The 115,712-nt window shown below is 36.3% G+C and overlaps 2 protein-coding genes, 1 long non-coding RNA gene, 1 other non-coding gene and 1 pseudogene across 9 annotated transcripts; 2 read left to right on the forward strand and 3 right to left on the reverse strand.

Annotated features, from left to right (window-relative positions):
• Positions 1 to 19,550: 19,550 nt before the first annotated feature.
• Positions 19,551 to 25,655, forward strand: LOC138695253 (uncharacterized). Its single transcript, XR_011331100.1, has 3 exons — positions 19,551 to 20,028; positions 20,453 to 20,530; positions 24,255 to 25,655. It is a non-coding gene; the product is annotated as an uncharacterized lncRNA (long non-coding RNA).
• Positions 25,656 to 30,947: 5,292 nt separating this feature from the next.
• On the forward strand, positions 30,948 to 50,506 carry LOC138691627 (zinc finger protein 892-like). Of its 6 annotated transcripts, none has more exons than XM_069813845.1 (4): positions 30,948 to 31,098; positions 37,539 to 37,722; positions 41,194 to 41,522; positions 45,500 to 50,506. In XM_069813845.1, exons 2-4 carry the CDS (start codon positions 37,579 to 37,581, stop codon positions 45,993 to 45,995), a joined length of 969 nt encoding a protein of 322 aa, XP_069669946.1. In that variant the 5' UTR covers positions 30,948 to 31,098; positions 37,539 to 37,578; the 3' UTR covers positions 45,996 to 50,506. The 6 variants fall into 6 exon arrangements, with proteins under 6 accessions (XP_069669946.1, XP_069669902.1, XP_069669910.1 ...); XM_069813801.1 differs by having other exon boundaries at positions 30,955 to 31,523; XM_069813809.1 differs by having other exon boundaries at positions 30,955 to 31,392.
• Positions 50,507 to 61,288: 10,782 nt separating this feature from the next.
• Positions 61,289 to 61,475, reverse strand: LOC138695385 (U2 spliceosomal RNA). The gene has a single exon (XR_011331147.1). It is a non-coding gene; the product is annotated as a U2 spliceosomal RNA (small nuclear RNA).
• A 3,500-nt stretch (positions 61,476 to 64,975) lies between these two features.
• On the reverse strand, positions 64,976 to 65,121 carry LOC138695387 (U2 spliceosomal RNA; annotated as a pseudogene).
• A 10,556-nt stretch (positions 65,122 to 75,677) lies between these two features.
• LOC138695156 (ankyrin repeat domain-containing protein 2-like) lies at positions 75,678 to 95,687 on the reverse strand. Its single transcript, XM_069819613.1, has 4 exons — positions 95,457 to 95,687; positions 92,506 to 92,577; positions 82,511 to 83,097; positions 75,678 to 75,894 (listed from the first exon to the last, which is right to left on the reverse strand). Exons 1-3 carry the CDS (start codon positions 95,685 to 95,687, stop codon positions 82,531 to 82,533), a joined length of 870 nt encoding a protein of 289 aa, XP_069675714.1. The 3' UTR covers positions 75,678 to 75,894; positions 82,511 to 82,530.
• Positions 95,688 to 115,712: the final 20,025 nt, after the last annotated feature.

Here is a 115,712-nt window from a genome sequence, read left to right on the forward strand (position 1 = left end):
TTTTATACTCTCTTTGTAAACAAGACATTAATGATAATTCTTCTACTATTTCGAAAAGTTACTTTTAAAATTATATCAACATTAAAATTACACTTAATTGAAAGTAAGGAAGAGACTAATGTAATACTCTGTGTGGAGTGTGGCATTATACGGACAGAAACGTGGACATTACGAAGAGAAGCAATTGAAATGTGGATATGGAGAAGAATGGAGCGTGTGAATTGGAGAGACGAAATAAGAAATGAAGCTGTGTTGGAAAGAGTGAGTGAAGAAAGAATGATGCTGAAATTGATCACGAAGAGGAAAGGGAATTGGTTAGGCAACTGGTTGAGAAGAAACTGCCTTCTAAAGAATGCATTAGAAGGAATGGTGAACGGGAGAAGAGTTCGGGGATGAAGAAGATATCTGATTATAGACGACATTAAGATAAATACATCATATGCGGAAACAAACAGGAAGGCAGAAAGTAGGGAAGATTGGAGAATACTGGGTTTTCAGCGAAAGATCTGGGCTTGGGCAGAAAACTATGAATGAAGGAATTAAGCATTACTTATTTCTAGAACCTTGTTACTAATCTGGGGAAAAGTTTTCTACACCCAGAAGATATTCTTAGTTCAGAAAAAAGGCAACAAAAACCATAACTCGTCCGTTTCTAATACCGCTTACGGTAAACCAGTCTTCATAAGAGAGAAAATGATGAATATAACTGCACTATATATTCTACTATGTATGGTTACGAAATGAGAAGCTCTAATGTAGGCATGTATCAATTAATAGGTATTGCAGATCGTGTTCAGAAAATGTATTTCTTCAAGCATAGACAATGTGACAAAAAAACATTTACCTTACAATATATGAGAGCATTTCTTTTAACCAAAGCCATCTTCAGTTACAAGCCGGAGCATGGGTAGGTTTGGCAACGCTGAGTGGAGGCGGGCGGAGGCGAAATAAAGGCATGAAGTTTGACGTTTTAGTGCTTTGATTTCGTTGTCGCATGCACATTTTCGACATTAATTGATATAAAACTAAGTGCATATGATCAAGATTCAGTATATTGATGTACGTAATTTATTACGGAATCTGAAATGGTATTTATTTGAGTTTCAGAATAACGCGTAAGTACTAGCATACAGCCACTTATTGCTTAAAAAAATTAAAAGCATACGTGTTTTTATTGATGGTACAAGGGAAAATAAATAAATACTTAAAGAAATGTTACTTGGACCAAAAATAAATAAAATAACGACGTACTTTCCCAGTACCCTATTCCAATCAATTAACCATTATGTGGGTACCGGTAGTAAATTGACAATGTTTTGCCGCTTTATGTTGTTTCACCTCTGACGTGAAAGGTCTAGGATATGATGTCCTACATTATACATTTTAATATATGTACTGTACATTTTAATTTCATGTGATTATCTGTCGTGCTTTTCTATAAATATTTCAGATGGCCTGAAAGCCAAATATAAAGATCTAAGAAAAAATTAAGAAACATACCTACAACATAATATGTAACAAAACATATTATCTATTAAGTATGTGCCAATTGGCGTAAACTAAGTGAACTTTAAATCCTGTAAATACGAAGTGAAAAAAAACATGTCTATAACTATTTTATTACAAAAGAAATTTAATATATAAAAGTGAATGTGGGTATGTATGTATGTATGTATGTATGTATGTATGTATGTATGTATGTATGTATGTATGTATGTATGTATGTATGTATGTATGTAAGTATGTATGTATGTAATAAATAGATAAATAAATAAATAAATAAATAAATAAATAAATAAATAAATAAATCAACCAATCCATCAATTTTCGCTTGGATTACGAAATGGCTGTTGACTAGTGAAATCATTCCACAAAAATGTTTATTTTTCAGTTAACATGATATCCACTTGTTCTATTTCAGTATAATTCTGTCAGACAATCAACAGAGCCCAATATTTACAAATAAATGACATGATTACAGCTGGAGACAAATACTAGTGATTTATTAACACGAAAACTTAATATATTTTGTTATGAGGAGGTGTAAATTGATATTATTTACATATCTCTTTCTCACCATTAACCATTTTCTGACATGACTTAGACAGATCCACACACAATTCAACTGCTTTGGCATGATTATTCTTTAGCAATTATTAATCAACTACATATTTTTTTTATTTTAATGTATTGCCTTCAACAACTGTTGCTGCCCAAGGAGGAAGTGATAGAATTCATCGCAGCAGCTGTAATTCAGATTACATTTTGTTATCAACATATGTTTTCAAGTTTCTGATCTCAGTCTACATTTTCCATCTGTTCACATATTAGTCACTGCTGCGAAGTATTTCGTATTGCTTTCCTCTTCACTTATTTTGTCTGAGAGAATATAAAACATAGAACTTTTCCCTCAAATTTGATTTCGTAGGACTTTCAAAAGAATGAACTTAATAGATTAATAAACTAGATAACTAAGATATTTGGTACAGGCAATTAATAGTATATTACGATACAAGGTTGAGAAGTGATTTTTAAAAAATTGAGGACAAGTTTGAAAAACAAGCAGAGCGACTTTTTCAATTTCCGATATTTTTTAATCCGCTTCACAAACGTATACTGTACCCGCATCATATTTCTGAAATTGCAAATACAATATATTTTGCATTAAAAATTTAGAGCAATATTATTCCAAAGTCTTCGCAAAACTGCACTGTAATGGTAACTAAGGGTCGTATTTATAGACGAGACTTTGGACCAAAGTTGACTTTGGAAAGTACGAGGCGCATTCAGAAAGTAAGTTTCCCTATAAAAAAAAGTACACACACTTTCAGGAAAACATTTATTGGCAACAGGTACAGCAATGTTTCAGCTATTTTTCAACATAGCCACTATCAGAATTGAGACACTTGTCGTATCGTGGAATCAACTTTTGTAACCCTCTGTCGTAGAACTCTGCCGCCTGTGAATGGAACCAGCGTGTGACAGACGTCTTCAGCTCTTCGTCGTTGCCAAAACGCTCAAAGGAGGACAGGAATTTATTGAGGTGCAAGAAAACGTGAAAATCGCCGGGAGCAAGATCAGGACTGTAGGGTGGGTGATCAAACAACTCTCAGCCAAATTCCGCCAAAACAGCTGCTGTGCGCCGAGCCGTATGTGGACGAGCATTGTCATGGAGGAGCACAACACCTGCAGTAAGCATTCCACGCCTCTTGTTTTGAATGGCACTTCGCAATTTTCGCAGTGTTTCACAGTAATGGTCAGCGTTCACTGCTTCACCTCTTGGAAGGAAGTCAATGAGCAGAATGCCCTTCCTGTCCCAGAACACCGTGCACATCACTTTCCGTACCGACAGCGTCTGTTTGAATTTCGTCCTGACGGGAAATCCACTATGCCGCCAATGCATTGACTGCTGCTTGGTTTTCGGGGTGAAGTGCGAAATCCAAGTCTCATCGCCCGTGATGATCCTGTCGAGGAACTCGTCGCCGTCATAGTGATACCGTTGCAGAAATGTCAGTGCTGCTCCTAAACGTTGCATTTTGTGTTCGGGTGTCAGGTTTTTCGGCACCCACCTGGCACACACTTTTTTGAACAGCAGATGCTTAGTGAAAATCTCATGCAACAAGGATCGCAATATCTGCGGAAAATGGCTGCTCAGCTCCGTAATCGTGAAGCGACGGTTCTCCATGATGCACTGCCGCACCAGCTCAACACGATCATCATTGATGAGGGACGGTCGCCCACTGCGCTCTTCATCATGGACACTTTGACGACCTTCGGAAAACTGCCTACACCAGCGACGCACCATCTGCTTACTCATGATGTTCGGCCCATAGACCTGACAGAGCTGCCGATGAATTTCAATTGGCGCAATGCTTTGTGTATTAAAGAACTTTATCACCGACCGAACCTCGCAGGCGGCGGGAGAAGGTATAAGAGCTTCCATTTCGGACCACTGCTGCCACGCTTCAGCCACCAGGCGGGACCTGTCCGGCTGGCATATGATTGATACGTCATAGATCTGTTACGCATGCGCAATTGACACGGCTAATTACGTTTACTTTCAAGGGGAAAAAATCGGGAAACTTACTTTCTGGATGCGCCTCGTACAAAGTCACCATTTTCCTATTCACAGCCGACACTTTGACGAAAGTAAACTTCAATCGTGACTTTACTTGGAAGTCGCCGAAAATCTAGACTTTGACTTTGACTTTCCTTCGTGAACATAAGGAAAATGGCTGATATTTAAAAAATTGTTGAATTTTCCGAGAATATTGAGGACATCTAGAGGATTATTAAAGCTGTTCATGTTCCTTAGCGTATTATTAGATATAAATAATAAATTCATATCAAGGTACAGATTTGATAAACAGATCCTATTAAATATCCTCGTCATGTTTCAACATTCATTGATAAATAATAATCAAAGAGGATTATCTGTTCCATCAATGATTGAATTTCTTATTTCATCACAATTTTACGCTACAGGTAATAGGTGGCTTAATATTGATTTGACTGTTTAATTCTATAGAGAATAAATAATAATAATAATAATAATAATAATAATAATAATAATAATGTTTCATTTTCGTTGGCAGAGTTAAGGCCATAAGGCCTTATACAGATGGATATGCAGTTAATTTTTAATCCTGCGGTCGTCATAATGATGTTTTCTGAATATTGATTTCGGTATTTTCCTAGTACCCGTTACTGGTTACATAGACCACTCTTACACTAAACCTGGAGTAATTTAAGCTTATTAATCAAATAAATGATTCTACTTACTGTTTTTTATATGCTCACCTGTATGTAATTTCTATTTTGTACATATTTCATTGTTATTTTCCATCTGAAGATCATTAAGAACGATGAATATTACTTAATATCTCCTATCTTTCTTCAAATAATGTTTATATGCCATATTAAATTTCATTTGTTTTCATAAGTTAACAATGATGCACATTGGGAGCAACATATAAGAAATTATTTTCTACACAATGCACGCTATATTCACGTTGTTTTGAAATGATTAATCGAAGATGGTTTGCTTATTGTTTATTATACGTATGTAATTTCTATTCCATACATTTTTTTTCTACCCCACGATCATTAAGAATGGTGAATATTATTCATGCATGTTTCCTGTATTTCTTAAAATAATGTTATGTGGCATGTTAGTTTTTATTTGTCGTTATTTACGTAAAAATGATGCGCCAAAAAAATAATAATAATTTCGTACTCACTCCACATCCTTTAATTATTATATTCACATTTGTTTTTCAGTGATTTATTAAAGAATGTACCGGTACCTTCAACTCAAATGTGATGGACCGGTTAATTATTATAAATTAATTGCACAAGGGCTTGGGGGCCGTCCGCAACAGGGGTTTAGGGGGGCAGAGCCCCCTAAAACAAGAAAGAACACGTCATAAAATATAAGTCGTACCTTCAACCCAAACGTGATGGACCGGTTTATTAGGCTACTATAAATTAATTGCATGAGGGTTTGGGGACCAAGTCCCCAACAGGGGTTTTTAGGGGGCGGAGCCCCCAAAAACAAAAAAGAACGCATTATAAAATGTAACTCGTACCTTCAACCCAAACGTGATGGACCGGTTTATTAGGCTACTATAAATTAATTGCATGAGGGTTTGGGGACCAAGTCCCCAACAGGGGTTTTTAGGGGGCGGAGCCCCCAAAAACAAAAAAGAACGCATTATAAAATGTAACTCGTACCTTCAACTCAAATGTGATGGACCGGTTAATTACTATAAATTAATTGCACGAAGGCTTGGGAACCAAGTCCCCAACAGGGGTTTTTAGGGGGCGGAGCACCCTAAAACAAGAAAGAACACATTATAAAATGTAACTCGTACCTTCAACCCAAAGGTGATGGACCGGTTAATTACTATAAATTAATTGCACGAAGGTTTGGGGACCAAGTCCCCAACAGGGGTTTTTAGGGGGCGGAAAAACAAGAAAGAACACATTATAAAATGTAACTCGTACCTTCAACTCAAATATGATGGACCGGTTAATTACTATATATTAATTGCACGAAGGTTTGGGAACCAAGTCCCCAACAGGGGTTTTTAGGGGGCGGAGCACCCTAAAACAAGAAAGAACACATTATAAAATGTAACTCGTACCTTCAACCCAAAGGTGATGGACCGGTTAATTACTATAAATTAATTGCACGAAGGTTTGTGGACCAAGTCCCCAACAGGGGTTTTTAGGGGGCGGAGCCCCCTAAAACAAGAAGGAACACATTATAAAATGTAACTCGTACCTTCAACCCAAAGGTGGTGGACCGGTTAATTACTATAAATTAATTGCACGAAGGTTTGGGGACCAAGTCCCCAACAGGGGTTTTTAGGGGGCGGAGCCCACTAAAACAAGAAAGAACACATTATAAAATGTAACTCGTACCTTCAACCCAAAGGTGATGGACCGGTTTATTAGGCTACTATAAATTAATTGCACGAGGGTTTGGGGACTAAGTCCCCAACAGGGGTTTAGAAAGAACACATTATAAAATGTAACTCGTACCTTCAACCCAAAGGTGATGTTATAATAATATAATATAATTATGTTGTACGTAGCAAGATCGATTATTCAATTGATAGGATATTTTATGAGGTTGTCACAACTGAGATATCTATTGTCAATTGCTTTTATTTGTCAGAAGGTCTTGACTGACGGGTATATGAGGCGTTCAGAAGTCAACATGATTAACTCCACTTTTGGTTATTTCAGAGTTTATAATTTGGAAATGTAATAAAGTGACCATATTTTCAGTGGTCAATGTGATTTGCTCCATAGCTCAGTAAAAAGCCCACAGACTGCAGTATTCTTCTCGACTACATCACAGAATTGATAGTGAGTGTTTAACTTTAACCTTGAATATCACAAAATCTTTGGAAAAGGAGTTAATCATGTTGACTTCTGAACGCCTCATATAAGGACTGGCGCTTTTACGGGTGGAGGTCGTGGTTTGGGATGGCCCACAAGCAACAAGTTATACTAAATATGTTAAACATAAAAACGAACCTATGTAACGAGTACCGGGTACTAGGAAATTACCTTGATTTCAATTAATTTTTAAGTAGTCTGTCATTAGTGGCATCTTCTTATCTTCCATATTTTCAGAATGAAATTATTTTATAATGAAATAATTCGAGGGCTTAATGTGAACCTAACGTAATTACAATCGATGTTTTATTCACAACAAAATTCTTAGCAGGCAATACTATTTCAGATAAACTATGCCATCATGTTTTGTAGTTACGAATTTTATTGTATTATATACGAGTACAAGACTGTTCGGAACTAAGTTACGATTTTTTGTGACCAAATAGAAGAACGAATTATTATCTATTGGTGTAAAGATCTAAAAATGTCCATTTTTGTACTTACGTTAGTTTCACACTAAGCCCACGAATAATTATTCTTATGTAAAGCTGCAACAACGGCTAACAATCCCTTAACATGTACCGATGTTCAATTGTTTCATTGATTTGTGCCTCAAAATGGCTTTGATTGTGGCAATGCCTACTCTATTGCAACTATATATTAATTTAATTCGTTTAGAAAGCAGTAATTCTGATTGCCAACATTTTGAACAAGATCGTCAAATCTCGACTTACCAAAGTCAAAGTCAAAGTCTCAGAAGTATTGTCTATAAATAGGACTTTTAACAAAGTCAAACTTTACTACGAAAGTCGACTTTGGGAAGTCTTCATCCAAAGTCTCGTTTATGAATACGATCCTAAGTAATTGGTCTATTTCAGTATAGTTTTATGTTATGAAGAATGGTTTCCATAGCAACAAGTTTCTGTGTGGAAATTCTGACTTTGGAGGTGTAACAGCAATAGTTGTAAATACAACAAAAAACACGATCGTGCAAGAAATATATTACTTGGTAAATGCTTTCCTTTCATATTGGAATTTTTAGTTAATCTATTCTGAAACCATGATATTCTTCTACTGGAAATATCTACAGCAAATGTAGGCCTAACTTCGTATTAATTTTTGTCATATGAGCAAAGAAATAGGCCTAAATATGATTTTGAAGTGAATTTCCCCTCATTTTAATTTTCTTTCCTTCTTGCACGAAACTACTAACAAGACCATCTAAAAATTAAAATACTTATACTTACCTCTACCAATGAAGAAGTGTCCTTTCAAAGTTTCTTCGAACTGTGCAAATAGATATTATTTTCAATGTAAGTTTCCTAAGTTTTTTAATGCTTGGAAACTTAGCAACTGTGAAGGTATTTGTTGTGCGTGAGTATGCTAGCAAAATGAAATATAACTCGAGTGTTCATCTAAACGAAACGTGAAGCACACAACGATATCAGTACCGTAATTATTATTAAACAAAATGGAATTCAGACACTCAACGAACCATAACAATATTCTGAAAGTTGTAAATAATATTTCTTACAATGACTATGTATTATATTTATTATTATACAAGAACACAATAATCTATCGTCTACTCTACTCAAAATGTATCCTTTAAGTGACTAAAACTAAAGTTCAGCCAGCAGTTACGAGCATATCAATAAACCTGGTTTGCTAATGATATAAGAAAATGCTTTTACACCTAGGTTCAACTTTGAATGAGAAAAATGCAAAGCGTAATATAAAGTTCTTTTCATATAAGAATAACTTAATGCATTGCCTTCATATTGTACAATGGCACATGGAATAAAATGAATTTTTCTAATGGAATATTTTGCACGACAGCTCTGAAGCATATACAGTCAATGCATTACTACTAGGTTCAAAAAGTTCCCGGAATTTTACTACCATTTTTCGTATTAATATATAACAAGGGATATTATACATTTGCTTTGTTGGTAACATTCATGATGTCATTTCCTTAAAGTTTGCTGATAATGGCAATTATTGGTTTTGAGTTGTAGGCAATTGTTTATCATAGTGTTTTGTTTGTTCGTCGCATTTTGTAATTATGTCCACAGAGCAAAGTACAAACATCAAGTTCTGTGTTTTACTGGGGACATGATCAGTATGGCTGATGAAGATGGTGATTTCTTAAACAAAATGAAACTGGTGCTACTTGTACGACCCAGTCCCTAAACGACAGTCATCTGAGTGGAAATCGAAAACATCTCCTCGGAAGCAAAAATTTCCTAGGGACACTTCCAAAGGCAAAGTTATTTTAAATGTTATGTTTTATTTAACGACGCTCGCAACTGCGGAGGTTATATCAGCATCGCCGGATGTGCCGGAATTTTGTCCCGCAGGAGTTCTTTCACATGCCAGTAAATCTACTGACATGAGCCTGTCGCATTTAAGCACACTTAAAGCAAAGTTATGTTGGAAGTTTTCTTCGACTCTCAGGGTCTCATGCACCATGAGTTCATTCCAGAAGGTCGTACTGTAACGAAAGAATTGTACGTAGAAACCCTCCGTCGCCTCTGGGACGCAGTGAGAAGGAAACGTCCAGAAAAGTGGGTAGAAAACAACTGGTTCCTTATGCATGACAATGCACCTGCTCATCGCGCAATTATTGTAAAGAATTTTCTTGCCAGGCACAACATAACTGCTTTGGATCACCCACCATACTCTCCTGATCTCTCACCACCTGATTACTTTCTGTTTCCCCGTCTGAAAAGTCATCTGAAAGGACGGAGATTCAATGCTGAAGAGGTTATCGCAAACGCGACGAGAGCACTAAGACGGGTTTCAAAAAATGGCTTCCAGGCCTGCTTCCAGGAACTCTACACGCGTTGGCAAAAGTGTGTTGTTGCGGAAGGCAACTATTTTGAAGGGAATGCTGTAGAATAGTGTTTAAGGTACGTTGTTTCTATGATGCTAGCAAATTCCGGGACCTTTTTGAACCTAGTATGTATAATAAATTACATGTTCATGCAAACTATTTCCAGATCATTATCCATTCCTTCTGATAATTACAAAAATAGAAGCAATTATGAAATCGGAAATACGAGAAAATTTTGGATTGGGCACTGACAAGTTAATGATTGTATAATCTTGCTTTGCAGAAAAAAGTAAAATAATTAACTCCTAAGTTAGATACCTGAGAAAAACGTTTCATTTGCAGCAAGATTTACGTCAGAACAAAGTTTGTACCCAATCTTAATAAACACTCTTCGAAGTAACATACTTGGGAAAGTGATATTGTTTTAAGTTTTTAGATTATGTATAACCTTCCATCACAGTCTACTATATACAGTCACGAAGCTTGAGTTTTGAGGGTGCTAGAAACAATAGACTGTGACGGTACTATTTTGCATTGCCTGTAATGAGGCGATATTAGCGATCCTGGTGCTGAGCAACTATCTAATGTTTGCATATTTACTATGTATTGAGCTTCGCGACTGTATATACTAGACTGTGCTTCCATTGTGTGAGCTTCTGACATGGGTACATGCCTGCGCAAGTAGATTTTTCATATCTTGTTTCATTTCGAAAATATTTGAGATGTTGTTGATTGACGTGTCGCACAGCAATGCCAGCATAATGTATGTGAGTCTCATCTGTTTATAAGACATCATACTACACATTACTGTTGACATTACTAGATAGTACTTGGCGAGATGAGGTCGAGGATTCGCCATAGATTACCTGAAATTTGCCTTACGGTTGGGGAAAACTTCAGAAAAAACCCAACCAGGTAATCAGCCCAAGAGGGAATCGAACCCGCGCCCGAGCGCAACTCTGGATTGATAGGCAAGCGCCTTAGCCGACTGGGCTGCTCCGGTGGCTATTTCATACTTAGTGGATACTATAAAAATATATAAATATTACGAAAATATGAATCAATAGTAACATAAAGCCACCGATAAGAATAATAATAATAATATTATTATTATTATTATTATTATTATTATTATTATTATTATTATTATTCCAAGAATATGCGTAATAATAATATTCCAATAATATGCGTAATAACAATATGTTTAGGCCTAATTAACATCTAAAACGGAAAATACCCATAATACTTACCACTTTCATCACTTGATTCTCTGCGTATGTGTTCACTAAAACAAAATACCGAAAAAACAAAATGCAGAAGTATAACATAAATGAGACTACAACTTTCCGCCATAAAAACAGATTGCTGGCTTAAAAAGCGAAGACATTTGTCCCGCTGAACAGAATTATTGAGATACTAGCTCTCACTTGTCTGTTAACTATTAAATACTAATAAAATATTACAAGGATTCCGCAGTTACACTTTAGATTAAAAGGGGTTTCGCGGTGGAAAAACGTTTGAGGAACACTGCCGTAGAGGAAAGAGTTTACGGATGTGTACACGTGACAACCGTAATCGCCATTACGTCGATAATCTCAAGTAGAGACTGTAGTCTACAACTGGTATTAGTGTTTAGTTACAGGAATTGATAAGTAGGACATAATTTGTTTTGTGAGGGGACAACCTATGCATTCGCTTGTCCATGGCTGATCTTGCTCCATAGCTGACGAAAGGAATCCTGAAAAGGCCGATGTGTTGAACGTAGGGTAGTAGGCACATGCGGTCTCAGGACCTCCCACTCACCCCCTCTGCGTCTCGCCCCGCAAAGAAACAGCTCAGGAAGTGAGGCACGGGCAGTATAGTCCTGTCTTGCAGTAAAATTTGTTCCTGAGGCCAGGATCGCTCGTGCCGGGTTTGGCTTCTGCATTTCGTATGTTTCCACGGGTTTTAAGGTTGCACACGGAAAGCTGAAACTGAGGCACATTTCTTGTGGCCTCGTGGCCTCGTGGCCTAGCGGGTATTCCCCCATCCATCAGCCTTCACTTCTCCCATCAGAACCAGGTCTTGTGTCAATGCCGGTCTGAAGTATCAGTTGGGATGAGAATAACAGTGGTGAATCGTCGTGTGATCCACTGTGGTTATGTGTTTCGGGAAAATAGAAATCGAAAGAAATGCGAGAAATAATGATGATAATTGTAATAAATTCATTGTTAGTATTGAGTATCGTTAACGACAGGAAATAATATATAAGACAGACCTGTGCCATCACTGACAATTTTTCAGAAAGATAATCTTAAAACGGAGCTTTCAATGCATTCCGGTGTGAGTAACATAAATGGGTCTTTGGTAATGTGGTGCGAAATAAACTTTTCTGTTGGTCGTGCTTGTTGCTGTGAAACAAACAAAACAAAAACGAAAAGAGAGAGAGAGAACAGTGTGTGTACTGAAACTTCAGCGATCTGAAAAATATTTCCAGGGAATTTCAACACACACTTCTTCAGTTGAGCATAATATTCGTTGCTTTACAAAAATTAAATAGTTCAGCCTATTGAAATCAACTCAGAACATAGCAACTTATTTCTTTAATTTATTTTTATTTATTTATTTATTTATTTATTTATTTATTTATTTATTTATTTATTTATTTATTTATTTATTTATTTATTTATTTATTTATTTATTTATTTATTTATTTAATACTTTACACTTGAGCTACATTAGGCATTGCAGCCCGAAACAGCAGAAGCTCGTGCTCGGGCGCAGTTCAGGTCAGTTATACAAAATATATCACAAAATTAAGAGAGTTCATTGAGCACAATAACATTAATAAATGGTAAAATACATACAGCATGTAATAATAGAGACTATATACAAATAGAAAATACAAAAGTAAATAAATATTAGAGTATCAATTTTTAACTCAATTAGCTTAAAGAATTAAATAATTAATCTGATTTGTTTCTTAAATCTATGTGTGTTAAGTGTACTTAGCTCAGGGTAAGCTCTAATTAATGCATTATATTTGACATGTTATTATTTTTCAATAATAATAATAATAATAATAATAATAATAATAATAATAATAATAATAATATTAATAATATAGTAATAATGTCAATCATAATAAATTATGATCAGAAATAAACATTTTGTATGGAAGGTAGCCTGCTTAAGGGTATATGTATGTGAACGAGCACAAATATTATCAGAAAATGCAGGCTCTAAATTTCTAAAATTTTATAAGGAAATGAACTCACAATTGGACAAAATTACAAGGTACCACAACAAGACTTATTAGAACTTAAATATTTGATTAAAGTATAAAAAAGGTTGCTAATAATATTTTTAAGAATTGACTTTTTACTTTAAATTAAATTTTCCAAAATCTGAAAATTTTCACACATACTATTTCATAACTCCACAATCATTAGAGATAGAATTCTGAAATTTTGTACACTGATTTAACAGACATTTATGCAAAAGCTAGACTACAATAATGCCCATTTCTTTGAAAATAGAAAAATTAGATCACAAAACATTATGTAAATTTTAATATATTTTATATAGAACAAATAAAGAATTAATTTTATTAAAATATACAACTCTTTATGTCTGAGAGTAGTCTACTTTTCAGAAATAAGTGTTTATTACATGCAGGAAAAATACTAAAGATGTCAGAGAGGCCATAACAATGTTATGGTTACCAAATAATGTAACTGCAGATGTTTCGTTTTTTTTCATACTCTGATAAAACCTGTTTGAAAAATATTATTAGTAACATTTTTTTTTATAATTTTATCAGATATTTAAGTTCTAATAAGTCTTGTTGTGGTACCTTGTAATTTTGTCCAATTCTGAGTTCATTATCTTATAACATTTTAGAAATTTTGAGCCTGCATTTTCTTGTAATATTTGTGGTCGTTCACGTACATATACCCTTAAACTACATACTACAACCCTCCCGAGGATTTCTGTCACCAGCAGCTACTGCTTTTCCCTCAAAAACTTTTTCGCTGCACATCTAAAATTAAAGGTGGCAGTTTTGAACTGAATACACGGAGCTTCTTCCAGCTCCAGACTAGCGATTGCTCCACTTCTGAGTGTGGAGGGAATGTCAGCAGTTTGATTGGCCCGCCAGTCACTGTTTTTTACTGCTATACTGTTCTACAACTACTGCTCCACTTTCCTGCACGATAATTGGTGTTCTGGCACACATCCTTGCCCAACAGCGGAGTAGGCTGGATGAAACCAATCAGAAAGTGTACAGGGATGGAAGGGGGTAGATACAGAGACCATTAAGATTTAAAGGGTGTTGTGATAGGTAGTCACACAACAATGGAGAGGCAAGGAAGTACCCCTTAAAATTCAGAGGGGTAAATATTATAGTCTGCCGCCAAGGTGGTGTAGTGCTAAAGCGCTGGACTTATAATTCTGTGGACCCGTGTTCGATCCTCGGTGTACCCTCGATTTATAACTTGTGTTGGGCAAGCCCGTGGTCCAGGTAAGGCAGGGATTTTCTCCGGGAAGCTCCGGTTCCCCTGTGGAATCCCAACAAATCTCCATAATCATATCATCGCGGGTGAAGCTTAGACCAGCCTCCTATGACGCACCCTGGGCAACGACTCTGTCGATAAATTGGTCTACATAACTGGCTTCATATGGGTGAATGACATAAGGTCAAGTAGGCCTAACCGCCACTGCTTAAAAAAAGAATTTAAAAATAATAAAAAAAAACATTTAAAAAATAAAAATAAATGATATATATTATAGTATTTACATCTCCTTAGAGATGTGCTATATAATGTTTCACCCTTCTTTGTGACCGAAATTTCGAGTTTATAGTCTAATATATTTAGTAAAGGTGAAACAACTTCAAACTCATGTATTGTGGGTCCCTATCACCACGGCATGGCGCGTCCTCAGGTTGCGGATAGAGGAGACGGCCTCCAGATATGGAGGGTAGCTGCGAATATACTATTGAATAAGCAGTAGCGGACCTCCAGTTTGGGGTTAGGCGAAGGGCTAACTCCCATCACCATAAAAAAAACAGCTTGTTACGAATCCATACAATAAGCCTCGGAATGAGACTGATTCTCTGGCACGATCACAGCAAAGATCTTAGGAAAGTACTGTTCTCCAACCAGGAGATCAACCGTGAAAGGAATGTGCTTACTATTGCGTCATCTATTGGAGCGAAGTAGATAGATAATATTACTGGTTATAATGTCAGTTTAAAAATCATGCGCTCTCCTGCATATGTTATTTCCTGTATGGAGAGATTAAAAGAGATCTAATTTTCAGTGGCGTAGCATGAAATTTTGAGCAGGGGAAGCTAACTCAAGTTGTCTTTGATGTACATATGAGAAAACGTATTACAAAAATATAATCTTAAAATAAATAGTAGTCAATGTCAAGCCAGCAATCCGAAGATTGGTTGGAACCTCGTAACACCAATAAGGCATGACCTTAAATGGTACGTGGTAAAATATGATTTCATGGTTTACACATATCTCTAACAAATAGACACGGTCATTTGTTTTTTAAATCGCACTTTTGTTCGTAAGTCAGTATTGATAATAGAATTGTCCTAAAAATTCAAGTAAATTGGTGTCAGGAACTGTTATTTCACTCATTATTTATCATATCAGCCGCAATGCACACTAATACTTCAACTGAACACAACTGACGAAAAGGGATAACTCGGATACTTTCAATGTAAAAGCTAGCTTCTTCCGTGCCTTGCGACCAGGGTAGTTTAGTTACAAAGGGATGGAGAATCTGCGGGATGGGTTACACTGAAGAATGAGTGTGAGAAACCGGTCTGCTTGGAAGCTGGTGTGTGCAGGCTTCTTGTTTACTGCTGCATCACAAATCATCCTGAGCTGCCGCATCACAATATTTAACGCATAAATATAAACTCTATTAAAATTAATAAATAATTTTGTTCATAAACGGCAGGTTTATTATGAAATTATTATTAACTGGGGAAGCTGAGCTTTTTAGCTTACATTGACGCTACGCCACTGCGTAATTTTGTAACTAGGGTAGTATAAAAATGTGTATATCAGTGTTATGGTTTGTGCTTTGAGAGATAGCCAATATAGATACGAGTACCCACGTGTGTGACCTTATGACATCTTATAACATCAACATTCATTCACAGCATCACCCCGCTTCCCTTCATTCCCTGGAGATTTTCTCGTGGTTGGAGTACAGTATTTGGGGCTAAGAGGAATGAAGTTACAGAAGAATGGAGAAAGTTACACAACACAGAACTGCACGCATTGTATTCTTCACCTGGCATAATTAGGAACATTAAATCCAGACGTTTGAGATGGGCAGGGCATGTAGGACGTATGGGCGAATCCAGAAATGCATATAGAGTGTTCGTTGGGAGACCGGAGGAAAAAAGACCTTTGGGAAGGGCGAGACGTAGATGGGAGGGTAATATTAAAATGGATTTGAGGGAGGTAGGATATGATGATAGAGACTGGATTAATGTTGCACAGGATAGGGACTGATGGCGGGCTTATGTGAGGGCGGCAATGAACCTGCGGGTTGTTTAAAAGCCATTTGTAAGTTGCAGGAAACAACTTCAAAGACACAAAATTTGAACTATTTCGACAATCACACTAAACGGATGTCCTTTTGTCTGTGATTCAAAACAGCAATGAATTCAGAAGCAATTTCAATATTGTCGAAGTCGGGTGCTCAAGGAGCTGTTTCGTGTTTTGTGTGTTCATCGATTTGTTTGTTTGTGTAGCCTAAATGTAATTAATTTGTTTTATAATGCAAGGTTTTGATTATTTATCAATCGAAGGATTATTAATATCAAATTATTTGGTATAAGAGGTCCGTCGCTAATTTCAATATCAACATTTCTTTAAAAGAAAAAGACAAATGGAATATAACGATAACAATATAGTCTAGTTCCCAATTATATATATATATATATATATATATATATATATATATATATATATATATATATATATATATATATAAAACTAGTGGCTTGTTCCATTAGACGATCAAATAAAAATTTTTCAGATTTCTTTTCAATGAAGAAATATCATATTTTTTAAAGTTATTTGCTTCCATAATAATGAAACATACTCCCTCCGAATGGTTTTTTTTTTTGCCAAATACTTTTTCTTGAACCTATCCACCTTCAGTTTTCGAGTTTCAACGCGAAAAAGCAAGTAACAATGTCAGGACGATAGCAATAGCTATGTCAGGTCATTGTAGATTGTAGGCGAAAGCTAAAAAAATGTTAGGTTTGCTATGCTTTCGAACAATAGCATTTTGGTATAGCTGCTACATATAGAGCTTGAAATGTAGAGCATAAAATCATTTCATCCTGCTAAGAGATCATGCTGATTGGAAGATTAGAAAATTTTCTAGGCCTCTTATTTTATAAGTTATACCTTTTGGTCTTTCCTTAGGAACTGTATTTTTTGCGCTCTCTCGAGCCAATACTGAAGACAATGACACATATCAATATCTACTCCACATCGCTATTAAGTATATGAAAAAGACCCAACCCCACTTGATTAATAAGTATACAAATATTTTATTTTTAATAACAATATTATTATCTTACGTAAGGTTGGTAGTTATATATAGCCGCCAGTCAGTAAATTATAGAAATGAAGATCTAATTTAAGATATTCTCTACATCTACTTACGTAACCTCAAAACGGTGCATTATAGTATTAATATTATGTATAATTAATGAAAAATAGCCACATCATGGCATTAACTACAATAATTTCATTTCTAATGGTAATAATGTCATCAAATTACCTCAAGTTTTGTAGATTTTAATATCCAATACACAACTGTACTCAGAAAATTACACACCACAGAATCGAACCTGTAAATTATTTTTAGTAAGTTAAGTTTTTAATAACCAATTTAATTTTAGCTCTAAATATGTCAACATTCTTGCAGATCATGGCCTTCGTGTAATATTGTTTACTGTAATGTGTGTTTTGTTTTATTCTGAAATGCAATTAGCTAGTTTAGCTAGTTCTCAAAACTGACGACAGATGGATTTTGGAAAATAGGAAAATTATGTTGAAAATTGACATTTAACTGAAAACTACTATTTTTCTGAAAAAAATTGAGTTCCAAGCTTCAAAATGAGGGGTCATTTATCAAAATCCGTTCAGACGTTTGCCCGTAATTTCCATTACCAGTTCAAATTATATATATATTAGTGGCTTGTGCAGCAAATACTGTTGCAAACTAAGTTCGTTAGACGTTCAAATAAAAAATTTTCAGATTTATTTTCAATGAAGAATACTTGTCTTTTTGATAGTTATTTGCTTCCATAATAATGAAACATACTCCCTCTGAATGGATTTTTTTAGGCCAAATACTTTTTCTTAAACCTATCCAACTTCAGTTTTTGAGTTTCAACGCGAAAACGCAAATAGCAATGTCAGGACGATAGCAGTAGCTATTTCAGGTCATTGTGGATTGTAGGCAAAAGTTAAAAAAATGTCAGGTTTGCTAAACTTTCGAACAATAGCATTTTCGTATAACTGCTGCATGTAGAACTTGAAATGTAGACGGTAAAATCATTTTATCCTACTAAGAGATCTTGCTGAAATGATCTGGAGATTACAAAAATTTCTAGGTCTCTTATTTTATCATTAAGTAATACCTTTTGATCTTAGGAACTGTAATTTTTGCGCTCTCTCGAGCCAATACTGAAGACAATGACACATATCAATATCTACACTACACCGTCATTAAATATATGAAAAAGACCCAACCCCACTGGGTTAATAAGTATAAAAATATTTTATTTTTAATAACAATATTATTATCTTAAGTTTTGTAGTTATATATAGCAGCCACTCAGTAAGTTATAGAAATGAAGATCTAAATTAAGATATTCTCTACATTTACTTACATAACCACAAAACGTTTCACTTTCATGTCATCAATATAGCATCAATATTATGTACAATTAATGAAAAATAGATGCATCATGATATTAACTACAATAATATTTAATTTCTAATGGTAATAATGTCATCAAACCACCTCAAGTTTCGTAGATTTGAATATCCAATACACAGCTGTACTGAGAAAATTATACACTGCAGAATCAGTTTTTAATAACAAATTGAATTGAGCTCTAAATATGTCGGCAATCCTGCAGGTCATTGCCTTCGTGTAATAGCCTATTGTTTATTGTAGTGTGTATTTTGTTCTGAAATTCAATCAAGTCGGCCGTGAATACAATTAATTAGTTCTCAAAACTGACGAAAGATGGATTTTGTAAAAAAGGAAAATGATGTAGGAAAATTGACATTTCACTGAACACTACTACTTTTCCGAAAAACTTTGGGTTCCAAGCTTCAAAATGAGGGGTCATTTATTAAAATCCGTTCAGCCGTTTTCTCGTAATTTCCATTACCAGTTCAAATTATATATATAGATAGATACATAGCCTTCTCTTCACTTACTTTTTATCAGAGTCGGACAGTTTGTAATCGATTACCCATTACACGATCAACTTTATAAAAATTAGAGCCCTAACTACACTACCCCATTAACTCCTGGCTTAGATGTCTCACGACTGATGTCTTATTGATGTGATTTACGAGGAACGAACCAGCCATCGGACAGCTGACAAAGTCCCTATTTACCAGAGCTAGTTCTAGGTCGTTGCTATTTACATTTGCTCAATGCCGTTCGACTTATAGCGCCGGTGCATGCGCAGTACGGATTTCGTCCCTTCCCTTTCGACATCTGCTGGGTCGAAGCTGGTTCTATTTCTGTGCGACATCTCCGTAGGTGGGTCAGCCGAATTCACGCGACAGGACCCGAACATGGTTCGGAAAAGGCAGTAGCAGACAACTTTTAATCAGCTGTTTCTCTGTTCCCGAGCGCTTTGTAGCGTCATGTCAGAGTGGAACAAAACTCAAGTCATGAAATTAATCGAGCTTTACGAGCAATGTCCATGCTTATATAACGTCAGAAATAAGGACTATCACAATAGGATTCGGAGGGAAAATGCGCTGCAGTTTATTTGTAAACATCTGGAGTCTCTTCGTCCCGATACTGTTCCGTCCGACATCAAAACAAAAATAAAGAACATCAGGAGTCAATATGCAAGAGAAAAAAATGAAATTGAAAAGTCTAAAAAGAGTGGAATGGGTACAGACGATATATATACTCCGAAGTTATATTTTTTCGAACATCTTACGTTTTTGGATGACTTTAAAAAATGCACACAATCTGATTCCAACGTAGCAACACAACAGGTAAGCACTATTCTCGTACTCTATTTCTATCACTAGAAATTAACAGTATTAACAAAAATTATTAATTATTAATACATACTGACAATTCATTTTAATACAATAAAGATTTATTGGACAATTTTTTTCCAGTCTGAAATCTTAGCTTTAGTTTTTAGACAGAAAAAAATTGTTATATACGTATTCATCGTATCAGATTATAACTTATCTGAAAATATGACATCAAAAATTTTATTATATGCCTAATTTATTTATTTCAGCTAGTCGAATCTGGACAGGAAAGTACCAGTGTTTCAACTGAAATGCCCAAATCTTTAGTTTTTAGACAGAAAAAAATTGTTATATAAATATTTATTGTATCAGATTATAACTTATCTGAAAATATGACACCAAAAATTTTAATTTATGCCTAATTTATTTATTTCAGCTAGTCGAATCTGGACAGGAAACTACCAGTGTTTCAACTGAAATGCCGAGAGAAGTCACCAGGGCCGAATATGTGCCGGTAAGTTAGAAAATACACTGACTACATAAATATAAAAACAGTGAATTGAATGAGTACATTAGGTTCCATCCTAATTCATTACTCTATCTTTTCATCTTCCCAGGATACTCTTCGCTCATTGGAAAAGTAGTTGGCATGAATCTCGTATTCTTCCTGCATGTGTGCAATACTTATTGACATTTGTTTCGTAGACTGTCTGAAAACACTGCTTCACTTTCTATGTAAATCACTGTTACGTTTCAACAGAAAATTGCGCAAGACGCAAGCTGCTTTTACAATACTTTTCACATTTGTCACTTTTAAGTCAATTGGGGTTAGTAACACCACAGTTTAGTATATACAGTTGCGAAGCTAGGGATGATTTTTTTGCATTTCTCGCGATAGTTGCTAGCCGCTTGAAGCGCTGTGAGTACTAGGAACAATAGACTGTGTCACTGCCATTGTGATCTAATATAGGCAGACCATGTGACTCGCTTAACCCGATCACGAAGGGCGGCGTTTCAACCATATAAATTAGTTGGAATGCATATGTTTCTCTAAAATGTAGTGTAATTCAATTAATAAAATTTAAAACAATGATTATGAGACACTTCAGACAACTCACTTGCGAGTTAAGGTGTAATATTATTTTTGGTGTGAAAATTACGTTGTTCGTATGTGTAATACCTGATTTTATTTGGATTAAATATTGCGAAATTTTTGTACATTCATTTATGCACGATTCAATAATTTTCAGTTGCACCGCACGGATATTTTCGTATGTTGAAATTATAGGTTATGTTTACTGTACCAATACTTCAATATTCGCATTTATACATTATAAAGCATAAAGTTACGTGTGATAACTTGTAAATGCAATTTGTCTCTATTTCAGTTGTATTTATTCGTTTCTTACGGTACTCCAATCTGAAGTCTGATTAATGTACTATGTTAGTAGGCTAAACTAGCGCAGAGGTAGTTCCTTTGTACTCATACTCCTTGCATATATGGATCTGTGACAGGTTAGGTTTGGTTAGTTTTGGCTTTTATTATGTCTTGCTTATACGATCACCTGCACCTCCACAAAAAAAAAAAAAATCATAAATTCAACGATTTTCACTTCCGAAATCGCAGGAACTACCTCAGCGCTAGTTCCACCGCTTTATGAGTGCTGCCTTATTGGTCTTCGGACACTTGACTATATTGAAATACGGTAACCTCACAGCGCTATTACTAGAGCAACTACATTTACAAAGTCTCTAATATAGGCCTATGTTATGTCATATGGAAATTATAGGTTATTATTTATATTCCTATATTCGCAATTATACATTACTAGTGGCTTGTGCAGCAAATGCTGCTGCAAACTAAGTTCGTTAGACGTTCAAATAAACATTTTTCAGATTTATTTTCAATGAAGAATACTTGTCTTTTTAATAGTTATTTGCTTCCATAATGATGAAACATACTCCCTCTGAATGGATTTTTTTAGGCCAAATACTTTCTCTTGAACCTATCCAACATCAGTTTTTGAGTTTCAACGCGAAAACGCAAGTATCAATGTCAGGACGATAGCAGTAGCTATTTCAGGTCATTGTGGATTGTAGGCAAAAGTTAAAAAAATGTCAGGTTTGCTAAGCTTTCGAACAATAGCATTTTCGTATAGCTGCTGCATGTAGAACTTGAAATGTACAGCGTAAAATCATTTTATCCTACTAAGAGATCTTGCTGAAATGATCTGGAGACTACAAAATTTTCTAGGCCTCTTATTTTATCAGTAAGTAATACCTTTTTATATATTTTCCTTAGGAACTTTAATTTTTGCGCTCTCTCGAGCGCTCTCTCTCGACAATGACACATATCAATATCTACACTACACCGCCATTAAATATATGAAAAAGACCCAACCGGACTGGGTTAATAAGTATAAAAATATTTGATTTTTGATAACAATATTGTTATCTTAAGTTTTGTAGTTATATATAGCAGCCACTCAGTAAATTATAGAAATGAAGATCTAAATTAAGATATTCTCTACATTTACTTACATAACCTCAAAACGTTTCACTTTCATGTCATCAATATAGCATCAATATTATGTACAATTAATGAAAAATAGATGCATCATGATATTAACTATAATAATATTTAATTTCTAATGATAATAATGTCATCAAACCGCCTCAAGTTTCGTAGATCTGAATATCCAATACACAGCTGTAGTCAGAAAATTATTATACACTGCAGAATCAGTTTTTAATAACAAATTGAATTGAGCTCTAAATATGTCGGCAACCCTGCAGGTCATGGCCTTTGTGTAATAGCCTATTGTTTATTGTAGTGTGTATTTTATTCTCAAATTCAATCAAGTCGGCCGTGATTCCATAAAATTAGTTCTCAAAACTGACAACAGATGGATTTTGGAAAATAGGAAAATCATGTAGGAAAATTGACATTTCACTGAAAACTACTACTTTTCCGGAAAACGTTGGGTTCCAAGCTTCAAAATGAGGGACCATTTATTAAAATCCGTTTAGCCGTTTTCCCGTAATTTCCATTACCAGTTCAAATTATATATATATATATATATATATATATATATATAGATAAACATAATGTCATGTATGATACCCCGCACATTCTATTTGTCTGTGTTTTAATACTACAATTGTGTACTGAGTATTTATCTACTACCTAAGAGACGAAGTAACACAATCGTACGTACACTAATTTCATAGGAGTGGTATGGTAAATTTTCTGTCTAGGAAGGTAGATATGTTAAATTAAAATCACATTATAAATCATTTTTATTAAACCTCAAAATATCTTCAATTCTAAACTTAAAATTTGATGCGAACAGATTATGTTAACATGTAAAATTCTCTTCACATTAAAATAACACAGTTTTAGAATTATTTCTGCAACATATTATGCAACAAGAAGTAAACGGAACTTATGGACACATTACACTAAATAAAACTTAGCAATGATGCACAATAAAATTCTAATATAATATTTCACTGAGCTCCATACACTGAAATAGAAAACCAGAACATACATTACGGCCTGGTCTAGATCGAAAAGGCATTGACTGTACCGTATTTCGCATTGTTGTGAAAAAGTTGTGTAAACTGTGAAAATATTTTCGTTATCGGTTGTAATAACTGTAAATGGCTAAAATACAAGAATCTGAATAATAATATGGGACAAGGAGACGTTTGTAGCACTATAAATTGTAAGAAAAAGAGGTCAGAGTTATCCTTCTTCCGAAAGATCCAGGAAAGCGAGTTTATAAAAATAATATATACATTATGAAAAAAAATATATAAACCTTATGCATTTCATATTTCAATAGTAGAAGGAAGGTGTTAATTTTTTCAAAAGAATACGATATCGAAAGTACAATACATTTTTATCGTCTGCGAGGGAAAGGATCTGTGATGAGGGGATAGTAGCGATACTGGTGGTTAGCAACTATCTATGGATGCATATTTAGTAAATATTGAGCTTCGAGACTGTATATACTAGACTGTGACTATACTATCCGTTCCTTTGTAGTTATGATACAGAGATCCATCTTCACGTAAGCACCTGAAAGCCACATGTTTACCATCCATTGCGCCTAGACACAAAGGGAACTGCCATCTTGCTTGATAATTCTCCACAATTTTTTCCCATTCATTCTTTATACCTGGAAACTAGAAATTAAAATTTATTAATGGATGTTAACTTTTCTTTGTTCTAGAAACCCTCATTAAAGAGGAAGAAGTCCTCTCTCGAGGACGATGCACGGAAGGCCCTGAAGATGATCGAAAATTTTGCCAACATCAAAGAAGACGAATTTGATATATTCGGAAAATTCATGGCCACTGAACTAAGGAACATTACAGACAAAGTACTTTATCACGAAACAAAGTGGAAAATTATTCAGGTTATGACAGAAGGCGTCCGCAGACAATTGGATATGAACTCATCACGTGACGTAGGGCCTTCAACATCCTCTGCATCGTCACGATCATCCTGTTCACGATCAGGCTCAGATGCCAATGACCATAATTATTATTACAGTGGTGTAAGTGTTACTGAATGTGACGAACACGATAACTGTGACAATTAGTGCAAATATTGATAAATGAAGAGTCCACTGCAAGAATGATGGATGTCACTTTCTTGTCGAAAATGAACCAAGACTGTCAATGCATAGCTTAAGACATATAAAATTTACATAGAGAGTTATATGGCATTAGCACTGATAGTCATTGTCCAGTAATGATCGGAAAATCACAGTTAAGCTTTGAGCACTAAGCATTTCAAACTTTCAATTGCTTCTCCTGAAAAATGTATTCCAAATGACATCCATCATTCTTGCAGTGGACTCTTCAAGTGGAAGTGCGTGTTTAAATTAATTGCATTTAATGATTAGAATTACCAGTACCATATAAGTGGATTTATGTTAGTGTTATAATTATTATTTTATTGTTTTAAATTTTACTAGAATTAATAATAAAATAAGTAATATTATTTATAATTGTGAGATTTCTTACCCTCAAATATTCGTACTTTAGGGCATCATACACAGCTGCGCAAACTTCGGGAACAGCGTAGCATAGGAAGGATTTTGATAGACGTGTGTGATATTCCATATTTTGATATGATTCACCTGTTGCTTAAAATCTCATGGTGGCAGAGAGTTTTTCATCCGGCGAAATAGATTTCCTTAACCTGGTATCTTCTTTTGCAATCTTAGTTTCTACCATACTCAATAACAAACGAAAAGTGCCTTCGTCCATTCTCAAAAAGTTTCTGAACGAAAACTGATCCTCTAGTAATAGCTCTTTACTGAGAACATGGAATAAAGCCCCATTTACAATGAAAATTAAACATAACGTAAGCGTTAACTTAAGAATGTAAACGTTACGGTAAAATCACATCATTCATGATGGGGACATAAACATAACCCCAAAGATACTTGGTACCCATGGAAACATAACAACGACGCCATTTCATCATATTCTGTCGTATAGGCCTACTTCAGCGCTCCACGATTGTGTACTGTTTGCAGATCACGTAAGCATAAGCAAGAAAGTTTGGAGTTTTCATACTTTCATGTTAACGTCTAACGGCAATGTTAATGTCAGTGTTTATGTGACTCATTGTGAATGATCCCATTTGATAACCTGGTCGCAAACTTCTGTGTTTATGTTACGGTTATATGTAATTTTCATTGTAAATGAGCCTCTATCCTTTCTCCTGTCCTCTGGATATCCATTTCCTTTCCCAGAGTCTCTTTGGTTTTTCTTGCTTTTCATTACCGCAAGCTAACAAAACACTCGCAGCTGCAGAAGGTAAAACAGCTGTTTTTCTATTGTTCAAATCCATTCTGTTCATTTAAAATGCTCACCACATCACTTACACGTTGCTCGAGCTCGATAACTAGCCTCCTAGATCATATATGTAACAGATAGCTCCTCGCTACGTTAAAATCCGCAGCACTTTGAAGAGAACAACCGCCAGGATCGCCACCCGTCCGCCGTAAACGAACACGAGATGGCAGCACAGTCACTAATGCAATTCAAATGGGTATTATGACGTGACTCCTTATGTAACAACTAGATAGCAGCTTAGTAAACCTGACAAAAGTTGTTAACCTCAAAGCCTATAACCCCGACATATCTGTTACATATATGATCTAGGCTAGCCTCGAGTAGCAGACGAGAAATCTACTAGGAGTGAACGGTGATTCTACATTTAGCCGATAGAAAGCGCTTGATGTTGCGCGACAAATGGCAAGTGTAAATCATAGACTTACTAAATAACCGCTAGACCGCTCACTGGCGCTAGTGTTATGCTTCCAAATTGAACAGCCGACGGGCGGCCATTTGCTTGGTTGAGATGAATAAGTACAGGTTTGAGTTCGTGTGCTATTTTTAATTGCAGCAATGCACACAGATGTAAAGATAAAGAAGGAAGGAATGTTACATTTCATTGATTAGTTAATCTTTAATTTCTACAATATTTTTGGCCCGTATTATGTTACAGAAGACAAACTATTGTACTTATACGGCTGTTTGTGCTTGAGATTTCCTCTGAGTAAAGATTCCCTTAACCGAAAATGAATAGGTGCAATCCGCAGAGAGAATTTCTACCCTACAATGAATCATTCAGTGTTTCAACTCATTTCGAAGATAGTTGTTACCTCTCAAACTACGTTATTACCGTATACATTGTTATTGTCCTTCATCCACTCCATATCCTTCCCTTTCTTCAAACAGCTGAGTTGCTTCAGTGCATACATGAATAATAAAATTATTCGCCGAATTCGAAGATACAGAATTAATAATAATAATAATAATAATAATAATAATAATAATAATAATAATAGTAATCCGTGGCGCTACAGTCCGTGAAGGCCCCAGACCGACCAGCCGGCTGCTGGCCTCACGCCCACATGCCGAAGCAGAGGTGGACGATCATCCAACCAGAATAGAGGTATCGTATGGTTAGCACGATGATTCACCCAGCCTTTACAGCTGGCTTTCGCAACCGGATTTTGCTACCTATCGTAGCTCCCCAAGTGCATCACGATTCTGGATGGGCACCGGTCCCATACACTGGCAGAAATTTCATGACAAAATTTCTTCCCCATGAGGACTCGAACCAGCGCGCATTCCGTAATGCGAGTCCTAGGCAGTATGCCTTAGACCACCACGCCACGGCGCGGGACGGTAGAAATAGATCCTGTTTAAAAAATATATATAAACAAATTTCAGAGCCTAAAAGCTGAAACATGTTCATTAATACTGCATGTACTAACCACTCATTAAGTAATGGCATAACACATTTCAAATTCATCTCCCAGAACAAGTACTAGGCCTGTTAGAGGAAGGAATTTTCACACTATCGTTCCTTTGGACAACTCAACAGAAACTGTATAAACTACAAAAAGTTAATTTTTTAATATCCCTGATTGAACGTAACTCTTGTCTTAGTTACGGATTAATTAAACAGTTTTTATACTACTGCTACTGCTGCTGCTGCTGCTACTCCTCCTGCTACTTGCTACTACTACTACTACTACTACTACTACTACTACTACTACTACTACTACTAATAATAATAATAATAATAATAATAATAATAATAATAATAATAATAAATAATAAATAATAATAATGCTTTTTGATTTTATACAACAGTTTAACCTACAGATTAAATTAAAAAGTAGACATTATTAACCGTGGTTATGAATACTCACATACGGAGTTCCTATGAAAATGATGCAAGTCTGACAGCCTGGTTGAATCCCGATAAAGCGGATCGAGATTGATAAAAATCCCGATTTGAGGGATAGTAGCCTAGAACGCAATTTAAACAAGTTAGTCTGCATTTCCTATTATCCGATATTTTTATTTATATATTGACTCAGATGGTTACATTGTAAACATAGAGGTAAGCCGCGGAAATTTAGTAAGTCTGTGAGGTAACCCAGCTGATTGCCGTAAGGTAACTCTACTCGCAAGATAATAGTTCCCCTAGGTCTACCGCATTGTTGATTAATCCGTTTCGGTACCTAGTTGCTGTTCTCGCAAGTAATCAACATTGTGTATTTTAGGTGCGTTGAGTGCCAAAAAAAAAAAAAAAAAAAAAAAAGCGTTTTGATATCGTATTTTACACTAATAACAGACACATACAATTGCTGCGTTTTGTTGTGCAGTGAACTATGTTTAAACATGGACTCATCGTCGATGTACTGTCGCAGTACCGGTTCCGAAAAAGAAAACTTGCGAAGTTAATTTAGTAGCGAATGGTTAAAACATATTCATGGTTAATAAAAGAAAAAACTATTAGCCTGTAGTATTCACTGTAGCCTACTGTGTGTCTTTCGTATTTTAGTGTTTCTCAGGGGCGAATATTACATTAAAAGCACGCATACTACTTTGCAGAAGACAACTATAAATCTCTTTGATAAAGTGATGATAAATATAATGTCATAAGTTAGCTTCTGATATCCCGATTTCCCTCGCAGAAAACCTAGCAACTCTGCTGACAGGAGACGCACGTTATTAAAGATATATCGCAAAGGAAGTATTGTTCCTCTAAACAAAAACATTTAGCTTTCGGATACGCAATACAACACGTATTCAAATAGCGGTTTCGAAATCCCGCGCGTTTTCTACCTACAAATGGCGGCTTTCTGCTGCTTCAATTTGGGAACATATTTCTCAGTTCTCCGCTACAGCGTGGTAGGGGCTCGGTGTAAATAGGGACTTCCATGAAAGCAATACTAGGGAAACGACCATTTTTCTATTAATTCATCCTGGACCTCTCGCATGTAATGTTGGTAAATAGCAGATTAGAGGGGCTCTAAAAATGTTATGGTGGCTCACCAGTGAGGCAAAAATTTCACCAGTCAGCATGGTGGAATTACAGAAGAGCAATTAAAATGTATTATTTTTTTTAATTCAAGTAAAAATTAATTAGACCTAGTAACAAGAAGGGAGCCACCGGCGTAGCTCAAGCGGTAGCGTGTTTGACTACTGATCCGGAGTTGCGCTCAGGCGTGGGTTCGATTCCCGCTTGGGCTGATTACCTAGCATGGGTTTTTCTCAGGTTTTCTCAACCATAAGGCGAATGTGTGGTAACGTATGGCGAATTCTCGACCTCATCTCGGCAAATACCATGTCATCACCAATTCCGACATTAAATAACCAAGTAGTTGATACAGTGTTGTTAAATAACCAGAAGAAGGGGAACTACAACAGCGCACTAGAATATTCTGGCAAGCATCAGAAGATTTTTATTTTGAAAGTATTGGTACCTGCAAACTAAAGCCACGTGTTTATCATTATATACATATCACAAAAGCCAGTTAAACTAAAGAAAATTTTGCCTCCTTGGATGTAGCTTTCCTGGAGAATTACCACCAATATTTATCTATATTGTAGTCTAAATAATTGTGGAATGTGTGAATAAAATGGAAGGTGAGGCTAGAATTATTAAGGTTAATGTAACAATGCAGGCCTACAAATATCTCTTTGTTCAACCACATCTATCACCACCTTTATTATATATGCTGCCAAATGAAAATTATGTAATACTTACTTACTTACTGGCTTTTAAGGAACCCGGAGGTTCATTGCCGCCCTCACATAAGCCCGCCATTGGTCCCTATCCTGAGCAAGATTAATCCATTCTCTACCATCATATCCTACCTCCCTCAAATCCATTTTAATATTATCTTCTCATCTACGTCTCGGCCTCCCCAAAGGTCTTTTGCCCTTCGGCCTCCCAACTAACATTTTATATGCATTTCTGGATTCGCCCATACGTGCTACATGTCCTGCCCATCTCAAACGTCTGGATTTTATGGTCCTAATTATGTCAGGTGAAGTATAAAATGCGTGCAGCTCTGTGTTGTGTAACTTTCTCCATTCTCCTGTAACTTCATCCCTCTTAGCCCCAAATATTTTCCTAAGAACCTTATTCTCAAACACCTTTAATCTCTGTTCCTCTCTCTAAGTGAGAGGCCAAGTTTCACAACCATACAGAACAACCGGTAATATAACTGTTTTATAAATTCTAACTTTCAGATTTTTTGACAGAAGACTAGATGACAAAAGCTTCTCAACCGAATAATAACAGGCATTTCCCATATTTACCCATCACCGTAAAAAACAGCTTGTTACGAAACCTAACAGTAAGCCTCGGAATGGGACTGATTCTCCGGCACGACCACAGATAGATCACATCTTGATAGATAAAAGAAGGCACACTAATAGTAGACATTCGAACTTTCAAGGGGGCAGACTGTAATATTCTGACCATTATTTGGTAATTGGAGAATTAAGAGAAAGACTATCAGTAGCCAAGCGAGTAGAGCAACAAGCTAATATTAGTAGATTCAGTATTCTGAAATTAAAGAACGAGGAAACTTAGCAACGTTATCAGGTTGATATTTCAAATAGGTTTGCTGCTTTAGCAACTGCTGACGAAGCTGAGGAAGAGTTAGATGTTAATAGCGTGTGGGACAATATCCGAGATAATATCAAAATTGCAGCTGAGCAGAGCATAGGTTATAATGAAACTAAGAAAAAGAAAATTATATAATATTGGTAATATTTAAATTAAATATTTTTATTTTTAAATTCCGCAAATAATCTCAACTAATGTGTCTGATTTCAGTATATGTTTTTTTTTTTTCTGAGTAAGTTCTGTTTTTTCTCTGCACTGTCAATGGACCCATAAGATCACATTCTCCAATATTAATTATTCAAAACAGTTGATTGCTCGAAATCGCCTCTAATCACTGGATCACTCTTAAAATCAGCGTGATCGAAAATTAGCTGTCACTGCTTCACCGGTGAATGAAAAAACACGTTTTACCCCATCTCTAGTGTGAATAGGGTGCTCTCACTTCTGCAATATTCTTGTCACTACATTGATCAGCAGCGTGAGGATCATGTATGCCGTGGTTGCAATATTGTTGATTGTTTTTGTGTAGTTCTGTGTACATCTTTTCGCAGCTTGGAATTGCATTTATTGTATTTAATTAAGCTGTAAAAGAGGCTTTACTTTACACTTTTCGTTGTGTAAGCGTCAAGTACGTTTGATGATCGACTATATGTAGTGCGAAGAGGCTGAACAGTCTGCCGATCCAGAGGTTACGAGAGGAGTCAATTGACACGGGCATTCTCAATTACCCATATTATCGAGTTTAGAAGTTGTAGTAGTAAATCGGTTTATTAAAACAGTGGTTATATGAAACGCTAACACGTTGTGACGTTTTTGCCATCCTTGAAAGATAAGGTGTTAAGAATTACTTACGAAAGCATAAAATTCTCGTAACACGAAAAAACAAACCTAACCTATTAAACTGCTATCATGTAGGTTAAGAAGCTAATTACCGAAGAAAGTTTTTTATATAGAATATATCAATTTCTGTATTTCTGCCAAACGACTGCGTGCCTAATAGTAATCTACTGACACTTCTGAACTTGTTTCATCACATCATTATGTCAGTACCGTCATTTCCCATAATTATGGTCCTGGAACACAACTATTCAAAGAACATTGTAGAAGTAACATAGATCGTTCGAAGATAGCTGCAGAGACTTGACTTCAAACTACAGTACAGCAAAAATATAGATAAATGAGGTACTACGTTATGGAGTACAAAATTTGAATGGACCATAGTTGTGTTCCAGGACCATAGTTACGGGAAATGACGGTACTTAATTTTATACATAGTAAGCAGACAAGAAATTGTATTCTTTCGTCAATTGAAAGACTTAAAAATGTGCTTTTGTCATTCTAAATTAGTATTTAAAAGTACCTCAGTAGCCTGTTTTTATAAGGTTGACTTTTTTTTACGTAATATGGAAAAAAAACTCAACAAAAATCGATTTCGAGATTGAACACATATTTTTAGCATCCTTGACTGTGAAAAACTTGGTTTTGGGCGTGCTATCTATGTACAGCAAGTCTAATTATGCTGAACAATTTCACGAATTTTATTCTGTGTTATCTATTTTACAATGATCAACATGGTTACTAGCTACTTATACGATATTCAGAATTTTGTCAGACAATATTTTTAATTGTACACACCCTGTAAATTCTCTTCTGAGATGTGTAGTTTACGCAACCTAAACCATTATTTCTGTGACATATTTAGGCTTTCGGGTTTTTTGGGTTTTTATTACCATCATAATGTCTAAACTTTACTTAATATGTACATGAGCACCATCGAACCAAGTACCTATAGTATTAGTGGCTGCAAAAACAAACTTTTATCTGTCACCTGTACATTCTGTTTCGATCTAACTTCTAGCGACACCGTATCTTTTACGCCGCAAATAATGTTTTTTTTTTTCTATGAAATTAAATTCCCTGAGCAAACTTAATTGCAGCACAGTCTAGTATATACAGTCACGAAGCTTGAGTTGCGAGGATGCTAGGAACAATAGACTGTGCCGGTACTATTTCGCTATTTATCTGTAATGAGGCGATATTAGCGATCCTAGTGGTTAGCAACTATCTATGGATGCATATTTACTACGTATTGAGCTTCGTGATTGTATATACTAGACTGTGATTGCAGTTTGTGGATTATGTAATACTGTATTTCCTAACTGAAACTGCATAAGCTCAATACTTAACACTTTGCTCTGAAGTGGACGTCATGACTGATCGATTCTACATATAGCATTTCTTCATTCATATTCATATTGACAATTAAATTATAAAGTTCTGTAGTGTTGTCTACCGTTTACACAGTGAAAGTACGATTCATGTGTCATTAAATTGAAATACGATTTACGAAATATACCAATACAACATATTTTATATATTTTTTACTTGGTTATTTAACGACACTGTATCAACTATTTGGTTATTTACCGTCCGTGGAATTGGTGATAGCGAGATAGTACTTGGCGAGATGAGGCCGAGGATTGGCCATAGATTACCTAACATTCGCCTTATGGTTGAGGAGAATCTCGGGGAAAACGCAACCAGGTAATCGTCCCAAGCGGAAACCGAACCCACGCCATAGCGCAACTCCGAATCAGCAGGCAAACGCGCTACCGCCTGAGCTACGCAGGTGACGTAATAATAGGTCATACAATAAAATAATATATGAAAGAATAGTAATTAAACATGCATCGAATTTACATCAAAGTAAATGTAATTTTAATTCAAATTGAAATTGTAAGAAATATAAAATAATTTATTAAAGGGAAATATTCGAGGAAAAGCATTAAAAGAACATAAAGTTTAAAGAAGACATTTCTGTTGATTACGTCATCCCTCCCAAACCCTGAACTCGAGCTTTTGAAAAATTTCTCTTGAGCAACGTCAATTTACACATAGTCAATATCTACGATATACTAGTCGAATTGTTAGGTAATGATTCACATGGTGTATAATAATTTCCTTCAGGGAAAAATTCATGTGTTGTAATTTGGAATCGAAACCGGAACCTCATTAAGTGTAGCCGGGAGCTCTGACCAAAAGACCATGAAACTTGTCTCACTAAGAGACGTAATTGGTGTCTATTTGACATTAAAAACGCGCAGTTAAGTCCCATTCTAAGTTAAATCATAAATTTTCTTTTATTTTACTTCTTCTCTCTTTTATTACGTAGAAAAATGATAAAAATTATAAATGAATTTATATATATATATATATATATATATATTATATACACTGCATAATAAATTATACTTTTTGTTGCAATTTCAACAATTATTGTCTTTACCCTGCCCATGGGAGGGAGTTAAAGTGAAGTAAACAAATCACTGAACATCGCTCTAATCTAATTTAAAAGCATTTTTGAAGTGAATAAGTGTATAAGTTCGGTCCAGTACTAGAATTCCATCCCATAAAGTTAACTGACACATTTTCAGGCGGATTTTGTCACGCCTATAATTTCTGAACTACACGACATATTCAAATGAAGTAAAGAACGATCGAGTACACCAATGTGGCTGACCGTGAAATGGATGGGGCCGGGTTCAAATTTTATTTGGAACAAGTTACCTCGTTGGAGGTTTTTCCGGGATTTTCCCTCAACCAATTGAAACAGAATTGCTGAGCAACTTTCGGCGTTGGACCTCGGACTCATTTTTCCATCATTAATTCACATATCATCATCATCCATACCATTGTCCACACCTGTGGAGTAACGGTCAGCGCGTCTGGCCGCGAAACCAGGTGGCCCGGGTTCGAATCCCGGTCGGGGCAAGTTACCTGGTTGAGGTTTTTTCCGGGGTTTTCCCTCAACCCATTACGAGCAAATGCTGGGTAACTTTCGGTGCTGGACCCCGGACTCATTTCACCGGCATTATCACCTTCATTTCATTCAGACGCTAAATAACCTAGATGTTGATACAGCGTCGTAAAATAACCCAATAAAATAAAAAAAAATCCATACCATTACTAGGGTTAAGTTCACGGTGCAGTGTGCTGTACTTGTACAAGAGCACAGCCATTCGGCTACCTAATCATTCATAGAATGGGAATGGTAAGCACAATAAGCCTCAGGCTGCAGTGTAAGCCTTCGGGTCCCTCTTCTGAACAAGAGAAAAAAAACGATCGACAGACGGAGTATCAATGTATCCAATGTGGCCTTGAGTTGAAGTGGGTGACGTCATCTAGCGATACGCGGGAGAGGGGAAGTTGAGGCACAAATAGGCGGAAACCAAAGCAGTGTAACTCGATAATATGAAGCGATAGAACGTTCGCAGTGATATTAAACGATTCGTAACGAACCAGGCTACAATCTCAATTGAGCAACAATCAGCATTTGACAAGTTAAATTGGAAAAATTCGCGAGTGAAGTTGAGTGAAAAGAGAAAATTCACAGTGTCGAAGCATAAGCAGCTCAAATTGGAGCGGCGCGTATAATGTCTTACATTAAACATTTCATTCCAAGATATATATTCACATATAAAACTTGCGGCTATGTCTGTGATACAGCCTAATTGTTTTTCTTTTTGTTTTTTTAATTATTACTGTTCGTTATTCACCCATATGAAACCAGTTGTATAGGCCAATATTTACCGGCAGAGTCGTTGCCCAGGGTGAGATGATGGTGGAGATTTGTTGGGATGCCACAGGGGAACCGGAGCCCTCAGAGAAAAGCCATGTGTTAACTGGACCACAGGCTTGCCCAACACAAGTTATAAATCGGAAGTATGCTCGGGATCGAACCCATGTTCAGAGGATTATGAGTCCAGTGCTCTAGCCACTGGACCACCGTGGCAGCTACTTAAAACTAAGTTAAATCTTTGCAAAACATAATATATTTTAAGGAAAAGCTTTCAAAAGTTGTATTTCAATCTGTAAATCCACATTTTACTCTCTTATATTATGGTATTATTTTCATTTCGTATTGTCTCAATTTAGGCTTGTTTGGGAAAGAAACTGAACATAGACTCATTTCGGCAAATGTTATTACTCCCTTCATAAATTGCTTAGTTCCAAACTCCTTTCTAGATTATCAAAATTAAGATGCTATAAAACAATAATCCTATCAACTCTCCTTTAAAAAAAAAAAAAAAAAAAAAATCCCTTTTTACTTTTGAGAAAATTTTGGTCCCATCAAGAAAATAACATAGAGAATTTTGAAGAACAGGGAACTAAGGGATATTTATAAAGATCCGGACATAATAGTCTTAATAAAAAGTCGAGGACTACATTGGCTTGGACATGATCTGCAGCGTGATGAAGACTCTCTTCTACGGAAAGCTTTCGTCTATTCTCCAAGATGTACGAGATCTCTTGGCAGACCTCGTCTCCGTTGGCAGGACCAAGTATATGATAATCTTTGTACAGTGAGAGGACGACAAGAAGATGCAGAGAACAGAGACGAATGGCAATATATCGTGAATGAGACTAAAAACCTCTTAGGTTTTGAAATGCTCTAAATTGATTGATTGATTGATTGGTCTCAATTTTGCTACTAATTTGTAATATGTTAGTATTTTGTTCTTTTCACTTTTTGTTAAATTTCATTGCTTGTGTATTTTGTGGCTTGGTGGAGTGTAAGAGAAGGCCCAACGGCTTAACTCCGTCAGTATAAATAAATAAAATAAAGTGGAACATGGATTACCACATTAGTTGAGTACTAGCAGGCTGGGCTTATAAGCCAGGAGTTCAGGGTTTTAATCCCAATTGATCCACTCTGAATTTATAATTTGTGTTGGGCAAGTCTGGTCCGTGGTCCAGGTAACACAGAGGTTTTGTCTGGGTACTCCAGTTTCCCCATGACATTCCAACAATTCTCCATCATTATCATTCATTACGAGTCCCTGATGATATATATTAGATTGGCCATTCCCATGTTATGAAATGGCAACATATAAAAGACAACAATCACCAGGATCTTCTCTGTCGAAAATGAATTTTTTAGTAATGACCGCTAGGTGGAAGTACGGTTGCAAACTATTACCACAGTCTAGTATATACAGTCACGAAGCTCAATACGTAGTAAATATGCATCCATAGATAGTTGCTAACCACTAGGATCGCTACTATCGCCTCATCACAGACAATGCGAAATAGTACCGGCACAGTCTATTGTTCCCAGTACCCTCACAACTCAAGCTTCGTGACTGTGTATACTAGACTGTGCTATTACTCCATGAAATTCCATCAGGATTATAACATGACTTCTTTTGTAGTTGCTAGATGGCAGCATAGTGAAATTGATAAAAGTTATTGTCTTGAAAGTGCATTAGGTTATATTTGATCAGGGATAATGTGGCTCCACTGCCTGTGGTGCACTCTGAATAGTCTCTGATGAACTAAGTAGGCCTAGTCTATGTTTCTCAGCACTAGCGACATCTATGAGTCCATTCATAGATTTGAGGTGAATAACGAAAAGTTTTCCATTTTCATTAAACACAACAAATTATCACATAAAATTTTATACCATACATACAGATGTATTTCAAAATGCACGAAAATGATCAAAATGATGAAGTAAATATAATATACCTGAGATAACTAAGATATTTGGTACATGCAATGTGACAGCTAATAGTTGAAATTTAATATTGAATATGTTGTTGTTGTTGTTGTTGTTGTTGTTTTCTAATGCCAGGCATTTGACAATAAAGTCATTTGACTTCTTGCACTCCAATATTTTTCATATTGGATATAATGTAAACTAGTGAAGTCTCAGTACTCTGCTTTAGTGTATGTCACTAATAGGCTAGTTATGTAAACGTGCATTGAAAAGTTTCAGTCTATGATCACTCTGTGACATAGACAAAATGACCAAAACCTCTTTTCCAATGTCAGGAATGTTGAAAACTTTATTTCAGCGAATATCTCGAAATTGTCTTCTTGCAGAATTTTTATATTAATCTAAAGATAAAGTAAGACAGAGTAATACTATAATTTAAAATTTGTTTAAAGAAATTATTATGTTGTAATGTATTTAAAAAAAAAAAAACAAAAAAATTTCACCCAAGACATGATATTTTTATACTTTAAAGTGAATCATTATTTTGTGTTTATATAGGATGATTGTGCATCTATAGTGGAGAGGGACGTGACTGAAGATGGATGTAATCAAAATTGAGCCTGATTCAGACAATGAGGTAGACCCATTGTCGTCATCAAGTGGCACCCAGGTTACTCCTGCAGAAGACGTAGTCTTACCTCTGTCTATTCTTGTTGCAAAGGTTGAAAAATTTGAAACCGAAGTAAGTAACAGTATCATATGCTTAATATTAATACAGTTTGTTGGGGAAAGAAATTGCCTCACAACTCCTATACATACTGCACACTTCCTCAAGTTCAACAGCAGTAAATGGAAAGTCCAGAAGCTTATTCTTATGGATTAAGGGGAGTTAGTCATTATCGCATGCAAAATAATGGTAAAAATAGCCTATCTTCTAGCAGTCATAAATATAATAGTCTACTATTTATCAGTGGTTTTTCATTTTTGTTAGCTATGTGTGTATACATATTAAGCTTTAAAATGAAAAAGAATGGTGACTCTAGAGTAAATCTGTATCCTTAAATTAATTTTTTTAATTAAGCACAATTTTTTTTATAAATTCACTACATGTCTGTGATTAGGTACACTCTATTCACTTATTATAACACATATAGAATTGAAAATTTAACCACTTACTGCTAATAGATACTAAAACATATCCTACTAAAATTATACATATATCTGTAATATTATGGGCATAGGGCTTATAGTAATCATCACCGTCAATAAATTAAAAAAAAATTGTAGATTAGTATAAGCTCTATGCCAATAATATTACAGATATTTTAATAATTTTAGTAGGGTATGTTTTGGTATCTGTTAGCAGTAAGTGGCCAAAATTTTAATTCAATGTGTGCTATGATAAGTGAATAGAGTGTACCTAATCACAGGTATGTAGTGAATTTATATAAAACATATGTTTAAATTCAAAAATTAATTTAAGGGTAAGATTTACACTAGACTAACAATTCTTTTTTCATTTTAAAGTTTAATGTGTATGCATATATCACTAAAAAAAATGAAATAGCTGTGATAAATAGTATTACATTTATGACTGATTGAAGATAAGCTATTTTTACCATTACTTTGCATGCGATAACGTCCAATTCCCCTTAAGTCCCAATGAAAGTTCCCCATGTTTCTGTCAGTTGATCAGCAGCTGCAAATGTTACCCATCTTGTGTGATGTGTAATTCACAACACATCATTCCTAATATGAATATGAACAAAATCCGTCCAATAATTTGTTAATGTTACTTGACCCATTCCGAATTTAATGTTTTTAGAATTGATCAAATTTATAAATACTCTTTACTGAAATTCTGTCATAAAAATCGAATGAAATTTGTAACTCAACTTGATTATAATACATGATGAAATGAAATTCTTACTTTAGTTGAAACTAAATGCTTCACATCTGCTGCTTTACTACACAGTACAAATTATGATCCACATCTGTATAATTCGATAATAAAATTTCATCCAGAATTGACTACTTTAAGCAACAAAATTTCCAAATCCAGATTTAAACAACTCATATGACAGACTTCCCTAGTTTATATGTACCATGTATTGTAAAGGAAGTTTAATTCTTCCCTAAGTATGTTATTTCTTCCAGTCTTACCTTCATTACTATAGCAACATGATTTGCTACTAATTACACTTAATCCATCACCAATCTCAACATCATCTCTTTTTTCACTCTGAAATTATGATATAAACTATCTCACTTATTACTAGTATTATTGTTATTAACTTTATTATTACCATTTTCATGTAGCTTACTTCATAAGTATCTTATCCTGGTGTTTAAATGTTAATCTACAAAGTATGTAGGCCTATATTTTTGTGATTTATGTACCGGTATGTAAGAATTTGATCCTAGTATCACAATTTTAAATTTTATTTTAGAAACAATAGAGACATATTTTTGTGAATTATGTAAAATTTTGTGTCACTCTCAAGTTATTTTATCAAAACATAACTGTTCCCGAAACATTAACTTTGCTCTTTCAGGGTACTTTCATGTAACATTTTATGTTTAATATGTTATTATTAAATAAATAAATAGAATAAAATAAAATACTGTTTATAAAACCTTAAAAGTTGATTCTTTCCTCTTTAAATGTTAATTAACGATATGAAATTTATGCATCCATTTGTATTGTTGACATTATTTACTTTCTTTGTAATGTTGGTATCTTGTTAGCACTTATAAATGATCTCCTAAATATACGAGGATCATTTCATAAGTCATGGCAACTATAACATATCAGCCAATAAAGCTGCAGGAATAGAAATTCACTATATGCGATTGAAGGTCACTGGAATGTGCTTCGCAATGCTAATACCAATTTGGGCCCGGGTAAGGGAGATTGAAAGACACGTAAATAGAAATCATTGTTTTATTATACACAAAAGGAAACAAAGTACATTACTCACAGCTAACACACTTCAAAACAATCCCCCAAGGCTTTCACACATCTTTGTCAATGACGATGCAGGCGTTGAATACCATCGGCTCTGTGCGATTCGCCTATGTGTACCACTTTTCATCAAAACGCTGTTAAGATGACCTCTCTATTTGCAAACCACTTCCCACGCAGCGGGTTCTTCAATTGCGGAATGAGATCAAACTTGCATGGCTTGAGATCAGGCGAGTAGGAAGGGTATTCCAAGATCTCCCATCTCCATCGCTGCAAAAGGTTCCTGACAAGAGCTGCATGGAGGATTATGGCATTGTCCAGCAGTGCTCAGAATGACACTGACGAGCATTTCTGCCACGAAGAACTGCAATATTCACATATGACTGCTGTTCAATTTTACCTGAGAGGATAAAAAGAAAGGAGGGAGTACTCCAAAGCAAATATGCTTGAAATCGGTGCGACGGATATGACGTCAAACTACACCTTTTACACCCCATAATCCACCGCAAAATACCGCCAATTGCCAAATATTAAATTGCTACTGTCGGTTTTGCTCATATGTGAACGGATTAGAAAGAATGTGGAGGTAACAGGACTACTAGCAGATTTTATATCAATATATATTTCACTGTATATTTATTAAAAGTGTTACGGTTGTGACATGGACTGAACACTTCATTTCCACATTCTTTCTCTTATCAAGGATGTTGGCATTCCTTCATATGTTAAAGCATAGTGGGACATATCAACGGACATATTCTACAGTTGAGCCGAACATAATATTAGCTTATTTATAAAAAAAAATTAACTCCTGCTGAACTTGACTACACTTTTGAAATATTCACAACAACACAAAACAATTTGTAATCGTAATAATATGAACAAAACAACTGATAAACACACCGGAAAAAGAGATGAACTATGGGTAATTTGGCGGCCATACTAGTACACCTTTTTGGTTCCATTGTTTCAAGCTTATGGCCCGGGGTTGAACTTTACTTACGTCCATCTTTAAACAGTCTGTAGCATATTAACTTTTGCGTGTGTTTTCAACTAGCCACAAAGGCACACAGACACAATCTGGCAGTGGCATTCCATACAGTGTACAACAGGTTTTCAAACGTATTTACTGAACTAACCACATTTTCGGTTATTCGGAAGATATAACATAGTTGCCATGACTTATGAAATGACCCTCGTATATGTAACTATGTGATGAAAATATTTAATGTATTTTACTTCCCCTAGGAAAATGATCCAGCTGAACCCTGTGCCAGTACAGCTGTAGGGGTTGAAACTTATCTGGAGGAACTGCAAGACTGGAAAGATATTAAAAAAGCTGAAGATGTTTGTGAAGAGAATGATGCTGAAGCCAGTGAAGGCGAAACGCCAAGTCAAGTTTCTTTCGAGTTCGCCGATGTTGGTAAAGTGAAACAAGAAGTAATAGAAGAAGATGAGGAAGAGGATTTATCAGTCAAAAATGAAGAAGAACGTAAAGATTGCAAGAAAGAAGAAGAGGGGAAGAAGGAAAGTGATGCCAACAAGGTCGATGATGATGACGATAAAGTTGACTTGGGGTTTGTATTTTTGCTGAGTCTTTTTTTACTGCTTCAAATAATGTTTTCTGTTTTGTGTTACATGCTTACATTCTTTAAGTTTCAGCACAGTACTCTAACTTCATCATCATTATTATCTCCTAGCAGGAACACAGGACATGCACAAACTGTCTCCATCATATTCTTTTCTGTTCAGCTTTTTCACCACCTTCCATGTTTTCACTACCTTCGTAATTTCCTCAAAAACTGTTCGTCTCCATGTTTTCTTATCTTCCTCTTCCCCTGTTCCCTTGAGGATTCCAGTCTAAAGGCATCTTTTCAATAGAGTTATCGCCTTTTCGTAGGGTATCTCCTATCCCAGCAGTTCTCGACGTATGGTACACATACCACTGGTGGTACATGATCCACTGCTGGGTGGTACTTAAAGTTTGAGATAAAAATATATATACACTAGTGGCTTGTGCAGCAAATGCTGCAAACTAAGTAAATTAGACATTCAAATAAAAATTTTTCAGATTTATTTTCAATAAAGAAACCAGACATTATGAAAGTTATTGTCTTCCATAATAATGAAACATACGCCCTCTGAATGTTTTTTTATGCCAAATACTTTTTCTTGAACCTATCCACCTTCAGTTTTTGAGTGTCAACGTGAAAACGCAAATAACAATGTCAGGATGGTCAGTGGGTTTTTCATGTGGGACTAAATAATAGCTAATTCAGGTCATTGTGAATTGTATGCGAAAGTTACAAAAAATATCAGGTTTGCTATGCTTTCGAACAATAAACATATCATCTTGGTATACCTGCTACGTGGATAGCTTGAAATGTAGAGGATAAAATCATTTCATCCTGCTAAGAGATCTTGCTGAAATGATCGGGAGGCTACAACATTTTTTAGGTCTCTTATTTTATCAGTAAGTTCCTTAGGAACTGTAATTTTTACACTCTCTCGAGCCAATACTGAAGAGAATGACGCATATAAATATCTACACCACACTGCCATTAAGTATATGAAAAAGACCCAATCCCACTTGATTAATAACTATAAAAATATTTCATTTTTAATAACAATATTATTATCTTACGTAAGTTTTGTAGTTATATACTTCATAGCCGCCATTCAGTAAATTTTAGAAATGAAGATCTAATTTCATATATTCTCTACATCTACTTATATAACCCCAAAAGTTTCACTTTCATATCATCAATATAGCATTAATACGTATAATTAAAGAAAAATAGTCGCATCATGGCATTAATTATAATAATATTTAATTTCTAATAGTAATAATGTCATCAGACTGTCTCAAGTTATGTAGATTTTAATATCCAATACACAGCTGTACTCATAAAATTACACACCGCAGAATCAGACCTGTAAGTTATTTTCAGTAAGCCTTGAAGTTTTTAATAACCAATTGAATTTGAGTTCTAAATATGTCAGCAATCCTGCAGGTCATGGCCTTCGTGTAATAGCCTATTGTTTATTGTAGGCTAGTGTATGTTTTGTTTTATTCTGAAATGATGCAATTAGTTTTCAAAACTGACGAAAGATGGATTTTGGAAAATATGAAAATTATGTAGGAAAACTAATGCTTCACTGAAAGTTACTATTTTTCTGAAAAACTTCGGGTTCTGAGCTTCAAAATGAGGGGTCATTTATTAAAATCCATTCAGCCGTTTTCCCGTAATTTCCATTACCAGTTCAAATTATATATATATAGATATATATATTTTTTACTACTAGTGGGTACTTGACATACGTCATTCACTCATATGAACCAGTTATGTACACCAATTTACCGACAGAGTCATTGCCCAGGGTGCGCCATAGAAGGTTGGTGTATGCTACACCTGCGATGAGATAAGATGATTATGGAGATTTATTGGCATGACACAGGGGAACCGGAGTTCCCAGAGAAAACCCCTGTGTTACCTGGACCATGGACTTTCCCAACACAAGTTATAAATCGGGAGTACATTGGGGATCGAACCCAGGTTCACAGGATTATAAGTCCAGCGCTCTAGTCACTAGAACACTGTGATGGCCGAAATATAAATTATAGTAAAATATAAACACGCATGTTTTCTGTATATTTTATGAAACACTCCATTAAGTAAATTCAAATAGTAGGTTAACTGTTTCTAATTGAAATAGAAAGTGAAAATAAAATGGGATGTCAAGGCTAATCCTTAAATAACACTACCAGATATGACAAAAAATCATGGTTTGTCAACTACATCATTAAGGGGAATAATGAAGAAGAGAAACAATTTTTCAGTACCGAGTTTCAGTGTGGTTCTGGTTCAATCAAATAGAAAAACATTTGTGTCTCACCATTTGAAGAGTCAGAAAATATTATAATTAAATATATTGTAAATAACAATTGTAGACCTAATCAAGTAATTATAATGTTTGGTATATAACACATGTTATTACTAGTTATTTAGTCTTTCCTTCTCATTTTATGTAAACTTCCTTTCAAAGGAAAACTCCTATTTAAGGGAAAAAAAAGTAATCCCTCAGAGAATCGTTAAAAAGGGGTTCTACTGTAATATTCTAATTATTGTTATTAATAGTAATAATAATAATAATAATAATAATAATAATAATAATAATATTTATTGAATATTGAGAGCATAAATCTTTCATGTTCAGAGTGTTTCCATATTATGAGAAAGTACATATCGTCGTCCCCTTCAAGGCATCATCATCACCATCTTCATCTCATGTATTAGGCCTGGTGGCCTGTTACGGTCTCGTGCCATTGTTTGAGTGGTCTTCCTAAAGATCTCTTTCCTCTTGGATGGTAATTCAAAATCTGACGAGGGATGCGGGATCGATCCATATGCTGCTGCCAATTATTTCTATATGTAGTTATATGGTCCATAACCAAAGAGATTTGAAGTTCTTGAAGGATATCCACATTTTTCTTTTTGCCTAACTTTGTGTATTCAGCTGTTCTTCTCATGACTTCATTTCGCTAGCTGTTATTCTGCTTATGTCTCTTTTACATATACGTAGTCCAAGCTTCGCTCACATAGGTAAGCATTGGTCTCACTAAGGTTTTATAAGCTCTGATTCTTGTATGTCTTTGCACTAAAGGTGGTTTAAAAACTCTATTAATAGTTCCCATGTACTTATTATAATTTTGAATTTTAAGTGATATATCAATTTCATTGTCATAACTAACATGATATCCTAAGTATTTGAATGAGAAAACTTGTTCAACAATCTTATTATAAACACAGGTTTTGTTACAAACAGGTGATCTTCCTTTAAAAACCATAACAAAAGTTATGACTTTTGCCCCTTCAAGGCAAAGTATCATAAGTGCCACTTTTACCGAAAATTGATAACACAATCTCAAGGGAAAAAATGGAACTCTCTGCATCATAATCCACAGTTAATTCCCGATTTACCACGAAAATCGTCTGTAGCTGCATTTAGATTGGCAACAGGCCATGACTGTTTGGCCAAACACCTGCATAGAATTGGAATATATCAGTCCCCTAACTGCCCATTGTGCAACTCAAACCAAGAAATGGATTTGGAACACCTCAAAACCTGTGCTTCAGTGGCTGGCCATGATAATATCTTTGAAAAATATTGGAGTGCAAGAGGTCAAATGACTTTATTGTCAAACGCCTGGCATTAGAAAACAACAACAACAACAACTTTTACCGGAAATGAGTTATGGTGATTAGGATAAATTTCCCAGCATTGCACATCAATTGTAAAAGATCCATGAGCTGCAAAAATTGCTTTTCTTCTGAGAAGTTGGTTTAAAATTAGACTATCGTATTCACCACCATGTTGGATAAATATCATAACTGTCTCTCCTGTAAAGTTAGCAAAATGGTGCTTACAATACTCTGCCTTGCAGGGAACGATGTTATTGCCATGACTGTCTTTTATTTTTTTTCTCTTCAAGTTTATTCCTTTATGCAGTGTTCTCTTCTTACTAATGTTGCCGCTTTATCTGTTTTTGCAGAGAACTGAAGCAGTATAATCCATACTTCAAGCCAGTTTTGAGAAACGGTCCTTACAGCAGATCCAGCGACGGACAACATATCTGCAAGGTGTGCAACAAGAATTTCGGCGACAGTTTCAACCTGACGATCCATTACCGGATCCACACAGGAGAACGCCCACACGTGTGCAACGAGTGCGGGAAGGGATTCACCCAGTTCAGCAACCTCAAGATCCACAGCCTCGTTCATACAGGAGAGCGGCCCCACTTGTGCAAGGAATGCGGGAGGAGCTTCAGACGGGCCGCCCACCTCCAGAAGCATGCGCTGCTTCACACGGGGCAGAGACCACACATGTGTCCCATCTGCTCCAAGACATTTGTATGCATGACTGATCTGAAGAACCATTCTTTTATACACACTCTGGACAGACCGCATAAGTGCACGATATGCACCAAGGCTTTCGCTACGCCCGCCAGGCTACGAAGACATCAGTATACACATAAGAATGTTATATAAGTTTGGTGGTAGACGTGATTTATACCAGAGTTAAGATAAGAACATAGGTTGGATAAAAAGTAATGCCAACACTGCTGTCACGTGACGATGGTGCGTTTGAGAGCTGCCAGCTGTGTGGACATGAACAAGGACTGTTAGATGAGTTAGTGCAGCCAGCGGCGACAGTACTCTGTCAATCTACTGCAGTGTGTAGAACGTTGACTTTCATAGGGATAGTGCGAGCGCCCTAAGACCATCCTCAGAAAACTAGAGCAACGTTCCTGGATCAAAATTGAAATGGCACGAGGTCATAGTGCACAAGCATGTTTTCAGGGACTGCGTGAAGCATGTGGCGATGCAGCGTTGCCATATCGCACAGTTGCACGATGGGTTAAAGCGTTCCGGGAAGGCCTTGTTGCACTGGTACCAAAGGGAAGGTGACGACTTTCTTGGACGAATCGTCGCTATGGACGAAACCTGGACTCGCTCGTATGAACCAAACTTGAAACGCCAATCAAATGAATGGAAGCATCCCGGTTCTCCTTGTCCAAAGAAAGTGCGCCCTACACAAAGTGCTGTGAAGGAGATGTTCATTGTGGCATATGACATTGATGGGGTAATACTGCACCATGCTGTACCTCCAAGGCAGATGGAAAATGCGGACTACTGGAACATCCACTGTACTCACCTGATATGATCCATGCGATTACGATCTTTTCACCAAAGTGAAAGAACCACTGCTAGGGACCCGGTACAATACCAGAGATGAACTTATCCATGCTTTAGGGTGATCAATACGGAACATCAACAAAGATGGACGCGCTGATGGTGTATGATGCCTTCCAAACATTTGGCAAAAGATAATAAATAAGGGGGTCGACTATATAGAAGGTACGTAAATGTTGTACCCCTGTGAATAAAGCCATGTCAGAAATATCGAACTGTTGCCATTACTTTTTATCCAACCCATGTAATCGTTGTCTTAGTGCAGCCATAGCCTTGAAACTTGAGCTCTCTCGACAGGGTGCAAGGGATGGGAGCATTCTGTACATACCCCATCCTAATAACATCTTTTCTTGCCTCCTGCTTTCAGTCTTGTGTTCATACTTCACATCTGTCTGAATAATTTTATTCTTGCCTTCCTTCTGGCATTGAACATTTCGCTTTGGTTTTCGGTGTTACAGTTCAGCTTCTTATACCATCTTACTGTCATCAATTGCATCAATGTTACAGTAGATATCAGCTTATATGGTAAAGCATTGTTAAATAATTTAGTTTTACAAAATCCAAACTACCGAAGACTTTGTCATCTGTTTGGAAGATGAGAGGAACGTGTGAAGCAAAAGTGGAAACGCCTGCTGAGAGGGGGTAGGGAAATTAGATTACAATCGAAACAAAAATTATAAATAATTATATACTGAAATGCCAGTATAACGAACTCGCAGACATGCTGTAATTATTTTTAAACTGAAATGTTGAATGAAATTGGTCACATTTGCCTCGAAGTTACAGTTTAATGGGTCCAGGGGTCTGTTTCACAAAAGTACAGTAAAACCTCGATTATCTGTCTCTCAATTAACTGATCATCGGATGGTATCTTAATTGCATGTCCCACTACAAACTGCACTTGAATAAGGGGAAACCCTCATGAGGTTTTTGGTGCAAAAATGACACATTATTCCTGGGCATTGTTTTACTTTGGAGATCAAAAAATAATGCTGGAATTCAATTCATTTCAATCTTCTTAATGTATCCAGCTGTTTTCTGACAACATAAAGTCCGTTGTAGTCCACTGTAGTCTTTTCAGTTCTTGTTTTTCATGAGAAATGAGGGGTAATTGCTGGAAGAAAAGTTAAGAAAATATTCACATACTTCTTTAAAAGAACACAAAAATAAGATAACAAACAGAACGTATTATCTGTCGTTTTCGATTAACTGTTCCTCCCATCTCATTCATTATGACGTATAATAGAGGTTCTACAATGGTACAGTACATTACAAATTACAACTGAAAGTTATTGTAAGTTCCGGTGTGGAATTGTATCTTTGTGCATAAAATTATGTACCGGTATAACACTATACATTATTAGTAAAATGTGTACAAGTATATAAAAGTTGCTTCCATTAGTACCTTATGCTTATAATAAGGTTATGTTCATCTCTCTTGTACAGTAGCCTATTTAAGAAACTGTGACAAAATTTTCTAAACTCTGTTATCACATTAACTTATTAACTTGCAATTCTGATAGTTTATAGTGTATTTTCGATACTATTATGTGAAAAAAAGTTTTTTCTCAAGGAAAACTAGTTTTTGGTTCTATATGAATTGCAATAGTAGACTACCAATTTTGGTCAGCATGCTGCGCTAGCAACAGTCTTTTGTTCTTTCATCTCCGTAGCACTAAAACGTTCATTGTACTCAAATTCTGTTTTAAATTGGAAATTCATTCTTTCTTTATAAGCTGTATGATTTCCATTATAATCCCCATCGCTGGTGAAACTAGCACTGAGATAGTTCTGGTGATCTTGGAAGTGAAAGTAGTTGAATTTGTAAGGGATTCTTTGTGGAGATGAATGTGAAAAGTTAAGGATTTTATGGGGAAATATTTTAAGAAAAGGAATTGAAAATGTAGTAAATTACGTGAGAAATGAGAGATGCATGATAATGGAAGTGCAAACGTTGTGGTTTCCAGTGCAGAAAAGGAAAGTAGGGATATAAAACACATGGTACGATGTAATGTGAAGAATGTAAAACTTGCATTAATTCAATAACCACTGAAAAATAGATAATGATGAAATAAACACAGACTTTCTTTAATGTAACTTCGTTTGTATGCTAGCCAGTACTGACAACAACAACAACGACAACAACAAATCACCAAACTTTGAAAATCTTAATATTAATATTTGAGGAGAAAAATTCGCTCCGGCACCGGGGATCAAACCCAGGTCAGACCACTGAGCTATGCCGAATTCAATCCACAGCACCGGATCGAACCTTCCTCCTACAGTATCCCTTTTGTGGCCGACTCCAAGTTGGGCATTTACGTTGACGTTTATATTCCAAGTCAACTGCCATTATACAAGGAGCGCACTCAGCTGAGTGACTAATGGCCGGGATTCCGCAGTAAAGTGCACAGCAATCTGTACAGAATCATGCACTGCTAGCTAGACGAATTTATTAATAAATTTGAAAATCTTGCACATATTCATATATGTAAAGCATAACAAAATCCTAAATTAACCTAATCTGATCTATCACAGATTCGTATATGCAAGGCATAACAAAAACCTAATCTAACCTGTCACAGATTCGTATATGCAAGGCATAACAAAAGCCTAAACTAACTTAACCTGTCATAGATTCGTATATGCAATGCATAGTGTGAGTGTACACTAGATTGAAACTATCGTAATGTTACCAAAATTATGTTGATATGATTGGTAAAAGACAGTTGAAGGTAAGTAAGCAGACCAGGAAGAGAACTACCTCAGCACTAGTTTAACTGACTCTTGTATTAGTTATGTTACTTTATTTTCATTGGTACCGAAAACTGTACAATTGTACATAATATGAACTAATACTAACACTTTTATGGAACTGAACAGCGATAATTTTTCTTGTAATTTGTAAGTATGGAGTAATAAAGTACAATTGTGCAATGTACTTTTATGAAACATAGTCCTCATTATTTATATAAATTACAGGTGTATTTACTTGTAATGTAATTTATCATGCTTCAGTGGAATAGGGCCCAGTATTCATCCATAAACTGTATATTAATATATCACAATTTAAGAAAAATCAAGAATGTTGATGATGTATATTCATTAATCGAATCTGTATGTAGCTTCAACACAACTGCTGTAACAATACAACAAAAAGTCAGATAATCACAGAGTATAGAAACTTTTTTTTTATATGGCCGAAGTACCAAATATATTTAAGAAATGGTCTGGTGTAATATAGTGTAATTTCTAATTGCTTGTACATAAAAGATGTCATTATGTTGAATTTTTTTTTTTACTTAGCAAGATGAATTTTTATTTTCTTACAATGAAATTTTCGTTGTAGTAATATTCATTGAACTGAAATATTTGTAATATATAAAATATAGATAAAGTTACGGGGACCAGAAAATAATTTCGTTAAATTGAAATTTGTATTACTTTGGAATTCGTTATAGTGGCATTTTGCGCATGAACCAGACACATACTAATGTCATGGTGAAACTTGGTGAGTTTATCTTGCTATTCCATCACTAACTTTTTTCCTTTTTGCGAATGGTCTAATAATGTCGATTGGCATTAAAAAAGTGTCAGTTTAATGGTGGACACCCAGTGTACTACAGTGACTAATTTCTTTTAAAAAGCATGTCACCTTCCATATGATCTGTGTTATTTTATTTGCCACATAAAATAGTAAAGAAAATCGCCTGATATTATTTAAATTACATCATCATTGTATATTTTTTATTTCATATAAAAGTCTATTCATTTTTTTAATAAAAATTGTTATATTTCATGTGCAACCTGGATAAATTGACTCGTAGATAATAAATATGAACGAAATCCAACCAATGATTTAGTAAAAATCATTGTACACAGACAGATTAGTGCTAAAATTATTGTATTTCATGTACATCATTCCCCGATATACTGACTTATAGGTACTGAATATGAATGACATCCATCAAATAGCTTAGTAGAAATCGCTGTACACAGACAGACTAGTACTAAAATTATTATATTTCATCTACATCATTCCCTGATAAATTGACTCGTAGATACTGAATATGAACTAAGTCTGTCCAATAGTTTACTAGAAATCACTGTACACAGACAGACTAGTGCTAAAATTATTATATTTTGTGTACATCATTCCCTGATAAATTGACTTGTAAATATTGAATGTAAACAAAATCCGATCAATAGTTTAGTAGAAATCACTGTACATGGACAGACTAGTACTAAAATTATTATATTTCATGTACATCATTCCCTGATAAATTGACTCGTAGATACTGAATATGAACAAAATCCGTCTAATAGTTTAGTAGAAATCGCTGTACACAGACAGACTAGTCCTGAAATTATTATATTTCATTACATCATTCCCTGATAAATTGACTCGTAGATACTGAATATGAACAAGATCTGTCCAATAGTTCAGTAGAAATCGCTGTAGACAGACTAGGTAGTACTAAAATTATTATATTTCATGTACATCATTCCCTGATAAATGGACTCGTAGATACTGAATATGAACAAAATCCGTCCAATAGTTTAGCAGAAATCGCTGTACACAGACAGACTAGTACTAAAATTATTATATTTCATGTACATCATTCCCTGATAAATGGACTCGTAGATACTGAATATGAACAAAATCCGTCCAATAGCTTAGTAGAAATCGCTGTACACAGACAGACTAGTACTAAAATTATTATATTTCATGTACATCATTCCCTGATAAATTGACTCGTAGATACTGAATATGAACAAAATCCATCCAATAGTTTAATAGAAATTGCTGTACACCGACAAACTAGCACTAAAATTATTTTATCTCATGTGCATCCTAGGTAAATTGACTCCTAAATAGTGAATATGAACAAAATCCTACCAATAAATTAAAAGAAAATACTGTATACAATAATAATACCAATCCGTAAGAAAGGGAACAAAAGAAAAGTGACAGCTATAAAGGCATCAGTCTTGTCAAGTGTGTCTACAAAATATATACTGATCATCCTGTCACTGTTATTTATCTTTCAAATTCCTCATCTGGAAACAGAGAATACAATATTCCTACACATACAGCCTTTATTGCTTACATTTAATATGGTCAACTGCAACAAATTATTTGATATTCTAAAAGAAGGTCATATTGGAGAATAAGCGTTGCAATTGAATCACACTTTTCTGAAAGGTAACTAAGTCAAAATTTGCTGCATTTCAGGAGAGCAAAAAAACTTAATTTCATGAATAAATACCACTGTACCACTGCCATACTATAAACATCAACTTGATGCTAGAAATACGGGGAAAAGTTTGACTAAGTTCATTTCTTTGTCAATCATTGCATCCTGAGAGTATTAATCATTTCATCAGTAAAAAATAAAATGGCAAATTTTTACTTAATTACTTTCTAAAACGTGCAATTCAATATAATAATGTCCATAGCAGCAGCAGTAAAAGTCTTACAAGGGTCATTCCGAAAGCAATGCTCCTATTTATTTTCATGGGAACTACAACAGATAGTAATATTAGGTCCTTACACTCCCTGGTGGAGCAAAGGACATCAATGAGAGATCTCCATCGGACACGATGGGCAGCAATAGTCTCGACCTCATTCCACACACTTCCAGTGCTCTCAACCTCTTCTCTCACAGATCTCCTCCATGTGCCTCTTGGGCATCCCACTGTTCGGGCTCCTCCTTGGGGATTCCACTATAATGCCTGTCTTTCAATAGCCTCCCTCATTTTCCTTAACAAATGTCCTATCCACCTCCATTTGCGCCTTCTGATTTGTACTTCAATTGGATCTTCATCTGCCAATCTCCATAGATTGTTATTACTTATTATTACTTACTTACAAATGGCTTTTAAGGAACCTGCAGATTCATTGCCGCCCTGATATAAGCCCGCCATCGGTCGCTATCCTGTGCAAGATTAATCCAGTCTCTATCATCATATCCCACCTGCCTCAAATCCATTTTAGTATTATCCTTCAATCTACGTCTCGGCCTGCCCAAAGGTCTTTTTCCCTCCAGTCTTCCAACTAATACTCTATATGCATTTGTATGTATGTATGTATGTATTTATTAACACTGCAATTGGGTATACACCCGGTGGCAGTGATATATAATATACAATAATTACAATTACATGAAATAAAATAAATAAACGTAAATGAAATAAAATAAAATAAACGTAAATCTTTAAACAGTAAATGCAATAAACCTAGGACTATAAATAAAAACTATTCTATAATAACTCCTACGATAAGCAAAAGTAAATCTAACATATAAGTACGTCCTTTTCACCCAATTATTACCAATTTAAATAATTACATATCACCTTAATTAATTACATACCAACTTAATTACATATCATCTTAATTAATTACATATCACCTTAATTTATTTACATATCAACTAAATTACATATCTTAATTAATTACATATCACCTTAATTTATTTACATATCAACTAAATTACATATCATCTTAATTAATTGCATATCAACTTAATTATATATCAACTCAATTAGTTTCATGACACAACTTAAATAATTACACTGCACCTCCAATTATATTTTCAGTCTAATCTTCTCAACCTTTCCTTAAATGTATTGATTTTAAGAGGACCAACCTGAAAGATTGCTGCAGGTAAGCTGTTCCAGTCTACTGCACTATTGTGCGGTTTCTGGATTCGCCCATACCTGCTACATGCCCTGTCCATCTCAAATGTCTGGATTATGTTCCTAATTATGTCAGGTGAAGAATACAATGCATGCAGTTCTGCGTTGTGTAACTTTCTCCATTCTCCTGTAACTTCATCCCTCTTAGCCCCAAATATTTTTCTAACCTTATTCTCAACACTCTTAATCTCTGTTTCACAACCATACAGAACAACCGGTAATATAACTGTTTTATAAATTATAACGTTCAGATTTTTTGAAAGCAGACTAGACGATAAAAGCTTCTCAACCGAATAATAACAGGCATTTGCCACATTGATTCTGCGTTTAATTACCTCCCGAGTGTCATTTATATTTTCCAATTACCAAATAATAGTCACAATTACAGTCGAATGTCTACTATACTAGTATGTCTTCGTTTATCTATCAAGATGTGATCTATTTGGTTGTGTGTTAATTCATCTGGAGAAGTCATTGAAGAGCTTGGGATAGGACATTCGTTAGGAAACCGAGGGAGCCTATTGAAAGACAAGCATTAGAGTGGAATCCCTAACTCTGACATTACTTCTAAAAAATTTTTAATTCGTTCAGAGACAGGATGTCACTCCAATAAGCTTTTATGTGCATAATTCATCAGCATACCCACACTTTCTCTGTGTATATCTTCATCTGCGACTCCAGAGTAAAGCAGTGTATAACCTTCTTTTGTAGTCAGAGATTCAAAATCTTTCCATCGAATTTCACTCAGTCCCAATATCTTTAGGTTATATCTTCTCATCTCGGCTATAATTTGTTTCAATTTTCCAACTTCTTTCATTGTTCGCGTCCCGCGCTGTGGCGTCACGGTCTAAAGCATCCTGCCTAGGACTCGCGTTATGGAATGCGCGCTGGTTCGAGTCCTCATGGGGGAAGAAATTTTCTCATGAAATTTCGGCCAGTGTATGGGACCGGTGCCCACCCAGCATCGTGATGCACTTGGGGAGCTACAATAGGTAGCGAAATCCGGTTGCGAATACCAGCTATAACGGCTGGGGGGATCATCGTGCTAATCACACGATACCTCCATTCTGGTTGGATGATCGTCCACCTCTGCTTCGGCATGTGGGCGTGAGGCCCTTCACGGGCTGTAGCGCCACGAATTATTATTATTATTATTATTATTATTATTATTATTCATTGTTCGCAAATTCCAAAATCCTATTTTCGTGTCCTTTTTCATGCCAAGTAGTACCATTTTGTCCGTCCGGCTTTCTCTCATATCGGTTATTTTAATCATCTTTAATTTAAGGGAATGTGGGTGATTGTCCCTAATTCCCCGAGTATCCTGGCAGGGCTGCTACCTTAAGGCCTGGATACCTGTCCGCTTGCTTCATTGCTCTGCAAGCAGTGTTTAGGCATTTCCTCCTAAACACAGTAAGTGTTATGGTTATACCGCCAATACTCGGTCGCCAGAACCTCGTTAGTTGTCAACAGGACCCACCACGAGAAGGTGAGGTTGGCAATTGGGAAAGAGAGGCTATGACTTGCGCTTCATTTCCCCTTGGGCCCCACAACAGATACAGAGAGCATAATAACACAGTTAAATAGAGCAAGGTTTCAGCTACATACAGTTATTTTTCTACGTAGCCACCACCCTTCGTTATGAATTTTTATCAGCGATGAACAACAACCTGCAGGCCGCGCTTGTAAAAATCTGAACCAGCAGAGGCAAGCCACTTCGTTACAGCTGCGATGACAACATCCTTGTCTGGAAAATGTTACTGCCCACGCAGTCCATCTTTCATAGGCTCAAAGTATACATTTTTCGTTTATTCATTTTTTTTAACTTATACGATCATATTTTAAACACTATACACTCTAAATAAATTTTTCTCGAAATTAGGTTTGCCGTGAAAATGTAAGAACACGAACATATAATGCATATTAATTGTTAAGATGTGGTCCACTTTGAAATTTGTGAAAATATTAAGCTGCCCAGGCTTGCCTCCAACAATCTTGTGTCCTTTAAGGGGTTAGGTACAGCTTACAGCAGTAAATTTTTTGGAAATATTCATCATTTTTTTCCTCCATTACTGTATCTTGTATAATAATGATAATTCGTATGTGTAAAACACTGTCCTGCTTATGAAAAATTTTTTTACGATTTAAAAAAAATTATATATATATATTTTTTTTCAAAATGGTAGTAGTTCACTGTCCAGTGATGAAGCGTTTCCCTCATAACTCATAAACTTGTTAACTTTTTCATGTTCTCTCGCTTTTATTTTATTGCTGAAACTCATGTTTACAATATCATGCTCTTTCAGCTACATTCCTTAATAAATAATATATTTTTTTTATTTTGTGTTAGAAGAAAATACTGATATTTGACCATTGTTTAATGAATTTATTTTTTTATCAGAGAATCTATCAAAGGTAGAGAAGTGATCTTGCATCATATTGTAGATATGACATGCATAAATGCACACAAAAAATTTCATCACAGAATGTTGGATAGTTTTTGAGTTATGTGGGAAATGCTTCGCCACTGCACAGTGAACTGAATTTTGAAAAAAAAAAAAAAAAAATGTAAATAATTTTTTTGAATCATAAATATATATATATATATATATATATATATTTATATTTATATAGCAGGACAAGATACAGTAATGGAGGAAAAAAAATGTTGAATATTTCCAAAATTTTACAAACACCAAGCATAGTCGTCTCGACGCCTAGTCTTCACAAAATACTAACTAGCAGCGATTTTTCACCGGTGATTAGAAAATCACTTTCACTCCAGTGAGTGAACTGTTCATTAACCAATGAAACGGTGATCAAGCGGTGATTTATTCATTGCAGCAGAAACAACTTAACGAATCACTATTTCCTCAGTGATTTCAACATACAGGTCAGTGTCTTACATTCAGTGAGCTCTATACTACATTGGAGGCACAACTCATTGCATTAAAAGCGTGACTCGAATTCTGAGCGCCTGAGCGTATTGCTTTCTCTTTCTAATATATTGTTGTCCTTGTCTCTCTTGCAGTGAATGCTATCGTACACAATAACGGAATTCTTATTGCTCACTGCGCATGTGTGACATCAACCTCACGAAAGACTCATTGAAACCAACGAGTTAGAAAGAGAAATATATAGAGTGGTCATTGCGCCGCCATGTTTGAAGAAAATTGAACGACCGTCGGTAATGAACTTATGCGCCCAAAACAAAGTGGGCGTGGTGATAACTGACATTAGAATCGTCATCTGTCTTAATTTCGTTTGCATAAATCAGTTAAACTGAAGTGGAAAAAACCTAGTATTTCGTCAAATACGTGCTAGGAACTTAATCTAAGCTTATGTACGCTAAATTTAAAACACTTGAGCTATTCCTAGAAGGAATGCTTAAAAGAATAACCTAAGCAAAATTGTCATGTAGTATGACAAGAAGTCCTAGCAAATATACTGAAGAAAATGTTAATATTCCTAGGTTCTTTTAAATGCGACCTGCAAGACTGCCTATAAAATGAACGAGTATGATTTGGATGATTTTATTAAATTGTTTTCCCAGTCTCTACACGTTGCAAAACTATTTACTATACCATAAGCTATAGAATAAAAGTAGGCCCTATCTATAGTAAACAACCTTTACCTCCAAGCTTGTAACGTGGGTGAAACATGACAAAACAAGCTTTCAGTTTTTTTGTTACAGTAAAGTATAATTATTATCGAAATGTGAACGTGAGGCCAACAGCCGGCTGGTCTGTCTGAGCCTTTCAAGGGCTGTGGCACCACAGATAATTATTAGTATATAATTGAGCACCCACGTACAATAATGGGGTAAGTAGTTACGAAATATATTCATACTTACCCCATTATTGCACGTGGGTGTTCAATTATGTTCTTTCATGTCCTTCCAGTCAAAATACTAACAACAATACGACCTACCCCAGAGTTTTGCGTTATTTTGGATGCGAGTGTCGAAATAAAATTTTAATATTTGATTGCTATTACTAGGTTTGAAACGGAATTGTAGTGGTTTTATCCGTATTTAGTTTAACTTTATTACTAGTGAACCATTTATTTGATTAATCGTTTGTCTTCGAAATAGGCCTACTTCTTATAAGCTACAGCTCATCGTCTTCTTGTATAAGCAGTAAGGACAGAAGGAGCAGAAATAAAGGATGCCGGTGTCGAAATACAGTTTTAATATTGTATTGCTATTTGCTTTGCACTGGATCTGAAACGGAATTGTATTGGTTTTATCCGTATTTAGTTTAAATACATTACCAGTGAACCATTTATTTTGTTTATGCCGGGCGTTGTTACACATTTATGCATGAAAAAAAATGCTGCTAATTAACAAAACTATGGACTTAACTACATAAAATTTACATGAAATATGATATATCAGTTGTCTTTTTCCTTTTGACATTGCAATTATATGCAGCACACACAACAGGCATGTTTTTTCTTCGTTCTTTTTTTGTACTTCTTACCTCCGTTATACAACATTGTAAGCAGACGAATTTTTACAAAGGTGGGCGCTTAGCTCAGATCTGCCGTGTTTCGCGGTGGCACCGCAAAGAGCGCTGTACAGGACAACATGGCCACTCTATAGTCTTCTCTTTCTAACTCGTTGATTGAAACACATTAGTTAGAAAGAGAGAACAATACCCTCACCAACATGGCGTCTACAGTCACGTTTTCAGACAGGAGAGAGCATTGCGGTGGTGCCTCCCGTTTAGAATAGAGCTCACTGCTTACATTGCGATCTTCTGCCACCTGTTGAGCAATTTTTGAACTTCTTGACATTACATGGATTTTTGTTCTTTGTAAGCTTGTAATGATTTGTGATGAAAGAAAATATTGAAATTTCAGTGCTGAGTTGAACAACTTAGTGATATGGCATAACTTTCTTTGGTAGATTTTTAAGAACTAGGTCACTTTCAACATAAAAATAGTTCGATAGTTAGCTAGATTATTCTAATGCACTGTTATAGCCCTTCCTCCCCGACTTGTTTCAAATATAACACTCTAGAGGTCCATGACGCAATACCAGAGAAATGACCATTTCTCTATTAATTCGTTCTGTACCTCTTTCTTGTTATGTTGGTAATTAGCGGATTAGCGGGGCTTTAAAAATGTTATGGTGGCTTACCAGTGAGGTAAAAATTTCACTAGTCAGCTTAGTGAAATTACAGAAGCACAATTAAAAAATCGTATTTTTTTTTCATTCAAGAAAAAATTAATTAGCCCTAGTAACAAGAAAATGGTCACCGGCGTAGCTCAGGCAGTAGCGCGTTTGCTTGCTGGTCCGGAATTGCGCTCGGATGTGGGTTCGATTCCCGCTTGGACTGATTCTCAGATATTTCAACCGTAAGGCGAATGTCAGGTAACCTATGGCGAATCCTCAACCTCATCTCGCCAAATACCATCTCATCACCAATTCCATCGATACTAAATAACCACCAAGTAGTTGATACGACGTCGTTAAATAACCAAAAGAAGGGGGGCTAAAACAGTGCATTAGAATATGCTGGCAAGCATCAAACGATTTATATTTTGAAAGTATTTGTAACTGCACACTAAAGCCACTTGTTTATCATTATATAGAGGCCTATATCACAGAAGCCAGTTAAGCTAAATAACTTTTTTCCTTCTTAGACGTAGCTTTCCTGGAGAATTACCACTATAATATTACCGTATGTTGTAGTAGTTTAACCTTACTATAACTGTGGAATGTGTGAGGGAGAGGCTATAATTATTAAGGTTGATGTAACAATGCAGGTCTACAAATATCACTTCGTTCAATCACACTTACCACTTTATCACCTTTATTATATACTAGCCGTACCAGTGCGCTCCGCTGCACCCGTTAGAAATAAATATAAAGTAATTACATAATTAAAATAGGACGTTTGATCCAGGGAACATTCGTGTTTAATAGAAGGATAAATCGTTTAATATGTTACTTAATTTAAATTATATTTAAATAATTGAAATGGAATCATTTTGGTCCAGAGACCACTCATTTGGTGTAATGACAATTCCTTTAACATGTTTCTTAATTTTTATTACATGCATCCATAGTTCAATGAACATTGACATCATTTACATTTAATGTGTATACTTTATTTTACTTGTTATATGTTTCCATTCAATTATGGTAATAACTTAATTTTAACTCTTGTTTTCTACGTATTCAGTAAATGGCGCTTGGCCCACTATGGTTCTGAACCCTTCAAATAACTTAAATAATTTAAATTATATATTATATTATATTATATTATATTATATTATATTATATTATATTATATTATATTATATTATATTATATAAAAAGTGTGTTGATAACGGATGTACCCCGATAAGTACGTTTTCAATTTGTTATGGGGGCTCCTGAATCTAAGGAGGAACAAATTTTATTTTACAACAGGGCAACATAATCTGCTTGGCTCATTACCCAAATTTTTTGCATTGCATTTAATGCATATGTATTTTAACTCGATTCAATTGAGCATAGTTAAAATTTGGATTATAAAATAATGAAATGCTAAGCTAACATATTATTACTGCATACTAAATCAATACACTCTCGTTGTTCGTTAATTTTCCGAGATAAACATTATTTTAAGAAATACAGGAAACGAATACACAGAATAGCCTATCAAGTTTTCTGTGCATAAGAAGCTATTTTAATCTTACCTGTCCTCAATTCACTCAGAAGTTACTGTAATAACATTATAGCATTATGTCCATACAGATAAACTATACTTTCCAATGGTGAAATAATAATTAATTATACAAATCGGTTAATTTAGCTTCCGATATTGCTTCATACAAACACAGAAACATTTTCTGTAGGCTATGATTCATAGCTTTCGATTGTTGTTGACCAAGGCCCCTTATAGACGAAGTCATTTGTTTATTTCATTACACGGCCTTAGATGGCAGTTATTTTAATTTTAAAACTCATTTATCTCATTAAATATCAGTCCTATCAAAATTTTTCAAAGAATAAAACTTATCGGAAATGATTTTTAAAGCAATTTTTGTTATGTAACATTTTTCATAAAAATCAATAATAAGCGAGATATTTCGATTTATTTAATTCAGGCCCCCTTATAACCCCCTTTTTAAATAATGTATTTTAAATGCCATATAGCCTATAATCTAAGTTACAACGAACTTAATTTATATTCCAATTTTCATCGAAATCCGTTCAGCCATTATCGCGTGAAAAGGTAACAAACATACAGACAGACAGACAGACAGACAGACAGACAGACAGACATACAAACAAAAATTTCAAAAAAGCGATTTTCGGTTTCAGGGTGGTTAATTATATCTGTTAGGACCAATTATTTTTGGAAAATCGAAAATTACCAGAAAAATTTCGGTTACAGATTTATTATTACTATAGATGAGCCAAATGAAAATTACATAATACCGGTATTTAAGTTAAATATTCTTATTTTTAAATTCCGCAAATAATCTCAACTAAAGTGATTTCATCATAATATATTTTTTCAGAGTTCCGTTTTTTCTCTGCACTGTCAGTGCACCCATAATATCTTATTCCTTTCATTATTTTAACACTAATGCATCTACGATCATAATCACATTCACTAATAATTCAAAACAGTTGACTACTCGCACTTCGTATAGTGAGAAATCACTCCCAGTCACACCGGTCTCTCATCACTGATAACTATAAATCACAGTTAATCACTAAATCACTGATTAAAGTCAGCGTAAGCCAACATAAGCTGTCACTGCCTCACCGGTATGTGAAAAATCACATTTCACCCCATCTCAATAACAGATCAAGCATAAGCGTCGCGGCGCCGTATTAATAAACAGTTATTAAGAAACAAAGTAACTACAATTAAACAGTGAAATCGATTAGGTGGGCCGATCCCGGCGGTACTGCAATACCGGGCCAACCCGTGACAGAGGTGGAGCAAGCCCCTAACACTCCGTCATTTTCCAAAAATCAGTTTAATATTCTGGTCCTGCGATGCAGGACGTATCAGATATTAAGCTGATAAGAACAGATTAAATTTATTTAGATAATACTTGTAAATACAAGAATATGCACAATAATAATAATATAATATGCAGCAGGACAATAATTAAATTGTTCTTTGTCTTTTCTTTTCCGTTTTCAATGTTTTTAGAATAAAACATTATATATCAATAGAACAAATTTTATGTCCTTGACGCACTTCACGATCACTTCACTAACATAGCACATGTCACTGATACTGCCGGTGGCCTGTCACGTGTTCGACATATATGTCCCGACTCCATCGAATTGTGTCCGACACCATGAGCCTCTTCATAATTACGGCGTACGCATGAGAGATGCCCAGGTGACGGAGAGCATTTTCGTTAGCCGGATCGTACCCGCCCAGAGAGCCGATTACAAATGCATCGACCGAAGTGCGGAAACCCTGCCGTTCGAAGTGGGCCGCCAAGTTCTGGTATTTTTTAATTTTAGTGTTTCTGGCAATTTCGAAAGCCGTATAACGGTTTTCGAAAGGAATGGTGACGTCTAGAATGAATACCGTCCTCTCGTCCCTGTCGACAACAACAAGATCCGGTCTCTCCGAACCCTCGTAGTTGGGCAGGGGCTGGTTGGAGTAAATCTCCTTCGAGCCTGACTTGTTCATGGCCCGGGTGAGGCGGTCTAGGACGGCGTTGTGCCTGCGGGTCATGGTGACAAGATGAGGGGGACAGTGATTCAGGACGTGAGGAAGGGTTTCATTGGCGGCTCCACATCGACGACAGCGTTTGTCGCCACCACCAAATCTTCGGCATCCATTCAGTGGAACCACACCCAGACGAGCTCGATGGATGAATCTCCATTCAGCAAACCTGGTGTAGTTTCCACCCCTCATGAAGTGGTTGGATGCAGAGGCTAAGGTGGTGACGTCACTTACCTTTCCCTGGTCGGGTTTGGCTAGGAGTCGGGACAGATAGAAGTGTCGAACACCGTCCTTCAGAACGCCTTCTGCCTGCTGCCGATGGAGGTTGACGCCGTGGAGTTGGAGGACGAGGTCTTGGTCCTGCGACGTCCAGCACACGTCGAGTTTCGAGCGGAGGCGCCTCGTCGCTGAGCGAAGTCTCGTCCAGGTGGACGAGATGTCCCCGCTGTCTCGCTGGAAGTCCCCCTCCGTGGCGCCCGTCAGGAATGCTGCTATCTCCTTTGTTGTTGGGTTGTGCAGCAGCTTCTTCCTGACGACCTCCTCCAGGGACGCCCTCGCCAGGCGCGCTGTGGTGACGTCGAGACTCGTCAGGAGACGCAGCCCGTGTACTGCCTGGGACACATCCGCTATGACGTTCGTGGGGAGCAGATTCATTCCTCCCCACTGATGACGGAAATACAGCACCTCGGCGCTGGCCCTCTGGGGCAGGTGCAGCCACTTCTTGCCAAGTTGTTTTAGCTTGTTGTCTAGCTGCGTAAGTGGCTTCTTCGGCACTGCCCCGGCTTTCAGGTGGAAGGCCAGCCTCGACAGCACGTAGGTGTTCACGGCGTCGAGTTTCTGCCAAGGTGCGAGCAGCGACCTGTCGATCTTGTCGAGGTCGCTGAGAAGTGAGCGGATGGTGTCCCCGGCAGATGGCTGCTTCTGGAATCCCGTTGGGACCCCCAGGTGTTCATAGACCCCGCTCTCGTCCAGGTCTTCCATTGGCTCTCCCCGAATCGTGAAGACTGTGCGTCGCGCAGCGTGCTTCTTACCGTCGACGTGGAGTGAAGCACACTTCCGGACGTTGAAGTCCAGACCCGCCCACTGAGCCATCGTGGCGGTCACGTCCAACATGTTCTGCAGTCCAGCGGCCCACGATGATAGGATGGCAATGTCGTCGGCGTAGGCGAGGACTGAGAATTCCTCGCCGTGCAGAACGTAGCCCATGTTGAGCTGGGTGACCGCCCGGATGATCGACTCCATCACGATGTTGAATACTATTGGGCTCAGTGGGCAGCCCTGCTTCACTCCTGAAGCAACTTCCACGTCGTCGGTCAGGCCCTCGGAGCTTCTGATGTTGGTGGTGCTGCCGTCGTAAAGTTTCTGCACGACTCGGATCGAATCTTCCCCCAGGCCAATCCAGCGGAGGCAGTCCCAGATGGTGGAGTGTGGGACTGAGCAGAAGGCGTTTTGCAGGTCGAGCCAGGCGACTGCAATTTCTGCTCGGTTGCGCCTCGCGTTCTGGATGGCTGTTTGAAGCACAAAGTTGTGCTCAATACAGTTCTCGTAGGGCATAAAGCCCTTCTGCGCTGGGGAGATCCGGTCGTGCCGACGGCACCACTCCGTGAGCCTTGCTGCGATGCACGACGCATGGAGCTTGCCCACCGTGTTGGAGAGTGCGATGGGGCGCCAATTCGAGATATCCTCCTCCGCCCCCTTCTTGTGAAGTAAAATGGTGGTCGACCGCTTCCAGTCCGCCGGGATGTGGTCGAGGCGGCGGACTGCGTTGAATAGGGCGGAGATAATATGGCACCCGGGGTAGAATCGGCGCCAGGCTCCGTACCGTAGGTTGTCAGATCCGGGTGCGGTGTCTTGACATCTGCGGAGCCGGTTCCAGGCTTCCTCCGGGGTGAACGGTGGGCTCAGCGGGTCCTTGTCTTCGGGGGAGTCGAGGATCGGCAGCTGTGCAGGGGCGGGCAGCTCCTCGCGATCACGACGCCTAAATACTGCCGAGAAGTGATCATGTAGCTCCGCTTTCTGCTGCTGACAGTAAGGCGATTTGCTGGCAGTGATCTCGCGGAATGCCCGTCCCCGGTTGCGTCGATACAACCGCTGGATCCTCGATGCCGATGCTGGGTCGTATGCTTCTCCTGATTGTCTCCGACGTCGTCGTCTCCTCGGGTCCGTGCGTTGGCGGTGTGGTGCCGGTTCCTCGGTGTCGCGTTGTTGCTGGGGTCCCACGTTCTGCTCCTGCACCTCGGCGATGAGAGCGGCTAGAAGAGTTTCTAACCCCTCTGCCGCGTCCACAGAGTCGAGGCGCGAGACCCATTGCTGCTGCGCGGGTGCAATCTGTGCCCGAGCGGTGGACTCGGTAGACTCTCCGGTCTCGGGGGCTGCGGCGGTGGCTTCCGAGTCCTGGGCGCTGGGCTCGGCGGTAGTCGCAGAGGATTCCGATGCTTGCACTGGCTCATCACAGGTTTGTGCATCGGAACATGCGACGCCGCTGAGCTGGTGACCGGAGGTGCTCGGGGCAGAGTCGCAGCAGTCGTTGGCAACATTCGCGGACTCACCGGCACCACCCCTGTTGGATTCCGCGACCGCAGCATCGCTTCCCTCGGCGGGGCTTGCAGCAATGCTGTCCTCTTGTTTAGACGTCCTCGCTGGTGTTCTGCGGTGTCCAAGAGGTATCCGCCGGATGGGCAGCGATGCCACGTCAACAGGATCGAGCTAGCAGCAGACGCCTCGGCGCAGGCAGGCGACTTGTTGATGTGCACCTTGGCGCATTTCAGCTGCTCGAACTCCCTGTTGCATCCAACGCAGCGGAAGGAGAGGCGCATCTGGTGTTCCTTTTTCAAGTGCCTGGCGAGGCCGTTGTGGTCCCTGTAGTTCCTCGGCACAGGCAAAAGGTGGTCGCAGCGGCACATCCAGCAGTACGTTTGTGTGATCCACTTCCCGGTCGGCCATGATGAGGTTGGTGGCGGTAGCAAAATTAAGCTGATAAGAACAGATACTACACTTTGATCTTAGCCAAAAGGCCGAGAAGCGATAACAAACGACGAAAAAATCGAAAAATAAAAAAAATCGAAGGAGAATTGGGAGGAAAATTTAAAAAGGTACGCAAACGCGTCCTTGCAAGGGGTTGGGGGCTGTACAAAACTAAATATGTGAGCTCCAAGCCTGTTGGCCACTAATCTCACTCCGGGTTACGCTGCTCCCCTGAAGGAGCTCTAGAAAATTTTGAAGGGGAAGCCGAAATTGGACGTAACCTCTTAGGTACCACATACGCGAGGGGGGCTGAGATTGATCAATTGATCACGGAACGGGGCGAGGAGGAGTTGGCTGGTGTTTGCCGTTAGGATGGCAAGACGCCGTCTTCTGTTGTCCGATGACAAAGCAGGTGAAGGCCGTCGGAAGAAGCGCCGTGAAATCTAAGCTGCAATTTGCGACTTATTGAGTGACCTCGTATGTTTAATAGACTATTATTATAAACAGCCGATGTCCGTCGCGACGCTTTTCAAGAAAAAACGACGCCTTTCACATGCGGTTTACCTACACAGTCCCTTGAGCTCATACAATAAAGATTTACACGGGTATAATCAAGCAAGACGTTCTTAGCGGTTCTACTTACGTTTCCTGCGCATACAGAGTGCGCAGAATACTTATATTTGGATATCAAATGTAATTAATGACAAAAGGCAATACTTCTAATGGTACGGGTGCATATTATATGTACCTGCCATCTAGCGGCAGCGGTAGGCGTTACATATGACAGAGACGATTGGGTTAGAGTTGCGTCATACACAGATGTCTCGCGTTTCGTTGCTCCCAGCTGTTTACATAATATGTGTTGCTATGGTAACCGAGGCTGTAAAAGGAATAAAAGAAAAGACTCATATTATTATGCAAGCGTCGTTATACGCAACCTTACACTTATCTTCCACTGCTCTTCACGAACTGTGTACCTCTGATTGAGGTTCTGGCTGATCTGTACATCTATAACCAGGCAGTACACCTCACTTGACGATGTATATCAGAGGAAGAACAATTGTTGGTATGCATCTGAGGTCTGATTAGTGTAATAATATCGGCGATGTATACATTGGAAGGGGGAAAGGAATTGGTCACACTACCCCATTATCTCCTGGCCTAGTTGCCTCATAAGTGGTGCCATGTTGGTATCATTTGTGGTGACGACCTGTCTTCGGACACTGGCTAAACAACCACAACATGAACTGTAAAAATCGTATGGATATTTTGTAGTAAACTGTAATAGCTTTTGAAACGTTATATAATTTGCGATTGCCCGAAGAATTACATTTTGTTCCGATATAGTTATTTTTAATCCAACATTCATATCTTTAACGTTTTCAGTTTTTGTATCAGCCGCCACTGATATTGAATTAACGTTGTGATAATGGAGTGGTCTTCATAATATGGTACGGTACTTCATTAAATATATTTTTTCCGCTATGATGCAAGTTTAAACAAGAATTTTGTCCGGAATTATTTTCACTTTTATTGCATACTTAACAGTCCAAACTTCTACCAACAGGAACATGGCCAAAGCCGCCCTATAATAATGAAATCACCTACAAGAATGCCGCGAGAGATCCCCTCATATATATATAAGTATATTTTATCTGTAGATTCTCTCAATACGCAATGTTTGCTATTTTATATATCCGAGAACCGTTTTTCTGTTTAGCTGAGAAGACAAGTCAGTTATGTACGTAGGTCTACTCGGGTTAGTGAATAAAATATCCGATTTCTCTGGACTGCGTTACGAACAATGTCAATTACAAGTCTTGTCAATAAAGTGAAATCCTGCCTCTGATCTGTCGTACTGGGAACTATATAAGTAAGTTATTTCAAGACCAAATCAAATTCCTCATTTAGCAAACAAATTAATTTTAGAAAACAATTACAATTTAACATTTGGTTCTAATGAAACGAAAATTGTTTAGGTAATTGAATTTACAGGCAAACGTTAAACAAACTTCAAATTAAGATTCGTGTCATTATTATTATTATTATTATTATTATTATTATTATTATTATTATTATTATCATTATTATTATTATTATTATTATTATTATTATTATTATTATTACACGATTTAAGATGTGATCATATCGCGTGTTTAGAATCTGTGGGTAGGCCTATGCCAATATCTTCTATGACACATCAATAAATTTAAGGTGCATATACACTTAACGAACGAATGATGAAACGAAACTTCGTTGTTCGTTCGCTGTTTGGAGTAACGTACAAATCATCAGCAAATGGTCAGAAAACATTCACGTTCGCTGATTATCCGCAATAATGACAGACGAAAATATAATTATAGCAAGTGCAGCCGTTGTTATTATAGGCAGTGTAATAAAAAGAAAGTTAAAAAACAAAAGGCGATGGTGGCAGACGCCACTCTACGAAAGTCGCAATCAATATAGAGGCACTGACTTGCTTCGTGATTTACGTCGAATGGAATCGGGATAGTTTCACAACTTCTGTCAGAAACAGACTTCGAAATATTATTGTGCAAACTGCAAAATAGGGCCAGAAATTTCCAAGAAAGGCACAGGCTGGCGAGAAGCAATATCTATTCAAGAAAGGCTAGCATTAACACTTCGATATCTCGCTACAAGTTTAATGTATTTATTCGAAGTGTCGAAACAACTGATTACCAGGATTGTTCCAGAAGTATGTACAGCTATAATTGAGGAACTGGAAGATTTTATTAAGGTACGACTGCAAGACAGGGGAAAGTTTGAATATACGGATACCTCACTGACAATAATTATCTTAAAATACTAAAAAGAGAGATTTGTCTATGTTTGTCGAATGTGCATCATGTTTATGAAAAGGCACTTTTCAGTGCCAATAATTTATTTTGTGTGTACAAGGTTGAAACATTGTTTCTTCTGGGCGTGAATTTGTCCAAAAGGAACGACATATGTTTATACGCGAACCAAGTTGACTCGTACACTTCATAACTCACCATTTCAGATCTGTCTTTCCCTCCGGAATGATGTCAGTAGGGACTCAATTTTCTTTTTGACTTCTGCTCCCTACAATAAACAACAAATATGTATCCACTGAAAATAAATAAACAAAAATAATTTTCAAATTTTGCACGTGTTTGACTCGCCTACTTTACAGCTGAACATCTTTCCAATAGCTTCCCAAACATCATGTTTCCTTACTGAATTGTGGTAAGTAGGATGCTTGGGTTTCCATAAAGTTTCCTGCTCCCTAAGATTTATAACAGCGTCTTCCATCCACTCCAGTTTCGACATCCTGTTGGTGAAATTGAACTAAGCGCTGCGTTCTGCTACGAACTACAAACTATACTAGGGGCAGAAGAAATAGGCGGGTATGGCGAACCCCTCATTCACTACCCCGACTCCTATACCTCTCAGAACCTGCTGGATGTATGATCCTGTCCCAAATAACTTACTCCTCCATTCACATGTTTTTCACTATAGGAAAACTTAAAGGAACAAATAAAATAATAACGTGATTTCTAGAAATTACAAATACCTGATTTACTGATTATTGTTGTCTTGTTTAGTCAACTGTTCGAACACAGGTCTGAAACCCATAAGTGACAACAATAAGGCATCACTCATGAGGTAACTAAACCAGAAGATAATGGGTTATGGTGGCCAGTTTTGCTTCCCTCTCCATTGCATACATCGCTGAATAGTAACATATTACACTAATCAGACTTTAGATGATATTTTTATCATTTATAATATTTCGCAAGTTAGCCATTTCACAAATGTAATGTAAACCTACTTCGAGAAATCAGATATTTAGCATTAGGCCCACACACATGTTCTCAGAATATTTTATTAAAATAGTAAATACTAAATATACAGTTATGAACTTTGTGAATCATGAGAAAATTGAAAATTAAAGTGAAAAAAAATAATATATTTTTACTGTGTATAGAAAATGTACACGTTATTATAATATGAAGGAATTTCGTAATAAAAAATATTTGTGCAATAGAAGCACACTTAAGAATGGCTTAGCTTAACAAAACAAATAACACAATAAGTATGACTAAGAAAAATCGTTCTGCACAAATTCTCTGAAACGATCGTAAAGACTACACGCCTTGGCAGTGGCTGTGTGCGACCTCACAATCTTTATGTTCTTTCAAGAAAAAGTAAGCTTGATAAATAACGCTTTTAGTATGGCTTCTGATAACAGGGCTCAACTGAGACATGATAGCAATTACTTGGATGATTAGTATTTAAAATACTGTTTATTATTATATGTGAATAAGCTTAGTATCACAGACGAGCACTTGTCAACAACTAGCATTCGAACGCAGCAACAGGAAGGTCTCTTTGTTCAGGCCATAAACCGCTAGAGAAAATGTGGAGTGAGTAGTTTCTACACAAGACCAAAAACCCGCCTATTTCTTCTGCCTTTACTATAGTGGCAAATCCCGTCCAAAACGAATACCAATCAGTGGCATAGCGTCAATGTAAGCTAAAAAGCTCAGCTTCCCCAGTTAATAATAATTTCATAATAAACCTGCAGTTTATGGAGAAAATTACTTATTAATTTTAATAGAATTTATATTTACGCGTTAAATATTGTGATGCGGCAGCTCAGGTTGATTTGTGATGCAGCAGTAAACAAGAAGCCTGCACACGCCAGCTTCCAAGCAGACTGGTTTCTTCTGTGTAATCCACCCCGCAGATTTTCCATCCCTTTCTAACTAAACTACCCTAGTGGCAAGGCTCGCAAGAAGCTAGCTTTAACATTTAAAATAAGTAGTTTCCGAGTTATCCCTTTTCGTCAGTTGTGTTCAGTTGAAGTGTCAGTGTGCACTGTGGCTGATATAATAAATAATGAGCGAAATAACAGTTCCTGACACCAATTTACTTGAATTTTTAGGACAATTGTATTATCAAGACTGACTTAGGAACAAAAGTGTGATTTAAAAAACAAATGACCGACTCCCTTGCTGTCAATGAAGGACACAACCAAAAGACAGACGCATACTTACGTAATGATACTAATATTGTGATTTCTCTAAGTATGACAGGGAGTCAGCGAATGTTATACGTATACGTGTCTATTTGTTAAGAGATATGTGTAAACCGTGAAATCATATTTTATTACGTATCATTTGAGGTCATGCCTTATTGGTGTTACTTACGATGTTCCAACCAATCTTCGACTGCTGACTTGACATTGACTACTATTTATTTATTTTTTATTTTTAAATTTATTTGACAATTTTTGTACATTAGTACTATCAATTGTGCTTAAATAATTAACGTTACAATAATATGAGACTTGTGGAGAGGGTGACGTCCATTAACGTTCCTCAAAGCATCAACAAATCAGTGTGCCTTTTCCTCTTGAGGCGACGATCAGGCCGTGCAGGGGGCAGGTTCCGAGGAATCTGGTTGATTAAGTTGTTAGAATGTGTTGACAATGTTGCAAATAAGCGTGTGTAGGAAGAATGAATTACAGTCTCTATTTTGGCTAGGTCTAGATCTGAATGAAGTGTTTCATTTCTTACGTACCATGGTGCTCCAGTGATTATCCTTAGTGCCCGATTTTGGAATGTTTGAATACGCTTGATTTGGCTTATAGAAGCCGATCCCCATAATGAACATCCATAGAGCCAAATAGGTTTGAGAAGCATTACATATATTAACCTTTTGTTGGAAAGGGAAAGACTAGAGCTGGACTACTATTTATTTTAAGACTATTTTTGTAATACGTTTTCTCATATTGCATGAAAGACAACTTGAGTTAGCTTCCCCTGCTCATAATTTCATGCTACGCCACTGATATCAATTTCCTTTGATGTACCGACAAGCGACGGATTACTTCAAAGGCAAACCAAACGATTGGTTGGTTTGCCTTTGCTGCGACGTACACAAGTTCCGATTTCAATCAGCGAATGCATTCGTTTGTTGTTCGTACGCCAAGTGTGTGCGGACCTTACAGGAACACCACAACGAAGATTTCTCACCAATTCCAATGCCGTAACGCTCCTACTCGTAACACCATACTGCAGTGGGTCACCAAGTGGCGTTTAAAAGGTCCAGTAAGTACGAGATGAGTTTCGTGATCAAAACGTGGTGAAGCAGTAACTGTGAATTGTTATCGGGATATACTCACCAATTTTGTCGTTCCTGAAATGCGCTGTTTAAAAATTCGGAATATGTGGTTCCAACAAGACGGAGCAACCTCCCATACTTGCCGTGAATGTTCCATGCGATGTTTCCAGGACGAATCATCTCTCGATTTAGAGACTTATCATGGCCTCCAAGATCTCCTGACCTTACTGTTCCTGAATTTTATCTATGAGGCACTCTGAAGAACCTGGGGTATTCGATTCAACCAGCTACAACAGAAATTCTAAAGAGAAGAATTCGAGAAAACTCGCTGTGTCCCAGGAAGAACTGCGCAATTTCATTAATATTGTGTGCTTTCCAGGGTAAGAGAATGTCTCAATTGTAATGAAGGCCATTTGAAGGATATTGTTTAAAAAAAAAATAAGCCAATCTGTTTCTATACAATTCTCCCAGACTTTGTGGTCATTTATGTGTTTGTGTAATTTGTGCTAATATTTTATTACAGTAAAACCTGTTCAAGACGGAAGTGACATGGTCCCGATTTTTTTTTTCCGTTATGGACAGGTTTCCGTATTATTGCGGTGTGAAGTTAAAATGCAATATTATATCATTTGTATAACTTAAAAACAAAATGGAATGCCGCAAACTGCAAGAAGTACAAAACATTTCGTTTAACATTGCTAACATTAAATCAGCTTTCTGTCGCTTATTCCAGTAGTGAATCATATTGAAGAAAAATCTCATTTTCTGTTTAATGTTATCGTAACTCACTCATTAAACACTATTAAATCATACTAAATTTAATATCTAACGCTATACTGTAATAGTGTACTGTATATCACTGCACATTATTTAATTTATTGGTCTAGGAGTCATCCATTAGAAGCCTTGAATTCTGACATCTATTTTTTTTGGCAGTTCAAGGGTTTATTTTGCAGAATAGATCCAGAAATTGGCACGGTCTTTGAAAAGGCATGAAAACCTCACTCTCACAGTTCATTTACTTCCACATGACCAGCGGTTTTCTCTTTCCTTTTTATGGAACCATTAATGTCCGCAAGCCACTCACTCATGAGACGGTCTTTATTTTTCACTCACTCATGAGCAGGGAACGGATTTATATGGACTAAAAATATATGAAATATGTAAATATATATGTAGTTATTTTTACCAAAATATGGAATTAAATATGGATTTTTACCAAAATATGGAATTAAATATGGACTTAAAATTATAAAAAAATGACTATGTACGTTAAATATTGGTACATTTTAATCAAACTAAACAAAAAATATAATGGACGTACCTTATCTTCCAATGTAGTTTCAACAAAACACAATTTTTATTGTCTGTTACCATAACAATAGGTTACAAACATTTCTTTCAAGTGCTGAAAAGTGAATCTTCTTCTATTGTCTCTGAGGATAGATTTATACTGACTAAAAGAGCGTTCGACGTCACAAGAAGTAACTGGTACATAATTCAATTTCACAATGTCTGCTGGGGATAAGTCCAAGTTAATCTTCACTGTTGATTCACCACTCATCACAGCAACAACCTTTTGTAGTTCTTCATATCCAGGGTTTTTTGAAAGTACAGTGTCCACCTTAGCTCTTACTGCATCTGCAACTTTACCTCTACCACGATTCAGTTGTTCCACAGTACTATTTATAATTTCAAAACTTTCAGATAGTGAAAGGTGCCTATTTTGGAGACTTTTGAGCGTTTTTATGATGCATGAAAATGTATGCTGAATGTGAGCTAAGTCATTCTTCACACTTATGTCACAGGTAACTGTTTTCGCAGTATCAATTGAGACTGCATCTTCAGAGTCCAATGCAAGGAGAACATTGTTAATAGAGTCTATATGTTCGGCATAATATTCAACTGCTTCTAGCCATGTACCCCATCTAGTTAAAATTGGCTTTGGTGGCGATGGAATTTCAGGGTACATTTCTTTCAACACGTTAACTCTACTGGGAGCTTTGAGAAATACTTTTTTCACTGATGAAATCAACAAATCTACTTTAGGGAAATTGTCTCTGACCACTTCTGCCACACGATGAAATGCATGCGCCACACAAGTAAAATGAGTCAATTTAGGATATACAACAGATAATGCTTGTCCAGCTTTGACCATATAAGGGGCAGCATCGCTAATAAAGAATAACACATTATCGTACATAATACCCTTTGGCCACAGGATACCCATAGCTTCGTTGAACAGTTTAACTATAGTTTTGTTATTGCACTTTTCTAGAACATCACAATGTAAAAGAATTCGTTCAGAATATTGTTCACTTAACAAACCGATAACTACATTACCAACAAGTCTACCTTCTTTGTCGGGAGTCTCATCAATGGAAACCCAAATTGAACTATCTTTAATTTCATCTCTTATCTTCTGTATTGTCTCATCGTAGATGGATGGAGCATACGTCTTCCTAAGTGTTGACTCATCCGGGATTGTATGTTGAGTATATTTTTCAAGGAATTCCCTGAAGACCTTATTCTTTAGTTTGTAGAGAGGAATATCAGCAGAGATGAGAGAACGGCACAGGTCGATGTTAAACTCAGATCTTACATTCGATGTTGTTGGTTGTGTTAAAAACAATTGTCTCTGCTTGGAATTTAGTTGTTTGTTGGCCTGATGTTTACTAGTTGTAATGTGTTGTTGCACCAGGAACTTTTGTGTAGATGATACTGCACACTGACACAAATTACAAAATAATATTTTATTGTCAGTTGATAAACCATCTTCTTTAAATTCTGAAATGTAACTTGTTAGTTTTGATTTTAAATTGACTGAATGACGTACTTTTGGCATATTTACCGTCTTTATAGTATGATTTACAAAACTGAACCTATGTGTACTCTGACTGGCATTTAACTGTTGAGCTGCACAACTGAAGTCTGTTAAAAATTTTAAATTAAATTAATACAGTTTTGTAACTTACTTTCCCATTGTTGATAGGACTGCTAATTTTCAAATAACTCTGATGTTAAAGGGATTACTGAACATGTGTTTAAATCTCTATTGTTGAAATGTATTTTTAAAAGTTAATGGAATTTTGTTTTGTTTTATTGTTAAACCTAATATAATATGGACTGTTTTATATGAAATATGGAAAATATATGGAAATTAACGAAAATATGTACTAAACTCTAAAATATGGAAAAATATGGAAAATAAAAGTAGGATTTTTCAACCCTACACATTGTGAAACATAAAGATAATGCAAAATATAAATTATATTAGCTTTATAAGTAAATATGTATTTACATATAAATCCTTTCCCTGCTCATGAGATAGTCTTTATTTTTCAAAGTGTTACACCTCAATTTTCCACAACTGAAAACACCCTCGCACTCTCTAAATTTTGCAAAGAAAACTTGTTTTTATCTTAGTGACCTACATATTTCGTACATTTCTTGAAATTACACACTGCTTCAAAATATAGTTTACATTATAATAGTGTATCCAAAATATTATTTCCGTTTTGAATAGTATGAGTTAGTTTGTTTCCGCGTTGGACAGTTTCCGTTTTATTCAGGACAAATTATACATAATATATACAAATTTCGTCAGGACTAATAAATTGTTCCGAAATAGAGAGGATTCCGGATTATTCAGGTTCCGATTTGAACAGGTTCCACTGTATTTATTAAGATTTAAAATGTGTTAGTACTTTCTCCCAGACCCTTTACGAAGAGAATTTAATGAATGCATGTACATCATTAATTACTTCTCATATCATAGATCCTTACTGTCAATTTGTAAACAGAAAGAAAAACCAACCCAAACCCAACCCAACCCACTGTCCCCATCCCACTCTACCCTGGCCGGTCCCAGTCCCCGTCCATAAGGAGTTTTATAGTCCCGTCGCTCTAATTTCCGGCAGCCAATCGTGTTGCAGGTCGGCTACATTTAAACGTGTGCGTCTTGTGATTCGCTGAGGAAGATGTTATTCATTTCTTAAGGCTCCATAAATACTTAATATAATCGCCCGCCATTTTGGCTCTTTCGTTGGCGTTCGCAGAAAGCACACGAAGACGTTATTTGCCGCTCAATTATTTGCTGAATTACAGTGCGTTAGATTTATTATCATAGGAACTACGACATGATAATGTTTAACGGTGTGGCAAATAGATTCCTCGTATGGTAGCTGCGCAACGAAAGAACAAAAATGGCGAACGATACTACCTACCTAGACTTTATAGAGCCTTCACTTCCTAAGACGTAAGCAAAGAGGAGGAGTCACGCCGGGAATAACAGCGTCACGACTATACCTCCATCATCTATGGCAGATGTGCTCAGTTTTATAGCTACTCCTGTCATTGAGTTAGCTCTGTTACTGTTATCAGAAAAAAATTTAGGTTACAGTTTTATTGTTAATACAGATTTATTTATTTAACACAACAAGCACTTGACTTATATCATTGTACTACAAATGTAGGAAAGAACAAAATACAAGAAAATAGATCATTTACAACAAAAATAACAAAACAAACAAAACATTAAAATCACAGGTTCTGTGCCTGCATGAGTTGCCTTGCTTCCCCATTATCTCTTCCACATCGACTTCTTGGTGAGGGCTGTACAGGTTCCAAGATGGGTGGAATCCACAGTAGATAGTTGGTTCCAGAGTTTACAATTTGGACTATCCACTATACTGATGTGGTGAAGATGTTTGGCCAGTACAGAGCTGAAACATAGCCACAGCCTCCGGTTATGGCCAATCTGGTAGATCAGAAATTTCTGTTTCGCAGATACTGTTCTGTGACGTCAGGATTAGGAACTAAAAAAATATCATTTACACAGTATTATATTTCAATTTCATGTGACTTTTCGATAACTAAAATAAATTCTGTTATGTAGATTTTCAGTTAGTTTTTTCCTTAAAAGTGGTAGTATTTTTTTTTTTTTTATTGTAAGAAGTTTTATGAAAGAACAGTTGGTGACACAATTAGCGTACTCCCCATTTCAGTTTGGTTGGTAGGCCTTTCCCCTCTACTCACACTCTTTACCATCAGTGGAGGAGAAGACGCTATTGTCCAGCTCACTAACATTCGACTAAAGACTTACAATACAAAATAACAAATTTCATTATTAAAAATTTGTACCAGTAATCTACATTTCAAAAGTATATACTAAGCATTCGTATTTAATTTTTATTGCTGTTTATATCAATTGGCACATTAAAAAGCTACTGAGAGCAGAAGATAAATGTTTTCTTTACCGCAGGTCCTACAGTACAAAGGGACACTCAGCATTGTGTCACTCCCCATGATTTCTTAATACAAACGAACATTCCTTCTTAGCAGAGACTGGAAATTTGGCAGAATGCCTTTTTAAATGTGTTAAATCTATCTTCATTTTGAAAGTAAATCTATATGAATTATACCTTTGTGATTGAAACATCACAGTTTTATGTTGCCCTTTTCTGCCTTTTTTAATATAAATGCCTAATTTACAAAATAAATGCTTTTTTTGCTTTTATTTGATTATTTATACATTATTTATTAATTTATTATTAAAAATTGCCTACAGGTAAATTTTAATTTATTTCTATAACCGCTACAATGAAAGTGACTTCACCGAATGTATATTATTATCTTTCAGTCAGTTCATATTCTCTTTGCAACAATGAGTGCTGCCGTGCAAAAATATATAACAGTAAGCATTTTAGTTATCGCTTGTGTTTATTTGACAAGGCAACAATGAGTGCGGGTCTGACGTTATTTTTCTTTCAGTTTTCATTGAGACGTTGTTGCAGCTAGCTAAATATTTCATATTGCAACTTATCAGTAAAACCAAACACAAAAATGCACTTTCCAAGGCTAATGGGAAGAGGATTTCTTTGGTTCCAACAGTAATAATTGCAACATTGAGTCGAAAATCCCAATGTGCATTCGATTTATGTAAAGCTTTTATTGCTGCCAAAATCCCTTTTTGGAAAGTGCAAAGTTGTGGGTCTAGTGCAAGGTTTTTGTAATTGCCTTTTACTGCGTATTTTAGCTATTTATAATACCTCTGTGCGAGATCGTGCGTATTTGCTTGTTTTCCGCACAAAGCCAATACGCGGTAAGTGTGAAATACCACATTCAGTATTCCCAACGTAACACACATAACAATTTCCCTCTTCTTACCGCTTAAGCGCGACATTCATTTTACTGCTTTAGGCTTTTAACATATTATTTTTAGAGACGTTTAACAAAGTAATAATTATAACTTGGAAACTTACCACTGCAATTTCACCTAAATTGCAATGTTAATTATTGTTTTTAAATGTTTGCAAAAATTAAGTAAAGTCTACTACTCCACGAAACTTATTGCATTCCTGATACAAGTAACATTAAGGAAGCCGTGAAAAAATCAACAAGATTCCAGATGCCGACGTTATTACTGCAATATGTTATATAAATAATATTGTCAAAATATTAAAATGAAAAATAAATCATTACATAACCTTACCGTTTGTTTTAAGTTCGCATTTATAGACTGGGGGGGGAAGACAGACGTACATAACGGCCTGCTGGAGTATAGTAAACACAGCAAACATTTTATAGCAACAATGTTGAAGAAATATATTTTGATTTTCCGAAGTTGCCGTCATTAAACAGAAACCAACATGGAGATTTCATTGCAACTAATTAGAAATTCGTCTTTCAGGTATGTAATAAACGATCTTCGCACAAAATAATGTACGATACACGAGCGGTATGTTTGTTTTCATGTTTTCGGAAATTAAAAAAGCTCAACTACGTTTCGCTTTTTCAATCTTTTCCTCGAATATGAAAACGTCAACATACCGCTCTTGTAACGTATATTACTATTTTGCCTGCCTATTTTAATGATTCATAATGCCTAAACTTCCGGTCTCTGCTTATTAGTTAGTAATTACTTGAAAATGTTGCAAGAACGGCACTAAAATATACTGAAACTTTATATTAATTTATGTATACTTTATTTAATATTTTATTTTATCGTGTGTACACCTCGGGGGGTGCAGGTATAAGAGGTATTAGCTACCGCTCGGTCACTCCTGGACTCTGGGGGGGGGGGGGAAAGGGCGAAAGAAATGCCTTTGTATCGTTTTCACTTGTGTCACATGCCGTTTAGCTTAATCTACCTGTCAATCTTGATTGGTTTAAATTTAAACAGTCTGAATTTTCAGTCTTGATTCTTAAAATTAAGAATTCAGTGTGCTGTGTTTTTATTGGCATAGTTTTCAGTGTTACTTTTGTTGAGCAAATATAATAATCATGTTTACTAAAATAGTTTTAGCATATAGAGTAAATATAAATATTTCAGCAAATGATGATAAAGCAACAGACATTATTTCCTTTTCTTAAAAATAAAAGACGTATTGAGGAGCCAATGCAAAGAGCATCCATGCCCACTGATAGATTGGAACCCAAGTTATGGTGTTTGAGGAAAGGAAATTTAATCATGGCCCTCGTTACAGTGAAGCTTTCAAGACAGAAGAACACCTAAACTTCAAAGGAACAGACCTACAGAGAGTATCAAGAAGCCGCCATCTTGACTCTAACAAGTTTTATGATCCTTTGAAGCAATGGATGAAGAATCGCGTCTATGAGCAGAGGACATTGGCATTCCCGAAGTGTTGGACTGTTCAACTTGGCGAGATAATCCTGGAATTACGTATGGTATAAAGACCCCGTGTAAACGTTTTGGACTTCTTGAAAGACAAATCCTTAGAGGTTTCCAGGATTATCTTATGGAAAATATGTCAACATCCCTCCTTCCTCTTGTGAACAAAATGAATTGTATTCCCATGTTCACTACTGAGTGAGAGCGTGGATTTTCACAAATGTCATCAGAGCTTCGTTACATCTTTCTACTGTCAGCAATCTGTTGTTCACCTCTGCAGCAATTTAAACCTCTGGTTTATGTAACTCTTGGTTTATGAAAGGCAGACATCTTGCAACGTATAATCAAAACTAATGGGAGAATGCGTGATAACAGCACTAACGAAATGATGCCAATTTGGAAGTTGCTGTGAGGAAAGGTAATTTTAATTATAAGGTGTAATATAATTTATACCACAACTTTTCTTACATTATGGAATTTACTGTATTGGGAAATTTCAAATATTAAGTACAGTCCGAGAGTCCCCCTCAAACTGTTTAGAAAAAAAAACTGCAGGAACTTTAGAAAGGCTGCATTCATCTAATTTAATCGGTAATTACTACTTGTACAAGATTTAGGTGGTTTATGTGAAAAGAAGATTACCATCGACTTTATGTGACAATTTTAGAAGGAAGGATAGTTAACCTATTTTTTTGTACATAACAATATTAATATTTTTAAGTGGAAACAAAAAATCAACAAATGAAATTTTAATAAATCAGAGATTAAGACAAGGGTGTCTTCTTTCACCCACTCTATTTAATTTATATATAGACGAAGTTGTCAGGAAATGTCAACTAATTTTTAAAAATCTGAAGAAAAAAAAACAATCCCTGTTGATACACTAATGTTTGCTGATGATCAGGCCATGATGGCCAGAGGATGACCTACAAAGAGCCATTTTTAAATTAAGCAAGATTGCACAAGAATATAACTTAGAAATTTCCTCAACAAAAACAAAAGTGATGGCCCAATGTGGCAAAGAATTACAAAGAGCAAAAATAGCTTTAAATAAAAGAACATTAGAACAAGTAAAGGATTTCAACTATCTAGGTGTTTCATTAGGATGTAACAGAGAAAAAGATATAAACAGTAAATTACAAAAGTTCCAGTATCTTTGTGGTGTCGACCTGGTTGGCAAGTTGGTATAGCGCTGGCCTTCTATGCCCAAGGTTGCGGGTTCGATCCCGGGCCAGGTCGATGGCATTTAAGTGTGCTTAAATGTGACAGGCTTATGTCAGTAGATTTACTGGCATGTAAAAGAACTCCTGCGGGACAAAATTCCGGCACATCCGGCGACGCTGATATAACCACTGCAGTTGCGAGCGTCGTTAAATAAAACATAACATAACATCTATGTGGTACCCTGAAGAGAACATTGGGAAAGAAAGTAAGAAAAGAAACACAACTAAAATTTTACATAGTGTTGGCTGTGCCTTCAATGTTGTATGGCTCAGAAATATGGACTTTAAATAAGCAAACAATTAAAAGAATAGAAGCTGCAGAAATGAAATATTTACGATTTGTGACGGGATACACTTTAATGGATAAAAAACGAAGTGAGGAAATTCGCAAAGAATTGAACATATTAAATTTAGCCTTACAGATAAAATAGAAGAATATATGGGACAATGGTATGAACATGTCTGTAGAATGGATACCAAAGGTAAGCATTCACTACATCGTATCGTACTCCTCGTACGAATCGCAAGCAACGGATATTTTAAGTGCAGTGCGTTCACTGTAACGGCTCCACCTCATCGCCTCATCGGATTCCCTATCAGCTGTTTAAAACATGACGTCGTACGATATTGACATTACTGAAAGCAGAGGAGTTGAGGTTAGGTCTATTGATTATGACTGTTAGCAAATAAGAATTTGTAATTGCTTCATGCGTCTTAATTGAAGAGGAAAAACCGAAAGAAATATTGGTTACATAATATATATGTAAGAAATGATTTGATTATTCTAATGGGAACGCCTCAAATTATATAATTCATCGCAATTTCCTACAAGCGAAATAAGTTTTCTGTCTTCCATTTTGGCGCGACACTCAACATGGCACAACATAATAGTAACTGTTGACCAATTAAAATTGGTTTATTAAAGAAGGCCATGATCGCATGCATCGGAAAAGTTGCTCATCTGAGAAACATAGACGGATTTGCCGAAAGGCGATGCGTGCGATACGATGTAGTGAACGCTTACCTTAATAGAATGGCTTGGAGAAGTTTAAACTATCGACCGAGAGAAGGAAAAAGAGACCAAGGACGTCCACGAAAGAGATGGATACAACAGCTTTAATAATTGAAGCCGGAACGAACTATTGGTTTAATCCCTAGAAGAAGAAGAAGAAGAAGAAGAAGAAGAAGAAGAAGAAGAAGAAGAAGAAGTTAGAACCTATATTAACAATTAGTAGCTTTTAAAACAATAATATAAACGAAAGAAAACTCTATCTCTTTAATAGAAACAATTTATCTTCTTTGTCTTTTTTGTTAGGTAAGACCTGAACATATTTGTTTAATTGCCCTATGTTATGTCCAGCTGCCCGTTTCCCCCTCCCCCCCCCCCTCGCTCAGAGGAAAATTCAACGCTGATCTCAAGAACGGTCTGAAACACGACTTTGTATACAGGCTTGGAATTTTGATTATCTGCAGTAGCTACGGATTGAAGGCAATATGGCACTTAAAGTCCACTTCCCTTAATTCCTGGTGCAGTTGAACATAATAATAATAATAATAATAATAATAATAATAATAATAATTTATTTATTTAATCTGGCAGAGCTAAGGCCAGTAGGCCTTCTCTTCCGCCCAGCCAGACTCTAATTCTAATTAAATACATTTGCTTACATAGTTATTACATTAATATCTAGATCATAAAACATGAAAGTAAATAATGAAAATTGGATAACTAATGTTAGTGTGACAATAATAAACATTGGTAAGAAATAGTTATAATAATAATAATAATAATAATAATAATAATAATAGTAATAATAATAATAGTAATAATAATAATAATAATAATAATAATAATAATAATGAGATAATTTAGATATTTATCTGTGATATACAGTATATAACAATTAAACATTCAGAAACCTGAAACAACTATTATTGTTAACAACAATTGTTAGAAAAATATCTCGTTAGCCTATTCTTAAATTGGTTTGATGTCTGACAGTCCCTGACATTACTCGGTAGGGAATTCCAAAGCCGTGGAACAGCCACAGTGAAAGAAGATGAATATGAGGATGTTCGGTGGGAGGGAATGGATAATATTGAGGAGTGTTGTGATCGTGTGTCTAGGTTATGATGGGTGGATAAATTTTGAAAACGAGACGCATGATAGACAGGAGTGGAGAAATGCAATATGTGAAAGAGAAGGGAAAGACAGTGGATTTTCCTACGATCTTCTAGACGGAACCAGGACAACATTTCGAGGGATGGTGTTACGTGATCAGCCCGGCGAATATTGCAGACGAAACGGACGCACATATTATGAACACGTTGTAGTCTCTGCGCCGAAGTAACGCTTAGGTCAGTAAGCAGAATATCACAGTAATCGAAGTGGGGCATCACGGGTGTTTGCACTAACATCTTTTTACATGGAAAAGGGTAGAAAATTCTTCAATCGTCTAAACATGGTAAGGGTGGAAGATTTACCATACTGCCATGTGGGCAGCTCACAACTCCAGCATTGTTGCTACTTCTGTATGCCTCCTACTATGGGCCACATCAGAGGGCGTCCGTCCAAGAAGATCCTTTGCTCTGTGGTCAGCACCATGCTGCAACAACAGCTGTACCACTGAGGCGCGGCCACTCTCTGCTGCATAATGCAATGGAGTCCAATGCAGATCATTAAGGGCACTGAGCTCCGCCCTGGCTGAGAGCAGCAGCTCACACACTCCAGCGTGCCCCCCTCTTGCAGCCACATGTAACGCTGTCAAGCCAGATCTTATCTTCCTGTCCTGCTGTGCCCCAGCAGCCAGCAGAGCCCTGCACGCATCCCGGTGGCCTTGAGCTGCTGCCAGGTACAAAGCAGTGTAATGATCATGATCCGCAGCATTCACGCTGCTGCCTGCATCCAGAAGGAGTTGCACCATGTCGGTATCACCCTGTTTTGCTGCCTGATGTAGCAGAGTCCTCCCGAAATTATCTGTCGCCTGCAGGTTGACCCCGACATCTCGCAAGAGCTCCACAGCTGCAGCCCTGACTCTCTCCAAGGCCTTGTGGTGCCATTGTTCTGCCTCCTGCAACACAGGAAGAATCAGTGAAGAAGTATGTCGTGTCAGTGAAGTGTGTTGAGTAAGTGAAACGTGTTCCTGTCAGTGAAGCTTTATAGTTTGTAGTGGCAGTGCATAGTATTTGAACAGTGAAATGTTTTTGAAGTGTTAGTGAAATCAGGATAGAATCAGTGAAATGTGTCGTAGTTCCAGTGCAGTGAGTGAGTTGACAGCGAAATGAGTGCTGAAAGGTACTTGTGCAGATATGAACATATCAAACTCGTTGGTTTTAGTTCGATCTTAGTTTTAAGATACAAATTAGATTTATTTTAAATGTTATTTTAAGTGATCGTTTCATTTAATTTAGGATATTCCCTGTTGTTGTTGTTGTTGTTGCTGTTGTTATTATTATTATTATTATTATTATTATTATTATTATTATTATTATTAGTATTAATTATTAGTATTATTATTAATTGTATTTTTAATTAATAAGTTTATTATTGTCATTATTGAGTGTAATTAGTTACCACTGCCACCGGGTATATACCCATTGCAGTGTGAATAAATACATACATACAGACAAAACACTCTGCAGTATTCCTCTCTCGTCCCGCGCCGTGGCGTCGCGGGCTAAGGCATCCCGCCTAGGACTCGCGTTACGGAATGCGCGCTGGTTCGAGTCCTCATGGGGGAAGAAATTTTCTCATGAAATTTCGGCCAGTGTACGGGACCGGTGCCCACCCAGCATCGTGATGCACTTGGGGAGCTACGATAGGTAGCGAAATCCAGTTGCGAATACCAGCTATAACGGGTGGGGGGATCATCGTGCTAACCACACGATACCTCCATTCTGGTTGGATGATCGTCCACCTCTGCTTCGGCATGTGGGCGTGAGGCCAGCAGCTGGCTGGTCGGTCGGTCTAGGCCCTTCACGGGCTGTAGCGCCACGGATTATTATTATTATTATTATTATTATTATTATTATTATTATTATTATTATTATTATTATTAGGTGGCCGGGTAGCTCAGTTGGTAGAGCAGCTGGCTACGGACTGAAAGGTCCGGGGTTCGATCCCAGGTGGTGACAGGATTTTTTCTCGTTGCCAAACTTTCAGAACGGCCCCGAGGTTCAGTCAGTCTCCTATAAAATTGAGTACCGGGTCTTTCCCGGGGGTAAAAGGCGGTCAGAGCGTGGTGCCGACCACACCACCTCATTCTAGTGCCGAGGTCATGGAAAGCATGGGGCTCTACCTCCATGCCCCCCAATGCCTTCATGGCATGTTTACCTTTATTATTATTATTATTATTATTATTATTATTATTATTATTATTATTGTAGTATTCCTCTCTCAGCATCTTACACCTTTACTGCAGTCCAGAATGTAGCATTGGGAATGATTTCAGAAGCGATAAACACTCATTGTGATCAGGTTTCATTGCCAGATAATCTGAACCCAGAACTGTCTCTACCTCCTACTTCATGGTGAAGTCTATAGCAGCATTTCTCAAACGCCGAACCGGGCCCTGGAATCAGTTATACTGGGCCGCGAGATATTCTCCTGAAATTTGCCAGTTTACTTTCCTAATCATTTTTCACAAATAAATATTTTGCAGTGGATATATTTTTAGGAGAATAATTTCCGGGATTGTGTCGAAAAGCGCAGATTCGGTTTGTCTCTAAACTCTGAATACTAAAATCTAACTAAATAACACCTGTGTAGGAAATATCAGTGACAAGGCACTTAGTGTTTAATGATCGGACATTTTTCAGGCTTACAAACCTCTCAACATATTTTTCCAACCACATAATCTTTGTGAAACTGCATTTTCTGTCATGATCGTGCTTAAAACAAAACCGAGAAATCATCTGCTACAACTTTATTTCTCCGTTTGGCTATCACTTCAATTCCAGAAGACAGCAACGAAAATCTCTGCAGCATCACTAAAACCTTAAAAATCTATACTAATAATAAATCTGTAGCCGAAATTTTTCTGGTAATTTTCGATTTTCCAAAAATAATTGGTCCTAACATATATAATTAACCACCCTGAAACCGAAAATCGCATTTTTGAAATTTTTGTTTGTATGTCTGTCTGTCTGTATGTTTGTTACCTTTTCACGCGATAATGGCTGAACCGAATTCGATGAAAATTGGAATATAAATTAAGTTCGTTGTAACTTAGATTTTAGGCTATATGGCATTCAAAATACATTATTTAAAAGGGGGGTTATAAGGGTGCCTGAATTAAATAAATCGAAATAACTCGCTTATTATTCATTTTTGTGAAAAATGTTACATAACAAAAGTTTCTTTAAAAATAATTTCCGATAAGTTTTATTCCTTGAAAAATTTTGATAGGACTGATATTTAATGAGATAAATTAGTTTTTTTTAATTAAAATAACTGCCATCTAAGGCCGTGTAATGAATTAAAAAACAAATGACTTCGCCTATAAGGGGCCTTGGACAGCAACAATCGAAAGCTATGAAAGATAGCCTACAGATAATGTTTCTGTGTTTGTATGAAGTAATATCGGAAGCTAAATTAACCGATATATATTTTGATGTACCGAAGTACATATGATATTTCCATGCAGATATTCTGCGTCATCATGATGAAAGAGTGATGGAACGGAGAAAAATTCTCTCCGGCGCCGGGATTTGAACCCGGGTTTTCAGCTCTACGTGCTGATGCTTTATCCACTAAGCCACGCCGGATACAACCCCGACGCCGGTTAGAATCGTCTCAGATTAAGCTCCATCTCTTGGATTCCCTCTAGTGGCCGCCCTCTGCACTACGTCATAGATGTCTATGAACGCAGGACCGAAGTCCATACATGTGTTGAGGTGCACTCGAATGAGTGACTGATTGGCCGGGATCCGACGGTATAGGCGCCGTCTTAAATCACAAAGTGATTTATTACGCATATCATATATATTTTGATGTACCGAAGTACATATGATATTTCCATGCAGATATTCTGCGTCATCATATGATGAAAGAGTGATGGAACGGAGAAAAATTCTCTCCGGCGCCAGGATTTGAACCCGGGTTTTCAGCTCTACGTGCTGATGCTTTATCCACTAAGCCACGCCGGATTTGTATAATTAATTGTTAATTCACCATTGGAAAGTGTACTTTCTCTAGATTGACATAATGCTGTAATGTTATTACAGTAACTTCTGAGTGAATCGAGGACAGGTAAGATTAAAATAGCTTCTTATGCACAGAAAACTTGATAGGCTATTCTGTACATTCGTTTCCTGTATTTCCTAAAATAATTTTTATGATGAAATGAGTGGTCTCTGAATCAAAATGATCGCATTTTAATTATGCAAATACAATTTAAATTAAGTAACATAATAAACGATTTATCCTTCTATCAAACACGAATGTTCCCTGGATCAAATGTCCTACTTTAATTATGTAATTACTTTATATTTATTTCTAACAGGTGCAGCGGAGCGCACGGGTACGGCTAGTTCTAAATAAATTAAGCACTAAGGTTAACTTTTTCGATGAATTATAATTATTGCTGTGTTAATGTGCAACGTTTTTAAATGCATCATATTAATTAACGTTGAAAATAATGTTAAAACTGAGGAGATTCATATATTTTTACGCATAAAATTACATGCATTACAAGTAAAAACATTTGGCGTGTGTATGTGTGATAAGTGCTTTGCCGAAATGTTAACACACTTCTGCTGCTTCTGCTCAGCTGACTTCTCGATGCTTTGAAATGGATGGCGGACATTTGAATTACGATGAATTTCTTATGTATTTCACGAAAACTCCATATCGATTTCATGTCCGCATGTCCATTATTTCTATAAAATGGATCGAGACTTTATAATCACTCTGAATCACTAACCAAACTGTACAACATTTGCTCAAACTGGGAACCATTCACAGCCAAACAATGACCCAGTCTATCACGAAAACTGTCCAGTGCAGATATGAGATGAAACAGATCAGTCATAAAACTAATAGAAAGACAGTGGACTGTTTCGTGATAGACTAGGACCACAGTTTAGTATATACAGTTGCGAAGCTCAATACTTACTAACTATGCAAACATGGACAGTCGAAATATGCATCCATAGATAGTTGCTAGCCACCAGGATCGCTACTATCGCCTCATCACAGACTCTTTCCCTAGTAGACGATAATAGTAATATACGTTACAAGAGCGGTATGTTGACGTTTTCATGGTCGAGGAAAATACTGAAAAAGCGAAACGTAGTTGAGCTTTTTTTAATTTCCGAGAACATGAAAACAAACATACCCCTCGTGTATCGTACATTATTTTGTGCGAAGATCGTTTATTACATACCTGAAAGACGAATTTCTAATTAGTTGCAATGAAATCTCCATGTTGGTTTCTGTTTAATGACGGCAACTCCGGAAAACCAAAATATCTTTCTTCAACATTGTTGCTATAAAATGTTTTCTGTGTTTACTATACTCCAGCAGGCCGTGATATACGTCTGTCTTTTTTTCCCCCAGTCTATAAATGCGAACTTAAAACAAACGGTAAGGTTATGTAATGATTTATTTTTCATTTTAATATTTTAACAATATTATTTATATAACATATTGCAGTAATAACATCGGCATCTGGAATCTTGTTGATTTTTTCACGGCTTCCTTAATGTTACTTGTATCAGGAATGCAATAAGTTTCGTGGAGTAGTAGACTTTACTTAATTTTTGCAAATATTTAAAAACAATAATTGACATTGCAATTTAGGTCAAATTGCAGTGGTAAGTTTCCAATTTATAATTATTACTATGTTAAACGTCTCTAAAAATAATATGTTAAAAGCCTAAAGCAGTAAAATGAATGTCGCGCTTAAGCGGTAAGAAGAGGAAAATTGTTATGTGTGTTACGTTGGGAATACTGAATGTGGTATTTCACACTTACCGCGTATTGGTTCTGTGCGGAAAGCAAGCAAATACGCACGTTCTCGCACAAAATGTATTGTACTTTTGATATCGTGTTCTTTTGAAAAATTAACACCTTCCTTCCACTATTGAAATACGAAATACATAAGGTTTATATATTAAAGTACATATTATATTTTATAAACTCACCTTCCTGAATCTTTCGGAAGGATAACTCTGACATCTCTTTCTTAGAATTTATAGTGCAACAAACGTCTCCTTGTCCAATATTATTACTCAAATTATTGTATTTTAGCCATTTACAGTTATTACAACCGATAACGGACATTTCACAGTTTACACAACTTTTCACAACAATGCGAAATACGGCACAGTCAATGCCTTTTCGATCTAGACCAGGCCGTAATATATGTTCGGGTTTCTATTTCAGTGTATGGAGCTCAGTGAATTATTATATTATAACTTTATTGCGTATCATTGCTAAGTTTTATTTAGTGTAATGTGCCAATAAGTTCCCTTTACTTCTTGTTGCATAATATGTTGCAGAAATAATTACAAAACTGTGTTGTTTTAATGTGAAGAGAATTTTACATGTTAATATAATCTTTTCGCATCAACATTTTAAGTATAGAATGGAAGCTATTTTGAGGTTTAATAAAAAAGAATTTATATTGCGATTTTAATATAGCACATCTACCTTTCTTGATAAAGACAGAAAATTTATCATGCGATTGTTACTTCGTCTCTTAGGTAGTAGATAAATACAATAATTCAATACTCAATTGTAGTATTAAAATACAGACAAAATGAATGTGCGGAGTATCATACATGACATTACGCTTAATTATAATGTATAATTGCGAATTTAGGAATATAAGATATAGTAATCATAACCTATAATATTTCCATATGAATGGCAGGGCATTGGAGACCACTAAAATTAGACAGAAAGGGGCAACTGGGACAGTATACATAACCTATAATTTCAACATATCTAAATATTCGTGCGGTGCAACTGAAAATTATTGAATCGTGCATAGGCTAAATGAATGTACAATAATTTCGCAATATTTAATCCAAATAAAGGCAGGTATTACACATACGAACAACGTAATTTTCACACCAAAAATAATATTACAAATTAACTCGCAAGGAATTATGTCTGAAGTATCTCCTAATCAGTGTCTTAAATTTTATTAATGCAATAACACTACATTTTAGAGAAATATATGTTACTCTTTATGCATTCCAATTAATTAATATGGTTGAAACGTCGCCCTTCATGATCGGGTTACGAGAGGTATAATCTCGTAAGCAACGATTAGATCACGATGCCAGCGACACAGTCTATTGTTCCTAGCGCTCCAAGCGGCTAGCAACTATCGCGAGAAATGCAAAAAATCACCCCATGCTTCGCGACTGTATATACTAGACTGTGCTAGGACACTGAGTAATATCCCATACTTTTTTAACATTCTGTATACAATAACGGTCTTCCTAATAAACAGTGTATAGTTTTTATACAAGACTTATGCAGAGCTGGAGCAGAAATCCATGCATAAGCGATGGATGTATAAACAGTCTGTAACTATATATGGGAATTGCTTTGCAGTAATTATATACACGAAACCCCTTGTTTAAGTGTTGTATATAGAGAAAGAATGATTGGCCCTTTAACAGCTGTTTGTATCGATTGTCATTTTATGATGATGGTTGCCTTATAACCACACAAGAACAAAACAAAGAGCACAGAATAATTAAAATAATATTGCTGTAGCTTGTACTCTTTGACCAAAATTTAGTGTGGTAATCGATCAGGCCCAGTTGTACTATCAATACTTAGCGTGGCACACTAGAGCGCTCTACCGGATGCAATAGAGAACCTCAGATATTCTATTGGGTCATTCCATACAAAATTTTAAGAATATGCCAGTGATGTCATGAATTTTTTTGGGCTTTTAATATAATGTTATTACTTACTTACTTACTTACTTACTTACTTACTTACTTACTTACTTACTTACTTACTTACTGGCTTTTAAGGAACCCGTAGGTTCATTGCCGCCCTCACATAAGCCCGCCATTGGTCCCTATCCTGTGCAAGATTAATCCAGTCTCTACCATCATATCCTACCTCCCTCAAATCCATTTTAATATTATCTTCCCATCTACGTCTCGGCCTCCCTAAAGGTCTTTTTCCCTCCGGTCTCCCAACTAACACTCTATATGCATTTCTGAATTCGCCCATACGTGCTACATGCCCTGCCCATTTCAAACGTCTGGATTTAATGTTCCTAATTATGTCAGGTGAAGAATACAATGCGTGCAGTTCTGTGTTGTGTAACTTTCTCCATTCTCCTGTAACTTCATCCCTCTTAGCCCCAAACATCTTCCTAAGCACCTTATTCTCAAAGACCCTTAGCCTATGTTCCTCTCTCAAAGTGAGAGTCCAAGTTTCACAACCATACAGAACAACCGGTAATATAACTGTTTTATAAATTCTAACTTTCAGACTTTTTGACAGAAGACTAGATGACAAAAGCTTCTCAACCGAATAATAACAGACATTTCCCATATTTATTCTGCGTTTAATTTCCTCCCGAGTGTCATTTAGCTTTGTTACTGTTGCTCCAAGATATTTGAATTTTTCCACCTCTTCGAAGGATAAATCTCCAATTTTTATAGTTCCATTTCGTACAATGTTCTGGTCACGAGACATAATCATATACTTAGTCTTTTCGGGATTTACTTCCAACCCTATCGCTCTACTTGCTTCAACAAGAATTTCCGCGTTTCCCCTCATTGTTTGTGGATTTTCTCCTAGCATATTCACGTCATCCGCATAGACAAGAAGCTGATGTAACCCGTTCAATTCCAAACCCTCTCTGTTATCCTGAACTTTCCTAATGGCATATTCTAGAGCGAAGTTAAAAAGTAAAGGTGATAGTGCATCTCCCTGCTTTAGCCCACAGTGAATTGGGAAAGCACCAGATAGAAAATGGCCTATACGGACTCTGCTGTAAGTCTCACTAAGACACATTTTAATTAATCGAACTAGTTTCTTGGGAATACCAAATTCAATAAGAATATTATATAAAACTTCTCCCTTAACCGAGTCATATGCCTTTTTGAAATCTATGAATAACTGATGCACTTTACCCTTATACTCCCATTTTTTCTCCAATATCTGTCGAATACAAAAAATCTGATCAATAGTCGAACTATTATGCCTAAAACCACACTGATGATCCCCAATAATTTCATCTACATATGGAGTTAATCTTCTCAAAAGGATATTCGACAAAATTTTGTACGACGTCAACAAAAGTGATATTCCTCGAAAGTTACTACAGTTAGTCTTGTCCCCCTTCTAATAATAGGTACGATTATGGAATATAATGTTATTATGAAAATAAATTAAACTGCCAAGTATGACTGCCATATCATCAATATTTTAGTCATATGGATGACTGAAAAATGGGTGGCAGTTACTTGCTATCCATAATTTGAAATATTCTAGACACCGTATATGAAGTGTCATCGAAACTAAAGAGATGCCACTGTAAACCTGAACAACCATGTTTTAATACCTCAAAGACTAATTCGAATAATATTAAGGCATGCTCATAAAAACACCTCATTTAAAAAAGAAATAGTTTTATATTTGAATGCACCAATTTAAATTAATGCAAATTTCATTCGTATTGAAGAAAATCTTATTCTTAATCCATCTCTCAAGTTTTATGACATAACCTCAAAAAAAACCTAGGTATAATTAAATTAATAAAATGATTAATTTTTGTTCCGACGGTTGAAAATCGCTTGCTCTGTGTGACGGTTGCAGTGCTCGCGAGGCTTCAGAATTAAACACATGTTTTTTCGTCTGTAAAAATGAATTGCATTTTGTGTTCTATATTATTTTAAATTATTTTACAGCGGGTAACTACTTAAAAAATGATACTTTTTTTTTTTTTTTTTTTTGAGGGAATTTATAAACAAGGCTCTCCTCTTTCGAATTGGATTGAAATCACTTTTCCATCTTCTTTTACATAGTAAGAAAACTTCAATGAAAGAAACCATATTCTTTGCTATACCAATATTTTAAATGCTCATTGCTGCCAAACTATGAAGGATATAAGTATAATATTGCGTGCAATTCATATTTAGAACATACAAAGTAACCTACTACAATATTTTTAACTTTTGAGACATCATGGTTGAAAAGCATACTTTTTTTGCATGTAATGACCCTATTACCTTTCGTAGTGAAGTACTGACGAAACATAACATACATAGTGATCATTAGTAAGGAATTTACAGACGGCTTATAAAGAGTTATTCACTGTGAAAGTATAATACAGTTAAACGTCTGTATAAGAGTTATTTAGTAAGACCGCAAACGTCCAATTCACTAAAGCTTCAGTTTCAGATGGTCATGGTGTGAGTTGTGACAGTCATTGTATACTGAAAATACTTTCATAATAAAATTGTAACCATAGCAACGGCTTGCACCTTGCACTTACTGATTCTTTTTGCAATCTCAACTGGTGCTCTGCATGTACTTCTTCCCTCAGCTTCCTCACTTTCTCTTTTTCCTGTAATTATAAATAAATACATACCACTCACACATAGCTCTGTCAGTTAAGTGACAGTATGATTTGAAATATGAGTATTTTTTTTTACTATAAACTAGGACAACATAATACACGACAAAATACTACAAGTGCTATCAAAAATGTAGACTCAATGTAGAAAATGCAATCGTTGTGTATTACTTCTTGTACAGGGACATCACTTTATTTTTACCAACATTTTTAACATTAACCTGGCTATACTCGGAAACACTGTTGCCCCCTTCCATTACAGGAGTTTGATGTTACTAGTGCAATATGTAAACAAATCAATTTACTAGGTAGGAGGAGAGAAAAGTAGTGTATCCATTTATGTTGTAGGGAAATACGATATTACGATTTTCAGTTTGACCATCACTTTTTCGGAATTTATCAAAATACAGTAGAGTAGTAACATTTTTTTTTTCAAAAACTCAACTTTTCAGGCGGCTATGTTCGTTATGCAATGTCTACTTTATTTAGCATATTAATTATTGGTGTTAACATACAATATAGAGAGTGCATTTAAATTGAGGGGGTCATAAGTAAAGGGCTGTAAGTGCACTTAAGTTACTTTTGGGGAAATGGGGTTTAAATGTTTAAGCTTCCGTAAAATCGGTGAAATTTTTATTTAAATTTTAATGTGTGATGCGATTAAAATATCCCTTTGCCACTAAAATTTTAGATACTTTTGCTTGCACTGGATGCACTTAACTCATGTTATTACAAATGTCACTAGCATTCCTTTGCTTCTAGCCAACTCAATTAAAAAAAAGCTAATCTGAATTTTTAAACAAGTTGCTGAAAATGGTTGCCGTTCATTACAATGCAGGCTTCAATTCAGTACGCATATTATTAAAACATTTTGAAGCATATTCTCTGAAATTGAATTTATCGTTTCTTGAATATAATTTTTTAGTACGATATTATTAATATAGAGTTCTTTCTTCTATAGAAAACGCAACTATATTTATGAAACACACTATACACTGCAGTGTTTACTTCACTGCTTGAAGACTTTGAATGCAACAGCGGCCGTAAGTTTGTGTGTCTGACGGGAGCAAGGACATTAGTGAAGGGGTGGGAGTGAAGTACATTCAGAAATGCAGGTACAATAAAAATGCAAGTAAAAATAAAATGATGTCCCTGTATAAACCAGGTTGAGAGTCACATGCAACTGGAACTCTAATACGAACTCCTAAGATGAATACACATCTTACCATAGGCACAACCTTGCTAGTCTCTGGAAAATAAGTACATAACATAATATATTAGATGATAGATCTTAGAGACTGATTATTTTATGTACAGCAATATTGCAACCAAAGAATTTACTACCGGTATTACTTATTGCTTTCACAGTAGAGACCTATTTCAAGAACGGTTTTTAAATTGCTACACAGTATATATTCTGACGAACTTCAACTTGAGTCATCGTGGAAGAGTGCCAGATGCTTGCACCATTTCAAGGTGGGTTAGTTCCTTTAGAAACACTGCATCTGCCTGTAATCATAAACCAGGACGGAATGAAAGGATGGTACGAAAGACCATTTCGAACACCTATATTAAGCTAAAATTTTCTCACGAGAATCTTATCTCAATCTGTTTCAAAGTTATTGATGAACAAACAGTATATAACATTTTTTGGGCAGGACACAATTGCCATTCATACAGTCTTCTCTGTAGATTAAAAACTCAAAAAAGTTTCATATCCATGGTTAATGAATTAAAACAGAAAAGCAACACCCCAAATTTAAAAGAAAACTTACAAATTAAACCAAACCCTTTAACTCTATTAAATATAGAGTATAATCTAAATCTAACAGAAGAAATACTGAAACCAATAGTAAACACTGAAATAATGAAAGAATTGTCTTTAGAGACAATTAATATTAGGTACCTCCACAAAACTGGCTTCATTTTTACACAGACGGATCCTTGATCTCCAGGGAACAAGGTGCCGGTGCAGGTGTTACGTGCTATCTCTTCTCACTTTATAGATCTCTTGGATATGGAACAACAAGTTTTGATGGAGAAATCATTGCAATAAGTGAATGTCTCAGGGATCTTCTATGCCACATCAGTAAATTTAAAAATGCAGTTATATTGTCAGACTCCAAAGCAGCTATTCTATCAATAGTCTCTAGACACACACCTTCATCTCAAACAGCAGAAATAACTAAAATGCTCTCTCAATTAATAACACTCAATAAACAATGGATACCATCACATTGTGGAATCCTGGCAAACGAGAAAGCGGATGCTTTAGCAAAGAAGGGCAGCACTGCTACTTACAGACCTGTTACTAAATCTACGTATTGCTCTGTGAAAAGATTTATTAAATCTACATACTTAGACTTCAACAAACAAAATGTGATAACATAATCTCAAGGGAAAAAATGGAAAACTCTGCATCATAATCCACAGTTAATTCCCGATTTACACGCAAATCGTCTGTAGCTGCATTTAGATTGGCAACAGGCCATGACTGTTTGGCCAAGCACCTGCATAGAATTGGAATATATCAGTCCCCTAACTGCCCATTGTGCAACTCAAACCAAGAAATGGATTCGGAACACCTCAAAATCTGTGCTTCATTGGCTGACCATGATAATATCTTTGAAAAATATTGGAGTGCAAGAGGTCAAATGACTTTATTGTCAAACGCCTGGCATTAGAAAACAACAACAACATTTTTTGGGCTACTCTATAATTGTTTCACAGATCATCAAACTAATCTACATTCCCCACCAGCTGATTACAGCTTCACCTTCAGCTGAACGCGATAAGAGTTATGAAGTTTGTGACCTTCAGTACTGAAAATCCTCTCATTAATATTACCGTGACAACAGCTCGTCACTTACAGCTTCCAACTCCAGCCTCAACTTGTGCTCCACATCCTTCATTTTCCTGAGTTCTTCACGTTCATGGAACGTCTTCTCTTCTTCCTGCATCTTTCCAGCTTCCATCGGGAGCTTGTATTGCGCATCCATCCTATCCCTGAGGATCAGGACCTCTTTAAGGAGAGGCTCCATTTGATCCTCCAGGACCTTTACACGTTGCTGGAGCTGGTGGCAGGGATGAGGTTTTGCCATTCTGCACATCAAGGAAGGAAGACAGTTGAATAATCACAATCGAAGCTTAGAATCAGTGGCGGTGCGTCAATAAGAGCACAAGATCACGTGAACACCTTGTTTCCATTAATGCACGACTAGTTTTATTATTTGATACCGTATTGGCGTAGTGGGGATGTATAATATCAGGATCGAGTATTTTAAACTTCCCGCATCTTGCATAAACTTCTTATGTAAACTTGGCAACATCCGTTCACGTACAACCCGTGCTCTTTTCGAGTTGGTTACAGGAATTTCATGCATGCGCGGGAGAAAATTGTCTTTCGCTGGCCGCTTATGACTCGTCAAGAGCACAAAGCGTTAAGTGAACATGATGAGTATCTATCCTACAGATGTCTATCATTCACGTGCTATATCTCGAGGAGGAAATTTAATAGCTTGTAGATGTCAGCATCTGACTGTAGGAACAGGAACGTTTACTTACGTGGATATGTGTACAGTGCTGTTACGAGAGTGTAGTTTGTGAATTACTATACTTCAGTGTCGGCATAATAGCATAGTTTGGCTTTCAAACACGTGCTGGCTGACTGTGGTGGTGGTATGAATTTAAGTATCTGTATGGCGGTGTATAATATTTAAGAATAATATTTACTGGCATATATTTATAGTAATCTATGCGAGTGGGATTACAGCACTGGTATAGGCTACAGTGTATCAGTGTGTTGTAAATCAAAATATATTACTGAACACACGCGTTTGTAAATAACGAGACTGTGGTATGTATTCATTTTTAACAAACGTAAACAATGAACTCTGTTCAAGTAATTTTGAACAGTAAAGAACTGGGTAAACTGGCTTACCAAGAAAAACTGGAAATAAAAAGACTGAGTTTCATTATTATTATTATTATTATTATTATTATTATTATTATTATTATTATTATTATATGTTGTTTTGAATTTATATACGGTTTTTTTTCGATAGTGAAACATTGGAATCATGACATTTCATATTAGACTAAACGTACGATTTCAAATTCTCTTCGATTTTGGAACCACAAAATTGTGAACACAATAATATTTTATCACGAGCCGCCATGCTTAGAATATGGAGAGATTACTATAATACCCTCATGATATAACAAACAGATGTCTAGAGAGATGTATCTGCCAACAAACTTGCTAGTCAAAGCAATGATTATTCGCACTCTCTTATTCCTTATGCCAGGTTCACACACAATCAGACGCTGTGTGGCTCGGCTCTTTGCGATGCGACGTTTTGCTTGATAGTTGGCCAGTTTTTCCAAGTAATGTTTAATTTGGCTTAACAAATGTTAAATTAACAGCGGGTTTATTTTTAACGTTTTGTTAAGATGTTTTCCATTTTTCCAACACAATTTTGTTTAAAATAACCAACACTTAACTTTAACTGTCGTTAATATTATTCTAACTACTCAACAGCAGTTGGTAATGATTTTGCATATATAAGACAACTTCTTATTGGCTGATATTATTATTTAAATTCTGTACTATGGAGTAAGTCATGAAACATGTGTAAAATCGTAACCTATTACAGTAGCCATGATTCATACAGTGCAGAGAGTTGATAAATGAAAGTTGCATTGACTACTATTGAATAATAATAATTATTATAAGTATGGTTATATTTTATAATGATAAATATGAACTTCTGTTTACAAAAATCTCAGCATTATGACCACCAGGTGACAATAATTACAGGAATGTGTGTGTAGTCAACTGTACACAAAACTCCGAGGAGAATTCCGTATCATATAAAATTCTCTAATTCAGGTCCATGTATAAATTATATGTAATTTCGTCCTAAAGAAGCAATTGCTGCTGAAACATTTTATTATTTACTCACTGCGTATTTTGAAGCACTATTGACATCGGCTATAGTTGAAGAGCCAGTAACATAGAATCTAGAGTTAATAGTAACTGGTGAATTGGAACAAGTGGCCTATTTCAACTAGGTAACATACAACTGAGTTTTATTTTAAGACATGAAAGTGATTATTATAACTACATACCAGCACCTAAGAAATATTAGTAAATTAATACATAATGTGCATTCAAACAACGAAACTTAATTGGTATATTAACTTTCACTTATTAGAATCATATTATAGCTAGCGATAAGATATGTTTGCACTGGTTTCAAAACAGAAGCGAAAGAGCTGGATTCTTGGAATTTATAATCTTTTTCTTTCCGATGGAAATTTAATTTTCCAGCAGGATAATCACCCCGCGCACACCGCCATAAACGTTCAAAGACGGTTCACGGAAAAGCATGAAAAAGAGGAGGATTGACAAATATCGAGACATTCCACCTCAAAATCCAGATCAGTTCTGGGATCAAGTTCTGATTACCCGGGAAGATTTCGCTAAGGACCAGAACTATTTCCAAGATCTGGTGGACTCAATGCCCCGAAAATGCCAGGCAGTGATAGACGCCGGTGGCATGTGGACAATATATTAGATCCACATGTGTATTTCTTTTATTTTTCTTTAATTTGTTTGTTTATCTTTGTTTTATTTCGGGAAGAAAATTGATCTCCCAAGAGTTTTTTAAATTCTCCTAGTGGAGCCAGAGTTGCGAAATAATTCGTTCCAGTAAACAAAATTAAAAAAAAAAGAAGAAGAAGAAAGGTAACATGTATAACAATTAGTTACGTTAATAAAAAAAAGTTATCGCCAAGAATCGACGTAAGCAGCGTGACGAGGCCATATAGCTGTTCGGCTTGAATTCTACGGAGACAACTCACATACAAACCTACTCGTGTAAATATTTTAATGTTCAGTACTAGTTAATAATGTTTCATTTGGACAGATTTACCGAAGCTTGGTGAAACTGGCCCTTACTCTAAACATTCCTCAAAGAGAAACATTACATGTTATTTTCACAACTTTGTCTGAACAGCTGTGGTGTTATCCGCCATGTTAAACTATTTGTTAAATGAGTTAACGGCCTGAAATCCTACATTTAAAGTTAACAAACGGTTAAGAATCTGTTAAGCCAAACTGGTGTTGAACAAATGGAAAAACTGTATTTAACAAACTGTTGACGGTTTAACAGTCGTTAAGTGTTCTAACAGTACTTGGACAAACCGGCCAAGTGTCTCACAATTCCCCGTGACAGCTGGCAACAACTGATCTGCTGGCTGTGTGGGTTTGGAAAACTGGCTATAAAATGGCGTCAATGAATGAGGACTGTGTGTATAAGAAATTCTATTGTATTTGGTTATTATTTCCTAAGGACGCCTAATAAGCCTAAATATCTATACAATTGAAAGAGTCGTAAAATTAAATACTACTAATGTAGTGCATGAACGCCATTTTGTATGTTTATGACTACACCGGGGACAGAACAACTAGAGGCTTCAGTGACGTCACTACAGAGGAGCCCACACACAGCAGAATTGTTCGTTGCACTACAAACTGAAAACGTTGACTACTTACTTTCACTGATCCAGCTGCGCTCTCACAATACAATAATTTCCGTTCAGAAAATGTTTTGCAGCTGAATGGTACCGTACCTGCTAGTGAGGTAGGAAGGTGTGGTCGGACCGCTTAAAAGTAACCGTCTCCAAGGCTCTAGATGTTCTGTCCCCGATGTACTTCACGAGCCACAATAATAAAAAATAATGAGTGACAATAGAGAGCAGAGAAATAGACCTACTACAAATTATTATTAGTTATTATTCATCTGGTGCCTTCTTATTTGAAATTTCTCGCATATTTTTAAGAAACCTCATTATTGTCGTATTACTGTTTCAAAGTGGGATTGTACAGAACTTATCTTTCCTGTACTAAAATAACTAATTTAGGCACATTGAGCTCCATTATGAATAATGTGCACTAGACAACAACATGATTTGGTGAGGAACTGTTTTCAGAACATGGGAATGGTGAAAGTAGAAGAAAGAAGAATAAAATGCATAAGATTTGCTGATGATATGGCGTTGTTAGCAGAAGATACTAAGGGATATGCTACAGGAGCTAAATGACAGCTGTGAGCAGTATGGAATGAAGATAAATGCAAACAAGATGAAAACCCTGGTTGTCGCAAGAAAAATAAAGAAGGTAAACTTGCGAATTCTAAATGAGGCAGTAGAGCAAGTGGACAGCTTCAAATACTTGGGGTGTACTATAAGTAGTAACATGAGCTGCAGCCAGGAAGTCAAAAGGAGGCTAGCAATGACAAAGGAAGCTTTTAATAGAAAAAGGAGCATCTTCTGCGGACCTCTGGAAAAAGGACTAATGAAGAGACTAGTAAAATGCTTTGTGTGGAGTGTGGCATTGTATGGGGCAGAAACGTGTACATTACGACGAAATGAAGAGAAACAAATAGAAGCATTTTAAATGTGGATATAGAAAAGGATGGAGCATGTGAAGTGGATAGAAAGAATAAGAAATGAAGCTGTGTTGGAAAGAGTGGGTGAAGAAAGAATGATGCTGAAACTGATCAGGAAGAGAAAAAGCAATTGGTTCGATCACTGGCTGAGAAGAAACTGCCTACTGAAGGATTCACTGGAAGGAATGGTGAATGGGAGAAGAGTTTGGGGCAGAAGAAGATATCAGATGATAGGCCGACATTAAGATATGTGGATCATATGCGGAGACTAAGAGGAAGGCAGAAAATAGGAATTAGAGAATGCTGGGTTTGCAGTGAAAGACCTGCTCATGGACAGAACACTTATGTATGTATGTATGTATGTATGTATGTATGTATGTATGTATGTATGTATATGAAGTCTATATACAACAGCATGCTCCAATGCCTTGGTTTACATTTGACAATACGAATATATCTATATACAATATTAACATGTCATGAATACTTCCTTGCTTACATTTAACCTTATATACTCACTAATCCTGAGCTATCTAGTTATTATTCCTATTTACATTTCATTGAAATATACTGTTCATTGATTATAACATTGACTTAGCCTAACAAGTTATGGTTCTTATTTGCACTTACTTAAATAATAATTGTTCGTTACTCATCCTAACAAGATGTGATTCCTATTTACACTTATAACACTGACTAATCCTGACAAGTTGTGATTAACATTTACACTCATTTAAATAATATACTGTTCATTACAATCCTCTTACGTTATTTCTATTTACACTTACATCAATAATTCTAACAAGTTGTGATTCCTATTTTATGTCTTTGTTATGTCTTTTATTGTAGTTTTCCTACGTCTATACTATTCGCAAATTTGATTAATTGTTTTGTATACTTATTAGCTAATTTGTCTTTGTCTATGGGCCACCTTTCACCACTCCTATGTAATAAATTTGCTAGAGTTTTTCTTTCATTTTTAAATTTGATGCAGTCATATATTACATGGTCCACTGTTTGTTCACCTACACCGCATATACACATAGCACTGTCCTTGATTTTGAAGCGATGGAAATAGGCATTTATATTCCCGTGTCCAGTCACAAGCGTTGTCAAGTTGGAAGACATCGCTATTTTCTTCTTTAATCTGACGCTGACCTTCGGGAAGAATGATTTCGTCAAATTTCCCTTGGTGGTTGATTCCCATTCCCTTTCCCATATTTCCTCGCTTATGGTTGCCAGTTGTATGTATGTATGTATGTATGTATGTATGTATGTATGTATGTATGTATGTATACAACAAAGTCTATAGATAGTTGAAGTGTACAATCATATACGAGGCTACTGACACATGTACAGTATGCTGCCAGCATCAGACGGTCTGCTTGCGACCAATTTCAAGCAGTCATCCAATGTTGTCTCCCTGTGTCTGCTCGCGACTATGGTCTGTCCAAAACAACTTCCGACCTGACAAATGGCGCCTTTAGCATGTTACCATGGCAACCATTCAAATCAACCAATCACAAGAGACGCGTAACCATGGTAACGAGATGGTGTTGCAATGTCTATGTTTACAAGTTACACGTGAATACCACGGCCTAGTGGTGAATACAGCGCCCGGAATGACTTCGAGTTGGCTGGTTAGCGCGTGCTTTGTGTGAATTAAAATATTATTTAGTTTTATTATTGTTTTAGTGTATCGATAATTATGTTTAAATTATATTAGACGTATTATCTTCGTTGTTATTGGTGGAGTGTGTGTGACTAGCGTGCGTTTTCTAGTTTCTGCGAGATTTTCTAAACAAGTGACTTGTGCAATGTCGGAAGGACGGAGAACAAAGAATATTGGACAAGGTGTCCCGTTAAAGAGTCAAGCGCGAGGGATGATGTGTTATGTAAGAGAGTACTTTGAAAGGAAAAAAGATAATGACGGACCTCTTTTACCTTTGGCTTAAGTCGTAATGAGAACTGCTGCTTGTGTTAAAATTAATAAGAGCACTGTTATCGATATTGGCAAAGAAAAAGGCCGTGTTGATTTTTAATCGTAAATATTTTTACATTTTTTCAACGCCTATCTAACAACATTACATTGAAGAATACCGATACTCATACAAGTAAAGGCTTCGTATTAAATTTACATCTATTTTTACAGTTTACAGTCCTTTCGACGCTTTTCTAACGGTATTACATTGAAGAGTATGGTACTACTACTACTACTACTACTACTACTACTACTACTACTACTACTACTACTACTACTACTACTACTACTACTACTACTACTACTACTACTACTATTACTACTACTACTACTATTAATTATAATAATAGACTAACAAAAATAATAATGTATACAAATTTTAATGCCTAGTGTTCAACAAATTGGTTAGAAATGTATGTGTTCATGTCAGCCGTTCGTTACTCTATCGGCAGCGTGCTCGCTTACACGAAAGATGGGAAACATGACAACACTGCTCCCCCTTCTCTGTAAACTGTCAAGTCGGAAGTAGTTTTGGTCAAGGTATAATTCTGTGTGCACCTCATGATAAAAAATACCATCAGACAAAATATTGCGTCGCGCTACACATCTGATTCTGTGTGCGTCCGATCTAACATGTTTACAAAACTCTATAATCAATAACTGTTATATTAATAACCTCTTAACTCATACTCTACATCAGTGGTCGTCAGCACTCGCTGAATGGGTTACGGGCAAGCAGTGCAATGCGACATGCACCCTCGAGCAGGAGGAAGCATACCCGTCAGCAGCCACGAATGCAAGAGACCTGCGGGTAAGAGACGTTAGCCCGAGAGTGCAGTGTTCTGATGACCACTGCCCTACATCATCATAAGGGTTGCCAGATTCTATCGTCAGGAATCCAGGACGATGATGATACCAGCGAATAGGGATTATAAAGAATGGACACTTCGCGTCGGTACCTTTGATGTAGCCGGACTGATTTCAATGACCTTCAAGCCAGCTAAAGCGTCAGATTCTGCTTTCTCCCTAGAGTTGGCGCTGACATCACACCAGCTAGCAGTCGACACAGCGGAAATATAACACATACAATTAATACATCTAAGTACATTATGTACTCAAATAAAATAAATTGGATCCATAAAATAATAAATCCTTCATTAACTGTAATGTCTAGACTCTAGAGTTCCTTTATAATGAGAGTTGAGACGTTGACCCCAACAACAATTAAAATATGTAATGATTTGATAGCGCTGAAAATGGAAAATGGAAAAACAAAAGTCTTACGAGAAGTAAAACCATATACCTACATTATATTATCTGAGAGGATACAAATATTAAACGAATTCGATACTTAATTTTATAATATATTATATTATTTTATAATATAATGTATTATACCTGTATTATATTACAACTAGTTTGTCACTGAGAAATATGGAAAAGCTGTTAACTTGAATTTATTTGAAGCAAAGCGTTACTGGATTATGCAATAAGGTAGGCGATGTTTGGCTCCTGTGTCTCAACTCTATTTTCAATTATTATCTTAGCGTATGCTCGATTACACTACCTCTAGCGCTTGAAAGTGTAACTAACCGCTGGCGCACAGAGAAACAAAACACAGGAAAATTCGCTCAGTGTCCATTCTTTATAATCCCTATTCGCTGATGATACTACGTACCTTAACGTGACTACACATTTGAATTAATTTAGTTTGTAATAAACTAATTTTATCCATATGATATTGTAATTTAATCCATTTTATGCATTTCAACTAATTATACAGGACCTAACCTTTTAATTTTGTTAAATTTTTGCTAGATTCTGAAATTTCTTTTGAATTATTGATGTCTGGAAAAATAATGTGATATTACTACCTGACCTATACAGAAAAAATGCATGATACAGTGTTTAAACTCTATCAATAAGTTTTAACTAATCGAGCATATCGTAAATGGCTAATGTTTACTAATTAAATATTAATTTTACTCCATTTGTATTGTATTTTCGGTCCAGGAAAATACTCCTCTAAAAAATACACGAGTTTTGCTAAAAGACGAGTATTTCTCTGGACCAAAAATATAAATTCGGCAATATGACTACGATGTACTCTTCTTGCGCCCCTAGCAGTGAATGAAAATATATCTTGCGAGTTTGAGGGTAGAAATAAATAAGGAGCAGGTAGGCTAAACGAATGACTAGACAATATGTGAGTGCCGTGTGTTCAAAGTTTGTCGTCTAGGGGTAAATTTGTTTTGTCCCACGAGTAAAAGAAAGTCATTTACCTTGATACAGAAGCTAACTTAATCTCATTATCGTGGTAAATACGGAACAAGGCCGAATAATACTTACGTCTGCAGGTTACAATATAATGACGTAGAATGAAGGCCTCTGTCAGAAATGCAATATCCCAGAATCAAAAACAACACGCAGTTTTAGATAACTCTTTAACTAATAAGTGTACTGGAAAAATAAACTTAAACCATAACATGCTTAAACCCTACACAAATCTCAAACATGTTGTTGACAAAATACTGTGATCTGACAAATGACAGCTACGTAACCCAGAGTAACCAGATGGTAAAAACAAAATTTCCTTATAACTTATTCAGAATATCCCCGAATTAGGGTTTTTTAATCAAAATTCCCCAAATTGCTGTTAAAAAACAATAGACATTTTCACATATTTTTATATGCGGAACCCGAATCACGTAAAGTGAAGTGGTTAGGCATTGGATGCATACGAGCTATTCCATCTCAAATCGACCGAAATATAGAGAAAATTGACCTTACAATTTCTAAATGCAATGAAACGTTTTTTGTACGTAGAGAACTGTGATACAATGCTTTGTGCAAAGTTTGAGGCATCAGAACTTCATAGTGTTTAAATTTAAAATATTTAAATTTATCATATTTTCATAAAATTAGCAACTTTAAACTGTTGTGGCTCCGAAACCCTTTCACCCAATGATCAAAATCATGGTTTGTTTTGATGCTGAGAAATTAAAGTTTATATTGACATATAAACAGATTTTCTTACTCTTTATGGAAATGGAGAAATTTAGATTTTTCCTCATTAAGATGCCTTTGGCTAGCAAAAATATTTTAAAAATATATAGTTAGATTCCGCATTGAAAATACAAATAAACACATATTTTGTACTGATGGTATGTTGATAAGAAAGTATTAAAAATATCAAATGAAGAAAATAAATAGTGCGCGCGTGAACTAACCAGCTGACTGTGAGACGGGAGCTTAGCCTAGACAAGCAAGGCCAGGAGACAAACATGTAATGTGTCGTCTAGCAGTAATGGCTGTGCTAGCTTTATCACAGGTTTTCATAAACACAGGAGTAAAATGAGGCCCAACGCTCGCTTATCTTCAGCTCTCGGCCAGTGCATGCGGTACTGCGCCGTTCAAGTCTAGGCGTGTGAAAATAATCTATTTAATACCCTCGAAACTTATTGCCATACCACTAAGCAAAGAATGCCGAATCCCTCTTAAAATGCATGTTTTTTTTCTCAATATTTTTTTACATTTTTACAAATGGTCAAAAAGCCTCAAAGCAAGTAAAATCAGATTATCTGTCTCTCTGTGTATAATAAAAATAAGGATTACTTCTTAACATAACCTACCAAATGTGAGCTTCAAAATAAGCTCTCGTTCAATGTTCTGCAGTAAATGGTTCCACTGTTCTGAGCGCTGAAAGAGGCTTGTTTTTATAAAATACGCTAAATTTTGTCGCTCAATAATACGAAAACCGTTTGACTATCGACAGTATATTTTTTAAAATGCACTCCCCTCAGCACTTTATATAAGTAGGGAAAAAAAATTAGAGTATAAACAAATGCGAGGTTTTTTACTGATCGATTTCATGTGGAATAGCCCATATACATGTTATATAGACCTATTATATTGCAACAATGCATAATATAATATGCTTCCTATTTGCTTACACGATAAAATGAAATTCATGGAGGACCAAAGACAATCAGCAGACTGATGACCTTATGTTCACATGTCTCAACAGAGATGAACGATCATCCAACCAGAATGGAGGAATCATGTGGTTAGCACGATGATCCCCCAACCGTTATAGTTAGTCTCAGTATCGGATTTCGTTACTATCTTAGCAATGTTGAATTCAGACCTTTCCCTCGGGGAGATTTATTAAATCAGGGGAGGTGGGACCGACAGCAAAAGAAACGATAATATTCAGAACTTGCCTAACAACAGAGGCATAGAATACAAAGAAATTGGGTCAATTAAAGAAATGGAGCTTTCATTCCCATTTATTATTGTTTTAAATACAAGTAAATGTTAATAGGCCTAATACAGATATAAGTATTCATTTTAAAAATGTTAATATTGTTATATAAACATGATAGCTTACTATCCTTCTATGTAAAATTGCCCCATAAAGCCAGTGTTAAGTATATTTTTACATTATACTGCTTAAATTTTGCACCAGTAGTCTACTCACTGGTTAAATTAGACGAATACTTTTTTCAGTAGTTTTTATAAAGTTTTTAAAGCATGCTGATATGAATATCCCATCTGTTTCCTGAAGAGCTTCAAAATAATTTTTAAATACTCATAGGCCCAGTTTCTTCAACCTTTGTTAAAATGCACCTAACATAGCGTTAATTAACTGTAAGTTAAAAGTATGAATTGCTGTTAAAAATATTGCATTTCTTCAACTTTACATTTCACATTTTAACATTCTGTTTGTTAACTCTCTGTTAGGACCAGAGATTTTAGAGTTTAACCATAGCCTACCCTATAACCAAGTATAGGCTCACTTCTGTTTTCTGAACTCTGACAATTGCGTTTCTCGCTTGTTTCAGTTGTTTGATTCAGAGAGGATAGAAGTCTTTCTATTCTCTCAGGTTTGATTTCTGCTTCTTTCCTCGTCTGTATCACAATAGCATGCAGCGGCATATTGGTATTGCTGTTATGAAATGGAAAATACTGGAACAAAAAGAAATCGTGGGACTAATTTCTCTTCGTTAGAAAGAAACCTTCTGGAAGTTATTTCGCAGTATAAACCAAGTAATGAGAATAAACAAACAAACGTATCTAAGTTGAAAGTGAAAAGTGAGGCTTGGCAGAAAATAGCCTATACCTTTGTATGAACTTCTGGTCCGTCAGATCACAGAAATCATCCACTCTGTTTATGTATTCATGGATATCATTTCCTAAATAATCAAGATATAGAAGTTCAGCATCTAACGCACCAGCCATATTGGATACTTCTATGCTAACAGAGAGTTAAATTATTTAACTACTTGAAATTGGACAGTTAAATTAACATAGGTTTTAACAGCCTGTTAGTACTAACAGTAGTTGAAGAAATGCTTCAACTGTTAAGTTTACAGTTAAAATGGAATAACACACTGTTATAATTTAACAATGGTAGAAGAAACCGGGCCTTAACAAAGTCTACAAAATGCACTTCCTCGAGCACGATCGAAATACAACTTTGTTTGTAGGCCTATATATCTGAAGTCTGATAAGTGAAATACGTTACTATAGTCGCGACGCCGTTATTCCCGGCGTGACTCCTCTTTGCTTACGACTTAGGAAGAGAAGGCTCTATAAAGTCTAGGTATGGTTATCGTTCGCCATTTTTGTTCTTTCGTTGCCGAGCTATTAGACGAGAAATCTAATTGCCACACCGTTAAACATTATCATATCGTAGCTCCTATGATAATAATTCAGCAAATAATTGAGCGGAAAATAACGTCCTCATGTGCTTTTTGCAAACGCCAACGAAAGAGCCAAAATGGCGGGCGATTATATTCAGTAGCGGCTCGTCGTAAAGAAAATAGGTGAAGTGCTGTTCACATACACAAATGCATGAACATTTTTGCTAATATAATGGGAAGGCCTACCATTCGTAAACTACGTACAATTTTAATAGTTCTACAACACATGCAAACAGGAAAATTAGTTTATTCCAGGACTCACCCAATTTCTTGGATACAAAGTCAATCCTCCTATCTTTTAAAGCAGCAAATGTGTCGATGATGTCTTAATAAAATGTCTGAGTTTAACTGAGGGTGGACAGTATATCTCTATGCAAAGCTATGGGGCTAATGATGAGAGTCTCTCCTGTTATGTGGCATTCCAAATGAAATTTTCAATCTTTTCAAAGAGAAAAGCTTCTTTCATCGGAATAATTTAAGTTATTTCATACAACTTTTCTATTTTTAGCACTTTTTAGAACAAAGAACAAATGGAATTGTAGGACTTCCAGAATTTAAAACATCTTTTCCATCCTCATATTTATGTCTGCAAAACGGCATTTCCAATATATTACAAACCGTGCCATTTCCGGGATACATATTTCGCACTCATTTATTAACATTTTGCATGTATTGGTACTTGAATATTTACATAATAGCACTATGGTAATTAAACATACAATATACACTACGATGTAGGATTAATACACTTACTAATATACTCTAAATACATTAAATAATAAGTTAATAAGTACATTTACGCGCGAGAGCTGGAACAAAACTGGCAAACTCATGAGAAGAAATAATACACGCGGCGGAAAACACTTTTGAACTTTACGAATGTATGTGGCGTGCATTTCTGATAAAATAACATAGAGCCAGCTAATTTACCGCTGCCAGGCTGGCTGCTTAGACACAAGGAATGAGGATACTTTTCTCGAGTCAGGTAGCAGGCCTGCATACTGTAAAATTTCACAGCCCTTCAACAATAGCCCCCGGCCTTGGAGACTAGCTTCAACCCTTCTCTACCGTTAGATCTGCAGACTGGTTACTCCACCTACAAGTCTGACAGTTCTCCGTAACTGAAAGACTCATAAACGCACTTCACTCATATAGTCGGACCATCGAATCTGTGACCCTTCAGCGCTGTCGTCGTTCTCGGAAAAGTTAACGCCTGTACTCACTCCATTCCACCAGCTTTCCTCCCACCACGTCAAACTGCAGGCCACGAACCTTGCCGAATAGGGGTGTTGCCAAACTTCCGCCAAAAGGTGTTATGTCTCTTGAATATTGCTTATTAATAATATGAGGTTAATTATTAATTATTCATAATTTAATTTAAGTAGGTCTAATGAGGCTGATTGACTTCTACCATTAATTGGAGATAATTATATGATTACAGTGGCTATTTGTTGATTAAATGGAATTTACGTGAAGGGAAACTATTTCGTTTCTAAAAAGAAATGTTTTCGTCATAAATAGTTTTTCTTCACCTTATTATATTATTTTGTTAGGTTTGGAACGTGATCTTGAATGTCTAATAAAATTATAAAATTGTAAAAATGAATGAACACATAGTCATGTACCCTCTTTCTTTCTCATCCGGGCTAAGGACCGGCTATGGCGAAGTTAATACATACTACGATCTTATTTACATACTATATACCATAACATGCTGATAATGTGCAGGAGTTCTAATTTATTCTTATGAAAATAATTTACATATTTACAAAAGATCAAGACTTGTATTATGCATGAAATTATAGAGGGCATATCCCAGACATATCTGAATCTGAGTCACTACTATTGCTACTGCTGTCTTCACCCAAGTTGAAACACATCTAGCTACTTCCTCTTCTATTAATCCGTAACGTAATCCCACCTTGGAAATTTATTGCTTTCTTCGCAACCTTCAATAATTTCTTCAAAGTCGGAACTTCTTTTTGCATGGTATAAAATTCTTGTATCTTTCTTCTTAAAATGCATCGGTTCATATCATCTACAAGAAATTAAAGATTCCCTTGGTCTGTTCCTCCCTGGTGATTCTAGCTTTTCATCTCCTGCACAGACTCCCTCTCGCCTGATTTTCTTTATTAGGCCCTGTGACACGCCTTTATAAATTACATAAAAATGTTGTATTATATCAGTATTAGTTAAGTAAGTAATTTTAATACGTAATCAATTGAAATAAAATGAGCCTCATCTGTGATCGCAGCTGTTATTTTCGTTGCCTGATTTAGAGGAAACAGATATTGACCTGTTTGTTTCTCTTCATCGAAAAATGCTATTACTTGCTTAATAATTTTTTTTTTCGCTATTCCGTGCTACAGTATTGATGTTGAGTTGACAACACTGGACTGCAAGTGCAAATAAACTGAAGAAGGTTCAAAATTGTGAGTAGTGGGGGACAGAAAGAGAGAGACAGAAAAGAGAGAGATAGGAATGCAGGGAGGGAAATGAATTACCGAGGCTGAGAAGGAATTGGGGTTCAGTTCGCATATCTTACGGGGGCACAGATCCGTTGGTCCCACTATACAATCTTTCTTTAGTGCGTGACGTCACGTTACCATGGAAACCAAGTGCTGTCTGAGAATGGGAGCCCATATATTTTCACCTCTACAGTATTATAGTCTAGATTTCAATAGACACCGCTCAGCGCTCTTAACAGTTGACATTATTCTATTCAGCGGACGGTTACAGGTACTATTTATATAACTAAGCACTGTTAATAACGACTGAAAATAAAACTTTTTTTTTATTTTAGAAATACGGAACCGGTAATAACTAGAATTAATTATTAATACGAGATAAAATTGTTTTTTACGCGTAAATAGGTGAAATGGTACTTCACCTACTTCACCTGAATAACCGCCCCTGATTATATTAAGTATTTATCCAGCTTTAGGAAATGCATAACGTCATCATCAGCGAATCACAAAACGCAGACGTTTAAATGTAGCCGATCTGCAACGTGATTGGCTGCCGGAAATGAGAGCGACGAGACTATAGTCATCTATGTATGCAATGGAGGGGGAAAGGAACTAGCCACTCTACTCCATTATCTCCTGGGTTAGTTGCCTCATAAGTGATGTCTTATTGCTGTCGTTCAAACCTGTCTTCGGACGGTTGACTAAATAACAATAGGCCTATTAATATTATACTATTAATTACGTTCAAATTTCAAATAAAACTTGCTAGTAACTTTCGTTTTATAAATGTTGACAGCTTCTTCAAAGTCCACTGCTGTGGAGTAACGGTTAGCACGTCTGAACGTGAAACGAGCGGGCCCAGGTTCAAATCCTAGTTGGGATAAGTTACCTTTTTCGGTTTTTTCGAGGTTTTCCCTCAACCAATTGAAGCAGAATTGCTCGGTAATTTTCGGCGTTGGACCTCGGATTCATTTCGTCATCATAATTACACTTCCCCTCTTCAATAATCATCTTCGTTTCTTTCTTAGGTTTCGGGCTTGTAGGCTGCAGCCGAACTTGGAATCCGTGGATATGTGACCAACTGATCATGTTGGGCTCTCCACTGGGCTAGCGGTAAAGGCTGGTCCACACCAACGCGGGACAGCGAAACTTCTGCGAAATTCGCCGCTGTCTTCACACCAAAGCGGGATGCAGTAGGATGAAGAAGTACTTCTGCTTCTTGCAGTTGCCGAAGATGATCATAGGTTCGTTCATACTACTAAACTCTTGCTGTCACAGTAGAACCTTGGTTTACCGAAATTCCGGTTAAGAGAACAGAAATTCTTTTTTTCCAACGAGTTAGAAAGAGAATATAGAGCGGTCTTTGCGGTGCCACAGAGACACACGGCAGATATGAACTAAGCGCCTACCCAGCGAATAGGGATTATAAAGAATGGACACTGAGCGAATTTTCCTGTGTTTTGTTTCTCTGTGCTCCAGCGGCTAGTTCCACTTTCAAGCGCTAGAGGTAGTGTAATCGAGCATACGCTAAGATAATAATTGAGAATAGAGTTAAGGCACAGGATCCAAACATCGCCTACCTTATTGCATAATCCAGTAACGCTTTGCTTCAAATAAATTCAAGTTAAGAGCTTTTCCTTATTTCTCAGTGACAAACTAGTTGTAATAATAATATTTTATATTTCAGATATAATACATTATATTATAAAATAATATAATACATTATAAAATTAAGTATCGAATTCGTTTAATATTTGTATAATAACATAATATAGATATATGGTTTTACTTCTCGTAAGAGTTTTGTTTTTCCATTTTCAGCGCTATCAAATCATTACATATTTTAATTGTTGTTGGGGTCAACGTCTCAACTCTCATTATAAAGGAACTCTAGAGTCTAGACATTGCAGTTAATGAAGGATTTATAATTTTATGGATCCAATTTATTTTATTTGAGTACATAATGTACCTAGATGTATTAATTGTATGTGTTATATTTCCGCTGTGTCGACTGCTAGCTGGTGTGATGTCAGCGCCAACTCTAGGGAGAAAGCAGAATCTGACGCTTTAGCTGGCTTGAAGGTCATTGAAGTCAGTCCGGCTACATCAAAGGTACCGACGCGAAGTGTCAATTCTTTATAATCCCTATTCGCTGGCCTACCGTTGTGCGTTGACATGTTTCAACTATAACTTGAAAATACGAGACCTAAAGAATTCGCACGGGCACAAAAGAAATGACATACAACAACTTCATCCCTCTTAGCCCCAAATATTTTCCTAAGAACCTTATTCTCAAACACCCTTAATCTCACAATCATACAGAACAACAGGTAATATAACTGTTTTATAAATTCTAACTTCCAGATTTTTTGACAGCAGATTAGATGACAAAAGCTTCTCAACGGAATAATAACAGGCATTTCCCACATTTATTCTGCGTTTAATTTCCTCAAGAGTGTCATTTATATTTGTTACTGTCGCTCCAAGATATTTGAATTTTTCCACCTCTTCGAAGCACGGTGGCAATAAGTTTTCCAGCACACAAGCAACATAAAAATAATGTTGTTGGCATATGGAAACCGACCTTTTTGGAATATTTTTCATCTCTATCCGCTGAAGGCATCTTTCAACATGAGTATGCAAACTTTCTCTACCTTGAATTCGTGACACATCATCTTCAATAAATCTCCTGTTGTGAAGAAAGGGTGGCATAACTACTTACTAATGAATGAGGTAACTGGGAACTCTTTGTCCGCTAGTATACCATATTCCTTACTCAGAATATCCCCACTAAAATTACATGTAAATTGTGAAAAGTCGTTACTTGAACATCAAATGCTGCTTGCAACGAATTATCTTCTTTTCCACTATAATTTTGCGCAATACAATCAAACATTATCATTAGTAGGTGCATTTTTATCCATCTTTCAAATCGCAAAATTTCTGATTCTGGTTTTGGTTTTCTCTTACAGATTTCTTAAAATAACAATGACATATTATGAAGGGTACAGAGAAAAAACGAACAGAGTCACAATTCTCATAAGGTTGACGACGTCATTTAATTTAGTATATTATTGCAAAATTTATGTGTTTTTCTTATCAAAACTGGCAAAGCAGAATTATCACTACGTATACAATCATCCTTTCCTACTTTTTAATTAGGAACAGCAATAAAATTTGCAGTAACATACTGAATTAGATGATGACATCACCCTTAAGAAAACTGTGACTCTGTTCGTTTTTCTCTGTACCCTTCATATATGATGGATGATTTTCCACATGTTATTCGCCTTTCCTCCAGCGAAATGTTCGCTACTTACTTACTTACTTACTGGCTTTTAAGGAATCCGGAGGTTCATTGCCGCCCTCACATAAGCCCGCCATTGGTCCCTATCCTGAGCAAGATTAATCCATTCTCTATCATCATATCCCACCTCCCTCAAATCCATTTTAATATTATCTTCCCATCTACGTCTCGGCCTCCCTAAAGGTCTTTTTCCCTCCGGACTCCCAACTAACACTCTATATGCATTTCTGGATTCGCCCATACGTGCTACATGCCCTGCCCATCTCAAACGTCTGGATTTAATGTTCCTAATTATGTCAGGTGGAGAATACAATGCGTGCAGTTCTGTGTTGTGTAACTTTCTCCATTCTCCTGTAACTTCATCCCTCTTGGCCCCAAATATTTTCCTAAGCACCTTATTCTCAAACACCCTTAACCTATGTTCCTCTCTCAAAGTGAGAGTCCAAGTTTCACAACCATAAAGAACAATCGGTAATATAACTGTTTTATAAATTCTAACTTTCAGATTTTTCGACAGCAGACTGGATGATAAAAGTTTCTCAACCGAATAATAACAGGCATTTCCCATATTTATTCTGTGTTTAATTTCCTCCCGAGTATCATTTATATTTGTTACTGTTGCTCCAAGATATTTGAACTTCTTCACCTCTTCAAAAGATAAATTTCCAATTTTCATATTTCCATTTCGTACAATATTCTCGTCACGAGACATAATCATAGACTTTGTCCTTTCGGGATTTACTTCCAAACCTATCTCTTTACTTGCTTCCAGTAAAATTCCCGTGTTTTCCCTAATCGTTTGTGGATTTCGAAATGTTCACTACAAATATAATATTTTTATTGTTTCCCACGAATTTTCTTCTATACCGCATTATTATTATTATTATTATTATTATTATTATTATTATTATTATTATTATTATTATTTTTTATATTTTTTATTATTATTATTATCATCATCATCATCATTTTTATTATTACGGGAATATTCTAGTGTAGCTCAGCCACATTTTAGACAGAAAAAGTAAACAACCTATTCTAAAGCTGCATCTACACGGTTCAAATGTTAAATGGTAAAGATTACGTTTTATTTAACGATGCTCGCAACTGCCGAGGTTATATCAGCATCACCGGTGTGCCGGAATTTTGTCCCGCAGGAGTTCTTTTACATACCAGTATATCTATAGACATGAGCCTGTCTGATTTAAGCACACTTAAATGCCATCGACCTGGTCCGGAGTCGAATCCACAACCTCGAGCACAGAAGGCCAACGCTATACCAACTGAGCCAACCAGGCCGACTACACTGTTCAATTTTCCATGCGCGTACACATGTAACCTGGGAAGAACATTGAAAAAAAAAATCAAGTTTAAAACACGCGTTCAATTAATAGGATTATGCATGAAGATTTTGTGTCTACATGGTGCGCCGCCGGTTTGAACGTCATCTTCACTACGTGTATATATATATATATATATATATATATATATATATAGGGGAGACTGTTGTACCTTTAAACACTTTTCACATTTTATTTTTTGTAATTTTGGGAAATGAAATTTTTTTAAATGAAAAAAAAAAGCTTGAAGTAATTATTGAAGATTCCTTTACAACTTCCTGTATGTATTTTCCTGTTTTACAGATCTATTAAGGATGGAAAAAATAAAATGAAGAGATATGTAATGTGTTCGAAGGTACAACAGGATCATGTACCTCGGAACATACACTCTTGTAAGCTGGAACACGTGTAATATAGGTGGGAATATAGCTGTGAAAACTGACAATCATATTTAAAATGTATTTGCCATCATAAACCAGAGCAGGCTTCTCTGATTGAGATTTTATTTCCTGGAGGAGCAATAACTGCTTCAACAGCTTTCTTCAAAGCTTCCGGATCAATTGGGGGCCTCTTAACTCCAGACTTACTTCGTGACATGACCTTAAAATAAAAGAAAAACAAAAACCGATAGTATCGTGTAATTTGGAACATGTTCCATGGTACAAGATGTTTTGTGTTCAAAGGTACAAGAGGGTGCACGTTTAAACAAATATGGCTCCGAAAACTGAGAAAGTCAAATAAATCATGGAAATTAAAATATGTTATTACTCACCAGATGATAGGGAACACACCGTACTTGAAAGATATTAACAAATGCAATCTGGTTTTGTGTTAGAAAACATACATCAATGAACGAAATGTTTACTTTTGG

This window comes from Periplaneta americana, chromosome 2 (genome assembly GCF_040183065.1).
Source record: "Periplaneta americana isolate PAMFEO1 chromosome 2, P.americana_PAMFEO1_priV1, whole genome shotgun sequence".
NCBI lineage: Eukaryota > Metazoa > Arthropoda > Insecta > Blattodea > Blattidae > Periplaneta > Periplaneta americana.

What these genes read in the sequence shown, in the direction of transcription:
- LOC138691627 (XM_069813845.1), top strand. Translation starts at nt 37,579, where the DNA reads ATGGATGTAATCAAAATTGAGCCTGATTCAGACAATGAGGTAGACCCA. An exon ending in TTGAAAAATTTGAAACCGAA is followed by an intron (nt 37,723 to 41,193) that starts GTAAGTAACAGT and finishes TACTTCCCCTAG; the next exon opens with GAAAATGATCCAGCTGAACC. An exon ending in GACGATAAAGTTGACTTGGG is followed by an intron (nt 41,523 to 45,499) that starts GTTTGTATTTTT and finishes CTGTTTTTGCAG; the next exon opens with AGAACTGAAGCAGTATAATC.
- LOC138695156 (XM_069819613.1), bottom strand. Translation starts at nt 95,687, where the DNA reads ATGGCAAAACCTCATCCCTGCCACCAGCTCCAGCAACGTGTAAAGGTC. An exon ending in TGAGGCTGGAGTTGGAAGCT is followed by an intron (nt 92,578 to 95,456) that starts GTAAGTGACGAG and finishes TTATAATTACAG; the next exon opens with GAAAAAGAGAAAGTGAGGAA. An exon ending in TGAGATTGCAAAAAGAATCA is followed by an intron (nt 83,098 to 92,505) that starts GTAAGTGCAAGG and finishes CCTGTGTTGCAG; the next exon opens with GAGGCAGAACAATGGCACCA.